This window comes from Heptranchias perlo, chromosome 5 (assembly GCF_035084215.1).
Source record: "Heptranchias perlo isolate sHepPer1 chromosome 5, sHepPer1.hap1, whole genome shotgun sequence".
Classification (NCBI taxonomy): Eukaryota; Metazoa; Chordata; class Chondrichthyes; order Hexanchiformes; family Hexanchidae; genus Heptranchias; species Heptranchias perlo.
In genome coordinates this window covers 4,886,478-5,030,656 of record NC_090329.1, presented here as the reverse complement: position 1 = coordinate 5,030,656, position 144,179 = coordinate 4,886,478, and the positions used below count along the sequence as shown (strand labels likewise).

Here is a 144,179-nt window from a genome sequence, read left to right as displayed (position 1 = left end):
CACTCCCTTCACCACCGGCGCACTGTGGCTGCAGTGTGTACCATCCACAGGATGCAGTGCAGCAACTCGCCAAGGCTTCTTCGACAGCACCTCCCAAACCCGCGACCTCTACCACCTAGAAGGACAAGGGCAGCAGGCGCATGGGAACAACACCACCTGCACGTTCCCCTCCAAGTCACACACCATCCCGACTTGGAAATATATCGCCGTTCCTTCATCGTCGCTGGGTCAAAATCCTGGAACTCCCTTCCTAACAGCACTGTGGGAGAACCGTCACCACACGGACTGCAGCGGTTCAAGAAGGCGGCTCACCACCACCTTCTCAAGGGCAATTAGGGATGGGCAATAAATGCCGGCCTCGCCAGCGACGCCCACATCCCATGAACGAATAAAAAAAATATATAAATTCATCATATTTCATTTCAATTTGTATATAATTTCCACACATAATTTTATCAGTTTCACATTCATTTCTTCATTTTTGATCAACATCACCAAACATATGCCGATACACGATACATTTTGTTACATATTACAATCCTCTTATACTTGTTGTAATGTTGTATCCTACAGTTTACTGTGAGCACAGTCCATCAAACTCCAAACTGCTTTTGAAATGTCACACGTTAAAAAGGAGAAAACAAGTCGGCCATTGAGTGCTGGCCGATTGCCAGAAATGTACAAGCTGTTACTAATTAACCATTAAGTGACCTGAGGTATTTACAAGCAGTTACAATTACCTGGACTTACCTATTTAGATCACAGCCCACAGGAAACACTTGATTAGTGTTATTAAAGGGACAGGACATAGGAACATAAGGAGGCCATTCAGCCCCTCGAACCTGTTCCACCATTCCATTAGATCATGGCTGATTTGGATCCTTGCTCCATATCCCTTAATACTCTTGGCTAGTAAAAATCTATCGATCTCCGATTTAAAATTATTAATTGAGCGAGCATCTACTGCTCTCTGTGGGAGAGCGTTCCACACTTCCACCACCCTTTGTGTGAAGAAGTGTTTCCAAACTTCTCTCCTGAATGGCCTGGCTCTGATTTTAAGGTTATGTCACCTTGTCCTAGACTCCCCCACCAGCGGAAAAAATTTCTCTCTCTCTCTCCTTTCAAATCATTTCAAAATCCTAAAAACTTCAATCAAATCACCTTCTATATTCCAGAGAATAAAAGCCTAGTTTATGTAATCTCTCCTCATAATCTAACTCTTGGAGCCCTGGTAACATTCTGGTGAATCTGCACTGCATTCCTTTCAAGGCTAAAACATCCTTTGTAAGATGCGGTGCCCAGAACTGTACACAGTACTCCAGATGTGGTCTAACCAGGGCTTTGTACAGTTGTAGCAAAACTTCCTCCCCTTTATATTCTAGCCCTCTAATTATAAAGGTTAATGTTCCATTTGATGATTTTTTGTACCTGAATACTACATTTTAGTGATCTGTGTACATGAACCCCTAAATCTCTTTGGACCTCCACTGTTTCTAACTTTTCACATTTGAAAAATACTCGGATCGATCCTTTTTTGGTCCAAAATGGATGACCTCACTCTTGGCTGCCACTGTTTAGCCCACTGACTTTATCTATCAATGTCTTTTTTTAATTTTATGCTCCTGTCTATGCTATTTACTATGCCACCAATATTTGGTGGCATAGTAAATAGCATAGGAATCACTAAAGAGACTACACGATAACATCAACAAGTTCCATCCCACCATCAAGCTCACCATGGACTACTCCTCAGAATCAGTTTCTTTCTTGGACACACGAATCTCCATCAAAGACGGGCACCTCAGCACCTCACTCTACCGCAAGCCCACGGACAACCTCACGATGCTCCACTTTTCCAGCTTCCACCCTAACCACGTCAAAGAGGCCATCCCCTATGGACAGGCCCTGCGAATACACAGGGTCTGCTCAGACGAGGAGGAACGCGATGGACACCTACAGACGCTGAAAGACGCCCTAGTAAGAACGGGATATGACGCTCGACTCATCGATCGACAGTTCCGACGGGCCACAGCAAAAAATCGCATAGACCTCCTCAGGAGACTAACACGGGACGCAACCAACAGAGTACCCTTTGTCGTCCAGTACTTCCCCGGAGCGGAGAAACTACGCCATGTTCTCCGCAGCCTTCAACATGTCATCAATGAGGACAAACACCTCGCTATGGCCATCCCCACACCTCCACTACTCGCCTTTAAACAGCCACCCAACCTCAAACAGACCATCGTTCGCAGCAAACTACCTAGCTTTCAAGAGAACAGCGTCCACGACGCCACACAACCCTGCCACGGTAACCTCTGCAAGACATGCCAGATCATCGACACAGATACCACCATCACACGAGAGGACACCACCCACCAGGTGCATGGTTCATACTCCTGTGACTCGGCCAACGTTGTCTACCTCATACGTTGCAGGAAAGGATGCCCCAGAGCATGGTACATTGGCGAGACCATGCAGACGCTGCGACAACGGATGAACGGACACCGCGCAACAATCGCCAAACAGGAGGGTTCCCTCCCAGTCGGGGAACACTTCAGCAGTCATGGACATTCATCCACCGACCTTCGGGTAAGCGTACTCCAAGGCGGCCTTCGAGACACACGACAACGCAAAATCGTCGAGCAGAAATTGATAGCCAAGTTCCGCACCCATGAGGACGGCCTCAACCGGGATCTTGGGTTCATGTCACGCTACACGTTACCCCACCAGCGAACAAATGTTATCTGTTTTTAATATAATGGGTCATTTGCTGGCTCTCTCTGCCTTCCGGATGTTTCTGCCTCTCTCTGTTTTTTTTCTCTGTTTTTTTTCCCTGTTTGTTTTTTTGTTGAATGTGTATTCGGGGGTTCTGCAGGTGACACCTCTCTGTCTGAACACGGTGATTGCCTTGGCAACGGGCAGTTGCAGGGGCAGTCTGTAAACACCATGTATTGTTCTATATGTATAAATGCGTAGGCTTCAAGGAGCTCTTGAAACATTTGCCTGAGGAAGGAGGAAATCTCCGAAAGCTTGTGAATTTAAAATAAAATTGCTGGACTATAACTTGGTGTTGTAAAATTGTTTACAATTGTCAACCCCAGTCCATCACCGGCATCTCCACATCATGACCAATATTTGTGTCATTGGCAAACTTGGATATATGGCTCTCTATTGTAGCATCTAAGTCATTAAAAAATATAGTGAATAGTTGAGGTCCAGCACAGATCCTTGTGGAACACCAGTAGGAATTTCTTCCCAATTCAAGAAAAAAACATTATCCCTACTCTCTGTCTCTTATGTGGAACCTTATCAAATGCCTTCTGGAAGTCCATATAAAGTGCATCCTTAGACATTTCCCCTGTCTACTACTTTAGTTAATTCCTCACAAAATTCTATTAGGCTCATTAGACATGACCTACCCTTTACAAATCCATGTCAGCTCAAATTTCTCTACGTGCTCAGTCACTTTGTCCTTAATTACAGATTCTAATAACTTCCCCACAACAGATGTTAGACTAACAGGTCTATAATTTCCTGGTTTCTCTCTCTCACCTTTCTTAAGTAATGGAGCTCCATTTGTAATTTTCCAATCTAAAGGGACAATTCCTGAATCGAGAGAGCTTTGGAAGATTATGGATAAAGCATCTGCAATTTCCTCACCAACTTCCTTTAAAACTCTGGTGTGGGAACTATCAGGTGCTGGAGATTTCTCAGTCTTTAGTGGCATTATTTGTAATTCCAAGGACAGATTAAACACAGCTCTATTTTAGCAGTTTAACATCAGCTCAGTGCTCCAGGATAGGCTACCCATAAACACCACCACGGGAAACCTGCTAGTATTTTAAACAAATGTTCATGTTGGTGTTAACTATATATCTATATTAAAAGCCATTAAAATGTATGGAAGAACAGGATGTTCAGAAGAAAGAGATAAAATTCAATGAGATTTATAGAATCTCATCAATTGATGAATCCCAAATGATATTTAATACTTAAGCTGCCGACAAGTTCAGGGGTACTCCTGTCTCCCTGGACCAATGAAATTTGTTTTCAGCTCATGCACTGTGACACTGAAAAAATCCCACAAGTAGTACAATAATAAAGCTGCTCATTAAAGTTCTTATTGTTGTTGTTTTGACATTTTGATTTCTTCACACTCTTCCCCTTGGAGAATCGTGTGAAGAGGTGGAAGGATTCACAGGCTGATTAACAGTCTGATAGTGAATGCTCCTTCCATGGCCATAAACAGCCGATAAGATGGTTAGTCCTATACAGCAGGAGGGTTCTAAAGTCTCTCACATGATAAGGGGGACCACCCACATCCACCAACATAAGGATCCCACTAGATATCAGCCCAGAATGCAGATCCAGAGGACCAGTCTCCATCACCAGGATTGTCTGAAGTGGGGTTTGAATTCTATTAAATAAACACATAAAACATAATTTTATATAACTTCCATAATTGTACACGTTTGTGTTCCCCATGTTTTCCTTTTTCTTTAACATTTTCTTCTCCTCTGCCATTTTTCGAGTGAAAATTATTTATTCCACCTATTCGACTATTTCCCTTTGTTTTCTAACTATAAAATCTTTCTCGTGCCTTTTTTTCTGCTACTTGCACTCACAGGCCAAACTAACAAGGGGGCTGTGAACAGCTATGGTCATTGGGAGCCTATTCACCCAACAGCGCTGGGACAAGTAAACTGAGTCACGGTGTTCAAATATTGAGAAATGTAACACATATCGGTGCTAAAAATAACAGATATGATCAGTAAGTGAGAAAAAGCTCAGTCAGGGAAAAAAGGCCGTGGTGTAACAGTCGATCAGAGGCGAGAAATTATTGTGATGATAACAGGAAGCAGTTAAGGTGCTTGTGTGACATTCTTCTGTCCGCTATTTAAAGCGAGGTGTTAGCCCATTTGTTTCAATGCATTAAACATTTGTCTGCAATTATCACCAACAGTAATTCCAGTTTTCTCCCCTTCTCTCCTGAAGATGTTAAGATTTGTTTCGGTACTGGCATCCGTCCTGCCAACATGGGATGGCATTGCCCTAATTTCTTATGCATTATTCTGCCTGTTACAATTTCAGATCTATTTCAAAGCTTCTATCTTGTATTGGCAAAAAAGGCAGTTGCCATTAGCAGATTGGCTTTCCCATGACCTGTAGCTTATGCATGCAGTAAATGGAATAGCATGTCACAGACTAACAATGACATTGTGGGGGGAGTTTTAATCCCTAAGGACGGGTTGGTTGGGGATGGGTGGGTAGTGAAATTCATTGATTTTGGGAGTGTGATTGCAACACAGCTCCAATACACTGCACTTCCAGGTTTAACGTGGGCGCGTTTGAATGCGTGTGTGCAGCCGAAGCCCGGAAGTCGCATCCAGTGGGCGGGTAGTTAGCGCGTGTAGTTAGCGGGTAGTTGGGGTGAAACTAGAACTAGGGGGCATAATCTTAGAATAAGGGGCTGCTCTTTCAAAACTGAGATGAGGAGAAACTTCTTCACTCAGAGGGTAGTAGGTCTGTGGAATTTGCTGCCCCAGGAAGCTGTGGAAGCCACATCATTAAATAAATTTAAAACAGAAAGAGACAGTTTCCTAGAAGTAAAGGGAATTAGGGGTTACGGGGAGCGGGCAGGAAATTGGACATGAATTTAGATTTGAGGTTAGGATCAGATCAGCCATGATCTTATTGAATGGCGGAGCAGGCTGGAGGGGCCGATTGGCCTACTCCTGCTCCTATTTCTTCTGTACTTATGTTCTTATGTCAATTAAGATCATTGACGTAATTGAGGTGGGTTTTTATTAATTGATTCTTAAACGTAAACAAATTTAACTTATCCTGCACAGGTTTCCTGCAGCTTCTCCATCTCGCCAGTGAAATGGAGGCGAGATTCAGCCAAAGTTAATTTGGGCTTTTAAACCTGTGGTTGACCCATGTGAAAGCTCAGGGAATGCAGCTGGTCTCTCAGCACTCTCAGACAAACGTCTATCTGAGAGTTCTTGCGTTGAGACAGCCTTAGAATAGAATAGAATCATTGAAGTTTACAACATGGAAACAGGCCCTTCGGCCCAACATGTCCATGTCGCCCAGTTTATACCACTAAGCTAGTCCCAATTGCCTGCACTTGGCCCATATCCCTCTATACCCATCTTACCCATGTAACTGTCCAAATGCTTTTTAAAAGACAAAATTGTACCCGCCTCTACTACTGCCTCTGGCAGCTCGTTCCAGACACTCACCACCCTTTGAGTGAAAAAATTGCCCCTCTGGACCCTTTTGTATCTCTCCCCTCTCACCTTAAATCTATGTCCCCTCGTTATAGACTCCCCTACCTTTGGGAAAAGATTTTGACTATCTACCTTATCTATGCCCCCCATTATTTTATAGACTTGTATAAGATCACCCCTCAACCTCCTACTCTCCAGGGAAAAAAGTCCCAGTCTGTCTAACCTCTCCCTATAAGTCAAACCATCAAGTCCCGGCAGCATCCTCGTAAATCTTTTCTGCACTCTTTCTAGTTTAATAATATCCTTTCTATAATAGGGTGACCAGAACTGTACACAGTATTCCAAGTGTGGCCTAACTAATGTCTTGTACAACTTCAACAAGACATCCCAACTCCTGTATTCAATGTTCTGACCAATGAAACCAAGCATGCTGAATGCCTTCTTCACCACCCTATCCACCTGTGACTCCACTTTCAAGGAGCTATGAACCTGTACTCCTAGATCTCTTTGTTCTATAACTCTCCCCAACGCCCTACCATTAACGGAGTAGATCCTGGCCCGATTTGATCTCCCAAAATGCATCACCTCACATTTATCTAAATTAAACTCCATCTGCCATTCATTGGCCCACTGGCCCAATTTATCAAGATCCCGTTGCAATCCTAGATAACCTTCTTTCACTGTCCACAATGCCACCAATCTTGGTGTCATCTGCAAACTTACTAACCATGCCTCCTAAATTCTCATCCAAATCATTAATATAAATAACAAATAACAGCGGACCCAGCACCGATCCCTGAGGCACACTGCTGGTCACAGGCCTCCAATTTGAAAAACAACCCTCTACACCCACCCTCTGTCTTCTGTCGTCAAGCCAATTTTGTATCCAATTGGCTACCTCACCTTGGATCCCGTGAGATTTAACCTTATGTAACAACCTACCATGCGGTACCTTGTCAAAGGCTTTGCTAAAGTCCATGTAGACCACGTCTACTGCACAGCCCTCATCTATCTTCTTGGTTACCCCTTCAAAAAACTCAATCAAATTCGTGAGACATGATTTTCCTCTCACAAAACCATGCTGACTGTTCCTAATCAGTCCCTGCCTCTCCAAATGCCCGTAGATCCTGTCTCTCAGAATACCCTCTAACAACTTACCCACTACAGATGTCAGGCTCACCGGTCTGTAGTTCCCAGGCTTTTCCCTGCCGCCCTTCTTAAACAAAGGCACAACATTTGCTACCCTCCAATCTTCAGGCACCTCACCTGTAGCGGTGGATGATTCAAATATCTCTGCTAGGGGACCCGCAATTTCCTCCCTAACCTCCCATAACGTCCTGGGATACATTTCATCAGGTCCCGGAGATTTATCCACCTTGATGCGCGTTAAGACTTCCAGCACCTCCCTCTCTGTAATATGTACACTCCTCAAGACATCACTATTTCCCCAAGTTCCCTAACATCCATGCCTTTCTCAACCGTAAATACCGATGCGAAATATTCATTTAGGTTCTCACCCATCTCTTGTGGTTCTGCACATAGATGACCTTGTTGATCCTTCAGAGGCCCTACTTTCTCCCTAGTTACTCTTTTGCCCTTTATGTGTTTGTAGATGCTCTTTGGATTTACCTTTGCATTATCTGCCAAAGCAATCTCATGTCCCCTTTTTGCCCTCCTGATTTCTCTCTTAACTCTACTCCTTAGTAAAACTTTGGAGCCTCTCAACACAAGATCAGGATGGGTGGCTCAATGGATGTATTCAAGAGGACATCTGAGGAGGAAGAAAACGTCCATCCATGGCAGCCATGTTGTGATGTTTTGGGATCTGCAGATGCACAAGAGAGAGGTGCTCAACAAAGATCTGGAGAACAGCAGAGAAAAGAGTTGAGTGGAGAACAGCAGAGAGGGGAGAAACAGAGGGGTCAGAGGTTGCAGGAGACACTACCCACATGAGAAGGCATACAGGCAGAGGCTGACCTTCCTGGACCTCTCTGAGAAGAAGTGCCTATGCAGGCTCAGATTGCGTCTGTAGGTGGTCGTAGACATCTGCAGCCTCCTTCAGGAAGAGTTGCTTGCTGTTGAACCTGGTGGCCATGCATTGTCTGTTGCAGTAAAAGTAACCACTGCCCTCTATTTCTTTGCTCTGGATCCTTCAAGGGCGCCACCAGTGACATCTCCAGGGTGTGTCTGCACATAAGTGTATAAAGCAGTTGACGGATGGGTTGTTTGCTGGGGGTCCACTTATGGCGACATAAGCCAGAATGAGTGGGAATTGGTTTTTTCCCCTCTGGCTGGCTTCCCACGGGGGCAGGGCGCAATCGATTGCATGCGCGTGGCACTCCGAGGACCACCGCATGAGTCAGGAGTCTTCATAAACCGAGAGGGCTATCACTCCATCAATGCACAGCTGGTGTGCACCCACTAGAAGTGAGTTCTGCAGGTGTGGGCCAGATTCCCTGGCAGCTGGTCATGATGCGTAAATTTTGCGCCAGTCCAACATTCCAGGTCTCTTCCAGATAGGAGATAGGCTTAAGGGCTGGCTCCTTGAGACAAGGGATACCCCTTGCAAACCTGGCTCATGAAACCTGTGAGAAACCCCACCAATGACACACAAGAAAGGCATGGATTAATCAAGGACAGTCACCATGGATTTGTTAAGGGAAGGTCATGTCTGACTAACTTGATAGAATTTTTTGAGGAGGTAACAAGAATGATCGATGAGGGTAGAGCATTTGATGTAGTCTACGTGGATTTTAGCAAGGCTTTTGACAAGGTCCCACCTGGCAGACTGGTCAGAAAATTAAAAGTCCATGGGGTCCAAGGGAAAGTGGCAATTTGGATCCAAAGTTGGCTCAGTGGCAGGAAGCAAAGGGTGTTTTTGTGACTGGAAGGCTGATTCCAGTGGGGTTCCGCAGGGTTCAGTACGAGGTCACTTGCTTTTTGTGGTATATATTAATGATTTATATATAAATGTAAGGGGCAAGATTAAGAAGTTTGCAGATGATACAAAAATTGGCCATGTGGTTGATAGTGAGGAGGAAAGCTGTAGACTGCAGGAAGATATCAATGGACTGGTCGGGGTGGGCAGAAAAGTGGCAAATGGAATTCAATCCAGGGAAGCATGAGGTAATGCATTTGGGGAGGGCAAACAAGGCAAGGGAATACACAATAAATGGAAGGATACTGAGAGGTGTAGAGGAACAAAGGGACCTTGGAGTACATGTCCACAGATCTCTGAAGGTAGCACGATAGGTAGATAAGGTGGTTAAAAAGGCATACGGGATACTTTCCTTTATTAGCCCAGACATGGAATATAAGAGCAGGGAGGTTATGCTAGAACTGTATGAAACACTAGTTGGGCCACAGCTTGAGTACTGCGTACAGTTCTGGTCACCACATTACAGGAAAGATGTGATTGCACTAGAGAGGGTACAGAGGAGATTTACAAGGATGTTGCCAGGACTGGAGAATTTTAACTATGTGGAAAGATTGGATAGGCTCGGGTTATTTTCACTGGAACAGCGGAGGCTGAGGGGTGATTTAATTGAGGTGTATAAAATTATGAGGGGCCTAGATAGAGTGGATAGGGAGGAGCTATTTCCCTTAGCAGAGGGGTCAGTGACCAGATGGCATAGGTTTAAAGTAATTGGTAGAAGGATTAGACGAGAGTTGAGGTGAAATGTTTTCACCCAGAGGGCGGTGGGGGTCTGGAACTCACTGCCTGAAAGGGTGGCAGAGGCAGAAACCCTCAACTCATTTAAAAAGTGCTTGGATGTGCACCTGAAGTGCCGTAACCTGCAGGGCTACGGACCAAGTGCTGGAAAGTGGAATTAGATTGGATAGCTCGTTTTTGGCCGGCGCAGACACGATGGGCCGAATGGCCTCCTACTGTGCCATCAATTTCTATGATTCTATGATTCTAAGAGTGATACAACTAGAGCCACATGACCACCAGGTGTGTCATTGAGCAAGTCATAGGCATGTTGAAGATGCTCTTCAGGTGCCTGGATAGGTCTGGAGGCAACCTTCAGTACTCACCAGCAAGGGTCTCCAGAATAATTGTGATGTGCTGCGTCCTGTACAGCATAGCACGGCAGAGAGGTTTACAGGTGGAGAAGGACAAAGGTGCTTAATCATCCTCTATTAGTGACAGCGTTGAAGAAGAGGAAGAGGACAAGGAGGAGGACAAGGAGGAGGATGTGGAGGAGGACGAGGAGGAGGAAAATGATGATGGTGCACCCATCGCCAGACCAGTCATGAACATTACTGCCCGGGATGCCGTGATGCCTTCATCTTTCACAGGTTCTCTTAATAATAGTGGCAAAAGAGAGATATTGAGAAACTCAGGCCGGCAGGCACAACCACCAATCCCTCTCCCCCTGTACAAAACAGTCCTTCAACCACACAGACCGTACCCATTTCACCTCCACCCAATGGGTACCGTCATGTATTGGCATTCATCATGCAGCAACTGAAAGGGCGACTTAACCCTCGCGACTTATCACGCGTGACTTAACATGTGCGACTCATGGCCACCATTGTTTCTGATTCATAAGCAGTCAGTTGAGAATGGAGATGTTCCCTAACTGAGGCAAGTCAGTCTGAGTGGCAGGTGCCCTTGTTAGGAAGTTCGGTACTCAGTCAAATGAGTTACCGTCATACAATGTCCTAAAAAAAGTATTTGCCATGAAATCCTGGCAGCCTGTTAAGCAGAGTAGCTGGGAAGCATGGAAACTAGTAGCACAGGCAGCGGAGTGATTTCCTCCCGAAGGTAAACAGGTTCAAATCCTGGGTCACCTCCCTCTGGTGCCCACCTGTCGCCAGAGTCGCTAAGATCATCAGATCGCATTTCAGATGCTTAGATGAAGTGTTGGCGGGAAGATAATGGCAGATGTGCCTTATGATGGCAGGACTATGAAGAAAGACATAAAGGGACAGGAGAAACATCATCTTACACTCATTACGTACAAAGAAACATCTCAGAGCGTTTTACAGGGCAGTAGACAGCAAGTGGACTCTTTGGTGTGTGGAGCAGGGTTAGGAGGAGGCAAAAGCACAAAAGCGAGTGTCCATTTTGGAAGGGTGAAAAAGAAGTAAGTGTTTTAATGTCATTGTAATATGTGGCACTGTTGGGTAATGATTGACATGTTGCTGTAGCTGTAGCCTGAGCAGTTGAGGGGAGTATCTGAATCTAGAGATACTGCAGCCAGCCACAGTGCAGGCTTCTGGCATCGTCCAGGGGCAGGGGGATCTGCTGCATTAACTTTGAGCACAGCAGAATAACAGAGATGTTACTCAGTATGTAGATGTCCAGGGTAGCCTGGGATAGTGTGATCTGGCAGGACTAGTAGAGTCCAGCATGCTGACCCTACGTAAGCAACCATTTGGAGGTAAATGTAGAGCATTAACCTTGCAGTGTAGTCCGAGCTCACATGGTAATTTTACCCACAAAATACATTATTGGTTCATCAGAAGCACCAAATGCAGCACAATAGTAGATCCTCTGTGATGAGATAGCTTTGTGTGTCTTACGTGCTCAAAGGAAGGATTTGGAAGTCACATAATTAGTGAATTAGCTGAGAGCAGAGTGAGTTTCTCAGTGATGGCTGTTGCTCCAGCTAGACAGCAGTCACACAGACAGGAGCTGCAGAGTTTTTAACTAAGCTTTCAATCATTACCACTGGGAAGATTTGGGACACGAGGCAGTTTATTTGAAAGCAAAATATGGCCAACCTGACACCAGCCAAGCAGCATCCAGATTCCATGCCATTTAGTGTATGAGACCACAACAAGCATCAAAATACATGTATGTCAGGAAAGGCTCTGGCTTGTCCCACAAAACACTTTAACTGGAAAGGCTTGTCAATATTGTCCTGGGCAGTTCACCCAAGCAAGACACCAGGCCAATTTTCGTAAGCACCGCGTAAATGGCACCAGCGAGTAATTATCTTCCCAGGGGGGAAAAGTCATGTGGCAGAAGCAGACTCTGTCATATCTCAGCGGTTCAGGAGAAGGTGACCACCACCTTCCCAGGGCAACTAACGATGGGCAATAAATGCCGGCAAACGCCCACATCCTCAGAACGAAAACAAAAATCTCAAACAGGAAAATGTATCTATCATATCATCTTTTTTATAGCTTTAGATGAACAATGTGGATCAAGAATTAATTTCACTTACTTGTAGCTGAAACATTAGGGAATATTTTATGAATTTTCTCTCCTGCTGTAGAAATTCATTCCCTAAAAGCACATAGCAAGAATTTGGACCCAAGATCAGTGTGCCTTGGAAGACAGAAGATCACTGACCTCAGCACCCAAAATCCACGATGCATTTCCAGCAGAAGGAACTCCTCACCAGGTGTGTGAATTTGTAGATTACAAATTCCTGACAAGTTCCTTGCCTCTGTGCCGCTTTGGATATTGTTGAGGGGGATGACTTATCAGGGGAAGGCAGCAGCAGCCAACTTCCTGGCACCACGGGTAGATCTGCTGCACAGGCTGGGAGGAAAAAGAGTGGAAGAGCTATAGTGGTAGGGGATTCTATCGTAAGGGGAACAGACAGGCGTTTCTGTGGCCGTAAACGTGACTCCAGGATGGTTTGTTGCCATCCTGGTGCCAAGGTCATGGATGTCACTGAGCGGCTACAGGGCATTCTCAAGGGGGAGGGTGAGCAGGCAGAGGTCGTGGTCCACATTGGGACCAACGACATAGGTAGGAAGGGAGATGAGGTCCTGCATCAAGAATTTAGGGAGCTAGGTAGCAGATTAAAGAGCAGGACCTCAAAGGTTGTAATCTCTGGATTACTCCCAGTGCCACGGGCTAGTGAGTATGGAAATAGGAGGATAGAACAGATGAATGCGTGGCTAAAGAGTTGGTGCAGGAGGGAGGGTTTCAGTTTCCTGGATCACTGGGCCTGCTTCTGGGGAAGGTGGGACTTGTACAAGTTGGACGGGTTGCACCTGAACCAGAGCGGGACAAATATCCTTGCGGGGAGGTTTGCTAGCACTGTTGGGGGGGGTTTAAACTAACTTGGCAGGGGGATGGGGTACAGAGTGGAGCTACAATAGGGGGTGATGTGCAGCCAAATATAGAGAAAAAAACAAGTCAGCTTGGAAGACAGGGCAAATATGTAAGGGCAAGGCTGGATGGCATCTATTTTAATGCAAGGAGTCTTGCGAATAAGGTGGATGAACTGAAGGTGTTGATAAACACATGGGAGTATGACATTGTTGCTGTCACAGAGACATGGTTGAGGGAGGGGCAAGACTGGCAGCTCAATATTCCGGGGTACAGTATCTTCAGGCGAGACAGAGGGGGAGGTATAAGAGGAGGGGGGGTCGCAATATTAATTAAAGAATCAATTACTGCCATAAGGAGGGATGATATATTAGCAGGTTCCTCTAATGAGGCCATATTGGTGGAGCTTAAAAACAAAAAGGGGGCAAGCACTTTGATGGGAGTGTACTATAGGCCCCCAAACAGTCAGGGGGAGATAGAGGAACAGATATGTAGGCAAATCTCAGAAAATTGTGCAAATAATAGGGTAATAATAGTGGGGGATTTCAACTTCCCCAATATTAACTGGGATACTCAGAGTGTAAAAGGCTTAGAGGGTACAAAATTCTTAACGTGCATCCAGGAGAGCTTTTTGAGCCAGCATGTAGAAAGTCCTACAAGAGAGGGGGCGGTACTGTACCTAATTCTAGGGAATGAGTCCGGCCAAGTGGAAGAAGTGCTAGTAGGTGAGCACTTTGGTGACAGTGACCATAATTCGGTGAGATTTAAGGTGGTCATGGAAAAGGACAGGGAGGGGCCGGAAATAAAGGTTCTAAATTGGGGGAAGGCCGATTTTAATAGGATAAGGCAGGATCTGGCCAAAATGGACTGGGATCAGCTGCTTGTAGGAAAATCCGCATCGGAGCAATGGGAGTCTTTCAGAAGGGAGATTGAGACCATACAATGGCAACATGTTCCCGTAAAGGTCAAGGGTGGTTCCAAGAACTCCAGGGAACCTTGGATGTCAGGGGATATACGAGAATGGATTAGGAAAAAAAGGAGGGCTTTTGGCAGATACAAAAGGCTAAAGACGGAGGAAGCCCTAGAGGAGTACAAAAAGTGCAGGGGGATACTTAAAAAAGAAATTAGGAGATCAAGGAGGGGCCATGAAATAACACTGGCGAGCAAAATAAAGGAAAATCCTAAGATGTTTTATAAGTATATTAAGGGTAAGAGGATGACTAGGGAAAAAATAGGGCCCATTAGGGACAAAAATGGCAATCTGTGTGTGGAGCCGGCAGATGTAGGAGGGGTTCTAAATGAATTTTTTGCATCTGTTTTCACTATGGAGAAGGACGATGTCGACATAGAAATACGGCAGGGGGACTGTGATATACTCGAACATATTAACATCGAGCGGGAGGAGGTATTGGCGGTTTTAGCAGGCCTAAAAATGGATAAATCCCCAGGCCCGGACGAAATGTATCCCAGGCTACGGTGTGAGGCAAAGGAGGAGATTGCGGGGGCTCTGACACATATATTCAGAACCTCTCTGGCCACAGGGGATGTGCCAGAGGACTGGAGAACCGCTAATGTAGTACCATTATTCAAGAAGGGGAGTAGGGAAAAACCGGTGAACTACAGGCCAGTGAGCCTAACATCAGTGGTAGGAAAATTATTGGAAAAAATTCTGAAGGACAAAATTAATCTCCACTTGGAGAAGCAAGGATTAATCAGGGATAGTCAACATGGCTTTGTCAAGGGAAGATCATGTCTGACTAATTTGATTGAATTTTTTGAGGGGGTGACTAGGCGTGTGGATGAGGGTAACGCAGTGGATGTGGTATACATGGATTTCAGTAAGGCCTTCGATAAAGTCCCGCACAGGAGACTGGTCAAGAAGGTACGAGCCCATGGAGTCCAGGGTGCCTTGGCACTTTGGATACAAAACTGGCTTAGTGGCAGAAGGCAGAGGGTGATGGTCGAAGGTTGTTTTTGTGACTGGAAGCCTGTGGCCAGTGGGGTACCACAGGGATCGGTGCTGGGTCCCTTGCTGTTTGTGGTCTACATTAATGACTTGGATATGAATGTAAAAGGTATGATCAGTAAGTTCGCTGATGATACAAAAATTGGTAGGGTGGTAAATAGCGAGGAGGATAGCCTCAGTCTGCAGGACGATATAGATGGGTTGGTCAGATGGGCGGAACAGTGGCAAATGGAATTTAACCCGGAAAAGTGCGAGGTGATGCACTTTGGAGGGACTAACAAGGCAAGGGAATACACAATGAATGGGAGGACCCTAGGCAAGACAGAGGGTCAGAGGGATCTTGGTGTGCAAGTTCACAGATCCCTGAAGGCGGCGGAACAGGTAGATAAGGTGGTAAAGAAGGCATATGGGATACTTGCCTTTATTAGCCGAGGCATAGAATATAAGAGCAAGGAGGTTATGATGGAGCTGTATAAAACACTGGTTAGGCCACAGCTGGAGTACTGTGTGCAGTTCTGGTCGCCACACGACAGGAAGGATGTGATCACTTTGGAGAGGGTGCAGAGGAGATTCACCAGGATGTTACCAGGGCTGGAGCGCTTCAGCTATGATGAGAGACTGGGAAGATTGGGTTTGTTTTCCTTGGAGCAGAGGAGGCTGAGGGGGGACATGATTGAGGTGTACAAAATTATGAGGGGCACAGATAGGATGGATACTAAGGAGCTTTTTCCCTTCGTTGAGGGTTCTATAACAAGGGGGCATAGATTCAAGGTAAAAGGCGGGAGGTTTAGAGGGGATTTGAGAAAGAACTTTTTCACCCAGAGGGTGGTTGGAGTCTGGAACTCACTGCCTGAAAGGGTTGTGGAGGCAGGAACCCTCACAACATTCAAGAAGCATTTGGATGAGCACTTGAAATGCCATAGCATACAAGGCTACGGACCAAATGCTGGAATATGGGATTAGATTAGACAGGGCTTGATGGCCGGCGCGGACACGATGGGCCGAAGGGCCTCTATCCGTGCTGTATAACTCTATGAGTCTATGACTCTATGACCTTTCTATGGGTCTCACATGGCCTAACTGGTTTCCTCTGTTTGATGTTGTTGCTATTGTTCATCAATTAATTATATCAGAAGATTATAATGTGTATTAACTGAAGCTAATTTGTTTCAGCCGAACACTCTGTGTCTTGTTCTGGGCATTAGACCGAGAGGAAAGAGGCCTCCTATATCTTTTTCAAAGGTCATTTTCAGATTAATGTCTAGGAATGATAAACAGAGCAGTGCAGGTGAGAAATTTTAAAGGGTTCAAAGAAACTTTTTGTTGTTTTCAGGCTATTTTTGTCCTGTTTTTCTTTATTTTTTTGTTTTTTATATACCATTGCACATGGTTCATAGAAACATAGAATCATAGAATGGTTACAACACAGAAGGAGGCCATTCGGCCCATCGAGCTTGTGCCGGCTCTCTGCAAGAGCAATCTAGCCAGTCCCACTCCCCCTCACTTTCCCTGTCGCCCTGCAAATTTTTATCCTTCAGATACCTATCTAATTCCTTTTTGAAAGCCACAATTGACCCTGCTTCCACCACCCTTTCAGGCAGTGCAAACCAAGTCCTAACCGCTTGCTGCGTTAAAAAGTTTTCCCTCATGTCACCTTTGGTTCTTTTGCCAATCACCTTAAACCTGCGTCCTTTGTTTTGTGACCCTTCCGCCAATGAGAACAGTTTTTCTTTATTTACTTTGTCGAGATCCTTCATGATTTTGAACGCCTCTATCAAATTTCCTCTCAACCTTCTCTTCGAAAGAGAACAATCCCACCTTTTCCAGGTAACTGAGGTCCCTCATCCCCGGAACCATTCTAGTAAATCTTTTCTGCACCCTCTCTATGGCCATCACATCCTTCCTAAAGTGCGGTGCCCAGAATTGGACACAGGAATCCAGTTGTGGCTGAACCAGTGTTTTATAAAGGTTCAACATAACATCCTTGCTTTTGTACTCTATGCCTCTATATATAAAGCCCAGGATCGCATATGCTTTTTAAATCACTTTCTCAACCTGTCCTGCCACCTTCAACGACCTGTGTACAAATACCCCCAGGTCTCTCTGTTCCTGCACCCCTTTTAGAATTGTACCATTTAGTTCATATTGCCTCTCCACATTCTTCCTAACAAAATGTATCACTTCACACTTCTCAGCGTTAAATTTCATCTGCCATGTGTCTGCCCATTTCACCAGTCTGTCTATATCCTCTTGAAGTCTATCACTATCCTCCTCAATGTTTACTACACTTCCAAGTTTTGTTTCATCTGCAAATTTTGAAATTGTGCCCTGTACACCCAAGTCCAAGTCATTAATATATATCAAGAAAAGCAATGGTCCTAGTACTGACCCCTGGGGAACACCACTGTACACCTCCCTCCAGACCGAAAAACAACCGTTCACACCACTCTGTTTCCTGTCACTTAACCAATTTCGTATCCATGCTGCCACTGCCCCTTTTATTCCATGGGCTTCAATTTTGCTGACAAGCCTATTATGTGGCACTTTACCAAGTGCCTTTTGAAAGTCCATATACAACATCAACTGCATTGCCCTCATCGATCCTCTCTGTTACCTCATCAAATAATTCAATCAAGTTAGTTAAACACGATTTGCCTTTAACAAATCCGTGCTGGCTTTCTTTTATTAATCTACCCTCGTCCAAGTGACTATTAATTCTGTCCTGGATTATTGTTTCTAAAAGTTTCCCCACCACCGAGGTTAAACTGACTGGCCTATAGTTGCTGGGTTTATCCTTACACCCTTTTTTGAACAAGGGTGCAACATTTGCAATTCTCCAGTCCTCTGGCACCACCCCCATATCTGATGATAATTGGAAGATTGTGGCCAGTGTCTCCGCAATTTCCACCCTTACTTCCCTCAGCAACCTAGGATGCATCCCATCCGGACCGGGTGACTTATCTACTTTAAGTACAGCTCGCCTTTCTAACGCATCCAGTATGTCAACTATATCTTCCTTTACTGAGACTTTGGCAGCATCTTCTTCCTTGGTAAAGACAGATGCAAAGTATTCATTTAGTACCTCGGCCATCCCCTCTGCCTCCATGCACCCACCTCTTGGTCCCGAATCGGCCCCACCCCTCCTCTTACTACCTGCTTACCATTTATATGCCAATAGAAGACTTTTGGATTCCCTTTTATGTTAACCGCCAGTCTATTCTCATACTCTCTCTTTCCTCTCTTATTTCCTTTTTCACTTCCCCTCTGAACTTTCTATATTCAGCCTGGTTCTCACTTGGGTTATCAACCTGACATCTGTCATACACCAACTTTTTCAGCTTAATCTTACTCTCTATCTCTTTCATCATTCAGGGAGCTCTGGCTTTAGTTGCACTCCCTTTCCCCCTCATGTGAATGTACCGAGACTGTACCTGAACCATCTCCTCTTTAAAGGCCGCCCATTGTTCAATTACAGTTTTGCCTGCCAATCTTTTATTCCAATTTGCCCGAGCCAGATCTGTTCTCAACCCACTGAAATTGGCCCTCCTCCAATTGAGTATTTTTAGTCTAGATTGCTCCTTGTCCTTTTCCATAACTATTCTAAACCTTATGATACTATGATCACTGTTCCCTAAATGTTCCCCCACTGACACTTGCTCCACTTGACCCACCTCATTCCCCAGAACCAGATCCAGCAATGCCTCCTTCCTCATTGGGCCAAAAACATACTGATCAAGAAAGTTCTAAGAACACACTTCAGAAATTCTTCCCCGTCTTTGCCCCTTTACACTATTACTATCCCAGTCTATATTAGGGTAATTGAAGTCCCCCATTGTCACTACTCTATTGTTCTTGCACCTCTCTGTAATTTCCCTGCAAATTTGCTCCTCTATCTCCTTCCCACTAGTTGGTTCCCTATAGAATACACCCAGTAGTGTAATGGCACCTCTATTGTTTCTTAACTCTAACCAAATAGATTCTGTCCTTGACCCCTCCAGGACATCATCTCTCTCCAGCACTGCAATATTCTCCTTAATCAATACTGCCACCCTCCCCCTCCTTCCTTTCCTTCCCTATCTTTCCTGAACACCTTGTATCCAGGAATATTTAGTACCCAATCCTGCCCTTTTTTGTGCCAGGTCTCCGTTATCGCCATCACATCATATTCCCATCTGTCTATTTGTGCCTGCAGTTCACCAACCTTATTTACCACACTTCGTGTGTTTACACACATGCACTGTAAACCAATCTTAGACCTTCTCGTATTCTCCTTTAGTCTGGATTCACCTAATACCGTACTTTTTCTTGCTCTGGTGCTATCTTTCTTTCCTAATCCTTTGTGCATCTTGTTTCTGCTTTCCAATGCTACATCCTGGTGCCCATCCCCCTGTCGAATTAGTTTAAACCCTCCCCTACAGTACTAGTGAACCTTCCCACGAGGACATTGGTCCCAGCTCAGTTGAGGTACACCCCATCCTGTTTGTACGGGTTTCACCTCCACCAGAACTGGTCCCAATGCTGGAGGAATCTAAAGCCCTCCCTCCTGCACATCTCTCCAGCCACGCATTCATCTGCTCTATCCTCCTATTTCTATACTCACCAGCGTGTGGGACCGGGAGTATACTGGAGATTACTACCCTTGAGGTCCTGTTCTTTAATCTTATTCCTAGCTCCCTAAAATCTGCCTGCAGGACCTCATCCCTCATCTGGAACCCAGTTCTCATCAAACTTTGTGTTATTTGCTTTATTTATCTAATTTCCCACAGCATCATTACACTGACCAATGGGAATTGCCCTCTGTAAGGTGCTGCAAAGAACAGGAGCTCCTCAAAGGGTTGGCATATGGATTATGACACAGGAGAGCTGCTCTGTGCCCATCCAACACTCCCCAGAATGGAGTACAGCAGAATGCTCATGCTCTATTCTACCGCTTCTGTGCAAATACCATCCTTGCAAATAAATCTGATGAGTTATAGTCTGAATCTTTCAGTCTGACAGTGCAAAATTTACCATCTTCCAGAGTGCACAGGAGCTTTTAGCACACAGCATAAGGCCAAGGTAAAAGTGTCATTGTTAGTTTGTGATACACGGTGTCATTGTTAGTTTGTGATACACCGTATCATTGTTAGTTTGTGATACACGGTGTCATTGTTAGTTTGTGATACACGGTGTCATTGTTAGTTTGTGATACACGCTGTCATTGTTAGTTTGTGATACACGGTGTCAGTGTTAGTTTGTGATACACGGTGTCATTGTTAGTTTGTGATACACGGTGTCATTGTTAGTTTGTGATACACGCTGTCATTGTTAGTTTGTGATACACGGTGTCAGTGTTAGTTTGTGATACACGGTGTCAATGTTAGTTTGTGATACACTGTATAATTGTTAGTTTGTGATAGACGGTGTCATTGTTAGTTTGTGATACACGGTGTCATTGTAAGTTTGTGATACACGGTATAATTGTTAGTTTGTGATGCACGGTGTCATTGTAAGTTTGTGATACACGATGTCAGTGTTAGTTTGTGATACACGGTGTCATCGTTAGTTTGTGATAGACGGTGTCATTGTTAGTTTGTGATACACGGTATAATTGTTAGTTTGTGATACACGGTGTCATTGTAAGTTTGTGATACACGGTATAATTGTTAGTTTGTGATAGACGGTGTCATTGTTAGTTTGTGATACACGGTATAATTGTTAGTTTGTGATAGACGGTGTCATTGTAAGTTTGTGATACACGGTGTCATTGTTAGTTTGTGATACACGGTGTCAGTGTTAGTTTGTGATACACGGTATCATTGTTAGTTTGTGATACACGGTGTCATTGTAAGTTTGTGATACACGATGTCAGTGTTAGTTTGTGATACACGGTGTCATTGTTAGTTTGTGATACACGGTGTCATAGAATCATAGAATCATAGAAGTTACAACATGGAAACAGGCCCTTCGGCCCAACATGTCCATGTCGCCCAGTTTATACCACTAAGCTAGTCCCAATTGCCTGCACTTGGCCCATATCCCTCGATACCCATCTTCCCCATGTAACTGTCCAAATGCTTTTTAAAAGACAAAATTGTACCCGCCTCTACTACTGCCTCTGGCAGCTCGTTCCAGACACTCACCACCCTTTGAGTGAAAAAATTGCCCCTCTGGATCCTTTTGTATCTCTCCCCTCTCACCTTAAATCTGTGCCCCCTCGTTATAGACTCCCCTACCTTTGGGAAAAGATTTTGACTATCGACCTTATCTATGCCCCTCATTATTTTATAGACTTCTATAAGATCACCCCTTAACCTCCTACTCTCCAGGGGACGGCGTGGACTGCGAGGCTGCTGGGGCTGGTGATGCTGTTCGTCCTCCGAGGATGTCGAAGCGGCCCCCATCTGGCAGGTGTTGGTCTGAGGGGTTGTGCACGGTAGGTAGGTGTATCCTCGCACTGGGGCTGCGGTTGCACGTCGGGGTTTCTTCTGGCTTGGAGAGGGGTGGTGGAGGACAGGGGTTGCCCTATGTGACGGAGTGGCCTCCTGCGTTGGTGAGGGGGTCTCCCCCCCCCTGTGGAGTGTACCTTGGCAGCTGCCACAGGCTGCTGGCTGCAACACGTCCATTTGGAGTGAGACTGTTTCCCCCAGTATGTGAAACAGTCTGAGTTGAAGGTAAAATCCCACACTTCCTAATAAGACAGCTGAATCAGGTCATTTAATGACCTGAACAAGCAATGTAAATACACTCAAGTGGCATCCCGCTGGCTTTAATTGCCTGCGGGATTCCCACCAGCGGGGGCTACGCACGTACCCCCGCACGTCAGCGCGGAACCCGGAAGTGTCCGGAATCGCGGCGCGATCCGGTGACGCACCTGGAGATCTGGATTTTCGAGGCCCCTCCGCTGAGAACGCACACAAAACCCGGTGCTAAAATTGGGTCCACGGTGTCATTGTTAGTTTGCGATACATGGGGCCCGATTTTACCAGGGGTGCGGGTTGGCAGCAGGTGGTCAGTCGGGCTCGAGGAAAACGCGCCGTGCGAATTGAGTGCGTTGCGCGCGCGATCGCGGGATGATTGATGTAATTAGCCGGCAGTTACGGGTTCCGCGCTTCTCAGCTGCGTGCCGGCGGGCTGCGCATGCGCATTGACGTCTGAGCGATGGTGGAGCTCTATTTAAAGGGGCAGTCCACCAAAGCCCCTCCAGCCACAAACTACACTCCATCAAGGATGGAGGAGCGCAGGGGTAAGGCTGCTCCCCGTTTCACGGACCACGCCCTCCAGGTGCTGCTGGACGGGGTCCACATGAGGAGGGAGACGCTGTTCCCCACGGATGGAAGGAGGTGCCCTGCCAGTGCCACCAAGAGGGCATGGGAGGAGGTGGCCGCGGAGGTCACAAGCAGGGGAAACACCACCCGCACTTGGATTCAGTGCCGCAAGAGATTCAATGACCTCACCAGGTCCGGGAAGGTGAGTACACTAACGCACTCTGCCACACTCCGTCTTCCACATCACCTCAAACACCTCACAACCCCATCTCCACTGACAGTACTGCGCTCCCGCACCAATCCTCACAGCCACCCAACTATCAGCCTCACAGTGCCTGCACGTACCCACCGTCCCTGTCCCCACTCGACCACTACCACACACCCCAATGCCCATACAATGGGATGGCCATGTGGCACACGCATCCTCCCATCCATCTGGCACACGTTCAACCCAATCACACCAATGCTTGAAGCGTCTCACATTGTAATCATCACTCAATAACGTTTTTGTGTTTTGCCCTCACTGGAGAAGAGGGCCAGGAACGCACGCGATAGGGCACGCACTGGAGGGGGCCCGCCACACGAGGTGGCCCTGACAGACGCCGAGGTCGAGGCGTTGGAGATCAGCCGCACGCTGCATTGCCTGTCGGTGGCGGATGCCGAGTCTGTTTCTGGCGAAACGGCCGGTAAGGGAAAGCTGGCACTCATCACCCATGAGCGCGAATGATCTTAGCATCACATGGCATATGCCGCACCGCCACATTTGGTCACATGCCTGATATTGCCCTCTGTTCTCTTGCAGGACCGTCTGCGATCAACGTTTCGGTTGAGGACGATTCCTCAGAGGACATGCCCGTCTCTGAGGGTGCATCGTCACATATGAGCCAACCATCCACCAGCGCAGATACACACACCTCGGTGGGTCCCCCCCCTCAGTTAGTTGGGATTGCACATGGTGAGTCACCGCGCACATGTGAGCATGAGCAGACCCTGGTGGCAGGGTCAGCCGCGGAGGGTCCGCGTCGGTGGGAGCACTCTTCTCCAGGCTCTGCTCAGCCGGACCCAGATGCTGAACCCAGGGGGCCACCTGTCAAAAGGAGAGTCGTCGAGGGGCACCAGCACATTGCCGAGGTACTGGGAGAGGTGCCACGCGCACTCTCCACAATCGCACGGAGGATGGAGGAGTCCAACTCCTGCATGAGGGGAATGGTGGCACAGGTGCAGGAGGGTATCGCCGAGATAGTGTCGCAGGGACGTGAAGGCATCTCTGAGATAGTGTCGCAGGGACGTGAAGGCATCTCTGAGATAGTGTTGCGGGTAGGTGTGGGAACGTCTGCGGTGGAGGACAGGCTAGCCTCCCTCGAGCGTCACGCACAGCTCAACATTGAGTCCATCCAGGCCCTCACAACGGCTGTTCGGATTCAGGGTGAGCAACATTCTGCCGCCATCAACAGGTTGACAGATACATTGGAGGTGGCCTTGCAAGGTCTCACCCACGTCATCCAAACTGCCGTCCAGGAGGGTGTAAGGGGTGATGTGGGCCTTGGCCATGAGAGGGAAGATGGTGAACGGGGACATGGAAGTGTGGACGCTACTCAAGGCGCCCCCACGTCTCACCCGTTGCCCCCCTCTCAACCAGTGCCCGCAATAGTCCATCCTCTCCAGGTGGCCGAGTCTGCCCCTGCACAGGTGCAGGAGGAGCAGTCTGTGGAGGTGCCCTCACGGGCACCAAAACCCAGGGGGCGTCGGCCCAAAGCATCTACCCGGTCAGGGCACGAACAGGAGCAACCTGCCACCACCTCTGCTGGAGCCACAGGGGTAGCACCACGCAGGGGGTCCCGAAAACGAAAGCCTAAAGTTCCGTGAGCACACAGGGATTGCACCAGGGTGTTTGTCTATTTGTTTTTTTTTAATTTCCACTCTTTGAATGTCAACACAAAATAAACTCACTTTTTCTCACCAATGCAGCCACCTCTTGTGCATTATTCTGCGGCTTGTGCAATATGTCCCTTCCGTGCGCCTCATCATGACGACGACCACCCCGTCCCACCCATTGGGCATAATACAGTGGGTGCAGGTGTACAGGCACCACTCTTCTGTGGAGGGAGCCTGTATGGACCCTCGTCTGTGCACGTTATGACATGTGAATGCCTCACACAGTGTGATGTTAGGAGAACCGTTGGCATATGAGTGCCTCCCTGGCCTGACGAGAACGCAGGTGAGCCGGTGTTCGGCCCATGGGTCGTTCCTCCACCTCTCCCTCTTCCTCCTCCTCCTCTTCCTCCTCCTCCTCCTCCTCCTCCTCCTCATTATCGTCCTCAATGTGGGTGGCGGGTGTGCATGGGGCCTCCTCCAGCGGCATCCATGGCGAAGTTGATGTAGTTCGAGGCCCTGTGGAACAACCCATCGGTGACCTGCCTTATGCACTTGTGTGCAGACGACTGAGAGACCCCGGTGATGTCTCCCGTGGCACCCTGGAAGGATCCGGAGGCGAAGAAGTTAAGGGCAGTGGTGACTTTGATGGCGACGGGTAAGAAGATGCTGCTTGGTCCATCCGGGAGCAGCTCGTCATTAAGGAGGCTGCAGATGTTGGCGACTACCTGGCGAGTGACTATGAGCCTACGTATGCACTGCTGCTCAGAGAGGTCCATGAAGCTGAGCCTCGGTCTGTAGACCCTGTGCGGAGGGTAGTGCCTCCTGCGACGCATCTCTCTCTGCGGTTGCCCTCCCTCCTGCTGTGCAGGTGGATGTGCCACAGCACCATGTTGTGGGGATGCATGTCTCTGAGGCGGACAGCGTGGACTGCGAGGCTGCTGAGGCTGGTCATGCTGTTCGTCCTCCGAGGATGTCAACGCAGCCCCCATCTGGCAGGTGTAGGTCTGCGGGGTTGTGCACGGTAGAAAAGTTTGTCCTCGCACAGGGGTTGCCCTTCCACGCTGGTGAATCTTCTTGCTTGGAGGAGGGTGGTGGAGGGCAGGCGTTGCCCAATGTTACGGAGTGTCCTCCTGCGTTGGTGAAGGCTCTCCCCTCCCCCCCCCCACCTGTGGAATGCACCTTGGCAGCTGCCACGGGCTGCTGGCTGCAACACGTCTGTTGGGAGTGAGAATGTTTCCCCCAGTATGGAAAACAGTCTCAGTTCACCGTAAAATCCAACAGTTGGGAAAGAAACAGCTCAATCAGGTCAGTTAATGACCTGAAATAGCTCGATAAATACTCTCAAGTGGAACCCCGCTGGCTTCAATTGCCTGCGGGATTCCCACCAGCGGGGTCTGCGCACGTACCCCTTCACGTCAGCGCGGAACCCGGAAGTGGGCGGGATGGAGGCGCGATCCGGTCCTGCACCTTGATTTCGGGATTTTAGAGGCCCCCCCGCCGAGAACGCACCTGAGACCGGGTGCTAAAATCGGGCCCATGGTGTCAATGTGAGTTTGTGATACACGGTGTCATTGTGAGTTTGTGATACACGGTGTCATTGTTAGTTTGTTAAACACGGTGTCATTGTTAGTTTGTGATTCACGGTGTCATTGTTAGTTTGAGATACACGGTGTCATTGTTAGTTTGTGATACACGGTGTCATTGTTTGTTTGTGATACACGGTGTCATTATCAGTTCGTGATACACGGTGTCATTGTTAGTTTGTGAGACACGGTGTCATTATCAGTTCGTGATACACGGTGTCATTGTTAGTTTGTGATACACGGTGTCAATGTTAGTTTGTGATACACGGTATCATTGTTAGTTTGTGATACACGGTATCATTGTTAATTGGTGATACACGGGGTCATTGTTCGTTGTAATACACTGTATCATTGTTAGTTTGTAATACACGGTTTCATTGTTAGTTGGTGATACACGGTGTCATTGTTAGTTTGTGATACACCGTATCATTGTTGGTTTGTGATACACGGTGTCATTGTTAGTTTGTGATACACGGTGTCATTGTTGGTTTGTGATACACGGTGTCATTGTTAGTTTGTGATACACTGTGTCATTGCCAGATTGTGATACACGGTGTCATTGTTAGTTTGAGATACACGGTATCATTGTTACTTTGTGATTCACGGTTTCATTGTTAATTTGTGATACACGGTGTCATTGTGAGTTTGTGATTCACGGTTACATTGTTAGTTTGTGATACACGGTGTCATTGTTAGTTTGTGATTCACGGTTACATTGTTAGTTTGTAATACACGGTGTCATTGTTACTTTGTGATTCACGGTTTCATTGTTAATTTGTGATACACGGTGTCATTGTGAGTTTGTGATTCACGGTTACATTGTTAGTTTGTGATACACGGTGTCATTGTTAGTTTGTGATTCACGGTTACATTGTTAGTTTGTAATACACGGTGTCATTGTTACTTTGTGATTCACGGTTTCATTGTTAATTTGTAATGCACGGTTTCAGTGTTAGTTTATGATACACGTTGTCATTGTTAGTTTGTTATACACGGTATCATTATCAGTTTGTGATACACGGTGTCATTGTTAGTTTGAGATCCACGGCGTCATTGTTAATTGGTGATACACGAGGTCATTGTTAGTTTGTAAAACACTGTGTCATTGTTATTTGTAATACACGGTTTCATTATCAGTTCGTGATACACGGTGTCATTGTTAGTTTGTGAGACACGGTGTCAGTGTTAGTTTGTGATACACGGTATCATTGTTAGTTTGTAATACACGGTTTCATTGTTAGTTGGTGATACACGGTGTCATTGATAGTTTGTGATACACGGTGTCATTGTTAGTTTGTGATACACGGTTTCATTGTTGGTTTGTGATACACGGTGTCATTGTTAGTTTGTGATACACGGTGTCATTGTTAGTTTGTGATACACGGTGTCCTTGTTAGTTTGTGATACACGGTATCCCAGTTAGTTTGTGATACACGGTGTCCTTGTTAGTTTGTGATACACGGTGTCATTGTTAGTTTGTGATACACGGTGTCATTGTTAGTTTGTGATGCACGGTGTCATTGTTAGTTTGTGATACACGGTGTCATTTGTTTGTTTGTGATACACGGTATCATTGTTAGTTTGTGATACACAGTGTCATTGTTAGGTTGTGATACATGGTATCATTGTTAGGTTGTGATACACGGTATCATTGTTAGGTTGTGATACACGGTATCATTGTTAGTTTGTGATACACGGTGTCATTGTTAGGTTGTGATACACGGTATCATTGTTAGGTTGTGATACACGGTATCATTGTTAGGTTGTGATACACGGTATCATTGTTAGTTTGTGATACACGGTGTCATTGTTAGTTTGTGATACACGGTGTCATTGTTAGTTTGTGATACACGGTTTCATTGTTCGGTTGTGATACACGGTATCATTGTTAGTTTGTGATACACGGTGTCATTGTTAGTTTGTGATACACGGTGTCATTGTTAGTTTGTGATAGACAGTGTCATTAATAGTTTGTGATACACGGTGTCATTGTTAGTCTGTGATACACGGTGTCATTGTTAGTTTGTGATACACGGTGTCATTGTTAGTTTGTGATTCACGGTGTCATTGTTAGTTTGTGATACACGGTGTCATTGTTAGTTTGTGATACACGGTGTCATTGTTGGTTTGTGATACACGGTGTCATTGTTAGTTTGTGATACACTGTGTCATTGCCAGATTGTGATACACGGTGTCATTGTTAGTTTGAGATACACGGTATCATTGTTACTTTGTGATTCACGGTTTCATTGTTAATTTGTGATACACGGTGTCATTGTGAGTTTGTGATTCACGGTTACATTGTTAGTTTGTGATACACGGTGTCATTGTTAGTTTGTGATTCACGGTTACATTGTTAGTTTGTAATACACGGTGTCATTGTTACTTTGTGATTCACGGTTTCATTGTTAATTTGTGATACACGGTGTCATTGTGAGTTTGTGATTCACGGTTACATTGTTAGTTTGTGATACACGGTGTCATTGTTAGTTTGTGATTCACGGTTACATTGTTAGTTTGTAATACACGGTGTCATTGTTACTTTGTGATTCACGGTTTCATTGTTAATTTGTAATGCACGGTTTCAGTGTTAGTTTATGATACACGTTGTCATTGTTAGTTTGTTATACACGGTATCATTATCAGTTTGTGATACACGGTGTCATTGTTAGTTTGAGATCCACGGCGTCATTGTTAATTGGTGATACACGAGGTCATTGTTAGTTTGTAAAACACTGTGTCATTGTTATTTGTAATACACGGTTTCATTATCAGTTCGTGATACACGGTGTCATTGTTAGTTTGTGAGACACGGTGTCAGTGTTAGTTTGTGATACACGGTATCATTGTTAGTTTGTAATACACGGTTTCATTGTTAGTTGGTGATACACGGTGTCATTGATAGTTTGTGATACACGGTGTCATTGTTAGTTTGTGATACACGGTTTCATTGTTGGTTTGTGATACACGGTGTCATTGTTAGTTTGTGATACACGGTGTCATTGTTAGTTTGTGATACACGGTGTCCTTGTTAGTTTGTGATACACGGTATCCCAGTTAGTTTGTGATACACGGTGTCCTTGTTAGTTTGTGATACACGGTGTCATTGTTAGTTTGTGATACACGGTGTCATTGTTAGTTTGTGATGCACGGTGTCATTGTTAGTTTGTGATACACGGTGTCATTTGTTTGTTTGTGATACACGGTATCATTGTTAGTTTGTGATACACGGTGTCATTGTCAGGTTGTGATACATGGTATCATTGTTAGGTTGTGATACACGGTATCATTGTTAGGTTGTGATACACGGTATCATTGTTAGTTTGTGATACACGGTGTCATTGTTAGGTTGTGATACACGGTGTCATTGTTAGTTTGTGATACACGGTGTCATTGTTAGTTTGTGATACACGGTTTCATTGTTCGGTTGTGATACACGGTATCATTGTTAGTTTGTGATACACGGTGTCATTGTTAGTTTGTGATACACGGTGTCATTGTTAGTTTGTGATAGACAGTGTCATTAATAGTTTGTGATACACGGTGTCATTGTTAGTCTGTGATACACGGTGTCATTGTTAGTTTGTGATACACGGTGTCATTGTTAGTTTGTGATTCACGGTGTCATTGTTAGTTTGTGATACACGGTGTCATTGTTAGTTTGTGATTCACGGTATCATTGTTAGGTTGTGATACACGGTATCATTGTTAGTTTGTGATACACGGTGTCATTGTTAGGTTGTGATACACGGTATCATTGTTAGGTTGTGATACACGGTATCATTGTTAGGTTGTGATACACGGTATCATTGTTAGTTTGTGATACACGGTGTCATTGTTAGTTTGTGATACACGGTGTCATTGTTAGTTTGTGATACACGGTTTCATTGTTCGGTTGTGATACACGGTATCATTGTTAGTTTGTGATACACGGTGTCATTGTTAGTTTGTGATACACGGTGTCATTGTTAGTTTGTGATAGACAGTGTCATTAATAGTTTGTGATACACGGTGTCATTGTTAGTCTGTGATACACGGTGTCATTGTCAGTTTGTGATACACGGTGTCATTGTTAGTTTGTGATTCACGGTGTCATTGTTAGTTTATGATACACGGTGTCATTGTTAGTTTGTGATACACGGTGTCATTGTTAGTTTGTGATACACGGTTTCATTGTTCGGTTGTGATACACGGTATCATTGTTAGTTTGTGATACACGGTGTCATTGTTAGTTTGTGATACACGGTGTCATTGTTAGTTTGTGATAGACAGTGTCATTAATAGTTTGTGATACACGGTGTCATTGTTAGTCTGTGATACACGGTGTCATTGTCAGTTTGTGATACACGGTGTCATTGTTAGTTTGTGATACACGGTGTCATTGTTAGTTTGTGATACACGGTGTCATTGTTAGTTTGTGATACACGGTGTCATTGTTAGTTTGTGACAGAGAGTGTCATTGATAGTTTGTGATACACGGTGTCATTGTTAGTTTGTAATACACGGTTTCAGTGTTCGTTTGTGATACACGGTGTCATTGTTAGTTTGTAATACACGGTGTCATTGTTACTTTGTGATTCACGGTTTCATTGTTAATTTGTAATACACGGTTTCAGTGTTAGTTTGTGATACACCGTATCATTGTTAGTCTGTGATACACGGTGTCATTATTAGTTTGTGATACACGGTGTCATTGTTAGTTTGTGATACACGGTGTCATTATTAGTTTGTGATGCACGGGGTCATTGTTAATTTGTAATACACGGTGTCATTATTAGTTTGTGATCCACTGTTTCATTGTTAGTTTGTAATGCACGGTTTCAGTGTTAGTTTGTGATACACGGTGTCATTGTTAGTTTGTAATACACGGCATCATTGTTAATTGGTGATGCACGGGGTCATTATTAATTTGTAATACACGGTGCCATTGTTAGTTTGTGATACACGGTGTCATTGTTAGTTTGTGATACACGGTGTCATTGTCAGTTTGTGATACACGGTGTCATTGTTAGTTTGTGATACACGGTGTCATTGTTAGTTTTTATAAACGGTATCTTTGTTAGTTTGTGATACACGGTGTCATTGTTAGTTTGTGATACACGCTATCATTGTCAGTTTGTGATACACGGTGTCATTGTTAGTTTTTATAAACGGTATCTTTGTTCGTTTGTGATGCACAGTGTCAGTGTTAGTTTATGATACACCGTATCATTGTTAGTTTGTGATACACGGTGTCATTGTTAGTTTGTGATACACGGTGTCATTGTTAGTTTGTGACACACGGTGTCATTGTTAGTTTGTGATACACGGTGTCAGTGTTAGTTTGTGATAAACAGTGTAATTGTTCGTTTGTGATACACGGTGTCAATGTTAGTTTGTGAAACACTGTTCCAGTGTTAGTTTGTGATACACGGTGTCATTGTTTGTTTGTGATACACGGTGTCATTGTTAGTTTGTGATGCACGGTATCCCAGTTAGTTTGTGATACACGGTGTCCTTGTTAGTTTGTGATACACGGTGTCATTGTTAGTTTGTGATACACGGTGTCATTGTTAGTTTGTGATGCACGGTGTCATTGTTAGTTTGTGATACACGGTGTCATTTGTTTGTTTGTGATACACGGTATCATTGTTAGTTTGTGATACACAGTGTCATTGTTAGGTTGTGATACATGGTATCATTGTTAGGTTGTGATACACGGTATCATTGTTAGGTTGTGATACACGGTATCATTGTTAGTTTGTGATACACGGTGTCATTGTTAGGTTGTGATACACGGTATCATTGTTAGGTTGTGATACACGGTATCATTGTTAGGTTGTGATACACGGTATCATTGTTAGTTTGTGATACACGGTGTCATTGTTAGTTTGTGATACACGGTGTCATTGTTAGTTTGTGATACACGGTTTCATTGTTCGGTTGTGATACACGGTATCATTGTTAGTTTGTGATACACGGTGTCATTGTTAGTTTGTGATACACGGTGTCATTGTTAGTTTGTGATAGACAGTGTCATTAATAGTTTGTGATACACGGTGTCATTGTTAGTCTGTGATACACGGTGTCATTGTTAGTTTGTGATACACGGTGTCATTGTTAGTTTGTGATTCACGGTGTTATTGTTAGTTTGTGATACACGGTGTCATTGTTAGTTTGTGATACACGGTGTCATTGTTGGTTTGTGATACACGGTGTCATTGTTAGTTTGTGATACACTGTGTCATTGCCAGATTGTGATACACGGTGTCATTGTTAGTTTGAGATACACGGTATCATTGTTACTTTGTGATTCACGGTTTCATTGTTAATTTGTGATACACGGTGTCATTGTGAGTTTGTGATTCACGGTTACATTGTTAGTTTGTGATACACGGTGTCATTGTTAGTTTGTGATTCACGGTTACATTGTTAGTTTGTAATACACGGTGTCATTGTTACTTTGTGATTCACGGTTTCATTGTTAATTTGTGATACACGGTGTCATTGTGAGTTTGTGATTCACGGTTACATTGTTAGTTTGTGATACACGGTGTCATTGTTAGTTTGTGATTCACGGTTACATTGTTAGTTTGTAATACACGGTGTCATTGTTACTTTGTGATTCACGGTTTCATTGTTAATTTGTAATGCACGGTTTCAGTGTTAGTTTATGATACACGTTGTCATTGTTAGTTTGTTATACACGGTATCATTATCAGTTTGTGATACACGGTGTCATTGTTAGTTTGAGATCCACGGCGTCATTGTTAATTGGTGATACACGAGGTCATTGTTAGTTTGTAAAACACTGTGTCATTGTTATTTGTAATACACGGTTTCATTATCAGTTCGTGATACACGGTGTCATTGTTAGTTTGTGAGACACGGTGTCAGTGTTAGTTTGTGATACACGGTATCATTGTTAGTTTGTAATACACGGTTTCATTGTTAGTTGGTGATACACGGTGTCATTGATAGTTTGTGATACACGGTGTCATTGTTAGTTTGTGATACACGGTTTCATTGTTGGTTTGTGATACACGGTGTCATTGTTAGTTTGTGATACACGGTGTCATTGTTAGTTTGTGATACACGGTGTCCTTGTTAGTTTGTGATACACGGTATCCCAGTTAGTTTGTGATACACGGTGTCCTTGTTAGTTTGTGATACACGGTGTCATTGTTAGTTTGTGATACACGGTGTCATTGTTAGTTTGTGATGCACGGTGTCATTGTTAGTTTGTGATACACGGTGTCATTTGTTTGTTTGTGATACACGGTATCATTGTTAGTTTGTGATACACGGTGTCATTGTCAGGTTGTGATACATGGTATCATTGTTAGGTTGTGATACACGGTATCATTGTTAGGTTGTGATACACGGTATCATTGTTAGTTTGTGATACACGGTGTCATTGTTAGGTTGTGATACACGGTATCATTGTTAGGTTGTGATACACGGTATCATTGTTAGGTTGTGATACACGGTATCATTGTTAGTTTGTGATACACGGTGTCATTGTTAGTTTGTGATACACGGTGTCATTGTTAGTTTGTGATACACGGTTTCATTGTTCGGTTGTGATACACGGTATCATTGTTAGTTTGTGATACACGGTGTCATTGTTAGTTTGTGATACACGGTGTCATTGTTAGTTTGTGATAGACAGTGTCATTAATAGTTTGTGATACACGGTGTCATTGTTAGTCTGTGATACACGGTGTCATTGTTAGTTTGTGATACACGGTGTCATTGTTAGTTTGTGATTCACGGTGTCATTGTTAGTTTGTGATACACGGTGTCATTGTTAGTTTGTGATTCACGGTATCATTGTTAGGTTGTGATACACGGTATCATTGTTAGTTTGTGATACACGGTGTCATTGTTAGGTTGTGATACACGGTATCATTGTTAGGTTGTGATACACGGTATCATTGTTAGTTTGTGATACACGGTGTCATTGTTAGTTTGTGATACACGGTGTCATTGTTAGTTTGTGATACACGGTTTCATTGTTCGGTTGTGATACACGGTATCATTGTTAGTTTGTGATACACGGTGTCATTGTTAGTTTGTGATACACGGTGTCATTGTTAGTTTGTGATAGACAGTGTCATTAATAGTTTGTGATACACGGTGTCATTGTTAGTCTGTGATACACGGTGTCATTGTCAGTTTGTGATACACGGTGTCATTGTTAGTTTGTGATTCACGGTGTCATTGTTAGTTTATGATACACGGTGTCATTGTTAGTTTGTGATACACGGTGTCATTGTTAGTTTGTGATACACGGTTTCATTGTTCGGTTGTGATACACGGTATCATTGTTAGTTTGTGATACACGGTGTCATTGTTAGTTTGTGATACACGGTGTCATTGTTAGTTTGTGATAGACAGTGTCATTAATAGTTTGTGATACACGGTGTCATTGTTAGTCTGTGATACACGGTGTCATTGTCAGTTTGTGATACACGGTGTCATTGTTAGTTTGTGATACACGGTGTCATTGTTAGTTTGTGATACACGGTGTCATTGTTAGTTTGTGATACACGGTGTCATTGTTAGTTTGTGACAGAGAGTGTCATTGATAGTTTGTGATACACGGTGTCATTGTTAGTTTGTAATACACGGTTTCAGTGTTCGTTTGTGATACACGGTGTCATTGTTAGTTTGTAATACACGGTGTCATTGTTACTTTGTGATTCACGGTTTCATTGTTAATTTGTAATACACGGTTTCAGTGTTAGTTTGTGATACACCGTATCATTGTTAGTCTGTGATACACGGTGTCATTATTAGTTTGTGATACACGGTGTCATTGTTAGTTTGTGATACACGGTGTCATTATTAGTTTGTGATGCACGGGGTCATTGTTAATTTGTAATACACGGTGTCATTATTAGTTTGTGATCCACTGTTTCATTGTTAGTTTGTAATGCACGGTTTCAGTGTTAGTTTGTGATACACGGTGTCATTGTTAGTTTGTAATACACGGCATCATTGTTAATTGGTGATGCACGGGGTCATTATTAATTTGTAATACACGGTGCCATTGTTAGTTTGTGATACACGGTGTCATTGTTAGTTTGTGATACACGGTGTCATTGTCAGTTTGTGATACACGGTGTCATTGTTAGTTTGTGATACACGGTGTCATTGTTAGTTTTTATAAACGGTATCTTTGTTAGTTTGTGATACACGGTGTCATTGTTAGTTTGTGATACACGCTATCATTGTCAGTTTGTGATACACGGTGTCATTGTTAGTTTTTATAAACGGTATCTTTGTTCGTTTGTGATGCACAGTGTCAGTGTTAGTTTATGATACACCGTATCATTGTTAGTTTGTGATACACGGTGTCATTGTTAGTTTGTGATACACGGTGTCATTGTTAGTTTGTGACACACGGTGTCATTGTTAGTTTGTGATACACGGTGTCAGTGTTAGTTTGTGATAAACAGTGTAATTGTTCGTTTGTGATACACGGTGTCAATGTTAGTTTGTGAAACACTGTTCCAGTGTTAGTTTGTGATACACGGTGTCATTGTTTGTTTGTGATACACAGTGTCATTGTTAGTTTGTGACACACTGTATCATTATTAGTTTGTGATACACGGTATCATTATCAGTTTGTGATACACGGTGTCATTGTTAGTTTGTGATACACGGTGTCATTGTTAATTTGAGATACACGGTATCATTGTTAGTTTGTAATACACGGTGTCATTGTTACTTTGTGATTCACGGTTTCATTGTTAATTTGTGATACACGGTGTCATTGTGAGTTTGTGATTCACGGTTACATTGTTAGTTTGTGAGACACGGTGTCATTGTTACTTTGTGATTCACGGTTACATTGTTAGTTTGTGATACACGGTGTCATTGTTAGTTTGTGATACACGGTTTCATTGTTGGTTTGTGATACACGGTGTCATTGTTAGTTTGTGATACACGGTGTCATTGTTAGTTTGTGACACACGGTGTCCTTGTTAGGTTGTGATACACGGTATCCTAGTTAGTTTGTGATACACGGTGTCCTTGTTAGTTTGTGATACACGGTGTCATTGTTAGTTTGTGATACACGGTGTCATTGTTAGTTTGTGATGCACGGTGTCACTGTTAGTTTGTGATACACGGTGTCATTTGTTTGTTTGTGATACACGGTATCATTGTTAGTTTGTGATACACGGTGTCATTGTTAGTTTGTGATACACGATATCATTGTTAGTTTGTGATACACGGTGTCATTGTTAGTTTGTGATACACGGTGTCATTGTTAGTTTGTGATACACGATATCATTGTTTGTTTGTGATACACGGTATCATTGTTAGTTTGTGATACACGGTGTCATTGTTAGGTTGTGATACACGGTATCATTGTTCGGTTGTGATACACGGTGTCATTGTTAGGTTGTGATACACGGTATCATTGTTAGTTTGTGATACACGGTGTCATTGTTAGGTTGTGATACACGGTGTCATTGTTAGGTTGTGATACACGGTATCATTGTTAGTTTGTGATACACGGTGTCATTGTTAGTTTGTGATACACGGTATCATTGTTAGTTTGTGATACACGGTATCATTGATAGTTTGTGATACACGGTGTCATTGTTAGTTTGTGATACATGATGTCATTGTTAGTTTGTGATACACGGTATCATTGATAGTTTGTGATAGACGGTGTCAATGTTAGTTTGTGATACACGGTGTCATTGTTAGTTTGTGATACACGGTTTCATTGTTAGTTTGTGATACACGGTATCATTATTAGTTTGTGATATACGGTGTCAATGTTAGTTTGTGATACACGGTGTCATTGTCAGTTTGTGATTCACGGTATCATTGTTAGTTTGTGATACACGGTATCATTGTTAGTTTGTGATAAACGGTTTCAATTTTAGTTTGTGAGACACGGTGTCATTGTAAGTTTGTGATACACGGTGTCAATGTTAGTTTGTGATACACGGTGTCATTGTTAGTTTGTGATACACGGTGACATTGTTAGTTTGTGATACACGGTGTCATTGTTAGTTTGTGATACACGGTATCATTGTTAGTTTGTGATATACGGTGTCATTGTTATTTTGTGATCCACGGTGTCATTGTTAGTTTGTGATACATGGTGTCATTGTTAGTTTGTGATACACGGTGTCATTGTTAGTTTGTGATACACGGTATCAGTGTTCGTTTGTGATTCACGGTTTCAATATTAGTTTCTGATTCATTGTGTCGGTGTTATTTTGTGATACACGGTGTCATTGTTAGTTTGTGATACACGGGGTCAATGTTAGTTTGTGATACACGGTGTCATTGTTAGTTTGTGATACACGGTGTCAGTGTTCGTTTGTGATTCACGGTGTCAATATTAGTTTCTGATTCATTGTGTCGGTGTTATTTTGTGATACACGGTGTCATTGTTAGTTTGTGATACACGCTGTCATTGTTAGTTTGTGATACACGGTGTCATTGTTAGTTTGTGATACACGGTTTCATTGTTCGTTAGTTTGTGATACACGGTATCATTGTTAGTTTGTGATACACGGTGAAATTGTCAGTTTGCTTTACACGGTAACATTGTTAGTTTGTGATACACGGTGTCAGGTTTAGTTTGTAATTCACGGTGTCATTGTTTTTTTGTGATACACGGTGTCAATGTTAGTTTGTGGTACACGGTGTCATTGTTAGTTGTGATACACAGTTTCATTGTTAGTTTGCGATACACGGTGTCAGTGTTAGTTTGTGATTCACGGTGTCATTGTTAGTTTGTGATACACGGTATCAGTGTTCGTTTGTGATTCACGGTGTCAATATTAGTTTGTGATACACGGTATCAGTGTTCGTTTGTGATTCACGGTGTCAATATTAGTTTCTGATTCATTGTGTCGGTGTTATTTTGTGATACACGGTGTCATTGTTAGTTTGTGATACACGGTGTCAATATTAGTTTGTGATACACGGTGTCATTGTTAGTTTGTGATACACGGTGTCAGTGTTCGTTTGTGATTCACGGTGTCAATATTAGTTTGTGATTCATTGTGTCAGTGTTATTTTGTGATACACGGTGTCATCGTTAGTTTGTGATACACGGTGTCATTGTTAGTTTGTGATACACGGTGTCATTGTTAGTTTGTGATACACGGTGTCAATGTTAGTTTGTGATACACGGTGTCATTGTTAGTTTGTGATACACGGTGTCATTGTCAGTTTGTGATACACGGTGTCATTGTTAGTTTGTAATACATGGTTTCATTGTTATTTTGTGATCCACGGTGTCATTGTTAGTTTGTGATACATGGTGTCATTGTTAGTTTGTGATAAATGGTATCAGTGTTCGTTTGTGATTCACGATGTCAATATTAGTTTCTGATTCATTGTGTCGGTGTTATTTTGTGATACACGGTGTCAATTTTAGTTTGTGATACACGGTTTCATTGTAAGTTTGTGATACACGGTGTCAATGTTAGTTTGTGATACACGGTGTCATTGTTAGTTTGTGATACACGGTGTCATTGTTAGTTTGTGATACACGGTGTCATTGTTAGTTTGTGATACACGGTGTCATTGTTAGTTTGTGATACACGGTATCATTGTTAGTTTGTGATTCACGGTGTCATTGTTAGTTTGTGATACACGGTGTCATTGTTAGTTTGTGATTCACAGTGTCATTGTTAGTTTGTGATACACGGTGTCATTGTCAGTTTGTGATATACGGTGTCATTGTTCGTTTGTGATTCACGGTGTCATTGTTAGTTTGTAATACATGGTTTCATTGTTATTTTGTGATCCACGGTGTCATTGTTAGTTTGTGATACATGGTGTCATTGTTAGTTTGTGATACACGGTATCAGTGTTCGTTTGTGATTCACGGTGTCAATATTAGTTTCTGATTCATTGTGTCGGTGTTATTTTGTGATACACGGTGTCATTGTTAGTTTGTGATACACGGTGTCAGGTTTAGTTTGTAATTCACGGTGTCATTGTTTGTTTGTGATACACGGTGTCAATGTTAGTTTGTGATACACGGTGTCAGGTTTAGTTTGTAATTCACGGTGTCATTGTTTGTTTGTGATTCACAGTGTCATTGTTAGTTTGTGATACACGGTGTCATTGTCAGTTTGTGATATACGGTGTCATTGTTCGTTTGTGATTCACGGTGTCATTGTTAGTTTGTAATACATGGTTTCATTGTTATTTTGTGATCCACGGTGTCATTGTTAGTTTGTGATACATGGTGTCATTGTTAGTTTGTGATACACGGTATCAGTGTTCGTTTGTGATTCACGGTGTCAATATTAGTTTCTGATTCATTGTGTCGGTGTTATTTTGTGATACACGGTGTCATTGTTAGTTTGTGATACACGGTGTCAGGTTTAGTTTGTAATTCACGGTGTCATTGTTTGTTTGTGATTCACAGTGTCATTGTTAGTTTGTGATACACGGTGTCATTGTCAGTTTGTGATATACGGTGTCATTGTTCGTTTGTGATTCACGGTGTCATTGTTAGTTTGTAATACATGGTTTCATTGTTATTTTGTGATCCACGGTGTCATTGTTAGTTTGTGATACATGGTGTCATTGTTAGTTTGTGATACACGGTATCAGTGTTCGTTTGTGATTCACGGTGTCAATATTAGTTTCTGATTCATTGTGTCGGTGTTATTTTGTGATACACGGTGTCATTGTTAGTTTGTGATACACGGTGTCAGGTTTAGTTTGTAATTCACGGTGTCATTGTTAGTTTGTGATACACGGTGTCATTGTTAGTTTGTGATACACGGTGTCAGGTTTAGTTTGTAATTCACGGTTTCATTGTTAGTTTGTGATTCACGGTGTCATTGTTAGTTTGTGATAGACGGTGTCAATGTTAGTTTGTGATACATGGTTTCAGTGTTAGTTTGTGATACACGGTGTCAATGTTAGTTTGTGATAGACGGTGTCATTGTTAGTTTATGAGAAATGGTGTCATTGTTAGTTTGTGATGCACGGTGTCATTGTTAGTTTGTGGTACACGCTGTCATTGTTAGTTGTGATACACGGTGTCAGTGTTCGTTTGTGATTCACGGTGTCAATATTAGTTTGTGATTCATTGTGTCAGTGTTATTTTGTGATACACGGTGTCAAAGTTAGTTTGTGATACATGGTGTCATTGTTAGTTTGCGATACACGGTGTCAGTGTTAGTTTGTGATACACGCTGTCATTGTTAGTTTGTGATACACGGTGTCATTGTTAGTTTGTGATACACGGTTTCATTGTTCGTTAGTTTGTGATACACGGTATCATTGTTAGTTTGTGATACACGGTGTCATTGTTAGTTTGTGATACACGGTATCATTGTTAGTTTGTGATTCACGGTGTCATTGTTAGTTTGTGATACACGGTGTCATTGTTAGTTTGTGATTCACGGTGTCATTGTTAGTTTGTGATACACGGTGTCATTGTCAGTTTGTGATATACGGTGTCATTGTTAGTTTGTGATTCACGGTGTCATTGTAAGTTTGTAATACATGGTTTCATTGTTATTTTGTGATCCACGGTGTCATTGTTAGTTTGTGATACATGGTGTCATTGTTAGTTTGTGATACACGGTGTCATTGTTAGTTTGTGATACACGGTATCAGTGTTCGTTTGTGATTCACGGTGTCAATATTAGTTTCTGATTCATTGTGTCGGTGTTATTTTGTGATACACGGTGTCATTGTTAGTTTGTGATACACGGGGTCAATGTTAGTTTGTGATACACGGTGTCATTGTTAGTTTGTGATACATGGTGTCAGTGTTCGTTTGTGATTCACGGTGTCAATATTAGTTTCTGATTCATTGTGTCGGTGTTATTTTGTGATACACGGTGTCATTGTTAGTTTGTGATACACGCTGTCATTGTTAGTTTGTGATACACGGTGTCATTGTTAGTTTGTGATACACGGTTTCATTGTTCGTTAGTTTGTGATACACGGTATCATTGTTAGTTTGTGATACACGGTGACATTGTCAGTTTGCTTTACACGGTAACATTGTTAGTTTGTGATACACGGTGTCAGGTTTCGTTTGTAATTCACGGTGTCATTGTTTGTTTGTGATACACGGTGTCAATGTTAGTTTGTGGTACACGCTGTCATTGTTAGTTGTGATACACGGTGTTCGTGTCAGTTTGTGATTCACGGTGTCAATATTAGTTTGTGATACACGGTGTCATTGTTAGTTTGTGATACACGGTGTCATTGTTAGTTTGTGATACACGGTGTCATTGTTAGTTTGTGATACACAGTTTCATTGTTAGTTTGCGATACACGGTGTCAATTTTAGTTTGTGATACACGGTGTCATTGTTAGTTTGTGATACACGGTGTCTTTGTTAGTTTGTGATACACGGTGTCATTGTTAGTTTGTGATACACCGTGTCTTTGTCAGTTTGTGATACACGGTGTCATTGTTAGTTTGTGATACACGGTTTCAGTGTTCGTTTGTGATACACGGTGTCATTGTTAGTTGTGATACACGGTGTTAGTGTCAGTTTGTGATTCCCGGTGTCAATATTAGTTTGTGATTCATTGTGTCAGTGTTATTTTGTGATACACGCTGTCATTGTGAGTTTGCGATACATGGTGTCATTGATCGTTTGTGATACATGGTCTCATTGTTAGTTTGTGATACACGCTGTCATTGTTAGTTTGTGATACACGGTGTCATTGTTAGTTTGTGATACACGGTGTCATTGTTAGTTTGTGATACACGGTGTCATTGTTAGTTTGTGATACACGGTGTCATTGTTAGTTTGTGATACACGGTGTCATTGTTAATTTGAGATACACGCTGTCATTGTTAGTTTGTGATACACGCTGTCATTGTTAGTTTGTGATGCACGGTGTCATTGTTAGTTTGTGATACACGCTGTCATTGTTAGTTTGTGATACACGCTGTCATTGTTAGTTTGTGATACACGGTGTCATTGTTAGTTTGTGATACACGGTGTCATTGTTAATTTGAGATACACGCTGTCATTGTTAGTTTGTGATACACGCTGTCATTGTTAGTTTGTGATGCACGGTGTCATTGTTAGTTTGTGATACACGCTGTCATTGTTAGTTTGTGATGCACGGTGTCATTATTAGTTTGTGATACACGCTGTCATTGTTAGTTTGTGATACACGGTGTCATTGTTAGTTTGTGATACACGGTTTCATCGTTAGTTTGTGATACACGGTGTCAATTTTAGTTTGTGATACACGGTGTCATTGTTAGTTTGTGATACACGGTGTCATTGTTAGTTTGTGATACAAGGTGTCATTGTTAGTTTGTGATTCACGGTGTCATTGTTAGTTTGTGATATCCGATGTCAATGTTAGTTTGTGGTACACGGTGTCATTGTTAGTTTGTGATAGACGGTGTCGTTGTTAGTTTGCGATACACGGTGTCAGTGTTCGACTGTGATACACGGTGTCAATGTTAGTTTGTGATACATGGTTTCAGTGTTAGTTTGTGACACACGGTTTCAGTCTCAGTTTGTGATACAAACTGTCATTGTGAGTTGTGATACACGGTGTCATTGTTAGTTTGTGATACACGGTGTCAGTGTTAGTTTGTGATACACGGTGTCAATGTTAGTTTGTGATACACGGTGTCATTGTTAGTTTGTGATCCACGGTGTCATTGTTAGTTTGTGATACACGCTGTCATTGTTCCTTTGTGATACACCGTATCATTGTTAGTTTGTGATACACGGTGTCATTGTTAGTTTGTGATACAAACTGTCATTGTTCGTTGTGATACACGGTGTCATTGTTAGTTTGTGATACACGGTATCAGTGTTCGTTTGTGATTCACGGTGTCAATATTAGTTTCTGATTCATTGTGTCGGTGTTATTTTGTGATACACGGTGTCATTGTTAGTTTGTGATACACGGTGTCAATGTTAGTTTGTGATACACGGTGTCATTGTTAGTTTGTGATCCACGGTGTCATTGTTAGTTTGTGATACACGGTGTCATTGTTAGTTTGTGATACACGGTGTCATTGTTAGTTTGTGATCCACGGTGTCATTGTTAGTTTGTGATACACGGTGTCATTGTTAGTTTGTGATACACGGTGTCATTGTTCCTTTGTGATACACCGTATCATTGTTAGTTTGTGATACACGGTGTCATTGTTAGTTTGTGATACACGGTGTCATTGTTAGTTTGTGATACACGCTGTCATTGTTAGTTTGTGATACACGGTGTCATTGTCAGTTTGTGATACACAGTATCATTGTTAGTTTGAGATACACGGTATCATCGTTAGTTTGTGATTAACGTTGTCTTTGTTAGTTTGTGATACACGGTGTCATTGTTAGTTTGTGATGCACGGTGTCATTGTTAGTTTGTGATACACCGTGTCTTTGTCAGTTTGTGATACACGGTGTCATTGTTAGTTTGTGATACACGGTCTCATTGTTAGTTTGTTATACACGGTATCATTGTCAGTTCGTGATACACGGTAACATTGTTAGTTTGTCATACACGGTGTCAATGTTAGTTTGCGATACACGGTGTCATTGTTAGTTTGTGATAGACGGTGTCATTGTTAGTTTGCGATACACGGTGTCATTGTTAGTTTGTGATACACGGTGTCATTGTTAGTTTGTGATACACGGTGTCATTGTTAGTTTGTGATACACGGTGTCATTGTTAGTTTGTGATACACGGTGTCATTGTTAGTTTGTGATGCACGGTGTCATTATTAGTTTGTGATACACGGTGTCATTGTTAGTTTGTGATACACGGTATCATTGTTAGTTTGTGATACACGGTGTCATTGTTAGTTTGTGATACACGGTGTCATTGTTAGTTTGTGATACACCGTGTCTTTGTCAGTTTGTGATACACGGTGTCATTGTTAGTTTGTGATTCACGGTGTCATTGTTAGTTTGTGATACACGGTGTCATTGTTAGTTTGTGATACACCGTGTCTTTGTCAGTTTGTGATACACGGTGTCATTGTTAGTTTGTGATACAAGGTGTCATTGTTAGTTTGTGATACACTGTGTCATTGTTAGTTTGTGATACACGGTGTCATTGTTAGTTTGTGATACACCGTGTCTTTGTCAGTTTGTGATACACCGTATCATTGTTAGTTTGTGATACACGGTATCATCGTTAGTTTGTGATTCACGGTGTCATTGTTTGTTTGTGATACACGGTTTCATCATTAGTTTGTGATAAACGGTGTCAATTTTAGTTTGTGATACATGGTTTCAGTGTTAGTTTGTGATACACGGTGTCATTGTTAGTTTGTGATACATGGTTTCAGTGTTAGTTTGTGATACACGGTGTCAATGTTAGTTTGTGATACACGGTGTCATTGTTAGTTTGTGATACACGGTGTCATTGTTAGTTTGTGATACAAACTGTCATTGTTCGTTGTGATACACGGTGTCATTGTTAGTTTGTGATACACGGTATCAGTGTTCGTTTGTGATTCACGGTGTCAATATTAGTTTCTGATTCATTGTGTCGGTGTTATTTTGTGATACACGGTGTCATTGTTAGTTTGTGATACACGGTGTCAATGTTAGTTTGTGATACACGGTGTCATTGTTAGTTTGTGATCCACGGTGTCATTGTTAGTTTGTGATACACGGTGTCATTGTTAGTTTGTGATACACGGTGTCATTGTTAGTTTGTGATCCACGGTGTCATTGTTAGTTTGTGATACACGGTGTCATTGTTAGTTTGTGATACACGGTGTCATTGTTCCTTTGTGATACACCGTATCATTGTTAGTTTGTGATACACGGTGTCATTGTTAGTTTGTGATACACGGTGTCATTGTTAGTTTGTGATACACGCTGTCATTGTTAGTTTGTGATACACGGTGTCATTGTCAGTTTGTGATACACAGTATCATTGTTAGTTTGAGATACACGGTATCATCGTTAGTTTGTGATTAACGTTGTCTTTGTTAGTTTGTGATACACGGTGTCATTGTTAGTTTGTGATGCACGGTGTCATTGTTAGTTTGTGATACACCGTGTCTTTGTCAGTTTGTGATACACGGTGTCATTGTTAGTTTGTGATACACGGTCTCATTGTTAGTTTGTTATACACGGTATCATTGTCAGTTCGTGATACACGGTAACATTGTTAGTTTGTCATACACGGTGTCAATGTTAGTTTGCGATACACGGTGTCATTGTTAGTTTGTGATAGACGGTGTCATTGTTAGTTTGCGATACACGGTGTCATTGTTAGTTTGTGATACACGGTGTCATTGTTAGTTTGTGATACACGGTGTCATTGTTAGTTTGTGATACACGGTGTCATTGTTAGTTTGTGATACACGGTGTCATTGTTAGTTTGTGATGCACGGTGTCATTATTAGTTTGTGATACACGGTGTCATTGTTAGTTTGTGATACACGGTATCATTGTTAGTTTGTGATACACGGTGTCATTGTTAGTTTGTGATACACGGTGTCATTGTTAGTTTGTGATACACCGTGTCTTTGTCAGTTTGTGATACACGGTGTCATTGTTAGTTTGTGATTCACGGTGTCATTGTTAGTTTGTGATACACGGTGTCATTGTTAGTTTGTGATACACCGTGTCTTTGTCAGTTTGTGATACACGGTGTCATTGTTAGTTTGTGATACAAGGTGTCATTGTTAGTTTGTGATACACTGTGTCATTGTTAGTTTGTGATACACGGTGTCATTGTTAGTTTGTGATACACCGTGTCTTTGTCAGTTTGTGATACACCGTATCATTGTTAGTTTGTGATACACGGTATCATCGTTAGTTTGTGATTCACGGTGTCATTGTTTGTTTGTGATACACGGTTTCATCATTAGTTTGTGATAAACGGTGTCAATTTTAGTTTGTGATACATGGTTTCAGTGTTAGTTTGTGATACACGGTGTCATTGTTAGTTTGTGATACATGGTTTCAGTGTTAGTTTGTGATACACGGTGTCAATGTTAGTTTGTGATACACGGTGTCATTGTTAGTTTGTGATTCACGGTGTCATTGTTAGTTGGTGATACACGGTTTCATCATTCGTTTGTGATACACGGTGTCAATTTTAGTTTGTGATACACGGTGTCATTGTTAGTTTGTGATACACGGTGTCTTTGTTAGTTTGTGATACACGGTGTCATTGTTAGTTTGTGATACACCGTGTCTTTGTCAGTTTGTGATACACGGTGTCATTGTTAGTTTGTGATACACGGTCTCATTGTTAGTTTGTGATACACGGTATCATTGTTAGTTTGTGATACACGGTTTCAGTGTTCGTTTGTGATACACGGTGTCATTGTTAGTTTGTGATACATGCTGTCATTGTTCCTTTGTGATACACCGTATCATTGTTAGTTTGTGATGCACGGTGTCATTGTTAGTTTGTGATGCACGGTGTCATTGTTAGTTTGTGATACACGCTGTCATTGTTAGTTTGTGATACACGGTGTCATTGTCAGTTTGTGATACACAGTATCATTGTTAGTTTGAGATACACGGTATCATCGTTAGTTTGTGATTCACGTTGTCTTTGTTAGTTTGTGATACACGGTGTCATTGTTAGTTTGTGATGCACGGTGTCATTGTTAGTTTGTGATACACCGTGTCTTTGTCAGTTTGTGATACACGGTGTCATTGTTAGTTTGTGATACACGGTCTCATTGTTAGTTTGTTATACACGGTATCATTGTCAGTTTGTGATACACGGTAACATTGTTAGTTTGTCATACACGGTGTCAATGTTAGTTTGTGATAGACGGTGTCATTGTTAGTTTGCGATACACGGTGTCATTGTTAGTTTGTGATACACGGTGTCATTGTTAGTTTGTGATACACGGTGTCATTGTTAGTTTGTGATGCACGGTGTCATTATTAGTTTGTGATACACGGTGTCATTGTTAGTTTGTGATACACGGTGTCATTGTTAGTTTGTGATACACGGTATCATTGTTAGTTTGTGATACACGGTGTCATTGTTAGTTTGTGATGCACGGTGTCATTGTTAGTTTGTGATACACCGTGTCTTTGTCAGTTTGTGATACACGGTGTCATTGTTAGTTTGTGATTCACGGTGTCATTGTTAGTTTGTGATACACGGTGTCATTGTTAGTTTGTGATACACCGTGTCTTTGTCAGTTTGTGATACACGGTGTCATTGTTAGTTTGTGATACACGGTGTCATTGTTAGTTTGTGATACACGGTGTCATTGTTAGTTTGTGATACACGGTGTCATTGTTAGTTTGTGATACACCGTGTCTTTGTCTGTTTGTGATACACCGTATCATTGTTAGTTTGTGATACACGGTATCATCGTTAGTTTGTGATTCACGGTGTCATTGTTTGTTTGTGATACACGGTTTCATCATTAGTTTGTGATAAACGGTGTCAATTTTAGTTTGTGATACATGGTTTCAGTGTTAGTTTGTGATACACGGTGTCAATGTTAGTTTGTGATACACGGTGTCATTGTTAGTTTGTGATTCACGGTGTCATTGTTAGTTGGTGATACACGGTTTCATCATTCGTTTGTGATACACGGTGTCAATTTTAGTTTGTAATACACGGTGTCATTGTTAGTTTGTGATACACGGTGTCTTTGTTAGTTTGTGATACACGGTGTCATTGTTAGTTTGTGATACACCGTGTCTTTGTCAGTTTGTGATACACGGTGTCATTGTTAGTTTGTGATACACGGTCTCATTGTTAGTTTGTGATACACGGTATCATTGTTAGTTTGTGATACACGGTTTCAGTGTTCGTTTGTGATACACGGTGTCATTGTTAGTTGTGATACACGGTGTTAGTGTCAGTTTGTGATTCCCGGTGTCAATATTAGTTTGTGATTCATTGTGTCAGTGTTATTTTGTGATACACGCTGTCATTGTGAGTTTGCGATACATGGTGTCATTGATCGTTTGTGAAACATGGTCTCATTGTTAGTTTGTGATACACGCTGTCATTGTTAGTTTGTGATACACGGTGTCATTGTTAGTTTGTGATACACGGTGTCATTGTTAGTTTGTGATACACGGTGTCATTGTTAGTTTGTGATACACGGTCTCATTGTTAGTTTGTGATACACGGTATCATTGTTAGTTTGTGATACACGGTGTCATTGTGAGTTTGCGATACATGGTGTCATTGATCGTTTGTGATACATGGTCTCATTGTTAGTTTGTGATACACGGTGTCATTGTTAGTTTGTGATACACGGTGTCATTGTTAGTTTGTGATACACGGTGTCATTGTTAGTTTGTGATACACGGTGTCATTGTTAGTTTGTGATACACGGTGTCATTGTTAGTTTGTGATGCACGGTGTCATTGTTAGTTTGTGATACACGGTGTCATTGTTAGTTTGTGATACACGGTGTCATTGTTAGTTTGTGATACACGGTGTCATTGTTAGTTTGTGATACACGGTGTCATTGTTAGTTTGTGATACACGGTGTCATTGTTAGTTTGTGATACACGGTGTCATTGTTAGTTTGTGATACACGGTGTCATTGTTAGTTTGTGATACACGGTGTCATTGTTAGTTTGTGATACACGGTGTCAGTGTTAGTTTGTGATACACGGTTTCATCGTTAGTTTGTGATACACGGTGTCAATTTTAGTTTGTGATACACGGTGTCATTGTTAGTTTGTGATACACGGTGTCATTGTTAGTTTGTGATACAAGGTGTCATTGTTAGTTTGTGATTCACGGTGTCATTGTTAGTTTGTGATATCCGATGTCAATGTTAGTTTGTGGTACACGGTGTCATTGTTAGTTTGTGATAGACGGTGTCGTTGTTAGTTTGCGATACACGGTGTCAGTGTTCGACTGTGATACACGGTGTCAATGTTAGTTTGTGATACATGGTTTCAGTGTTAGTTTGTGATACACGGTTTCAGTCTCAGTTTGTGATACAAACTGTCATTGTTAGTTGTGATACACGGTGTCATTGTTAGTTTGTGATACACGGTGTCATTGTTAGTTTGTGATACACGGTTTCATCGTTAGTTTGTGATACACGGTGTCAATTTTAGTTTGTGATACACGGTGTCATTGTTAGTTTGTGATACACGGTGTCATTGTTAGTTTGTGATACAAGGTGTCATTGTTAGTTTGTGATTCACGGTGTCATTGTTAGTTTGTGATATCCGATGTCAATGTTAGTTTGTGGTACACGGTGTCATTGTTAGTTTGTGATAGACGGTGTCGTTGTTAGTTTGCGATACACGGTGTCAGTGTTCGACTGTGATACACGGTGTCAATGTTAGTTTGTGATACATGGTTTCAGTGTTAGTTTGTGATACACGGTTTCAGTCTCAGTTTGTGATACAAACTGTCATTGTTAGTTGTGATACACGGTGTCATTGTTAGTTTGTGATACACGGTGTCAGTGTTAGTTTGTGATTCACAGTGTCAATATTAGTTTGTGATTCATTGTGTCAGTGCAATTTTTTTGATACACGGTGTCATTGTTCGTTTGTGATACACGGTCTCATTGTCAGTTTGTGATACACGGTGTCAGTGTTAGTTTGTGATACACGGTGTCATTGTTAGTTTGTGATCCACGGTGTCATTGTTAGTTTGTGATACACGCTGTCATTGTTCCTTTGTGATACACCGTATCATTGTTAGTTTGTGATACATGGTGTCATTGTTAGTTTGTGATACACGGTGTCATTGTTAGTTTGTGATACACGCTGTCATTGTTAGTTTGTGATACACGGTGTCATTGTCAGTTTGTGATACACCGTATCATTGTTAGTTTGAGATACACGGTATCATCGTTAGTTTGTGATTCACGGTGTCTTTGTTAGTTTGTGATACACGGTGTCATTGTTAGTTTGTGATGCACGGTGTCATTGTTAGTTTGTGATACACCGTGTCTTTGTCAGTTTGTGATACACGGTGTCATTGTTAGTTTGTGATACACGGTCTCATTGTTAGTTTGTTATACACGGTATCATTGTTAGTTTGTCATACACGGTGTCAATGTTAGTTTGCGATACACGGTGTCATTGTTAGTTTGCGATAAACGGTGTCATTGTTAGTTTGTGATTCACAGTATCATTGTTAGTTTGTGATACACGGTTTCAGTGTTCATTTGTGATACACGGTTTCAGTGTTCATTTGTGATACACGCTGTCATTGTTAGTTGTGATACACGGTGTTAGTGTCAGTTTGTGATTCACGGTGTCAATATTAGTTTGTGATTCATTGTGTCAGTGTTATTTTGTGATACACGCTATCATTGTGAGTTTGCGATACACGGTGTCATTGTTAGTTTGCGATACACGGTGTCATTGTTAGTTTGTGATACACGGTGTCATTGTTAGTTTGTGATACACGGTATCATTGTTACTTTGTGATACACGGTGTCAATTTTAGTTTGTGATACACGGTGTCATTGTTAGTTTGTGATACACGGTGTCATTGTTAGTTTGTGATACACCGTGTCTTTGTCAGTTTGTTATACACGGTGTCATTGTTAGTTTGTGATTCACGGTGTCATTGTTAGTTTGTGATACACCGTGTCTTTGTCAGTTTGTGATACACGGTGTCATTGTTAGTTTGTGATACACGGTGTCATTGTTAGTTTGTGATACACCGTGTCTTTGTCAGTTTGTGATACACGGTGTCATTGTTAGTTTGTGATACACGGTGTCATTGTTAGTTTGTGATACACGGTGTCATTGTTAGTTTGTGATACACCGTGTCTTTGTCAGTTTGTGATACACCGTATCATTGTTAGTTTGTGATACACGGTATCATCGTTAGTTTGTGATTCACGGTGTCATTGTTTGTTTGTGATACACGGTTTCATCATTAGTTTGTGATAAACGGTGTCAATTTTAGTTTGTGATACACGGTGTCATTGTTAGTTTGTGATACACGGTATCATTGTTAGTTTGTGATACACGGTGTCTTTGTTAGTTTGTGATACACGGTGTCATTGTTAGTTTGTGATACACGGTGTCATTGTTAGTTTGTGATACACGGTATCATTGTTAGTTTGTCATACACGGTGTCAATGTTAGTTTGCGAATCACGGTGTCATTGTTAGTTTGTGATAGACGGTGTCAATGTTAGTTTGTGATACACAGTATCATTGTTAGTTTGTGATACACGGTTTCAGTGTTCGTTTGTGATACACGCTGTCATTGTTAGTTGTGATACACGGTGTTAGTGTCAGTTTGTGATTCACGGTGTCAATATTAGTTTGTGATTCATTGTGTCTTTGTCAGTTTGTGATACACGGTGTCATTGTTAGTTTGTGATACACGGTCTCATTGTTAGTTTGTTATACACGGTATCATTGTTAGTTTGTCATACACGGTGTCAATGTTAGTTTGCGATACACGGTGTCATTGTTAGTTTGTGATAGACGGTGTCAATGTTAGTTTGTGATTCACAGTATCATTGTTAGTTTGTGATACACGGTTTCAGTGTTCATTTGTGATACACGCTGTCATTGTTAGTTGTGATACACGGTGTTAGTGTCAGTTTGTGATTCACGGTGTCAATATTAGTTTGTGATTCATTGTGTCAGTGTTATTTTGTGATACACGCTATCATTGTGAGTTTGCGATACACGGTGTCATTGTTAGTTTGCGATACACGGTGTCATTGTTAGTTTGTGATACACGGTGTCATTGTTAGTTTGTGATACACGGTGTCATTGTTAGTTTGTGATACACGGTGTCATTGTTAGTTTGTGATACACGGTATCATTGTTACTTTGTGATACACGGTGTCAATTTTAGTTTGTGATACACGGTGTCATTGTTAGTTTGTGATACACGGTGTCATTGTTAGTTTGTGATACACCGTGTCTTTGTCAGTTTGTGATACACGGTGTCATTGTTAGTTTGTGATTCACGGTGTCATTGTTAGTTTGTGATACACGGTGTCATTGTTAGTTTGTGATACACCGTGTCTTTGTCAGTTTGTGATACACGGTGTCATTGTTAGTTTGTGATACACGGTGTCATTGTTAGTTTGTGATACACGGTGTCATTGTTAGTTTGTGATACACCGTGTCTTTGTCAGTTTGTGATACACCGTATCATTGTTAGTTTGTGATACACGGTATCATCGTTAGTTTGTGATTCACGGTGTCATTGTTTGTTTGTGATACACGGTTTCATCATTAGTTTGTGATAAACAGTGTCAATTTTAGTTTGTGATACACGGTGTCATTGTTAGTTTGTGATACACGGTGTCTTTGTTAGTTTGTGATACACGGTGTCATTGTTAGTTTGTGATACACGGTGTCATTGTTAGTTTGTGATACACGGTGTCAATTTTAGTTTGTGATACGCGGTGTCTTTGTCAGTTTGTGATACACGGTGTGATTGTTAGTTTGTGATACACGGTCTCATTGTTAGTTTGTCATACACGGTGTCATTGTTAGTTTGTGATACACGGTGTCATTGTTAGTTTGTGATACACGGTATCATTGTTAGTTTGTCATACACGGTGTCAATGTTAGTTTGCGAATCACGGTGTCATTGTTAGTTTGTGATAGACGGTGTCAATGTTAGCTTGTGATACACAGTATCATTGTTAGTTTGTGATACACGGTTTCAGTGTTCGTTTGTGATACACGCTGTCATTGTTAGTTGTGATACACGGTGTTAGTGTCAGTTTGTGATTCACGGTGTCAATATTCGTTTGTGATTCATTGTGTCAGTGTTATTTTGTGATACACGCTATCATTGTGAGTTTGCGATACACGGTGTCATTGTTCGTTTGTGATACACCGTATCATTGTTAGTTTGTGATAAACGGTATCATTGTTAGTTTGTGATACACGGTGTCATTGTTCGTTTGTGATACACGGTTTCATCGTTAGTTTGTGACTCACGGTGTCATTGTTAGTTTGTGATACACGGTTTCATTGTTAGTTTGTGATCCACGGTATCATTGTTAGTTTGTGATCCACGGTATCATTGTTAGTTTGTGACACACGGTTTCATTGTTAGTTTGTGATACACGGTGTCATTGTTAGTTTGTGATACATTGTCTCATTGTTAGTTTGTGATACACGGTGTCAGTGTTAGATTGCGATACACGGTGTCATTGTTAGTTTGTGATACACGGTGTCATTGTTAGTTTGTGATACACGTTGTCATTGTTAGTTTGTGATACACCGTATCATTGTTAGTTTGTGATCCACGGTGTCATTGTTAGTTTGTGATACACGGTTTCATTGTTAGTTTGTGATCCACGGTATCATTGTTAGTTTGTGATACACGGTTTCATTGTTAGTTTGTGATCCACGGTTTCAGTGTTCGTTTGTGATACACGCTGTCATTGTTAGTTGTGATACACGGTGTTAGTGTCAGTTTGTGATTCACGGTGTCAATATTCGTTTGTGATTCATTGTGTCAGTGTTATTTTGTGATACACGCTATCATTGTGAGTTTGCGATACACGGTGTCATTGTTCGTTTGTGATACACCGTATCATTGTTAGTTTGTGATAAACGGTATCATTGTTAGTTTGTGATACACGGTGTCATTGTTCGTTTGTGATACACGGTTTCATCGTTAGTTTGTGACTCACGGTGTCATTGTTAGTTTGTGATACACGGTTTCATTGTTAGTTTGTGATCCACGGTATCATTGTTAGTTTGTGATCCACGGTATCATTGTTAGTTTGTGACACACGGTTTCATTGTTAGTTTGTGATACACGGTGTCATTGTTAGTTTGTGATACATTGTCTCATTGTTAGTTTGTGATACACGGTGTCAGTGTTAGATTGCGATACACGGTGTCATTGTTAGTTTGTGATACACGGTGTCATTGTTAGTTTGTGATACACGTTGTCATTGTTAGTTTGTGATACACCGTATCATTGTTAGTTTGTGATCCACGGTGTCATTGTTAGTTTGTGATACACGGTTTCATTGTTAGTTTGTGATCCACGGTATCATTGTTAGTTTGTGATACACGGTTTCATTGTTAGTTTGTGATCCACGGTATCATTGTTAGTTTGTGACACACGGTGTCATTGTTCGTTTGTGATTCACGGTGTCATTGTTAGTTTGTGATACACGGTGTCATTGTTAGTTTGTGATACACCGTGTCATTGTTAGTTTGTGATACACGGTGTCATTGTTAGTTTGTGATACACCGTATCATTGTTAGTTTGTGATACACGGTGTCATTGTTAGTTTGTGATACACGGTGTCATTGTTCGGTTGTGATACACGGTTTCATCGTTAGTTTGTGATTCACGGTGTCATTGTTAGTTTGTGATACACGGTTTCATCGTTTGGTTGTGATACACGGTGTCAATTTTAGTTTGTGATGCACGGTGTCATTGTTTGTTTGTGATACACGGTGTCTTTGTTAGTTTGTGATACACGGTGTCATTGTTAGTTTGTGATACACCGTGTCTTTGTCAGTTTGTGATACACGGTGTCATTGTTAGTTTGTGATTCACGGTGTCATTGTTAGTTTGTGATACACGGTATCATTGTTAGTTTGTCATACACGGTGTCAATGTTAGTTTGCGATACACGGTGTCATTGTTAGTTTGTGATAGACGGTGTCATTGTTAGTTTGTGATATACGATGTCAATGTTAGTTTGTGGTACACGGTGTCATTGTTAGTTTGTGATAGACGGTGTCATTGTTAGTTTGCGATACACGGTGTCAGTGTTCGACTGTGATACACGGTGTCAGTGTTAGTTTGTGATTCACGGTGTCAATATTAGTTTGTGATTCATTGTGTCAGTGTTATTTTGTGATACACGGTGTCGTTGTTCGTTTGTGATACACGGTCTCATTTTTAGTTTGTGATACACGGTGTCAGTGTTAGTTTGTGATTCACGGTTTCAGTGTTAGTTTGTGATTCACGGTTTCATTGTTAGTTTGTGATCCACGGTGTCATTGTTAGTTTGTGATACACGCTGTCATTGTTAGTTTGTGATCCACCGTATCATTGTTAGTTTGTGATACACGGTTTCATCGTTAGTTTGTGATTCACGGAGTCATTCTTAGTTTGTGATACACTGTGTCATTGTTAGTTTGTGATACACGGTGTCATTGTTAGTTTGTGATACACCGTGTCATTGTTAGTTTGTGACACACGCTGTCATTGTTAGTTTGTGATACACGGTGTCATTGTTAGTTTGTGATACACCGTGTCATTGTAAGTTTGTGATACGCGGTGTCATTGTTAGTTTGTGATACACGGTGTCATTGTTAGTTTGTGATACACGGTGTCATTGTTAGTTTGTAATACATGGTTTCATTGTTAGTTTGTGATACACGGTGTCATTCTTAGTTTGTGATACACGGTGTCATTGTTAGTTTGTGATTCACGGTGTCATTGTTAGTTTGTGATACACGGTGTCATTGTTAGTTTGTGATACACGGTGTCATTCTTAGTTTGTGATACACGGTGTCATTGTTAGTTTGTGATACACGGTGTCATTGTTAGTTTGTGATACACCGTATCATTGTTAGTTTGTGATTCACGGTGTCATTGTTAGTTTGTGATCCACGGTGTCATTGTTAGTTTGTGATTCACGGTGTCATTGTTAGTTTGTAATACACGGTGTCATTGTTAGTTTGTGATACACCGTATCATTGTTAGTTTGTGATAAACGGTATGATTGTTAGTTTGTGATACATGGTGTCATTGTTCGTTTGTGATGCACGGTTTCATCGTTAGTTTGTGATTCACGGTGTCATTGTTAGTTTGTGATACACGGTTTCATCGTTAGTTTGTGATACACGGTGTCAATTTTAGTTTGTGATACACGGTGTCATTGTTAGTTTGTGATACACGGTGTCTTTGTTAGTTTGTGATACATGGTGTCATTGTTAGTATGTGATACACGGTGTCATTGTCAGTTTGTGATACACGGTGTCATTGTTAGTTTGTGATTCACGGTGTCATTGTTAGTTTGTGATACACGGTATCTTTGTTAGTTTGTCATACACGGTGTCAATGTTAGTTTGCGATACACGGTGTCATTGTTAGTTTGTGATAGACGGTGTCATTGTTAGTTTGTGATATATGATGTCAATGTTAGTTTGTGGTACACGGCGTCATTGTTAGTTTGTGATAGACGGTGTCATTGTCAGTTTGCGATACACGTTGTTAGTGTTCGACTGTGATACACGGTGTCAATGTTAGTTTGTGATACATGGTTTCAGTCTCAGTTTGTGATACACGCTGTCATTGTTAGTTGTGATACACGGTGTCAGTGTTAGTTTGTGATACACGGTATCATTGTTACTTTGTGATACACGGTGTCAATTTTAGTTTGTGATACACGGTGTCATTGTTAGTTTGTGATACACGATGTCATTGTTAGTTTGTGATACACCGTGTCTTTGTCAGTTTGTGATACACGGTGTCATTGTTAGTTTGTGATTCACGGTGTCATTGTTAGTTTGTGATACACGGTGTCATTGTTAGTTTGTGATACACCGTGTCTTTGTCAGTTTGTGATACACGGTGTCATTGTTAGTTTGTGATACACGGTGTCATTGTTAGTTTGTGATACACGGTGTCATTGTTAGTTTGTGATACACCGTGTCTTTGTCAGTTTGTGATACACCGTATCATTGTTAGTTTGTGATACACGGTATCATCGTTAGTTTGTGATTCACGGTGTCATTGTTTGTTTGTGATACACGGTTTCATCATTAGTTTGTGATAAACAGTGTCAATTTTAGTTTGTGATACACGGTGTCATTGTTAGTTTGTGATACACGGTGTCTTTGTTAGTTTGTGATACACGGTGTCATTGTTAGTTTGTGATACACGGTGTCATTGTTAGTTTGTGATACACGGTGTCAATTTTAGTTTGTGATACGCGGTGTCTTTGTCAGTTTGTGATACACGGTGTGATTGTTAGTTTGTGATACACGGTTTCATTGTTAGTTTGTCATACACGGTGTCATTGTTAGTTTGTGATACACGGTGTCATTGTTAGTTTGTGATACACGGTATCATTGTTAGTTTGTCATACACGGTGTCAATGTTAGTTTGCGAATCACGGTGTCATTGTTAGTCTGTGATAGACGGTGTCAATGTTAGCTTGTGATACACAGTATCATTGTTAGTTTGTGATACACGGTTTCAGTGTTCGTTTGTGATACACGCTGTCATTGTTAGTTGTGATACACGGTGTTAGTGTCAGTTTGTGATTCACGGTGTCAATATTCGTTTGTGATTCATTGTGTCAGTGTTATTTTGTGATACACGCTATCATTGTGAGTTTGCGATACACGGTGTCATTGTTCGTTTGTGATACACCGTATCATTGTTAGTTTGTGATAAACGGTATCATTGTTAGTTTGTGATACACGGTGTCATTGTTCGTTTGTGATACACGGTTTCATCGTTAGTTTGTGACTCACGGTGTCATTGTTAGTTTGTGATACACGGTTTCATTGTTAGTTTGTGATCCACGGTATCATTGTTAGTTTGTGATCCACGGTATCATTGTTAGTTTGTGACACACGGTTTCATTGTTAGTTTGTGATACACAGTGTCATTGTTAGTTTGTGATACACGGTGTCATTGTTAGTTTGTGATACACCGTGTCATTGTTAGTTTGTGATACACGGTGTCATTGTTAGTTTGTGATACATTGTCTCATTGTTAGTTTGTGATACACGGTGTCAGTGTTAGATTGCGATACACGGTGTCATTGTTAGTTTGTGATACACGGTGTCATTGTTAGTTTGTGATACACGTTGTCATTGTTAGTTTGTGATACACCGTATCATTGTTAGTTTGTGATCCACGGTGTCATTGTTAGTTTGTGATACACGGTTTCATTGTTAGTTTGTGATCCACGGTATCATTGTTAGTTTGTGATACACGGTTTCATTGTTAGTTTGTGATCCACGGTATCATTGTTAGTTTGTGACACACGGTGTCATTGTTCGTTTGTGATTCACGGTGTCATTGTTAGTTTGTGATACACGGTGTCATTGTTAGTTTGTGATACACCGTGTCATTGTTAGTTTGTGATACACGGTGTCATTGTTAGTTTGTGATACACCGTATCATTGTTAGTTTGTGATACACGGTGTCATTGTTAGTTTGTGATACACGGTGTCATTGTTCGGTTGTGATACACGGTTTCATCGTTAGTTTGTGATTCACGGTGTCATTGTTAGTTTGTGATACACGGTTTCATCGTTTGGTTGTGATACACGGTGTCAATTTTAGTTTGTGATGCACGGTGTCATTGTTTGTTTGTGATACACGGTGTCTTTGTTAGTTTGTGATACACGGTGTCATTGTTAGTTTGTGATACACCGTGTCTTTGTCAGTTTGTGATACACGGTGTCATTGTTAGTTTGTGATTCACGGTGTCATTGTTAGTTTGTGATACACGGTATCATTGTTAGTTTGTCATACACGGTGTCAATGTTAGTTTGCGATACACGGTGTCATTGTTAGTTTGTGATAGACGGTGTCATTGTTAGTTTGTGATATACGATGTCAATGTTAGTTTGTGGTACACGGTGTCATTGTTAGTTTGTGATAGACGGTGTCATTGTTAGTTTGTGATATATGATGTCAATGTTAGTTTGTGGTACACGGCGTCATTGTTAGTTTGTGATAGACGGTGTCATTGTCAGTTTGCGATACACGTTGTTAGTGTTCGACTGTGATACACGGTGTCAATGTTAGTTTGTGATACATGGTTTCAGTCTCAGTTTGTGATACACGCTGTCATTGTTAGTTGTGATACACGGTGTCAGTGTTAGTTTGTGATACACGGTATCATTGTTACTTTGTGATACACGGTGTCAATTTTAGTTTGTGATACACGGTGTCATTGTTAGTTTGTGATACACGGTGTCATTGTTAGTTTGTGATACACCGTGTCTTTGTCAGTTTGTGATACACGGTGTCATTGTTAGTTTGTGATTCACGGTGTCATTGTTAGTTTGTGATACACGGTGTCATTGTTAGTTTGTGATACACCGTGTCTTTGTCAGTTTGTGATACACGGTGTCATTGTTAGTTTGTGATAGACGGTGTCATTGTTAGTTTGTGATATACGATGTCAATGTTAGTTTGTGGTACACGGTGTCATTGTTAGTTTGTGATAGACGGTGTCATTGTTAGTTTGTGATATATGATGTCAATGTTAGTTTGTGGTACACGGCGTCATTGTTAGTTTGTGATAGACGGTGTCATTGTCAGTTTGCGATACACGTTGTTAGTGTTCGACTGTGATACACGGTGTCAATGTTAGTTTGTGATACATGGTTTCAGTCTCAGTTTGTGATACACGCTGTCATTGTTAGTTGTGATACACGGTGTCAGTGTTAGTTTGTGATACACGGTATCATTGTTACTTTGTGATACACGGTGTCAATTTTAGTTTGTGATACACGGTGTCATTGTTAGTTTGTGATACACGGTGTCATTGTTAGTTTGTGATACACCGTGTCTTTGTCAGTTTGTGATACACGGTGTCATTGTTAGTTTGTGATTCACGGTGTCATTGTTAGTTTGTGATACACGGTGTCATTGTTAGTTTGTGATACACCGTGTCTTTGTCAGTTTGTGATACACGGTGTCATTGTTAGTTTGTGATACACGGTGTCATTGTTAGTTTGTGATACACGGTGTCATTGTTAGTTTGTGATACACCGTGTCTTTGTCAGTTTGTGATACACCGTATCATTGTTAGTTTGTGATACACGGTATCATCGTTAGTTTGTGATTCACGGTGTCATTGTTTGTTTGTGATACACGGTTTCATCATTAGTTTGTGATAAACAGTGTCAATTTTAGTTTGTGATACACGGTGTCATTGTTAGTTTGTGATACACGGTGTCTTTGTTAGTTTGTGATACACGGTGTCATTGTTAGTTTGTGATACACGGTGTCATTGTTAGTTTGTGATACACGGTGTCAATTTTAGTTTGTGATACGCGGTGTCTTTGTCAGTTTGTGATACACGGTGTGATTGTTAGTTTGTGATACACGGTCTCATTGTTAGTTTGTCATACACGGTGTCATTGTTAGTTTGTGATACACGGTGTCATTGTTAGTTTGTGATACACGGTATCATTGTTAGTTTGTCATACACGGTGTCAATGTTAGTTTGCGAATCACGGTGACATTGTTAGTTTGTGATAGACGGTGTCAATGTTAGCTTGTGATACACAGTATCATTGTTAGTTTGTGATACACGGTTTCAGTGTTCGTTTGTGATACACGCTGTCATTGTTAGTTGTGATACACGGTGTTAGTGTCAGTTTGTGATTCACGGTGTCAATATTCGTTTGTGATTCATTGTGTCAGTGTTATTTTGTGATACACGCTATCATTGTGAGTTTGCGATACACGGTGTCATTGTTCGTTTGTGATACACCGTATCATTGTTAGTTTGTGATACACGGTGTCATTGTTCGTTTGTGATACACGGTTTCATCGTTAGTTTGTGACTCACGGTGTCATTGTTAGTTTGTGATACACGGTTTCATTGTTAGTTTGTGATCCACGGTATCATTGTTAGTTTGTGATCCACGGTATCATTGTTAGTTTGTGACACACGGTTTCATTGTTAGTTTGTGATACACAGTGTCATTGTTAGTTTGTGATACACGGTGTCATTGTTAGTTTGTGATACACCGTGTCATTGTTAGTTTGTGATACACGGTGTCATTGTTAGTTTGTGATACATTGTCTCATTGTTAGTTTGTGATACACGGTGTCAGTGTTAGATTGCGATACACGGTGTCATTGTTAGTTTGTGATACACGGTGTCATTGTTAGTTTGTGATACACGTTGTCATTGTTAGTTTGTGATACACCGTATCATTGTTAGTTTGTGATCCACGGTGTCATTGTTAGTTTGTGATACACGGTTTCATTGTTAGTTTGTGATCCACGGTATCATTGTTAGTTTGTGATACACGGTTTCATTGTTAGTTTGTGATCCACGGTATCATTGTTAGTTTGTGACACACGGTGTCATTGTTCGTTTGTGATTCACGGTGTCATTGTTAGTTTGTGATACACGGTGTCATTGTTAGTTTGTGATACACCGTGTCATTGTTAGTTTGTGATACACGGTGTCATTGTTAGTTTGTGATACACCGTATCATTGTTAGTTTGTGATATACGGTGTCATTGTTAGTTTGTGATACACGGTGTCATTGTTCGGTTGTGATACACGGTTTCATCGTTAGTTTGTGATTCACGGTGTCATTGTTAGTTTGTGATACACGGTTTCATCGTTTGGTTGTGATACACGGTGTCAATTTTAGTTTGTGATGCACGGTGTCATTGTTTGTTTGTGATACACGGTGTCTTTGTTAGTTTGTGATACACGGTGTCATTGTTAGTTTGTGATACACCGTGTCTTTGTCAGTTTGTGATACACGGTGTCATTGTTAGTTTGTGATTCACGGTGTCATTGTTAGTTTGTGATACACGGTATCATTGTTAGTTTGTCATACACGGTGTCAATGTTAGTTTGCGATACACGGTGTCATTGTTAGTTTGTGATAGACGGTGTCATTGTTAGTTTGTGATATACGATGTCAATGTTAGTTTGTGGTACACGGTGTCATTGTTAGTTTGTGATAGACGGTGTCATTGTTAGTTTGCGATACACGGTGTCAGTGTTCGACTGTGATACACGGTGTCAGTGTTAGTTTGTGATTCACGGTGTCAATATTAGTTTGTGATTCATTGTGTCAGTGTTATTTTGTGATACACGGTGTCGTTGTTCGTTTGTGATACACGGTCTCATTTTTAGTTTGTGATACACGGTGTCAGTGTTAGTTTGTGATTCACGGTTTCAGTGTTAGTTTGTGATTCACGGTTTCATTGTTAGTTTGTGATCCACGGTGTCATTGTTAGTTTGTGATACACGCTGTCATTGTTAGTTTGTGATCCACCGTATCATTGTTAGTTTGTGATACACGGTTTCATCGTTAGTTTGTGATTCACGGAGTCATTGTTAGTTTGTGATACACTGTGTCATTGTTAGTTTGTGATACACGGTGTCATTGTTAGTTTGTGATACACCGTGTCATTGTTAGTTTGTGACACACGCTGTCATTGTTAGTTTGTGATACACGGTGTCATTGTTAGTTTGTGATACACCGTGTCATTGTAAGTTTGTGATACGCGGTGTCATTGTTAGTTTGTGATACACGGTGTCATTGTTAGTTTGTGATACACGGTGTCATTGTTAGTTTGTAATACATGGTTTCATTGTTAGTTTGTGATACACGGTGTCATTCTTAGTTTGTGATACACGGTGTCATTGTTAGTTTGTGATTCACGGTGTCATTGTTAGTTTGTGATACACGGTGTCATTGTTAGTTTGTGATTCACGGTGTCATTGTTAGTTTGTGATACACGGTGTCATTGTTAGTTTGTGATTCACGGTGTCATTGTTAGTTTGTGATACACGGTGTCATTGTTAGTTTGTGATACACGGTGTCATTCTTAGTTTGTGATACACGGTGTCATTGTTAGTTTGTGATACACGGTGTCATTGTTAGTTTGTGATACACCGTATCATTGTTAGTTTGTGATTCACGGTGTCATTGTTAGTTTGTGATCCACGGTGTCATTGTTAGTTTGTGATTCACGGTGTCATTGTTAGTTTGTAATACACGGTGTCATTGTTAGTTTGTGATACACCGTATCATTGTTAGTTTGTGATAAACGGTATGATTGTTAGTTTGTGATACATGGTGTCATTGTTCGTTTGTGATACACGGTTTCATCGTTAGTTTGTGATTCACGGTGTCATTGTTAGTTTGTGATACACGGTTTCATCGTTAGTTTGTGATACACGGTGTCAATTTTAGTTTGTGATACACGGTGTCATTGTTAGTTTGTGATACACGGTGTCTTTGTTAGTTTGTGATACATGGTGTCATTGTTAGTATGTGATACACGGTGTCATTGTCAGTTTGTGATACACGGTGTCATTGTTAGTTTGTGATTCACGGTGTCATTGTTAGTTTGTGATACACGGTATCTTTGTTAGTTTGTCATACACGGTGTCAATGTTAGTTTGCGATACACGGTGTCATTGTTAGTTTGTGATAGACGGTGTCATTGTTAGTTTGTGATATATGATGTCAATGTTAGTTTGTGGTACACGGCGTCATTGTTAGTTTGTGATAGACGGTGTCATTGTCAGTTTGCGATACACGTTGTTAGTGTTCGACTGTGATACACGGTGTCAATGTTAGTTTGTGATACATGGTTTCAGTCTCAGTTTGTGATACACGCTGTCATTGTTAGTTGTGATACACGGTGTCAGTGTTAGTTTGTGATTCACGGTGTCAATATTAGTTTGTGATTCATTATGTCAGTGTTATTTTGTGATACACGGTGACATTGTTCGTTTGTGATACACGGTCTCATTGTTAGTTTGTGATACATGGTTTCAGTGTTAGTTTGTGATTCACGGATTCATTGTTAGTTTGTGATTCACAGCGTCATTGTTAGTTTGTGATAGACGGTGTCATTGTTAGTTTGCGATACACGGTGTTCGTGTTCGACTGTGATACACGGTGTCAATGTTAGTTTGTGATACATGGTTTCAGTCTCAGTTTGTGATACACGCTGTCATTGTTAGTTGAGATACACGGTGTCAGTGTTAGTTTGTGATTCACGGTGTCAATATTAGTTTGTGATTCATTATGTCAGTGTTATTTTGTGATACACGGTGTCATTGTTCGTTTGTGATACACGGTCTCATTGTTAGTTTGTGATACACGGTGTCAGTGTTAGTTTGTGATTCACGGTTTCATTGTTAGTTTGTGATACACGGTGTCATTGTTCGTTTGTGATTCACGGTGTCATTGTTAGTTTGTTATTCACGGTGTCATTGTTAGTTTGTGATATACGGTGTCATTGTTAGTTTATGACATACAGTGTCATTGTTAGTTTGTGACACACGGTATCATTGTTAGTTTGTGATACACGTTGTCATTGTTATTTTGCGATACACGGTGTCAGTGTTGGTTTGTGATATACGGTGTCATTGTTAGTTTATGACACACAGTGTCATTGTTAGTTTGTGACACACGGTGTCATCTTTAGTTTGTGATACACGGTTTCATTTCTAGTTTGTGATACATGGTTTCAGTGTTAGTTCGTGGTACACGGTGTCATTGTTATTTTGTGATACACGGTGTCATCGTTAGTTTGTGATACACGGTTTCATTGTTCGTTAGTTTGTGATACACGGTATCATTGTCAGTTTGCTTTACACGGTATCATTGTTAGTTTGTGATACATGGTAACATTGTTAGTTTGTGATACACGGTGTCAGGTTTGGTTTGTAATTCACGGTGTCATTGTTAGTTTGTGATAGACGGTTTCATTGTTTGTTTGTGATATACGGTGTCATTGTTAGTTTGTGGTACACGGTGTCAATGTTAGTTTGCGATACACGGTGTCATTGTTAGTTTGTGATGCACAGTATCATTGTTAGTTTGTAATACACGTTTTCAGAGTTAGGTTGCGATACACGGTTTCAGTGTTCGTTTGTGATACACGCTGTCATTGTTAGTTGTGATACAGGGTATCAGTGTCAGTTTGTGATTCACGGTGTCAATATTAGTTTGATTTCATTGTGTCAGTGTTATTTTGTGATACACGCTATCATTGTGAGTTTGCGATACACGGTGTCATTGTTCGTTTGTGATACATGGTCTCATTGTTAGTTTCTGACACACAGTTTCAGTGTTAGTTTGCGATACACGGTGTCACTGTTAGTTTGCGATACACGGTGTCAGTGTTCGTTTGCGATACACAGTGTTAGTTTTAGTTTGTGTTACAAGGTGTCATTGTTAGTTTGTGATACACGGTGTCATTGTTAGTTTGCGATACACGGTGTCAGTGTTAGTTTGTGATACACCGTATCATTGTTAGTTTGTGATACACGGTGTCATTGTTAGTTTGTGATACACGGTGTCATTGTTAGTTTGTGATACACCGTGTCATTGTTAGTTTGTGATACACCGTATCATTGTTAGTTTGTGAAACACGGTGTCATTGTTAGTTTGTGATACACGGTGTCATTGTTAGTTTGTGATACACCGTGTCATTGTTAGTTTGTGATACACGGTATCATTGTTAGTTTGTGATACACGGTGTCATTGTTAGTTTGTGATACACGGTGTCATTGTTAGTTTGTGATACACCGTGTCATTGTTAGTTTGTGATACACCGTATCATTGTTAGTTTGCGATACACGGTGTCATTGTTAGTTTGTGATAGACGGTGTCATTGTTAGTTTGTGATAGACGGTGTCATTGTTAGTTTGCGATACACGGTGTCAGTGTTCGACTGTGATACACGGTGTCAGTGTTAGTTTGTGAATCACGGTGTCAATATTAGTTTGTGATTCATTGTGTCAGTGTTATTTTGTGATACACGGTGTCATTGTTCGTTTGTGATACACGGTCTCATTGTTAGTTTGTGATTCACGGTTTCAGTGTTAGTTTGTGATTCACGGTTTCATTGTTAGTTTGTGATCCACGGTGTCATTGTCAGTTTGTGATACACGCTGTCATTGTTAGTTTGTGATACACCGTATCATTGTTAGTTTGTGATACACGGTTTCATCGTTTGTTTGTAATTCACGGTGTCATTGTTAGTTTGTGATACACGGTTTCATCGTTTGTTTGTAATTCACAGTGTCATTGTTAGTTTGTGATACACGGTTTCATCGTTTGTTTGTGATACACGGTGTCATTGTTAGTTTGTGATACACGGTGTCATTGTTAGTTTGTGATACACGGTGTCATTGTTAGTTTGTGATACACCGTGTCATTGTTAGTTTGTGACACACGGTGTCATTGTTAGTTTGTGATACACGGTGTCATTGTTAGTTTGTGATCCACGGTGTCATTGTTAGTTTGTGATTCACGGTGTCATTGTTAGTTTGTAATACACGGTGTCATTGTTAGTTTGTGATACACCGTAATATTGTTAGTTTGTGATCAACGGTATCATTGTTAGTTTGTGATACACGGTGTCATTGTTCGTTTGTGATAGACGGTTTCATCGTTAGTTTGTGATTCACAGTGTCATTGTTAGTTTGTGATACACGGTTTCATCGTTAGTTTGTGATACACGGTGTCAATTTTAGTTTGTGATACACGGTGTCATTGTTAGTTTGTGATACACGGTGTCTTTGTTAGTTTGTGATACACGGTGTCATTGTTAGTTTGTGATACACGGTGTCATTGTCAGTTTGTGATACACGGTGTCATTGTTAGTTTGTGATTCACGGTGTCATTGTTAGTTTGTGATACACGGTATCATTGTTAGTTTGTCATACACGGTGTCAATGTTAGTTTGCGATACACGGTGTCATTGTTATTTGTGATATATGATGTCAATGTTAGTTTGTGGTACACGGCGTCATTGTTAGTTTGTGATAGACAGTGTCATTGTTAGTTTGCGATACACGTTGTTAGTGTTCGACTGTGATACACGGTGTCAATGTTAGTTTGTGATACATGGTTTCAGTCTTAGTTTGTGATACACGCTGTCATTGTTAGTTGTGATACACGGTGTCAGTGTTCGTTTGTGATTCACGGTGTCAATATTAGTTTGTGATTCATTATGTCAGTGTTATTTTGTGATACACGGTGACATTGTTCGTTTGTGATACACGGTCTCATTGTTAGTTTGTGATACATGGTTTCAGTGTTAGTTTGTGATTCACGGATTCATTGTTAGTTTGTGATTCACGGCGTCATTGTTAGTTTGTGATAGACGGTGTCATTGTTAGTTTGCGATACACGGTGTTCGTGTTCGACTGTGATACACGGTGTCAATGTTAGTTTGTGATACATGGTTTCAGTCTCAGTTTGTGATACACGCTGTCATTGTTAGTTGAGATACACGGTGTCAGTGTTAGTTTGTGATTCACGGTGTCAATATTAGATTGTGATTCATTATGTCAGTGTTATTTTGTGATACACGGTGTCATTGTTTGTTTGTGATACACGGTCTCATTGTTAGTTTGTGATACACGGTGTCAGTGTTAGTTTGTGATTTACGGTTTCATTGTTAGTTTGTGATACACGGTGTCATTGTTAGTTTGTGATTCACGGTGTCATTGTTAGTTTGTGATTCACGGTGTCATTGTTAGTTTGTGATATACGGTGTCATTGTTAGTTTATGACACACAGTGTCATTGTTAGTTTGTGACACACGGTATCATTGTTAGTTTGTGATACACGTTGTCATTGTTATTTTGCGATACACGGTGTCAGTGTTGGTTTGTGATATACGGTGTCATTGTTAGTTTATGACACACAGTGTCATTGTTAGTTTGTGACACACGGTGTCATTGTTAGTTTGTGATACACGGTGTCATCGTTAGTTTGTGATACACGGTTTCATTGCTAGTTTGTGATACACGGTGTCATTGTTAGTTTGTGATACACGCTGTCATTGTTAATTGTGATACACGGTGTCAGTGTTCGTTTGTGATTCACGGTGTCAATATTAGTTTGTGATTCATTGTGTCAGTGTTATTTTGTGATACACGGTGTCATCGTTAGTTTGTGATACACGGTTTCATTGTTCGTTAGTTTGTGATACACGGTATCATTGTCAGTTTGCTTTACACGGTATCATTGTTAGTTTGTGATACATGGTAACATTGTTAGTTTGTGATACACTGTGTCAGGTTTGGTTTGTAATTCACGGTGTCATTGTTAGTTTGTGATAGACGGTTTCATTGTTTGTTTGTGATATACGGTGTCATTGTTAGTTTGTGGTACACGGTGTCAATGTTAGTTTGCGATACACGGTGTCATTGTTAGTTTGTGATACACAGTATCATTGTTAGTTTGTAATACACGTTTTCAGTGTTAGGTTGCGATACACGGTTTCAGTGTTCGTTTGTGATACACGCTGTCATTGTTAGTTGTGATACACGGTATCAGTGTCAGTTTGTGATTCACGGTGTCAATATTAGTTTGATTTCATTGTGTCAGTGTTATTTTGTGATACACGCTATCATTGTGAGTTTGCGATACACGGTGTCATTGTTCGTTTGTGATACACGGTGTCATTGTTAGTTTCTGACACACTGTTTCAGTGTTAGTTTGCGATACACGGTGTCACTGTTAGTTTGCGATACACGGTGTCAGTGTTCGTTTGCGATACACAGTGTTAGTTTTAGTTTGTGTTACAAGGTGTCATTGTTAGTTTGTGATACACGGTGGCATTGTTAGTTTGCGATACACGGTGTCAGTGTTAGTTTGTGATACACCGTATCATTGTTAGTTTGTGAAACACGGTGTCATTGTTAGTTTGTGATACACGGTGTCATTGTTAGTTTGTGATACACCGTGTCATTGTTAGTTTGTGATACACGGTATCATTGTTAGTTTGTGATACACGGTGTCATTGTTAGTTTGTGATACACCGTATCATTGTTAGTTTGTGATACACGGTGTCATTGTTAGTTTGTGATACATGGTGTCATTGTTAGTTTGTGATACACCGTGTCATTGTTAGTTTGTGATACACCGTATCATTGTTAGTTTGTGAAACACGGTGTCATTGTTAGTTTGTGATACACGGTGTCATTGTTAGTTTGTGATACACCGTGTCATTGTTAGTTTGTGATACACCGTATCATTGTTCATTTGTGATACACGGTGTCATTGTTAGTTTGTGATACACGGTGTCATTGTTAGTTGGTGATACACGGTGTCAATGTTAGTTTGTGATACACGCTGTCATTGTTAGTTTGTGATACACGGTATCATTGTTAGTTTGTGATACACGGTGTCATTGTTAGTTTGTGATACACGCTGTCATTGTTAGTTTGTGATACACGGTGTTATTGTTAGTTTGTGATACACTGTGTCATTGTTAGTTTGTGATACACCGTGTCATTGTTAGTTTGTGATACACCATATCATTGTTAGTTTGTGATACACGGTGTCATTGTTAGTTTGTGATACACGGTGTCATTGTTAGTTTGTGATACACCGTGTCATTGTTAGTTTGTGTTACACGGTGTCATTGTTAGTTTGTGATACACCGTGTCATTGTTAGTTTGTGATACACCGTGTCATTGTTAGTTTGTGATACACGGTGTCATTGTTAGTTTGTGATACACCGTGTCATTGTTAGATTGTGATACACCGTATCATTGTTAGTTTGTGATACACGGTGTCATTGTTAGTTTGTGATACACGGTATCATTGTTAGTTTGTGATGCACCATATCATTGTTAGTTTGTTATACACGGTGTCATTGTTAGTTTGTGATACACGGTGTCATTGTTAGTTTGTGATACACCGTATCATTGTTAGTTTGTTATACACGGTGTCCATGTTAGTTTGTGATACACGGTTTCATTGTTGGTTAGTGATACACCGTATCATTGTTAGTTTGTTATACACGGTGTCATTGTTAGTTTGTGATTCACGGTGTCATTGTTCGTTTGCGATACACAGTGTTAGTGTTAGTTTGTGTTACAAGGTGTCATTGTTAGTTTGTGATACACGGTTTCATTGTTAGTTTGTGTTACAAGGTGTCATTGTTAGTTTATGATACACGGTGTCATTGTTAGTTTGTGATACACCGTATCATTGTTAGTTTGTGATACACGGTGTCATTGTTAGTTTGTGATACACGGTGTCATTGTTAGTTTGTGATACACCGTGTCATTGTTAGTTTGTGATACACCGTATCATTGTTAGTTTGTGAAACACGGTGTCATTGTTAGTTTGTGATACACGATATCATTGTTAGTTTGTGAAACACCGTGTCACTGTTAGTTTGTGATACACGGTATCATTGTTAGTTTGTGATACACGGTGTCATTGTTAGTTTGTGATACACCGTATCATTGTTAGTTTGTGATACACGTTGTCATTGTTAGTTTGTGATACACGGTGTCATTGTTAGTTTGTGATACACGGTGTCATTGTTAGTTTGTGATACACCGTGTCATTGTTAGTTTGTGATACACCGTATCATTGTTAGTTTGTGATACACGGTGTCATTGTTAGTTTGTGATACACGGGGTCATTGTTAGTTTGTGATACACGCTGTCATTGTTAGTTTGTGATACACGGTGTCATTGTTAGTTTGTGATACACGGTGTCATTGTTAGTTTGTGATACATGGTGTCATTGTTAGTTTGTGATACACGGTGTCATCGTTAGTTTGTGATACACGGTATCATTGTTAGTTTGTGATACACCATATCATTGTTAGTTTGTTATCCACGGTGTCATTGTTAGTTTGTGATACACGGTGTCATTGTTAGTTTGGGATACACCGTATCATTGTTAGTTTGTTATACACGGTGTCATTGTTAGTTTGTGATACACGGTGTCATTGTTAGTTTGTGATACACCGTATCATTGTTAGTTTGTGATACACAGTGTCATTGTTAGTTTGTGATACACGGTGTCATTGTTAGTTTGTGATACACCGTGTCATTGTTAGTTTGTGATACACCGTATCATTGTTAGTTTGTGAAACACGGTGTCATTGTTAGTTTGTGATACACGGTGTCATCGTTAGTTTGTGATACACGGTTTCATTGCTAGTTTGTGATACACGGTGTCATTGTTAGTTTGTGATACACGCTGTCATTGTTAATTGTGATACACGGTGTCAGTGTTCGTTTGTGATTCACGGTGTCAATATTAGTTTGTGATTCATTGTGTCAGTGTTATTTTGTGATACACGGTGTCATCGTTAGTTTGTGATACACGGTTTCATTGTTCGTTAGTTTGTGATACACGGTATCATTGTCAGTTTGCTTTACACGGTATCATTGTTAGTTTGTGATACATGGTAACATTGTTAGTTTGTGATACACGGTGTCAGGTTTGGTTTGTAATTCACGGTGTCATTGTTAGTTTGTGATAGACGGTTTCATTGTTTGTTTGTGATATACGGTGTCATTGTTAGTTTGTGGTACACGGTGTCAATGTTAGTTTGCGATACACGGTGTCATTGTTAGTTTGTGATACACAGTATCATTGTTAGTTTGTAAGACACGTTTTCAGTGTTAGGTTGTGATACACGGTTTCAGTGTTCGTTTGTGATACACGCTGTCATTGTTAGTTGTGATACACGGTATCAGTGTCAGTTTGTGATTCACGGTGTCAATATTATTTTGATTTCATTGTGTCAGTGTTATTTTGTGATACACGCTATCATTGTGAGTTTGCGATACACGGTGTCATTGTTCGTTTGTGATACACGGTGTCATTGTTAGTTTCTGACACACTGTTTCAGTGTTAGTTTGCGATACACGGTGTCACTGTTAGTTTGCGATACACGGTGTCAGTGTTCGTTTGCGATACACAGTGTTAGTTTTAGTTTGTGTTACAAGTTGTCATTGTTAGTTTGTGATACACGGTGGCATTGTTAGTTTGCGATACACGGTGTCAGTGTTAGTTTGTGATACACCGTATCATTGTTAGTTTGTGAAACACGGTGTCATTGTTAGTTTGTGATACACGGTGTCATTGTTAGTTTGTGATACACCGTGTCATTGTTAGTTTGTGATACACGGTATCATTGTTAGTTTGTGATACACGGTGTCATTGTTAGTTTGTGATACACCGTATCATTGTTAGTTTGTGATACACGGTGTCATTGTTAGTTTGTGATACACGGTGTCATTGTTAGTTTGTGATACACCGTGTCATTGTTAGTTTGTGATACACCGTATCATTGTTAGTTTGTGAAACACGGTGTCATTGTTAGTTTGTGATACACGGTGTCATTGTTAGTTTGTGATACACCGTATCATTGTTTATTTGTGATACACGGTGTCATTGTTAGTTTGTGATACACGGTGTCATTGTTAGTTGGTGATACACGGTGTCAATGTTAGTTTGTGATACACGCTGTCATTGTTAGTTTGTGATACACGGTATCATTGTTAGTTTGTGATACACGGTGTCATTGTTAGTTTGTGATACACGCTGTCATTGTTAGTTTGTGATACACGGTGTTATTGTTAGTTTGTTATACACTGTGTCATTGTTAGTTTGTGATACACCGTGTCATTGTTAGTTTGTGATACACGGTGTCATTGTTAGTTTGTGATACACGGTGTCATTGTTAGTTTGTGATACACCGTGTCATTGTTAGTTTGTGTTACACGGTGTCATTGTTAGTTTGTGATACACCGTGTCATTGTTAGTTTGTGATACACCGTGTCATTGTTAGTTTGTGATACACGGTGTCATTGTTAGTTTGTGATACACCGTGTCATTGTTAGATTGTGATACACCGTATCATTGTTTGTTTGTGATACACGGTGTCATTGTTAGTTTGTGATACACGGTATCATTGTTAGTTTGTGATACACCATATCATTGTTAGTTTGTTATACACGGTGTCATTGTTAGTTTGTGATACACGGTGTCATTGTTAGTTTGTGATACACCGTATCATTGTTAGTTTGTTACACACGGTGTCCATGTTAGTTTGTGATACACGGTTTCATTGTTGGTTAGTGATACACCGTATCATTGTTAGTTTGTTATACACGGTGTCATTGTTAGTTTGTGATTCACGGTGTCATTGTTCGTTTGCGATACACAGTGTTAGTGTTAGTTTGTGTTACAAGGTGTCATTGTTAGTTTGTGATACACGGTGTCATTGTTAGTTTGTTTTCACGGTGTCATTGTTAGTTTGTGATTCACGGTGACATTGTTCGTTTGCGATACACAGTGTTAGTGTTAGTTTGTGTTACAAGGTGTCATTGTTAGTTTATGATACACGGTGTCATTGTTAGTTTGTGATACACCGTATCATTGTTAGTTTGTGATACACGGTGTCATTGTTAGTTTGTGATACACGGTGTCATTGTTAGTTTGTGATACACCGTGTCATCGTTAGTTTGTGATACACCGTATCATTGTTAGTTTGTGAAACACGGTGTCATTGTTCGTTTGTGATACACGGTATCATTGTTAGTTTGTGATACACCGTGTCATTGTTAGTTTGTGATACACGGTATCATTGTTAGTTTGTGATACACGGTGTCATTGTTAGTTTGTGATACACCGTATCATTGTTAGTTTGTGATACACGGTGTCATTGTTAGTTTGTGATACACGGTGTCATTGTTAGTTTGTGATACACCGTGTCATTGTTAGTTTGTGATACACCGTATCATTGTTAGTTTGTGAAACAGGGTGTCATTGTTAGTTTGTGATACACCGTGTCATTGTTAGTTTGTGATACACCGTATCATTGTTAGTTTGTGATACACGGTGTCATTGTTAGTTTGTGATACACGGTGTCATCGTTAGTTTGTGATACACGGTGTCATTGTTAGTTTGTGATACACGCTGTCATTGTTAGTTTGTGATACACGGTGTCATTGTTAGTTTGTGATACACGGTGTCATTGTTAGTTTGTGATACACGGTGTCATTGTTAGTTTGTGATACACGGTATCATTGTTAGTTTGTGATGCACGGTGTCATTGTTAGTTTGTGATACACGGTGTCATTGTTAGTTTGTGATACACGGTGTCATTGTTAGTTTGTGATACACGGTGTCATTGTTAGTTTGTGATACACGGTGTCATTTGTTAGTTTGTGATACACGGTATCATTGTTAGTTTGTGATTCACGGTGTCATTGTTAGTTTGTGATACACCGTGTCATTGTTAGTTTGTGATACACGGTATCATTGTTAGTTTGTGATTCACGGTGTCATTGTTAGTTTGTGATACACCGTGTCAGTGTGAGTTTGTGAGACACCGTATCATTGTTAGTTTGTGATACAGGGTGTCATTGTTAGTTTGTGATACACGGTGTCATTGTTGTTTGTGTTACACGGTGTCATTGTTAGTTTGTGATACACCGTGTCATTGTTAGTTTGTGATACACCGTGTCATTGTTAGTTTGAGATACACGGTGTCATTGTTAGTTTGTGATACACGGTATCATTGTTAGTTTGTGATACACCATATCATTGTTAGTTTGTTATACACGGTGTCATTGTTAGTTTGTGATACACGGTGTCATTGTTAGTTTGTGATACACCGTATCATTGTTAGTTTGTTATACACGGTGTCATTGTTAGTTTGTGATACACGGTGTCATTGTTAGTTTGTGATACACCGTATCATTGTTAGTTTGTGATACACGGTGTCATTGTTAGTTTGTGATACACGGTGTCATTGTTAGTTTGTGATACACCGTATCATTGTTAGTTTGTGAAACACGGTGTCATTGTTAGTTTGTGATACACGGTGTCATTGTTAGTTTGTGATACACCGTGTCATTGTTAGTTTGTGATACACGGTATCATTGTTAGTTTGTGATACACGGTGTCATTGTTAGTTTGTGATACACCGTATCATTGTTAGTTTGTGATACACGGTGTCATTGTTAGTTTGTGATACACGGTGTCATTGTTAGTTTGTGATACACCGTGTCATTGTTAGTTTGTGATACACCGTATCATTGTTGGTTTGTGAAACAGGGTGTCATTGTTAGTTTGTGATACACCGTGTCATTGTTAGTTTGTGATACACCGTATCATTGTTAGTTTGTGATACACGGTGTCATTGTTAGTTTGTGATACACGGTGTCATCGTTAGTTTGTGATACACGGTGTCATCGTTAGTTTGTGATACACGCTGTCATTGTTAGTTTGTGATACATGGTGTCATTGTTAGTTTGTGATACACGGTGTCATTGTTAGTTTGTGATACACGGTATCATTGTTAGTTTGTGATTCACGGTGTCATTGTTAGTTTGTGATTCACGGTGTCATTGTTAGTTTGTGATACACGGTATCATTGTTAGTTTGTGATTCACGGTGTCATTGTTAGTTTGTGATACACCGTGTCATTGTTAGTTTGTGAGACACCGTATCATTGTTAGTTTGTGATACACGGTGTCATTGTTAGTTTGTGATACACGGTGTCATTGTTAGTTTGTGTTACACGGTGTCATTGTTAGTTTGTGATACACCGTGTCATTGTTCGTTTGTGATACACGGTATCATTGTTAGTTTGTGATACACCATATCATTGTTAGTTTGTTATACACGGTGTCATTGTTAGTTTGTGATACACGGTGTCATTGTTAGTTTGTGATACACCGTATCATTGTTAGTTTGTTATACACGGTGTCATTGTTAGTTTGTGATACACAGTTTCATTGTTAGTTTGTGATACACCGTATCATTGTTAGTTTGTGATACACGGTGTCATTGTTAGTTTGTGATATACGGTGTCATTGTTAGTTTGTGATACACCGTGTCATTGTTAGTTTGTGATACACCGTATCATTGTTAGTTTGTGAAACACGGTGTCATTTTTAGTTTGTGATACACGGTGTCATTGTTAGTTTGTGATACACCGTGTCATTGTTTTTTTGTGATACACGGTATTATTGTTAGTTTGTGATACACGGTGTCATTGTTAGTTTGTGATACACCGTATCATTGTTAGTTTGTGATACACGGTGTCATTGTTAGTTTGTGATACACGGTGTCATTGTTAGTTTGTGATACACCGTGTCATTGTTAGTTTGTGATACACCGTATCATTGTTAGTTTGTGATACATGGTGTCATTGTTAGTTTGTGATACACGGTGTCATTGTTAGTTTGTGATACACGGTGTCATTGTTAGTTTGTGATACACGGTGTCATTGTTAGTTTGTGATACTCGAAAAATGGCAGAATAAATTCCATTGATTGAGAAAGGTGAGAGAGAGAAACCAGGATATTAAAGACCTGTTATTCTAACATTTGTTGTGGGCAAGTTATTGCAATTGTTAAAGTATAATTAAGGACCGTGTGACTGATCAGTTGGACAAATTTGAGCTGATTCGAGAGAGCCAACATTCATTTGTCAAGGGTAGGTCATGTCTAATGAACCTAATAGAATTTTTTGAGGAATTAACTGAAGTAGTAGACAGGGGAATGTCTATGGATGTAGTTTATATGGACTTCCAGAAGGCATTTGATAAGTTTCCACATAAGAGACTGTTAGCTCAAATTAAAGCTCATCAAATTGAAGGCAAATTATTGACCTGGTTAGGAGATTGATTAGGTGGTAGAAGACAGAGAGTAGGGATAATGTGTATGTCCTCATTGGAAGGAAGTGACTTGTGGTGTCCCACAAGGATCTGTGCTGGGACCTCAACCATTCACTATATTTATTAATGACTTAGCTAACACAATAGAGAGCAAAATATCCAAGTTTGCCAATGACACAAAGATTGGTGGTATGGTAAGTAGTGTAGATGGGAGCATAAAATTACAAAGAGACATTGATCGATAAAGTGAGTGGGCAAAACAGTGGCAGATGGATTTCAACGCAGGTAAGAGTGAGGTCCTCCTTTTTGGACCAAAAAAGGGTCGATCCGAGGATTTTTTAAATGGTGAAAAGTTGGAACAGTGGAGGTCCAAAGAGATTTAGGGGTCCATGTACACAGATCACTAAAATGTAGTATTCAGATACAAAAAATCATCAAAAAGTCTAATCGAATGTCAGCCTTTATAATTAGAGAGTTAGAATATAAAGGGGAGGAAGTTCTGCTACAGCTATACAAAGCCCTGTTAGACCACATCTGGAGTACTGAGTCCAGTTCTGGGCACCGCATCTTACAAAGGAAATATTGGCCTTGGAAAGAGTGCAGCCCAGATTCACCAGAAGCTGATTAAGCTGATTTAAGCTGATTGGTGGAAGGATTAGAGGGGACATGAGGAAAAACTTTTTTACCCAGAGGGTGGTGGGTGCATGGAATTCACTGCCCGAATTGGTGGTAGAGGCAGGGACCCTCAACTCTTTTAAAAAGTATCTGGACCTGCACCTAAAGTGCTGTAAGCTGCAGGGCTACAGACCGGGTGCTGGAAGGTGGGATTAGAATGGGCACCTGGTTGTTCTTCAAGCTGGCGCAGACACGATGGGCCGAATGGCCCCCTTCTGTGCTGTATCTTTTCTGTGGTTCTGTGTTCTATGGTTCTAATGTTACCAGGACTCCAAGGGTTAGATTATAAAGTGAGATTACATAAACTAGGCTTGTATTCCCTGGAATATAGAAGGTGATTTGATTGAGGTTTTTAGGATTTTGAAATGAATTGATAGGGCAGATAGAGAGAAACCTTTTCCGCTGGTGGGGGAGTCTAGGACAAGGTGACATAACCTTAAAATCAGAGCCAGGCCATTCAGGAGAGAAGTTAGGAAACACTTCTTCACACAAAGGGTGGTGGAAGTGTGGAACTCTCTCCCACAGAGAGCAGTAGATGCTCGCTCAATTAATAATTTTAAATTGGAGATCGATAGATTTTTACTAGCCAAGAGTATTAAGGGATATGGAGCAAGGATACAGATCAGCCATGATCTAATGGAATGGTGGAACAGGTTCGAGGGGCTGAATGGCCTACTCCTGTTCCTATGTCCTGTCCCTTTAATAACACTAATCAAGTGTTTCCTGTGGGCTGTGATCTAAATAGGTAAGTCCAGGTAATTGTAACTGCTTGTAAATACCTCAGGTCACTTAATGGTTAATTAGTAACAGCTTGTACATTTCTGGCAATCGGCCAGCACTCAATGGCCGACTTGTTTTCTCCTTTTTCACGTGTGACATTTCAAAAGCAGTTTGGAGTTTGATGGACTGTGCTCACAGTAAACTGTAGGATACAACATTACAACAAGTATAAGAGGATTGTAATATGTAACAAAATGTATCGTGTATCGGCGTATGTTTGGTGATGTTGATCAAAAATGAAGAAATGAATGTGAAACTGATGAAATTATACGTGGAAATTATACACAAATTGAAATCAAATATGATGAATTTATATATTTTAATGCATTGGAAATAAACACAATGTGAATTAAAAATAAATGAATTAATAAAGCTCGGATTAAATTGTACATTAAAGGGGAGGTACTGTATGTAATTTTTATAGAGTACATATTTTCATATGTCTTTCGGTTGAGACGTTAAACCGAAGCCCCGTCTGCCCTTTCAGGTGGTTGTAAAAGGTCCCATGGCATTATTTCGAAGGAGAGCAGGGGAGGTTGATCTGTCTGTCGAGACAAGGCACATCTTCTAACTAACAACTGTGCTTTTTTTTACCTAAAATGTCTGAATGAACAGTGTGCGGTTCTCTCAATTTTCCTACACTCCTTGATTATGAAAAATAATAAAGAGGCCACTTTTCTATCTCTCGAAATGTAGGCTCATGTTTTTAGGTATTCAAGGCTGAGCTGGTTCAGACTTTTAACTTGTTGCCTGCCAGAACAGAGCTCACTCTCTGGGGTAATTTTAACCAAACCCACCCAATGGGAAACTGCTGAGATCAGATCAGCCGCCCCTTTTATATCCCGCCCGATCGAGCGGGTGTAAAACTATCTTGAGAGGAATGCCTACCCTTTGATATGGGAGCTGGAGGCTCTCACTCATCTACCTTAGGCCCCCATTGGGCAAATGGAATGAAATGGCACCTTTCCCCCTCAGTTGTCATAAGGAAGGCATCTTCTCACAATGGCATGAAATGCTTGAGATTGTACATACCAACCTGACCTTATTTACTAATTAAAACTCCTAAATCACTATTGTTGAGACGTGGTCCTGCTGGCCTGGTGTCAAGAAAAAAACGTTGCATGCAGTCTCGGGAATTAACTCTTTGTGTGCTGAATCTAGTGTTGCAGAAATAATGGGCCGGATTTTCCTGTGAAAATAACGGCCAGGCTAATAGGGCTCACCATTATTTCAGTGCATCTGGTACAGCAACTTCCGGCAACTGTACATAGTGCAGTCAAACGCAGAAATCCGGACGTTGCTGTTCCAGATGTGACCCTCCTCAGTAAATTCCGCGAGAATGACATCCCACAGGCTGGCTCACCGTTCAAATAAATGGAACGGAGTGAAGTTCCTGCACTGACCTGATGGATACGAATGGCTGCCAAACAACCTCTCTGGCACCCAAAATTATCTTTTACAACTGTCGTGTCTCATTCCTTCAGATTTTAATTGCTGTTGGACACTTAAAAAAAAATTAAAATTTTTATTTTTTTACTTTTTATCACTGTCTGTTAATTCAATATTTCTTACCCTCTCTTTATTTTGCTTTCTGTACCTGATTTGACGTTGAATTCACTATTCTGATCTGCACTTCCTGGTTCAGACTGCGCTGTTATCAATGATGCTTCAATCTGATTGGTTAAGGGGATACACAGTTGCTTGCCCCAGATGTCCTGTAGCGGGCGCCGAGCGGGATTGAGGACCCCACGGGGGGTGATTTTAGGAGGCAATTGCGGGTGCCTTGGGGGCGCGGGGGGCTCTGAAAGTTGCGGAAACCCCATTCGGGTTCGGAAGCCAGCTTCAAACCGCAGACTTCCGAGTTTCCCAGGGACCCACCTGTGCACGCGGGTGACCCGAAAACAGAAGTCCCGCCGGCAATTAAAGCCGGTGGGATGACAGTTAAAGAGCCAAATGTACCTCACTGAGGAACTCAAGGCACTTTACCTGTGACAGAGTAAGGGATTAGAAAGATTTTTAACTTACCTGGGAGGTGTGCCCACTGCTTCTGATTCACGCCAGGAAGAAAAAAGCTAAATAAATTAAATAAAAAAAACATGCAATTAAGTGAAAACATTAAATGAACCTACCTTTGAAACCAGCTCCAATGTCCGATGTCTCTCGGTCCAATGTCCCCCTCTTCACCCTCCCATGTCCCCACGATGGCCCCCAGTCTTCCTCCGATCTTCCCCTCTCCCCCCCCGATCATCCCCTCTCCCCCACGATCTTCCCCTCTCTCCGCCTTTGATCTTCCCCTCTTCCCCCCCCCGATCTTCCCCTCTCCCCCCCCGATCATCCCCTCTCCCCCCCGATCTTCCCCTCTCCCCCCCCCGATCATCCCCTCTCCCTCGATCTTCCCCTCTCCCCCCCCGATCTTCCCCTCTCCCTCGATCTTCCCCTCTCTTCGCCCTCGATCTTCCCCTCTCCCCCGATCATCCCCTCTCCCCCCCGATCTTCCCCTCTCCCCCCCCCCGATCATCCCCTCTCCCTCGATCTTCCCCTCTCCCCCCTCGATCTTCCCCTCTCCCTCGATCTTCCCCTCTCCCCCGATCATCCCCTCTCCCCCCCCCGATCTTCCCCTCTCCCCCCCCCCGATCTTCCCTCTCCCCTGATCTTCCCCTCTCCCCCGATCATCCCCTCTCCCCCCCCGATCTTCCCCTTTCCCCCCCCTATCATCCCCTCTCCCCCGATCTTCCCCTCTCCCCCGATCATCCCCTCTCCCCCCCCGATCTTCCCCTCTCCCCCCCCCCGATCATCCCCTCTCCCCCGATCTTCCCCTCTCCCCCGATCATCCCCTCTCCCCCCCCGATCTTCCCCTCTCCCCCCCCGATCATCCCCTCTCCCTCGATCTTCCCCTCTCCCCCCCGATCTTCCCCTCTCCCCCGATCTTCCCCTCTCCCCCCCCCCGATCATCCCCTCTCCCCCGATCTTCCCCTCTCCCCCGATCATCCCCTCTCCCCCCCCGATCTTCCCCTCTCCCCCCCCCCGATCATCCCCTCTCCCTCGATCTTCCCCTCTCCCCCCCGATCTTCCCCTCTCCCCCGATCTTCCCCTCTCCCCCCCCCCGATCATCCCCTCTCCCTCGATCTTCCCCTCTCCCCCCCGATCTTCCCCTCTCCCCCGATCTTTCCCTCTCCCCCGATCTTCCACTCTCCCCCCCCCGATCTTCCCCTCTCCCCCCCCCCGATCATCCCCTCTCCCTCGATCTTCCCCTCTCCCCCCTCGATCTTCCCCTCTCCCTCGATCTTCCCCTCTCCCCCGATCATCCCCTCTCCCCCCCCCGATCTTCCCCTCTCCCCCCCCCCGATCTTCCCTCTCCCCAGATCTTCCCCTCTCCCCCGATCATCCCCTCTCCCCCCCCGATCTTCCCCTCTCCCCCCCCCCGATCATCCCCTCTCCCCCGATCTTCCCCTCTCCCCCGATCATCCCCTCTCCCCCCCCGATCTTCCCCTCTCCCCCCCCCGATCATCCCCTCTCCCTCGATCTTCCCCTCTCCCCCCCGATCTTCCCCTCTCCCCCGATCTTCCCCTCTCCCCCCCCCCGATCATCCCCTCTCCCCCGATCTTCCCCTCTCCCCCGATCATCCCCTCTCCCCCCCCGATCTTCCCCTCTCCCCCCCCCGATCATCCCCTCTCCCTCGATCTTCCCCTCTCCCCCCCGATCTTCCCCTCTCCCCCGATCTTCCCCTCTCCCCCCCCCCGATCATCCCCTCTCCCTCGATCTTCCCCTCTCCCCCCCGATCTTCCCCTCTCCCCCGATCTTTCCCTCTCCCCCGATCTTCCACTCTCCCCCCCCCGATCTTCCATTCTCCCCCCCCTCTCCTCTCCCCCCCACCCCGTTCTTCCCCTCTCCTCCCCCACCCCGGTCTTCTAGTCCAGCTCTGGATGACGTCTGGCTCTCTCTCTTCACCGCCCCCCCCCCCACATTGTAGCCCCTGACAGCAGCCAGTCTGTCAATCAGGGGCTGCCGGGCACAAAACCCGGAGAGGACGTTAACCACCATCAATAAACGTGCGATCGCGTCGGAAACAGTAAGTTTGGTTCATGCGGGTTTGCCACGTGCCTAGTCGCCCCCCCCTGCTGCCAATCCGCCTGCCCGCTAATATCGGGACCCATGAGAGGAAGGTGCTGTGCAAAAGCCCATGAAAAGTCTATGGGCCAGATCAAGTCTAACAAACCGCGGGCGCTGCTCGTTCGCTGCTCACAGGAAAATCTGGCCCATCAGAAGTTAAATTGTCCAGCTCAGGCAACCCAGGCGAAATCCAATTCTCTGGAAGAGAAAGATGTGTTAGTGTGTCAGTGGAACCCGTCAGCAGAACTCAAAACATTGATTGATAATAAAAGGCAATCTATTCTGGCAGTCGAAGTAAAGCAATAGCTTCAGTGACCAACCTTTGGCAGAAGAAATGGTTTTGATACGAGAGCAGAGTAAATGATATCTTGCAAAACACACCTTAACCAGTGCTTGTGGGACTGGGGGATGGTGAATACAAGGCACCTGTTCAACAGAGACTGGCCTGAGTCTGGTAAATTGTCCCTGTCTATTGCAGCGCTCTCTTACACAGGAGGCGGTTATCAGATTTCAGGAGCTCCGATTATAAAATCTCACCTTTCACTAACTGCGTGGGAAGTGAAATGAGGCAAAAATTTACTTGATATAACTTTATATAAAGATTGACTTCATGGACTGTTTGGCTTCAAGTATAGATTCCCATTCTTACCTGATCGTTTTGGAAAACAGGGCAGTAAACACCTCCATAGCCCTTGGCTTCAATGAAAAGGAAGGGTGGTTCACAGAATGAAACAGGTTTCGCATAATTTTTGGCCCAGAGTCAGGTACTGGTTGACACACACATTGACATACGGTTGCATGTTGAAACTGGTTTCCACGCCCTGTACTCTGGTGCCATTCCCTGCTTACGCAGTTGCTAAATCTTCCTGTTTGCAGCCTGCCACTGAGAGCAGTTACACAGCGAGGTTGGACTGATTGTTTCAACATCCTGAAGAGAGAATTAGGTAAACTATAACCAAACTCTCATTAAGGCTGTGCTTCCAAACCTCCCACACAAGTAAGTAGATATTTCAACTAACTTGCTCTTTTAAAACTTTCACCTGCTAGTTCTGGTTAGCTGCTCTCAGGCTGGCATTTTCCAGCGACTTATTGCTGTATATTGCTGGCAATTAAATGGCGAATAACTTTGTGTTGGTCAATTTCAAACTAAATTTCATCAATTTCATTTACAAAATGATGTAAGGCACTGAAATGGCATTTTTAAAAAATAGAACATGTCATACAGAGGCATGTCAGTGCAAACAGAAATCCAGGATAATGCAGCAAGGACAGCAGTTCGATCAAACTCAGCTCCAGTTTCTGGGCGGCTGGCAGTGTGGGTATAGAACAAGGCATTTCTTGTATCACTGTACGTCTGCCCTGCTTCAACAGTATTGCATTATTACAGATAATTATTCAAAAAAAGATTGTTTGGATAAGCGATTGTTTCAGTATAATGAGAGATCTTTGTACAGTGTAACCTGCTTATAACAAAGTCACTGGAGCCACAGACTGTATTACTTTGTGTGCAATTTTTGCTAAATCAGGATTACTTTATTTCTTATTGTTTGACAGCACTTTGCTGTTCCCCAACTCACCTGTGGCCATTTGATCTGTATCCTAATGCTCTGTATGAAGATATTAGTTGGTACACCCACTGACTGATGTATATTAAATATACACTCCTCTAACCGAAGCTCCAAGTGTGCTTCAATCAGGTACTGAAACGTCAAACATGCTTTAACAAATATTCCCTCAAACTTTAAGCATCTAAGCAGCGAAGTTTGTTTTATTGGGCTTGAAAAGATTATGCCAGTTGGCCCTATCATTTCGCCTTAATCATTTACCTTTGGTAAAACAATAGGAGAAAAGTTCATTCTTAGAAAGGATTTTATAAGGATTTTCATTATAAGGGGGATTTCCACTGTATGGGGTAAATTTTAACCCCCAAAAAACAGGTGAGTTGGGAGCAAGTGGGAGGTTAAAATAACAGCTTTTTGGAATGGGACCGTTTCCCGGCTCCAACTCGCCCACTCCTGGGTTTAACCCGGGCAGGTTTGTATGTGTGTGGACAACAGACATCAGGGAGTCCCGCCCCCACTTAAAGCCAGCAAGCTGATACTTAAAAGGGCAATGTACCTCATTGAGATACTTGAGGTATTTAATATTTTGTGTATTGGACAATTAAAATTAAATTAACCTCACCTGTTCGGGTTTCCCATCACTTCCCGTTCACATCAGGTGAAAGCAGGCGGGGAGGGCCAGATCAATGAGGTGAGTTCTTTATTGCACTGCTTGTGGGCCCGGAGGAGCAGGAGTGCTTCATCCAGGCCCAACAAGCTTACCTGGCCGACAGGAACCCCGTGATCGTCCGCTCCCCCTCCAATGGGGGACCACCCCCCCATGGTAAATACCCCCCCCATGGTGGACTACCCCCCCCATGGTGGATCCCCACCTCCCTCTGACTCTTCACCCGACTTCCAGCGACCTCCAAAAATCCATCCCATCCAATCTTTTCCTCAGCTCATCCAATCTCCTCCCCAACCCATCCGATCTTCTTCCCGGCCCCCTGATCTTTTTTCCGGCCCCCCGATCCCCATCCCGATCCCCTCCTCATCCCTCAATCTCCTCCTTGGCCCCCTGATCCCCTCCTTGGCCTCGCCAATCTTCTCCCCTGCCCCCCGATCTTCTTCCCAACCCCCAATCCCCTCCTCGGCCCCCTGATCTCCTCCCAGCTCCCCAATCTCCTCCCCTACCCCCTGATCTTCGCCCCAGCCCCCAAACTCATCTCCAGCTCCCAGATCTCTTCCCCAGCACCTGATCTTCTCCTCGACACCCCCCCCAACCCCACCCCACCCCCGATCTCCTCCCCGACCTATTATCCCTCCCTCCGATCCCCGGCTGCAGTCTGCTACCGCAGGTCTTCCTGCCCGACAACCAACCAACCTGTCAATCAGGCTGGCTGCCGGGCGCGAACCCCGGAAGTAAAATTTATTGGCCTATTATCACCAACTTACTTTTCGAGTTTCACACCTGAAAATCGTCCCCCTGCTCCCCTCCCAGCTGGAAGTGAAAATCCTGCCCTATATGTTTCTGTTGTATTCCCTGCTCTTCAGAATCCTAACATGTTTTTCTCTTCCACCAGTAGGTACAAAAATACAAACCTGGACAACGTTTAGTAATAAATTCTGCCAATATGAACTTATCTTCCCACATCTCTTCCCTGGGTGATGAATACAGAACTGAGGATTATGTTGAGCCTCACTATAAGGAATGGTACCGTATAGCTATTGATGCATTAGCAGATGGAGGTATTCCTGCCTATGAAGAATTTCTAGCAAAGGAAGGATTGAGTGAGTTTCTGGCCAAGGAAGAGCTTTATTTCATCAAGGACAATGTTAAAAAAGTGTCTCCATTGCTCACAACCTACACTCTTGAGAACGATAATGACAGTTCCTCCTCTGGCACCTACTGGCCTGTTCAGTCTGATATCGATGCTCCAGATTTAGACTTGGGATGGCCATATGTTATAAAAGGCTTAGAGACGCAAAGCAAAATTGATCTATGTTTTCATCCTCCCCGAGAGAACTCACCTACAATCAAGGAGATAGTAAGGAAACTAATCAAGAATGGACAGCAGGTAACAAAATAATTTAATTGTAAAATAAATACTAAATTAAGATATATGGTCCTTTGGAGGGAAGAACTGACTGCTGTGACAAGGTTAGTGCTAAGGTTAGGGATTTAGGATCAATTTTACCAAGCTGAAAAGTGATTTAGCAAAAGTGGACTGGAAACAGCTACTTGAAGGCAAATGAGTGTCAGAGCAGTGGGAGGCATTCAAGGAGGAGATTCAAGGGGTTCGGAGTAAACATGTTCCCACAAAGAAAAAGAATGGGACTGCCAAATTTAGAGTCCCTGGATGTCAAGGAGCAAACAGCGTAAGGTAAGGCAAAAAAGGAAAGCTTATGTCAGACACCAAGAGCTCAATACTACAGAAAGCCTAGAGGAGTATAGAAAGTGCAGGGGTGAAATTAAAAAGGAAATTAGGAAAGCAAAGAGAGGGCATGTAAACATACTGGCAAGTAAAATTAAGGAAAACCAAAAATGTTTTATAAATACATGAAGAGCAAGAGGATAACTAAGGAAAGAGTAGGGCCTATTGGAGACCAAAAAGGTAACCTATGTGTGGAGGTGGAAGATGTGGGTATGGTTCTTAATGAATACTTTGCGTCTGTCTTCACAAAAGAGGGGGACGATGCAGAGATTGTAGTTAAGGAGGAGGAGGAGTGTGAAATATTGGATGGGATAAACATAGTGAGAGAGGGAGTATTAAGGGGATTAGCATCTTTGAAAGTAGATAAATCACCAGGCCTGGATGAAATGTAACCCAGGCTGTTAAAAGAAGCAAGGGAGGAAATAGCGGAGGATCTGACCATCATTTTCCAATCCTCCCTGGCTATAGGCGTGGTGCAGGAGGATTGGAGGACTGCTAACATTGTTTAAAAAGGGAGAAAGAGATAGACCAAGTAATTACAGGCCAGTCAGTCTGACCTCAGTGATGGGCAAATTATTGGAATCAATTCTGTGGGACAGAATAAATTATCATTTGGAAAGACATGGGTTAATCAAGGACATTCAGCATGGATTTATTAAGGGAAGGTCGTGTCTGACTAACTTGATTGAATTTTTTGAGGAGGTAACAAGGAGGGTCGATGAGGGCAGCGTCTTTGATGTAGTCTACATGGATTTTAGCAAGGCTTTTGATAAGATCCCACATGGCAGACTGGTCAAAAAAGTAAAAGCCCATGGGATCCAAGGGAAAGTGGCTAGTTGGATCCAAAATTGGCTCAGTGGCAGGAAGCAAAGGGTAATGGTCAATGGGTGTTTTTGTGACTGGAAGGCTGTTTCCAGTGGGGTTCCACAAGGCTCAGTACTAGGTCCATTGCTTTTTGTGGTATATATTAATGATTTGGACTTGAATGTGGGGGGCTTGATTAAGAAGTTTGCAAATTATACAAAAATTGGCCGTGTGGTTGATAGTGAGGAGGAAAGCTGTAGACTGCAGGAAGATATCAATGGACTGGTCAGGTGGGCAGAAAAGTGGCAAATGGAATTCAATCCAGAGAAGTGTGAGGTAATGCATTTGGGGAGGGCAAACAAGACAAGGGAATATACAATAAATGGGAGGATACTGAGAGGTGTAGAGGAAGTGAGGGACCTTGGAGTGCATGTCCACAGATCCCTGAAGGTAGCAGGACAGGTAGATAAGGTGGTTAAAAAGGCATACAGGTTACTTTCCTTTATTAGCCGAGGCATAGAATATAAGAGCAGGGAGGTTATGCTGGAATTGTATAAAACACTGGTTAGGCCACAGTTTGAGTACTGCATACAGTTCTGGTCACCACGTTACAGGAAAGATGTAATTGCACTAGAAAAGGTACAGAGGAGATTTACGAGGATGTTGCCAGGGCTGGAGAATTTCAGCTATAAGGAAAATTTGGATAGGCTGGAGTTGTTTTCTTTGGAACAGAGGAGGCTGAGGGGAGATTTAATTGAGGTGTATAAAATTATGAAGGGACTAGATAGAGTGGATAGGAAGGACCTATTTCCCTTAGCAGAGGGAGTCAGTGAGCAGGGGGCTTAGATTTAAAGTGATTGGTAGAAGGATTAGAGGGGAGCTGAGGAGAATTGTTTTCACCCAGAGGGTGGTGGGAGTCTGGAACTCACTGTCTGAAAGGGTGGTAGAGGCAGAAACCCTCAACTCATTTAAAAAGTACTTGGATAAGCACTTGAAGTGCCGTAACCTACAGGGCTATGGACCAAGTGCTGGAAAGTGGGATTAAGCTGGATTGCTCTTTTTCGGCTGGCACGGAAATGATGGGCTGATTGGCCTCCTTCTGTGCCCTAACTTTCTATGATTCTATGAATGGGCTTTGGCTGAAAACCTTCCAAGCTCAGCAGAAAGGATTATGTCAGTTGGTCTCAGCAGTATAATTTTCAAAATTTGGAGGGATTTTGATAGATTTTAAAGGGAGGAACTCTTTCTACTGGCAGGAGGGTCGGTAACCAGAGGACACAGATTTAAAATAATTGGCAGAAGAACCAGAGGGGGAGATGAAGTGAAGGTTTTTTATGTGGCGAGTTATTGTGATCTGGATTGCACTGCGTAATAAGGTGGTGGAAACAGATTCAGTAGTAACTTTCAAAAGATTATTTGCTATTTACTTAAAAAGGAGAAATTTGCAGGGTTATGGGGAAAGAGCAGAGGATTGGGACTAATTGGATAGCTCTTTCAAAGAGCCGGCACAGGCACGATGGGCCGAATGGCCTCCTTCTGTGTTGTATTATTCTATTCTCTAATTCTAACTCAAGCACTGATTGAACCAAATCACATCTGAACCTTTGGCTCAGATTTGTTTATTGGAAAGAAAGAAACAGAAACAAAACCGCACAGTTGTAGAGATTTATGTCTTTTGCAATCGTGACAAAAATTCCACATGTGAAACTTTTAAAGGCTGATGTTAATTAACAGCTGGATGGCAGTCCTGCCTTTGACTTATTTGAATGTCGTGACTGAGCTGCTCGGCCGTTTCCGGTGGGAAGTGTCAGCTGGCCAGCTGGGGGGAGACAAAACTCGGCCGGCCTTCAGGCACCCGCTAGCACTGAAAGAAGGCTGTCGGCAGCAAGGCAAGTGCGGGATCTGCTTGGGAAGAGGGAGGGCGTCGCTGGGGTACTGCTGTTGGGATGGGGAGAAAGCCAAGGCCTAGACTTTCCTTGTGGGGCCTGGAGGAACACTCGGGCTCCACTAAGGAAGGCTTTTCATACCTTACCTTAGTGGGATCTGTTGGCTTCCCGACAGGTCGGGGTGGATGCCCCACTCAGGACCGTATTAAAATTCCATCAGGGTCCCAGGTACGTGATGAGACCCCCTGATTTGCATTTATTAATGATGCTCATGTCGGAGTCCTGCAGGCATCTCCTCTGCCACCAAACAACGGGGTAGATTTTGATTTTGGGTGATGGTGTAAAACGGGTGATATTGAGTCAGCAGCCGGTTTTATATCGCTCCTGACTTTAATTTCCATTGACTTCAATGGAACAAAATGGAGCCGATCCATTTTAACTGCTCTCCCACCCCTTTCCCGCTGATCAGGGACAGTTAAAATTGCGCTGATAGGTTATGAGGCACAGCTGTAAGAATCGTCGGTTTTGATCTTATTTTTAATGAATGTTCCTGTTTATACCATAATATCCTTCTCTTACTGGAGAGCTCGGAGTGTGTGCTTAACATAGCAAACAGCACACTCTCCCCTGCTGATAATTGTCACGTCTCTTGTGAGGATCAGAGAGGGGTCTGCAAAGGAGGAAGCAGGATATCATGGTGTGCGAATAGACAATGTGACAGCAGATGTTCAAGAAAGGGGTTGCAACTCCACTTCCTTCAAATTTCATAATAAGAATAAAACCGGATGGACCATCCGGCATCGGACCACTAGGCACCGGACACGACAAAGGCAAACCAAGCCCAGTCGACCCTGCAAAGTCCTCCTCACTAACATCTGGGGATTTGTGGGAGAGCTGTCCCACAGACTAGTCAAGCAACAGCCTGACATAGCCAGAATCACAGAATCATACATTTCAGCCAACGTCCCAGACTCTTCCATCACCATCCCTGGGTATGTCCTGTCCCACCGGCAGGACAGACCCACTAAAGGTGGCGGTACAGTGATATACAGTCAGGAGGGAGTGGCCCTGGGAGTCCTCAACATTGACTCCGGACCCCATGAAATCTCATGGCATCAGGTCAAACATGGACAAGGAAATCTCCTGCTGATTACCACCTACCGCCCTCCCTCAGCTGATGAATCAGTCCTCCTCAATTCTGAGCACTACTTGGAGGAAGCATTGAGGGTAGCAAGGGCACAGAATGTACTCTGGGTGGGAGACTTCAAAGTCCATCACCAAGAGTGGCTCGGTAGCACCACTACTGACCAAGCTGGCCGAGTCCTGAAGGACATAACTGCCAGACTGAGCCTGTGGCAGGTGGTGAGCGAAACAACACAAGGGAAAAACTTACTTAACCTCGTCCTCACCAATCCATCTGTCGCAGATTCATCTGTCCATGACAGTATTGGTAGGAGTGACCACCGCACAGTCCTCGTGGAGATGAAGTCCCGTCTTCCAACTGAGGACACCATCCAACGTGTTGTGTGGCACTACCACCGTGCTAAATGGGATAGATTCAGAACAGATCTAGCAGCTCAAAACTGGGGATCCATGAGGCACTGTGGGCCATCAGCAGCAGCAGAATTGTATTCCAGCACAATCTGTAACCTCATGGCCCGGCATATTCCTCACTCTACCATTACCAACAAGCCAGGGGATCAACCCTGGTTCAATGAGGAGTGTAGAAGAGCATGCCAGGAGCAGCACCAGGCGTACTTAAAAATGAGGTGCTAACCTGGTGAAGCTACAACTCAGGACTACATGCATGCTAAACAGCGGAAGCAACATGCTATAGACAGAGCTAAGCGATTCCACAACCAACGGATCAGATCAAAGCTCTGCAGTCCTGCCACATCCAGTCGTGAATGGTGGTGGACAATTAAACAACTAATGGGAGGAGGAGGCTCTGTAAACATCCCCATCCTCAATGATGGCGGAGTTCAGCACGTGAGTGCAAAAGACAAGGCTGAAGCGTTTGCAACCATCTTCAGCCAGAAGTGCCGAGTGGATGATCCATCTCAGCCTCCTCCCAATATCCCCACCATCACAGAAGCCAGTCTTCAGCCAATTCGATTCACTCCACGTGATATCAAGAAACGGCTGAGTGTACTGGATACAGCAAAGGCTATGGGCCCCGACAACATCCCGGCTGTAGTGCTGAAGACTTGTGCTCCAGAACTAGCCGCGCCTCTAGCCAAACTGTTCCAGTACAACTACAACACTGGCTTCTATCCGACAATGTGGAAAATTGCCCAGGTATGTCCTGTCCACAAAAAGCAGGACAAATCCAATCCGGCCAATTACCGCCCCATCAGTCTACTCTCAATCATCAGCAAAGTGATGAAAGGTGTCGTCGACAGTGCTATCAAGCGGCACTTACTCACCAATAACCTGCTCACCGATGCTCAGTTTGGGTTCCGCCAAGACCACTCAGCTCCAGAACTCATTACAGCCTTGGTCCAAACATGGACAAGAGAGGTGAATTCCAGAGGTGAGGTGAGAGTGACTGCCCTTGACATTAAGGCAGCATTTGACCAAGTGTGACACCAAGGAGCCCGAGTAAAATTGAAGTCAGTGGGAATCAGGGGAAAACTCTTCAGTGGCTGGAGTCATACCTAGCACAAAGGAAGATGGTAGTGGTTGTTGGAGGCCAATCATCTCAGCCACAGGACATTGCTGCAGGAGTTCCTCAGGGCAGTGTCCTAGGCCCAACCATCTTAGGCTGCTTCATCAATGAACTTCCCTCCAACATAAGGTCAGAAATGGGGATGCTCGCTGATGATTGCACAGTGTTCAGTTCCATTCGTAACCTCTCAGATAATGAAGCAGTCCGAGCCTGCATGCAGCAAGACCTGGACAACATCCAGGCTTGGGCTGATAGGTGGCAAGTAACATTCGCGCCAGACAAGTGCCAGGCAATGACCATCTCCAACAAGAGAGAGTCTAACCATCTCCCCATGACATTTAACGGCATTACCATCGCCGAATCCCCCACCATCAACATCCTGGGGGTCACCATTGACCAGAAACTTAACTGGACCAGCCACATAAATACTGTGGCTACAAGAGCAGGTCAGAGGCTGTATTCTGTGGCGAGTAACTCACCTCCTGACTCCCCAAAGCCTTTCCACCATCTACAAGGCACAAGTCAGGAGTGTGATGGAATACTCTCCACTTGCCTGAATGAGTGCAGCTCCAACAATATTCAAGAAGCTCAACACCATCCAGGACAAAGCAGCCCGCTTGATTGGCACCCCATCCACCACCCTAAACATTCACTCCCTTTACCATCGGCGCACAGTGGCTGCAGTGTGTACCATCCACAGGATGCACTGCAGCAACTCGCCAAGGCTTCTTCGACAGCACCTCCCATACCCGCGACCTCTACCACCTAGAAGGACAAGGGCAGCAGGAACATGGGAACAACACCACCTGCACGTTCCCCTCCAAGTCACACACCATCCCAACTTGGAAATATATCGCCGTTCCTTCATTGTCGCTGGGTCAAAATCCTGGAACTCCCTTCCTAACAGCACTGTGGGAGAACCGTCACCACACGGACTGCAGCGGTTCAAGAAGGCGACTCACCACCACCTTCTCAAGGGCAATTAGGGATGGGCAATAAATGCCGGCCTCGCCAGCGATGCCCACATCCCATGAACAAATAAAAAAAATTCTTTCCTCAGCCACCATGTACCCTGGTCACATTCCTACCTGCAACAACCCTGTATGCAGCCACCTGAAAACAACCCTTCATCTAGGGCCAGGTGCTTCAGCACACCTGATACCCCCACCACAACTTGCTGACCTATCACTCTACCTCAATTCTTTCCCCTGCCCAGCACCCCCACCCGTAAAAATAGCAGCCTGTGACACCTCGCCACCTCCCTTCAAAACATAACATCTCATCACCCATCACCTCCCACACAAAAGCAAACAGAATGGAACAAAGACAAATAAGCCACAAGGAAGTGAAGGGTCGAGAAACACACACAACAGAGGCAGGCAAAGAAGCAGCAACACGGCCATGACAGAGACAGCTAAGAGATAGACAACAACATCTACTTACATTTTTATAGCGCCTTTAACGTAGTAAAACATCCCAAGGTGCTTCGATGATATCCTCTGACTTACCATGAGCAATGAGAATGGGAGGTCCACCAGTGATTTTGTTTAAAATTACCCATCCTGAATGGCTGAAGGCCTGTCCCCGTGAAGACACAGTCCTGATTATAGCCGGTTTTGTCGAGGCAGAAAGCAATGTATTTGGGCACTGATCGGTGTAAGGTTGGCAGTGTTTCAGCTGGCGAGAGCACTCAGCAATGCGGCCAGCACAGATCCCATTCTCCACTTACTTCCATGAAGCTCAACAATAGCTGCCCACAGGGAGGGCAGTAAATCGATATCCTGCGGCTCCTGCCACTGGCAGGTGGAAAAGTACTTTACTCATGGTGAATAGGCGTAAAAGAGGGAAGTTGCCCCATAGTGCAGTACAGGCCAGAAGCGACTGGTTTATTAAAAACACATTACTGAATTCTGATGCTTTTCACAATTAATATTTATTTCCCTGTGTACTCTTATCAAGATTTAGGTTAAAATATCTGGTGCCTTATTGTTACAAATACCACAAGAGGAGGTGATTCACTGCAGTGCAGTATCGGCACCTCCTGATCTCTGATGGCATTAACCGTTCTCTCTTTCCTCTGGATGCCCATATAAATACTAAGTACTTTATAGCTGGTATATCAATATTTACTTAATGGAGAACAGGCTAACAGCAGTTGACATCTGTACCTATTTCCCTGTTTAAAAATGGGTGTGCTGATCAGGGCTAAAAGGAACCCTTATCATTGCAACACCCAGATTTCACTTTCAAAAGGGAACTGGATAAGTACTTGAAAGGAATAAAATTGCAGGGCTACGGGGATAGGGCGGGGAGTGGGACTAGCTGGATTGCTCTTGCATAGAGCCGGCACGGACTCGATGGGTCGAATGGCCTCCTTCCGTGCTGTTAACTTTCTATGATTCTATGATTTTAAAAAAAAACTCTGCCCTTTGTGATGGCTAACAAATTGTTTTCACAGTCCGACTGTGTGCACAGGTAATTCATTGTAATCGGGGATAGGTTCAGTCTTAGGCAGTAGTGCCTGTCCTGGAGCACTATACTCGGCCCCGGAGCAGAGCATCTAACAGCATGTGCCGTTGGTTAGACTTGCCCTTGCATGTTTAGGTTCTAACATTTTTTGCATGTTAAGTTGCTGAAAGTGCGAACTGATAACATCGCAGCGAGGGAACTGAGTGAACAGGACACACAACTGGGTATCTCCTTAACCAATCCGATTGAAGGATTGTGACATTAATAGTGCAAGGACTGAGAAGGATGTGTAAATTAGAGAGGGTGAATTCAATGTCAAATCAGAAAGAGAAATAAAGAGAGGGAAAAAAAGATCGGATTAAGAGAGAGAGAAAAAAAAAGACAGAAAGGAAAAGTAAAAAAAAGTTCAAATTTAAAATTATACATGTTTAAAATTCCCAACAATAATTAATACCTGAAGGAGTGAGACTCCACACTTGTAATAGTTAATTTTCAGTGTCAGAGAGGTTGATCGGCAGTAATTAACAATTATCATGTTGTTGAAAGGGTACTTAGACTTGAAATGACTTGACTCAACTCTCTGTGGCGAGTTTAATTTGTATCTACTGCAAACACAGCAACTTCACGCCATTCATTGCATTTCAGTGTGAGGTCATTGGCGAGATACCGTTTTCGCAAAGCTAACGGCTGAGCGGAGCAACTCAGACAACAACTTTTGGATATCTGAGTTTAACCGCGCATCTGCCCCTCGCCTGGAGTTTCTGTACCACTTGTGCATGAATAACGGCGAGCCCCATTAGCCTCACCGTCATTGTGACAGCAAAATCTAGCCCAATATAAAAATATAGAGAAGAGACAGGAAATTAGCCTGGCGTAGATAACTCCAGCTGAAGAACTAGCATTGGCACAGGCTGAATGGGCCAAATGGCCTACTTTATTGCTGTAGTTTCTAAGATTCTGTGAATAGCTACCATTAATGCCATTAATGTTCTTTCCATAGTTCGGGCTTGTTTGCTTTTGGAGCACAGGTGACTTTTATTTTAATAGTAAAATTGAAGCACCCATTTGACTGCAGCCCTCTCTACCTATCAGTCAGATCAGATTAGAGCTTACCCAAATTGACTCATACTGTACATTATATATCTGAGGCTGTACTGCAGTGTTGTTATCTCTCCATTCCCCATGTTCCACTGGTTGTGATCTAATTGAGACAAGACCGATATGAACCTTAGGTCCAAAGTCCTGAGTGGAAGTAAGGTCCTGATTTTGTAAAGCTAATCTGTATCGCATAAAAATGTGTCTCTCCAGACCTTATTGTAATAAACAAAAACATATCTATTTTTAGGCTGGGTATTTTCTCAGAGTTAATCCCATTTCAGCGTAAATGGGGTATCTGCCACACTTTCGGTGAAGTTAAGATTGGGTAAAGGAAAAAAAACAGAGAATAGTGGTTAAGACTTGAGGGATATAAACACTCGAGTTCACCAGGGGTCAGTGTCTCTCAGCACACTATCCATACTGACTAATATTCAACACATTGGGTGCTAAATTGGGCCATGTAGCGCCCGTTATTTCGGCACTACACGGCCTCTCCGAAATCCAAGATGGAGTCTTGCTGCGCATGCACATTTCCAGCATGAGGTGTGCCGGACGCCATCTTGGTATAGGAGTTAGAGCAGGCGCAAATACCAAACACTGGAAACATATAAATTAGGGAGAAAATGGCTTCAATCAGTTGCAACGCTGATTAAAAATGACAGACACCATTTTGGGACTCAACGCTCATCTCATTGCACAGTCTTAACCCCAACCATCTGAACGTGTCTTAGAGTGCATGGAGGACCCACATCACTGCTATTTAAAGGGACCATGCAGGATTTACAGGATTATTGTTTCTGGCTGCCAAGATATTTGTAACTGTTTTTGGAGGTCTTCTATACTTGAATTCTAGGACTAGGGGACATAGCCTAACATTTCGAGCCAAGTCATGCAGGAGTGAAGTTAGGAAACACTTCTTCGTGCGAAGGGTGGGAGAAGTTTTTTTAAAATTTTTTTATTCGTTCACGGGATGTGGGCGTCGCTGGCAAGGCCAGCATTTATTGCCCATCCCTAAGAGGGCAATTAAGAATCAACCACATTGCTGTGGGTCTGGAGTCACATATAGGCGAGACCGGGAAAGGACGGCAGGTTTCCTTCCCTAAAGGACATGAGTGAACCAGATGGGTTTTTACGACAATCCGGTAGTTTCATGGCTATCATTACTGATACTAGTATTTTAATTCCAGATTTTTATTTAATTAATTGAATTTAAATTCGCCAGCCGCCATGGCGGGATTTGAACTCGTGACTCTGGATTTTAGTCCAGGCCTCTGGATTACTAGCCCAGTAACATAACCACTACGCTACCGTACCCAAATAGCAGTTGATTCTAGCTCAATTGTTAATTTTAAATCTGAGATTGATCGATTTCTGTGAGTCAAGGATATTAAGGGATATGGGGCTAAGGTGGGTATATGGAGTTAGGTCACAGGTCCACCATGATCTTATTTAATGGCGGAACAGGCTCGAGGGGCTAAATGCCACTGCCACTTGCTGTCTCCTGTTTCCTGCAAGAAAGTGGGACGTGTGTCTGGGTGATGTGCCTGTCATGGTTCGTTGAATAGCTGCCAGTGTGTGTGGCCTGTGAGTTGTGGGTGTGCGGCTTGAAACAGTGGTAATGTGTAAGGGTGAGAGGAAGCATCTGATTGGAAGAGTTGAGTACTGATAGAGTTTATTGGTATATGGGTGATGGGGGTGTGGTGCGTGGTGCAGTTGGTAGGAGACGTCACTTGGCAGTTGACCTCTCTCACCTTGACCACTCATGTCAAAGCATTAAACCTGTTCCTGCACTGCATCCATGTTCATGATGCTGTGCGCCTGGCATTGACTTCGTCCTCCGCTGCCTCACACTGCCTTTTGAGCAAACGTCTGGAGGGCCTCTTGTCCCCCCACCCCCACTCTGCGGATATAGGATGTCCCTCCTTCTGTCCACCTCTTGCACCAAGATCTCTAGTGCATCATCAGAGAACCTCGGAGCATGCATTCTCACACTGGTACCAACTGAGATCGGCAGATTGGTGAGGTCCAGCATGCAGATTGGAGGATGTGGGATTTAGTAGTGCGCAACCTTTATTCAATGTTTTAACATAACTCATAAGTTTGTAAACATAGGGACAGGACCTGCATCTGTGTTTTACGTGTGCGATGTCTGATCTCTGTTCAGACTCCTTGTAGACAGCAGACTGTTATTTTCAGAAAATAACAGGTACCAGCTACCTTTAAGAGCTTTTTAACAGACAGCCTGCCTTTAAGAGATTGAGCTCCCTCTGCTGGTGGAAAGTGTGAATTGCTTTGAATCGATGTGCTGGGCCTGGATGTGAACATTGATTGCAGGTGAGTCCTGAGGCCGGACAAAGTTCTCGTCCTGCCTGCGCAGGGACCATTGGGAGCGGGGTAATAGTGCATCGCGCTGCCCCCACCCAATAATAGGCCCTTTCCAATTCTTCCCCTATTATTTTCTTCTTTTTCTTTGTTAATTCTGACGACGGGCAGTGGGTGAGCTCCAACTTTCCCCCATTCAATGATTCACCAGTAGGTCTGTCCATAAAACAACTAATTTTCCCCCTTCTCCAGAAGAATGGATTCTAATCACACTCCCCTACTCTCCAGTGACTAACATCACCCTGAGAATAACTGGTGGAGGTGATCACTGGCATATCGAAACGAACTTCATTGGTTCAAAGCACTCTGGTTCAGGTGCTTTTTAAAAATCCGAATCGACATTTCCCAGCTCTGGTGTTCTGTGTTTTAACCCGTCCAAAGATGCAGTTAACAAATCAGTAATATTTTTGACATTAATCATGTCTAGCGGGGGAGGGGGAGATAGGGATAGTGGGGACAAGGGGGAGATAGGGATCGCGGGGGAGGGGGAGATAGGGATCACGGGGACGAGGGGGAGATAGGGACAGCGGGGGAGGGGGAGATAGGGATCGCGGGGGAGGGGGAGATAGGGATCACGGGGGAGGGGGAGATAGGGATCATGGGGACGAGGGGGAGATAGGGACAGCGGGGGAGGGGGAGATAGGGATCGCGGGGGAGGGGGAGATAGGGATCATGGGGACGAGGGGGAGATAGGGACAGCGGGGGAGGGGGAGATAGGGATCGCGGGGGAGGGGGAGATAGGGATCGCGGGGGTGGGGGAGATAGGGATAGTGGGGACGAGGGGGAGATAGGGATAGTGGGGACGGAGGGGGGAGATAGGGTTTGCTGGGATGGGGGGAGATAGGGATCGTGGGGACGGGGGGAGATAGGGATCGTGGGGGAGGGGGGAGATGGGGATCTCGGGGGTGAGGGGGGAGAGAGGGATCGCAGGGGTGGTCGGCAGATTGCAGGGAGGGAGGCCGATTGCGGCAGAAGGTTTGTTTGAGGGGTCGGGTGGAGGGGTTGCGGGGATGCTCTCCTGGCCCACAAGCAGTGCCGGAATAGCATTTATCTGCTGGATCCAGCAGCTCCCGTCTCCCTTCATCCGCTGGGTTTCCCAAGCCCTGGGAAACCCGGCCCACAGCCATTAAATTCAAATTGGTCTGCCAAAATCGGAGGAACGGAGCTGCATTTAAATATTACAATCACTGACCCACCTCTCCAGGGCAGGTTACTCAGCCACCCCCAAAACCGCAAGTAGGCGCATTCGTGGTGGGTTGGGGTCGGGTTTCACATTTTTAAGAATTTAACCCCCCACCCCGACCCTCTCCCACTCCTCGTGGTGGGGGTGTGGGGTTTATAATTCCCCACTTGGACTCAGAAACCTGGCTGCTTGGCGAGCTTCACAAGTGTGAACTACTGGGGCCAAGAATAACTGAAAGTTCATGGTGTCAATAGGTTGGACCTGTCACATGATACAACGAGAATGGAGCCATTGACTAATCAGAGCAATCAATCTCCATTAATTAGTCTGCACAGACCCTCCTGGGTGGAGAGCTTTGAGATCCAAAATCACCTCCACCTCCCAAACCTGCTAAACTTACCATATGTCGTGTCTCAAATTACTCATACACTGTATCCCAACGTATTATTTTCGGAAGGAAATCTATCTAGTTTGTATTTGAGTGAATCGATACTGCCTGCTTCCATTGTCTCCCGAGGGAGCCTGTTCCATAGATTTACTGCTCACTCACTGAAATATCAGCCTCCACTTTGACCACACCCCGACAGGCAGGAGAGGGTTAATATATCAGGATCAGGCAACCCGACCCCATTCCCACCCCTTGAAATTTTAAAGTGCAGAAATCAGGCCATGGATGAGGCTCCCGCAAAAGGCAGATGGAGGCCTGATGACATCATTGGCGCCACAACTTAAATTCCACAGTGAGTGAGGGTGAGGCCCTAGCAGCGAGGTTCCCGATAGCTGAGCCGAGGCGGGAGCTGCCTGCTCCCCAAGGTAAGTGCCTCTTTTAGCATTCCTCAGGGGCCAGGAGGAGCAGGAGTGCTCCCCCCAGGCTCCTCGATTTGAGCCTTCGGTCTCCCCCAGCCCCAATCTCCAGCCTCCCCCCGACCCTCCCGATCTCCAGCTTCCCCCCGACCCTCCCGATCTCCAGCCTCCCCCCCGACCCTCCCGATCTCCAGCCTCTCTCCTGCCCCAACCTTCCCGATCATGATCCTGGAACTGATGCTCCCTTCCCAGTGCCGGGACCATCCCCACTGCGACCTCCTGCCGTTAAGAGTTCCCTCGCGCCCGCCGGCCAGGCTGTCAATTTGGCCGTCTGCCGGGTGGGAGGCAGCCCTACAAGATGCACATGTGGCCCTGCCTTTAAGATCGGCAGGGCCTCCACGTCCCCGGCCTTGTCGGGTTTTCCCCCCCACTCCCCCACTCACCCACACCCTCCCTAGCTCCCCGGAAATATCAGGGCCAATGTTTCCACATAATAGGCTCTCGATGTGTTATCTGTACAAAATAGTGAATACAGTAGTATTACACTCCAAACAGCTTCCTTGTATTTTTGCATTTGCCTGTATCAGATGTAATTAGTGACACCACACAGGATCTTGGCTAAATTCCATCAAAAAGAGTACATTGCTGCAAAAGTGATGTATATAGCTGACAGTTTCAATGCCAAAGACTAACTAGTTTTCTTTATTTTCAATTTCAAACAGGTCATTGCTGTTGTTATGGATATGTTCACTGATGTGGACATCTTCAGGGACCTGCTCGAGGCTGCGTCAAGAGGAGTTCCAGTCTACATCGTGCTTGATGACTCCAACTTCAAACACTTTACCAATATGTGTGAGAAACAAGGAGTTCACCTTCAGAGGCTCATGGTAAGGATTTCTTGCTTTCGAGGACTTAGTCCTTACTCACCTAAAGAGGCCAGTATATCCTGGGGTTGAAACTCGTTGGCGCCTGGTTTCGGGCGTGAAGGCGGCGATGCAGCTGCAAAGCGAGCCCAAAACACCAGGCAGGAGGCCAGCCAAAAATTGGGCCTCGGGCCTCATCTAAATAGTCTGGGCGAGCTGCTGGCCCCCAACTCGCTGACCGTGGCCCTCAGGTAAGTCCCGGGGGGCAGAGGACAATGGGAGGATCATGGGCTGGCAAAGGCACTCAGGAGGGCTGCGGATTTGATCTAGCGTCAATGAAGGAACGGCGGGTGGTGTTGTTCCCATGCTCCTGCTGCCCTTGTCCTTCTAGGTGGTAGAGGTCGCGGGTTTGGGAGGTGCTGTCGATAGTACACATTGAAGCCGTGGTACTCCGGTGGGGAAGGAGGTGGACATTTAGACCTTTGAGTTAAGTGCCGATCAAGCGGGCTGCTTTGTCCTGGATGGTGTCGAGCTTCTTAAATGTTGTTGGAGCTGCACTCATCCAGGCAAGTGGACAGTATTTCATCACACTCCTGACTTATGCCTTGTAGATGGTGGAAAGGCTTAGGGGAGTCAGGAGGTGAGTCACTCGCCGCAGAATACCCAGCCTCTGACCTGCTCTCGTAGCCACAGTATTTATGTGGCTGGATCAGTTGAGTTTTTGGTCAATGGAAACCCCAGGATATTGATGGTGGGGGATTCGGCGATGGTAATGCTGTTGAATGTCAAGTGAAGGTGTTTAGGTTCTCTCTAGTTGGAGATGGTCATTGCCTGGCACTTGTGCGGCTCAAATGTTACTTGCCGCTTATCAGCCCGAGCCTAGATGTTGTACGCGGCCACGGACTGCTTCATTATCTGAGCAATTGCGAAAGCGACTGAACACTGTGAAATCATCAGCAAACAACCCCACTTTTAACCTTATGCTGGAGGGAAGGTCATTAATGAAGCAGTTGAAGATGGTTGGGCCTAGGACACTGCCCTGAGGAACTCCTGCAGCAATATCCTGGGGCTGAGATGATCGGACTCCAACCACGACCATCTTCCTTTGTGAGAAGCTAAGAACTGTGGAGGAGTAGAGAGATTTTGGGGTGCAAGTACAGAAATGACTTAAGGCTAGTGGACATGTGCAGAAAAATAATTAAAAAGGCTAATGGAATGTTGACCTTTATCTCAAGGGGGCTGGAATACAAAGGGGTAGAAGTTATGTTGCAGCTGTAGAGCTCTGGTTAAACCCTATTTAGAGTACTGCGTTCAACTCTGGGATATATTGGCCTTGGAGGGGGTGCAGCGCAGATTCACCAGCATAATACCGGGGCTAAAAGGGTTAAATTAGGAGGACAGGTTGCATAGACTAGGCTTGTATTCCCTTGAGTATAGAGGATTATGGGGTGAACTAACTGAGCTGTTTAAAATGATTAAAGGACTTGATAGGGTAGATAGAGAGAAACTATTTCCTCTGATGGGGGGGGGAGTCCAGAACAAGGGAGCATAGCCTTAAAATTAGAGCTCGGCCATTCAGGGGTGATGTCAGCAAGCACTTCTTCACACAAAGGGGAGTGGAAATCTGGAACTCTCTCCCCCAAAAAGCTGTTGAGGCTGGGGGTCAATTGAAAATGTCAAAACTGAGATTGATAGATTTTTGATACGGAACCAAGGTGGTGGATGGAATTACGATACATATCAGCCATAATCTAATTGAAGGGTGGAACAGGCTTAAGGGGCTGAATGGCCTACTCCTGTTCCTATGTTCCTATGTGCCAGGTATGACTACTGTCACTAGAGTGTCTTCTCCCTGATGCCCATTGACTTCAGTTTTACTGGGACTACTTGGTGCTTCACTCGGTCAAATGCTACCTTGATGTCAAGGGCAGTCACTCTCAACTCACCTCTGGAATTCAGCTCTTTTGTCCATGTTTGGACCAAGGCTGTAATGAGGTCTGGAGCCGAGTGGTCCTGGCAGAACCCAAACTGAATACCAGTGAGCAGGTTATTGGTGAGTAAGTGCCGCTTGATAGCACTGTCGACGACACCTTCCATCACTTTGCTGATGATTGAGAGTAGACTGTATGGGCGGTAATTGGCCGGATTGGATTTGTCCTGCTTTTTTTGTGGACAGAACATACCTGGGCAATGTTCCATTTTTTTTGGTAGATGCCAGTGTTGTAATTGTGACTGGAACAGCGTAGCTGAGGGTGTGGCTAATTCTGAAGCACAAGTCTTCAGCACTACAGCGGGGATGTTGTCAGGGTCTGTAGTCTTTGCTGTATCCAGTGTACTCAGCCATTTCTTGATATCACGTGGAGTGAATCGAATTGGCTGAAGACTGGCGTCTGTGATGGTGGGGATATCGGGAGGAGGCCGAGATGGATCATCCACTCGGCACTTCTGGCTGAAGATGGTTGCAAACACTTCAGCCTTGTCTTTTGCACTCACGTGCTGGACTCCGCCATCATTGAGGATGGGGATCTTTGCAGAGCCTCCTCCTCCTGTTAGTTTCTTAATTATCCACCATCATTCGCGACTGGTTGTGGCAGGACTGCAGAGATTTGACCTGATCTGTTTATTGTGGGATCTCTTAACTCTATCTATATAGACTGCTGGTTTTGCTGTTTCACATGCACGTAATCCTGTGTTGTAGCTTCAACTTATTTTCAGGTACACCTAGTGCTGCTCAAACATGTTATGTAAAGGAAATTTATTGAGTGATACTGGTGCCTTTGAGTTTCAGTGATTTGAAGGCTGTTTAGTTCAGTTTAAATGAGAAAATGTGTTCATTCTCTCAGAGTGGAAACACATCCGCAAATAATTTTAATGTGGACAAGTCAGCAGATTCTATTCTACAGGCTAATAATAGCTAATAATATGTATGCATCATATTTACACTACTGAAACCAAAGCTCTAATCAACACCTTCTCTGCACAGTGTAATTCTGAGTAAACTGCTCAACATGTTTGGACAACTTGTAAGGCACAATTAGACTTTATATTGATGACAAAGAGCAGTCTCATTAATGCATCATATTTCATACATTGTTGTTTGAAACTAAGATCAAGGACAAATGCTGAACAGAGCACAGAGACAAATGCTCAAAGTCCCAGATATACGGCCCCAAACCACACAGCTTTATGTTTTTTTAGATGACAACAGCGTAGAAGATACCGTGACTGAAAGTGGTTTCATTCCAGGAATAAGGACCTCATCAGAATAATACACACAGAGAGCCCGTTTACTCCCAGAGTTAGTCTTGGTGTGCATTTTAATTTTCTGTTTCTTTGGAAGGATGGCAGAGGTTTTAGGCGGCATTTCAAAGATTTGATTGTAAGAACTGCCTTGCTGGCTCACTCATTGCTTCCCAGCCCCTGGCCCACTCACAATAACAAAATAGTATATTGCAGTAAGTCTCTTATTATATTAATCATGGGTAGTCCAGGGCCTGGAGCATGGCTTCCAATGTTTACCATGGTCCTGATACAACGTAACGTTACAATGTTACAACTTACGCTAACTTACCAAAGCAAAATGTCCCACGACTTCCGTGAAGTAAAATTATTACATACGTCACTGATGCTGAAAGAAATAGGGCAGATACAGGCCTAAAAATTCTATGGTGCCAGGCCTGTTTCTCGAGCGTTAAACAGGCTCCTCATCCACCAATATGGTAGGCAGGAGGAGGCGTGTGCACATTTCTAATAGGAAGTGCGTTGCCTGCCATATTGGACTGGGCTTCTGCAGCTTACGCCAGCTCTAAAAAAAATGATTACGTTATTTTCCGATTTTGGTCTGCCCCAGTGCCCGAGTCATCACGTGCTGAACTCATCCAGCAACTCGTGGCACTAACTGGCAAGAAGGGCCCCTCACCAGTGATATTTAAAGGGATCATCCAGCACTTACAGACTAGTTGCTGGTTTGTCATTTCAGGCTGCTGATTAACTTGGTGTTTTTAGGTGTGTTTTCTGACACTGGAAAGTTCAGTTTGACTGCTCAGAAGATGATTTTGCTGGTGTTGAATGCTTTATAAACGGTTTGACTGCAGTCATGGGTGGTCTGATGGGGCTGCCTTCGGGGCTGGAGGACGAGGGGGAGCAGCAAGAAAGACAGCAGAGAGCGGGAGCAGCTGGAAGATGAGGGAGGAGGAGGAAGGCACCGTGCAGGAGACCCGTACCCACAGCGGGTCTTCAGGGAGCACATCTAAACCAACAGCCCCACAATCCTGACCACTGTCCTTACTGCCACCATCCGATTGCTTTCTTTCAGTCCAGCCTTATGGGTCTTGCCCTCACCTCACTAAAATATAAACACCAAAAGCAAACCCAGGACAAAAAAACAAATTTATCAAACAACTCAATTCCATCGATACCTAACAATGAACAGATAATAATTATGAATCACCCTTGTGCAAGCCCTTAGTGCCTGTCTCATAGAATCATAGAATGGTTACAGCACAGAAGGAGGCCATTCGGCCCATCGAGCCCGTGCTGGCTCTTTGTAAGAGCAATCCAGTTAGTCCCATTACCGCACTCTTTTTCCGTAGCCCTGCAAATTTTTTCCCTTCAAGTATTTATCCAATTCCCTTTTGAAAGCCATGATTGAATCTGCTCCCACCACCTTTCAGACAGCGCATTCCAGATCATAACCACTCGCTGTGTAAAATAGTTTTTCCTCATGTCGCCTTGTTTTTGTTGCCAATCACCTTAAAGCTGTGTCCTCTGGTTCTCGACCCTTTTGCCAATGGGAACAGTTACTCTTGATTTACTTTAACTGAACACTTCATGATTTTGAACACTTCTATCAAATCTCCTTTTAACCTTCTCTGCTCTAAGGAGAACAACCCCAGCTTCTCCAGTCTTTCCACTTAACTGAAGTCCCTCATCCCTGGAACCATTCTAGTAAATCTTTTCTGCACCCTCTCTAAGGCCTTCACAGCTTTCCTAAAGTGCGGTGCCCAGAACTGGACACAGTACTCCAGTTGTTGTTTTATAAAGGTTCAACGTGACTTCCTTGTTTTTGTACTCGATGCCTCTAATTATAAAGCTCAGGATCCCGGATACTTTTTTAACCACTTTCTCAACCGGTTCTGCCACCTTCAAAGATTTGTGCACACATCTCTGTTCTCTCTGTTCCTGCACCCCCTTTAGAATTGTACCATTTTGTTTATATTGCCTCTCCTCGTTCTTCCTGCCAAAATGTATCACTTTGCACTTCTCTGCATTAAATTTCATCTGCCATGTGTCCGCCCATTCCACCAGCCTGTCTATATCCTCTTGAAGTCTATCACTATCCTCCTCACTGTTTACTACACTTCCAAGTTTTGTGTTGTCTGCAAATTTTGAAATTGTGCCCTGTACTCCCAAGTCCAATTTGTTAATACATATCAAAAAAAGCAGTAGTGCTAGTACTGACCCCTGGGGAACACCACTGTACACCTCCCTCCAGTCCAAAAAACAATCTTTCACCACTACTCTCTGTTTCCTGGTCCCTTAGCCAATTCTGTATCCATGCTGCCACTGCCCCTTTTATTCCATGGGCTTGAATTTTGCTGACAAGCCTATTATGCGGCATTTTATCAAATGCCTTTTGAAAGTCCATATACACAACATCAACTGCATTGCCCTCATCAACCCGCTCTGTTACCTCATCAAAAAACTCAATTAAGTTAGTTAAACATGATTTGCCTTTAACAAACCCGTGCTGGCTTTCCTTTATTAATCCACGCTTGTCCAAGTAACTATTCATTTTGTCCCAGATTATTGTTTCTAAAAGTTTCCCCACAACTGAGGTTAAACTGACTGGCCTGTAGTTGCTGGGTTTATCCTTACACCCTTTTTTGAACAAAGGTGCAACATTTGCAATTCTCCAGTCCTCTTGCACCACCCCCATATCTAACGACGATTGGAAGATTATGACCAGCACCTCTGCAATTTCCACCCTTACTTCCCTTAGTGACCTAGGATGCATCCCATCCGGACCGGGTGACTTATCTACTTATCATGTGCTCGTTTATTTAACCTGGTGCTCCTACGAGGTGTTTCCCCAGTGGCGACAGCTTGGGAGGTGGAAGGCTGCTGACCTTCCATTGAGGATACTTCAGATGTCCATGGTCGGTGACCTTGAGCACCTCTGGGCCTTGAGGGAACGGCTGCAGACTATAGAATCTCAGCATGGGCTGCAGCCGTCCGGCCCAGCTGGCTTTGTGGCATCAGAAAGGCCACCCTCCTGGAACTGCACTTCAGCACCCTCGATCTCCGTACTTGAACAGGGTGTAGGACTGCTGTGATGCTTTGGACGCCCCTGTCAACAATGGCTCTGAGGGCCAAGGTGGAAGCTGTCTGAGTTTCCATGGCAGCAGTGTGATCTGCCATAGAAGCTGTCAGAGCTGTCAGCAGAGGCTCCATTACGGGTAGCACCACTGTTGTGTTAATGGAGCTGGCCATTTGGACATGTTGGACACAATGGTCTCCGTGTACTACGCAAAGTCTTGACACAAGTTGGAGCTGGACTCGTCCATGATCTGAGACATTGTCACCAGCAGGCTGCCCAGTACACTTAATGTTTCCTGGTATATGTCCATCAGCCTTCTTCTGTAAGCTGGATCCTTGGAGTCAACATCTGAGTTGTCTGCAGCAGAGCTAGTGTGTAATCTCGCCCTCCAGCGAGCTGGCACCCATGATGTCATATCCCTCTGCCTTAGCTCCTGAGTACTTGCGGCCAGTGATTCACCACGTAGAGATCCCTCCTTCAGCCTGACCTCTAAAGTACACATTGTGCCAATATCTGGTGCTCGCAAGGGTGAGATTGAGTGACACAGCATCATCAGAACATAAGAACATAAGAAATTGGAGCAGGAGTAGCCTGCTCCACCATTCAATCAGATTATGGCGGATCTTCGACCTCAACTCCACTTTCTCACCCGATCCCCATCTCTCATGATTCCCCTGGAGTCCAAAAATCTATCTCAGCCTTGAATATATTCAATGACTCAGCATCCACAGCCCTCTGGGGTAGAGAATTCCAAAGATTCACAAACCTCTGGGTGAAGAAATTCCTCCTCATCTCAGTCTTGAATGGCCGACCCCTTATCCTGCGACTATGCCCCCCAGTTCTAGACTCTCTAGCCGGGGGAAACAATCTCTCAGCATCTACCCTGTCAAGCCCACTCATAATCTTATATGTTTCAGTGAGATCACCTCTCATTCTTCTAAACTCCAGAGAGTATAGGCCCATTCTACTCAACCTATCCTCATAGGGCAACCCTCTCATCCCAGGAATCAATCTAGTGAACCTTCGCAGCACCACCTCTAAGGCAAGTATATCCTTCCTTAGTTAAGGAGAACAAAACTGTACACAGTACTCCAGATGAGGTCTCACTAAAGTCCTGTACAATTGTAGTAAGACTTCCTCACTCTTGTATTCTAACCCCCTTGCAATAAAGGCCAACATGCCATTTGCTTTCCTAATTGCTTGCTGTACCTGCATACTGACTTTTTGTGTTTCTTGTACCAGGACACCCAAGTCTCTCTGAACACCAACACTTAATAGTTTCTCACCATTTAAAAAATATTCTGTTTTTCTATTCTTCCTACCAAAGTGAATAACCTCACATTTCCCCACATTATACTCCATCTGCCACTTTCTTGCCCACTCACTTAACCTGTCAATATTGTTTTGCAGATTCTTTGTGTCCTCCTCACAGCTTACTTTCCCAACATAGCGTTGTATCGTCAGCAAACTTGGATGCATTACACTCGGTCCCTTCATCTAAGTCATTAATATAGATTGTAAATAGCTGAGGCCCAAGCACTGATCCTTGCTGCACCCCACTAGTTACAGCCTGACAACCTGAAAATGACCCTTTTATCCCTACTCTCTGTTTTCTGTCCGTTAGCCAATCCTCAATCCATGCTAATATGTTACCCCCAACCCCATGAGCCCTTATCTGTGTAACAACCTTTTATGTGGCACCTTATCAAATGCCTTTTGAAAATCCAAATATACTACATCCACTGGTTCCCCTTTATCTACCCTGCTAGTTACATCCTCAAAAAACTCTAATAAATTTGTCAAACATGATTTCCCTTTCATAAAACCACGTTGACTCTGCCTAATCATATTATAATTTTCTAAGTGCCCTGTTACACTTCCTTAATAATGAATTCCAGAATTTTCCCGACGACCGATGTCAGGCTAACTGGTCTGTAGTTCACTGTTTTCTCTCTCCCTCCTTTCTTGAATAGCGGGGTTACATTTGCTACCTTCCAATCCGCTGGGACCATTACAGAATCTAGATTTTTGGAAGATCATAACCAATGCATCCACTATCTCTGCAGCCACCTCTTTTAGAACCCTAGGATGTAGGCCATCAGGTCCAGGGGATTTGTTGGCTTTTAGTCCCATTAGTTTGTCCAGTTCTTTTTCTCTAGTGATATTAATTGATTTAAGTTCCTCACTCTCATTTATCCCTTGGTTTCCCCATTATTTCTCATATGCTTTTGTATCTTCTACTGCAAAGTCAGATACAAAATATTTGTTTAACGCATCTGTCATTTCCTGAATCCCCATTATAATTTCTCCTGTCTCAGCCTCTAAGGGACCAACGTTTACTTTTGCTACTCTCTTTCTTTTTACATTCTTGTAGAAGCTTTTACAATCCTTTTTTATATTTCTTGCTAGTTTACTTTCATATTCTATTTTCTCCCTATTTATCAACTTCTTGGTCGTTCTTTGTTGGTTTCAAAATCTCTCCCAATCCTCAGGCTTATTACTTTTCTTGGCAACATTATAGGCCTCTTTTTTCAATCTAATGCTCATCTTAACTTCTTTAGTTAGCCACGGTTGGATCACTTTTCCCGTGGAGTTTTTTTTCTCAATGGAATGCATACTTGTTGAGACCATTGAAATATTTCTTTAAATGTTTGCCATTGCTTTTCAATTGTCAAGCCCTTTAATTTAATTCCCCAATCTATATTTGACAGCTAGCCCTCATACCAATGTAATTGGCTTATTTAAATTTAAGACTCCAGTTTCTGACTTACGTATCTTACTTTCAAACTGAATGTGAAATTCTATCATATTATGATCACTCTTCCCCAGAGATTCTTTTACTGTGAGTTTACTAATTAACCTTATCTCATTACATAATACAAGATCTAAAATAGCCTGTTCCCTGGTTGGTTCCATGATGTATTGCTCGAGGAAACCGTCTCGAATACATTCCATGAACTCGTCTTCCAAACTACCTTTGCCAATTTGATTTGCCCAGTCTATATGAAGATTAAAGTCCCCCATGACGACTGCATTTCCTTTGTTACAAGCTTCCATTATTTCATGATTTATAATCTGTCCAACCTTATAGCTACTATTATGGGGCCTATAAACTACTCCCACCAGTGTTTTCTTCAGTAAGGCTGATTTTCTCTTCTTCCGCTGGGATAAATATCTCCACATGTTCAGCACCTGAAATGAGAAAGAGAGGGACAAGGGTTAGCTTTTAGTGTGAATGGAGAGGTGGGTAGCTGGTAAAAACATTTGCAGTTTGTCATGCAGAGTGTGTAGGGTGAGGTAGAAGTAAGAAGGGAAAAAGAGGAAAGGTGTGAAGAAACCCTGCATGACCCTCACCTTCAGTATTACAACTCACCATGGCCATGACTCTTCCCCTGCTCGTAAAGGCCAGCACGTTTTCTTCAAGTGGGGAGAGGGAATGTAGGCAGGCTTGGCCTCCTCCAGTGCCAGCTTCCTGTTCATGACTTTCTCATGCAAGATAACAGGGAGTGTGTTAGTGGCAGGTGTTTAGAGAATGTGTTGATAAAGAGTGTGTCAGATGTGATTGTGGGGAAGTGAGGATTGCAATAGTGGTGAGTGTGAATGTGCGAAGGAGGTGTAGTGAAGTGTGGTGCAGTGATTGTAGGAGAGTGGAGGGAAGCGGGCAAGAGGAGTGTTGTGAATAATGAGGCTGGAGGTGGTGGAGTTGTGAGGAGAGAGTAAGGCAGCATGATTCTTACCTTGACAACCCTGCTTAGGTCATTCAATTTTTTCCAGCATTGCAGCCATGTCCTTGGAGCTAATTTCCCGGCATTAACTTGCTCTGCCACCTTTTCCCACTGTTGATGGTGGTGTTGTCCAAAGGATTTTTTGCCCCTGGGGGCAAAAGAGGATCTCTCTCCTTCTGTTCACTGCCTGCACCAGGGCCTATGTGATGATAATGAGCAAGCAGCATGAATGTTATGTGCTCCGTGTGACAATGTGAACTGAGGTGTGCAGTACACACTGCAAGCCCATTTTTGGCACGATCAAATTTCTAGGCCATAACATTTACAACATTACTTAACTTTCATTTAACAAAAATGACTTAACTCACAAGGTACATAAGAACATAGAACATAAGAAATAGGAGCAGGAGTAGGCCAATCGGCCCCTCGAGCCTGCTCCGCCATTCAATAAGATCATGGCTGATCTGATCCTAACCTCAAATCTAAATTCATGTTCAATTTCCTGCCCGCTCCCCGTAACCCCTAATTCCCTTTACTTCTAGGAAACTGTCTATTTCTGTTTTAAATTTATTTAATGATGTAGCTTTCACAGCTTCCTGGGGCAGCAAATTCCACAGACCTACAACCCTCTGAGTGAAGAAGTTTCTCCTCATCTCAGTTTTGAAAGAGCAGCCCCTTATTCTAAGATTATGCCCCCTAGTTCTAGTTTCACCCATCCTTGGGAACATCCTTACCGCATCCACCCGATCAAGCCCCTTTACAATCTTATATGTTTCAATAAGATCGCCTCTCATTCTTCTGAACTCCAATGAGTAGAGTCCCAATCTACTCAACCTCTCCTCATATGTCCACCCCCTCATCCCCGGGATTAACCGAGTGAACCTTCTTTGTACTGCCTCGAGAACAAGTATGTCTTTTCTTAAGTATGGACACCAAAACTGTATGCAGTATTCCAGGTGCGGTCTCACCAATACCTTATATAACTGCAGCAATACCTCCCTGTTTTTATATTCTATCCCCCTAGCAATAAAAGCCAACATTCCGTTGGCCTTCTTGATCACCTGCTGCATCTGCATACTAACTTTTTGATTTTCTTGCACTAGGACCCCCAGATCCCTTTGTACTGCAGTACTTTCCAGTTTCTCGCCATTAAGATAATAACTTGCTCTCCGATTTTTCCTGCCAAAGTGCATAACCTCACATTTTCCAATATTGTATTGCATCTGCCAAATCTCCGCCGACTCACCCAGCCTGTCTATATCCCCTTGTAGGTTTTTTATGTCCTCCTCACTCTCTACTTTCCCTCCCATCTTTGTATCATCTGCAAACTTTGATATGTTACACTGGTCCCCTCCTCCAAATCATTAATATAGATTGTAAAGAGTTGGGGACCCAGCACCGACCCCTGCGGAACACCACTGGCTACAGGTTGCCAGTCCGAGAATGTACCATTTATCCCAACTCTCTGCTTCCTGTTAGATAACCAATCCTCCACCCATGCCAGAATATTACCCCCAATCCAGTGATTCTTTATCTTGAGCAATAATCTTTTATGTGGCACCTTGTCGAATGTCTTCTGGAAGTCCAAATACACTACGTCCACTGGTTCCCCTTTATCCACCCTGTACGTTATATCCTCAAAGAACTCAAGCAAATTTGTCAGACATGACTTCCCCTTTGTAAAGCCATGCTGACTTTGTCCTATTAAATTATGTTTATCCAAATGTTCTGCTACTGTCTCCTTAATAATAGACTCCAAAATTTTACCCACCACAGATGTTAAGCTAACTGGTCTATAATTTCCAGCCTTCTGCCTACTACCCTTTTTAAATAAGGGTGTTACATTGGCAGTTTTCCAATCTGCCGGGACCTTTGCCGAGTCCAGAGAATTTTGGAAAATTATTACCAAAGCATCCACAATCCCCACTGCCACTTCCCTCAAGACCCTAAGATGTAAGCCATCAGGTCCAGGGGATTTATCCGCCTTGAGTCCCATTAATTTACTGAGTACCAATTCCTTCGTGATTTTAATCGTATTTAGCTCCTCCCCCCCCCAGAGCCCCCTGTTTGTCCAGTGTTGGGATATTCTTAGTGTCCTCTACCGTAAAGACTGAAACAAAATATTTGTTCAGCATTTTTGCCATCTCCATGTTTCCCACCATTAATTTCCTGGTCTCATCCTCTAAAGGACCTACGTTTGCCTTAGCCACCCTTTTTCTTTTTATATAACTGTAGAAACTCTTGCTATCTGTTTTTATATTTTTTGCTAATTTATTTTCATAATCTATCTTCCCTTTCTTAATCAATCCTTTAGTTACTTTTTGCTGTCTTTCGAAGACTTCCCAATCTTCTATCCTCCCACTAAGTTTGGCTACCTTATATGTCCTTGTTTTTAGTCGGATACTATCCTTAATTTCTTTACTTAGCCACGGATGGCTGTCATTTCTTTTCCACCCTTTTTTCCTCAGTGGAATATATATTTGTTTTGAAAGTTGTAAAATAACTCCTTGAATGAACACCACTGCTCATGTACCGTCTTACCCTTTAATCTATTTTCCCAGTCCACTTTAATCAATTCCGCTCTCATACCATCATAGTCTCCTTTATTCAAGCTCAGTACGCTTGTTTGAGAACCAACCTTCTCACCCTCTAATTGGATATGGAATGTAACCATGTTATGGTTACTCATTCCAAGGGGATCCTTAACTAGGACATTATTAATTAATCCTGGCTCATTACACAGGACCAGGTCCAAGGTTGCTTGCCCCCTTGTAGGTTCAGTTACATACTGCTCAAGAAATCCATCCCTAATACACTCAATAAACTCTTCTTCAAGGCTGCCCTGCCCAATTTGATTTGTCCAGTTTATATGATAGTTAAAATCCCCCATAATTATACCTGTTCCCTTATTACATGCCCTAACTATTTCCTGATTAATACTTCTTCCAGCAGAGTTGCAACTGTTAGGAGGCCTATATACTACGCCCACGAGTGTTTTTTGCCCCTTATTATTCCTTATCTCTACCCAAACTGTTTCATTATCCTGATCCTTTGTCCCAATATCTTTTCTCTGTATTACAGTGATTCCTTCCCTTATTAACATAGCCACCCCACCTCCCCTTCCTTCCTGCCTGTCCTTCCTGATTGTTAAATACCCTGGCATATTTAATTCCCAGTCGTTGTCACCCTGCAGCCATGTTTCTGTAATGGCCACAAGATCATACCCATACGTCGTTATTTGTGCCGTTAACTCGTCCATTTTGTTACGAATGCTACGTGCATTCAGATAAAGAACTTTCAAATATGTTTTGTGACACTTAGTTCCTGCTTTTTACTTTTTTAACACTTTACCTTTTACTCCATACCTTCTGTCCCTTCCTGATACGCTTTCCTCTGTCTCCCTGCTCAGGTTCCCAACCCCCTGCCACAGCTTTGATGCTGGGTTAATCGCCTTACGCCTTCTAGTTTTCATTTTATCTGTCGTGCCTAAAGTACCTAAAGTACACTTTCTTTCCGCTGCTCTATGCTTTTCCCTTTCACTTGTTCTTGAACAACTGTTTGTACTATTTGTATTGTAGATTTCCCCTGGGTCTTCCCCTCTCTTGCTGCTCTCAATTTTATTCCCTTCTGACTCCCCGCTCAGGTTCCCATCCCCCTGCCACTCTAGTTTAAACCTTCCCCAACAGCACTAGCAAACACCCCCGCGAGGACATTTGTCCCGGTCCTGCTTGGGTGTAACCCGTCACGCTTGTACAGGTCCCACCTTCCCCAGAACCGGTCCCAATGTCCCAGGAATCTAAATCCCTCCCTCCTACACCATCCCTGCAGCCACGCATTCATCCTGTCTATTCTCCTGTTCCTATACTCACTAGCACGTGGCACCGGTAGTAATCCTGAGATCACTACCTTTGAAGTCCTGCTTTTTAATTTATCTCCTAACTCCTTAAATTCACCTTGCAGGACCTCATCCCTTTTCTTACCTATGTCGTTGGTACCAATATGGACCACGACTACTGGCTGTTCACCCTCCCCCTCCAGAATGCCCTGCAGCCGCTCCGAGACATCCTTGACCCTAGCACCAGGGAGGCAACATACCATCATGGAGTCACGTTTGCGGCCGCAGAAACGCCTATCTGTTCCCCTTACAATTGAATCCCCTATCACTATAGCCCTGCCACTCTTCTTCCTCCCGTCCTGTGCAGCAGAGTCACCCGTGGTGCCCCGAACCTGGCTCTTGCTGCTTTCCCCTGATAAGCCATCTCCCCCAACAGTATCCAAAGCGGAATATCTGTTTGAGAGGGAGATGGCCCCAGGGGACTCCTGCTCTACCTCCCTAGTCCTTTTACTCTGCCTGGCGGTCACCCATTTCCTTTCTGCCTGCGTAATCTTTACCTGCGGTGTGACCACCTCACTGAACGTGCTATCCACGATAATCTCAGCATCGCGGATGCTCCACAGTGAGTCCACCCGCAGCTCCAGCTCCGAAAGACGGTTAGCCAGTAACTGCAGCTGGACACACTTCCTGCACACATGGTCGCCAGGGACACTAGTAGTGTCCATGACTTCCCACATAGTGCAGGAGGAGCATATCACGGGTGCGAGCTGTGCTGCCATGACTTGCCTTAGACTGTCAGACTCTCTTCCCGCCTAGGCCTCCCCTTTTGTACTGTGCTCACCTCTTGGACTCTCCTGCCTCACCTGTGACGTCACACAGTAGTTGTCTCTTGTTGCAGATCTGCTGCTGCTTTTATTCCCCAATCTCAGTCTTCTACTCTCAGGTCCACTGCCGCTCTGCGGGAAAAGTTAGGAAAAGCAAGGCAAAGCAGCACCTCCATCCCCCACTTCACCGAACTCCCACACGTACCGAACTCTCAGCAGTTCACACTGTGTGTCCGCACACCGTGCAGTCCGCACTGACAGGCCCCTGTATTTCTACAGTTTGTGACTCAGATGAGTCAGGCCTGACCAACCTTCAGGTACCAGTTTAATCAAGCTAACCAATTAACTTGCTACAGCAGCTCTCTGCTGAAGCCTGACAGAAACTTAAAAATTTAAACTTTTAAATTGACCTTAAACAGTTGAAGCAATATGCACTAGATTTAAAGAGATTAACCCTTAAACTCCCACACGTACCGAACTCTCAGCACACTGTGTATCCGCACACCGTGCAGTCCTCTCCAATTTTATTATGTTTGTAATCTTATAAATGTTGGAGTAAAATTTCTGCAGGGTTTGTCCTGTTCTGCTGCTGTAATTTCAGTGAAAGATCGGCGGAGACCCCAGACGCAAAATGTCGTTTCTCCAGGGCTTCCGCTGAGCTTTCCGTAGTAATCCCACGGAAAATGTTATCCCATTATTACTAGAATTTGTTATTAGGGACAGAGTGACTGATCAGAGAGAGCCATCATGGTTTTCTTAAGGGTCATTCATGTCTGACTAATCTAGTTAAATTTTTTGAGAAGGTCACTAATAAGATAGACAAGGATGTTATTTATATGTTCTTCCAGAAGGCATTCAATAAGGTTCCACGAAACAAATTATTGGCAAAAGTGAGAGCCCGTGGAATTGGAGGAAGCTTTTGACATGGGTTGGAAATTGGTTGGGAGGTAGGAGACAGAGACTGGGCATGAAGAGGGGGTACTCTGATTGGTGGGATGTGACAAGTGGTGTTCTCCAGGGCCTAGTTCTGGGGCCTCAACTTTTCACCATATTTATTAATGATTTGGTTTGAAGGTTGAAGGAATAGAGTTGTATATCCAAGTTTGCAGATGACAATAAATTAGGAGGGACAGTAAATAGTGCACACGGGAGCAGAAAGTTGCAAAGGGACATCGACATCGACAGATTAAGTGAATGGGCAAAACTGCTGTAGATGGAGTTCAATGTGGGAAAGTGTGAGGTCATCCACCTTAGACCCAAAAAAGTTAAATCAGTGTATTTTCTAAATGATGAGAAACTAGAAGCTGTAAAGGAGCAAAGAGATTTAGGAGGCCAAGGGCACAAATCATTAAAAGCCAGCAAACAGGTATAAAATGCAATCAAAAAGGCTAATGGAATAATGACCTTTATGTCAAGGGAGCTGGAATACGCAAGGGTGGAAGTTATGCTTTAATTGTATAGAGCCTTGATCAGACCCCATCTGGAAAGCACATGGAATTGGAGGCCACATATTGACATGGGTAGGGAATTGATTAGGAGGTAGGAGACAGAGAGTGGGGATAATGGGTATGCACTCTAATTGCTAGGATGTGGCTAGTGGTGTCCCCCAGGGAACTATACTGGGGCCTCAGCTTTTCACTATATTTATCAGTGACTTAGCTGAAGGAATAGAGAGCCATATATCCAAGTTTGCTGATGACACTAAATTAGGTGGCACAGTAAATAGTGCAGATGGGTACAAAAAATAATTAAAAACACTAATGGAATGTCAGCCTTTATCTCAAGGGGACTGGAATACAAAGGGGTAGAAAGCTTTGGTTTGACCTCATCTGGGGGACTGAATTCATTCTGGGCACGTCAGGAAGGATATATTGGCTTTGGAGGGGGTGCAGAGCAAGTTCACAAGAATGATTCCGGGGCTAAAAGACACTAATAATATACCAATAATAGTAGAAAATCAAGAAGCAAAGGGGAGGGAGAAACTAAAAACAATGACTATCACTAGAGAAAAAGTATTAGGTAAACTATTGGTCTAAAGGCTGACAAGTCCCCTGGACCTGATGGCTTGCATCCGAGGGTCTTAAAGGAAGTGGCTACAGAGATAGTGGATGCATTGGTTGTAATCTTCCAGAATTCACGAGATTCTGGAAAGGTCCCAGTGGATTGGAAAACCGCAAACGTAACACCCCTATTCAAGAAGGGAGTGAGACAGAAAGCAGGTAACTATAGACCAGTTAGCCTAACATCTGTCATTGGGAAAATGCTAGAATCCATTATTAAGGAAGTAGTAGCAGGACATTTGGAGACTCATAATACAATCAAGGAGAGTCAACGTGGTTTTATGAAGGGGAAATCATGTCTGACAAATTTATTAGAGTTCTTTGAGGAAGTAACGGGCAGGGTGGATAAAGGGGAACCAATGGATGCAGTATATTTGGATTTCCAAAAGGCATTCGATAAGGTGCCACATAAAAGATTACTGTACAAGATAAGAGCTCATGGTGTTGGGGGTAATATACTGGCATGGATAGAGGATTGGCTAACTAATAGAAAACAAAGAGTCGGGATAAAAGGGTCATTTTCAAAATGGCAACCTGTAACTAGTGGGGTGCCGTAGGGCTCAGTGCTGGGGCCTCAACTATTTACAATATATATCAATGACTTGGATGAAGGAACAGAGTGTCTTGTGGCCAAATTTGCTGATGATACAAAGATAGTTGCAAGTTAAAGCAAGTTGCAAGGAAAAGCAAGTTGTGATGAGGACACAAAGTGTCTGCAAAGGGATATTGACAGGTTAAGCGAATGGGCAAAAATTTGGCAGAAGGAATATAATGTGGAAAAATGTGAAGTCATCCACTTTGGGAGGAAAAATAAAAAAGCAAAATATTATTTGAATGGAGAAATACTACAAAATGCTGCGGTACAGAGGGATCTGGGTGTCCTCGTACATGAAACACAAAAAGTCAACATACAGGTGCAGCAGCTAATCCAGAAGGCAAATGGAATATTGGCCTTTATTTCTAGGGGGATGGAGTATAAAAGCAAGGAAGTCATGCTACAACTGTGCAGGGTGCTGGTGAGACCACACCTGGAGTACTGAGTACAGTTCTGGTGCCCTTATTTATGGAAGGACATACTTGCATTGGAGGCAGTTCAGATAAGGTTCACTAGGTTGATTCCGGGTTGTTGGATGTTGACCAGGTCTTGCTGCATGCGGGCACGGACTGCTTCATTATCTGAGGGGTTACGAATGGAGCTGAATGCTGTGCATACCCTGTGATCGCAGGGAAGTGGAGATTTTTTAAATTCATTCATGGGATGTGGGCAAGGCCGACATTTATTGCCCATCTCTAATTGCCCTTGAGAAGGTGGTGGTGAGCCACCTTCTTGAACCGCTGCAGTCTGTATGTCTTTTTGTAGTGGGATTGTACAACTGAGTGGCTTGCATGGCCATTTCAGACAGCAGTTAAGAATCTACCGCATTGCTGTTGGACTGGAGTCACATATTGGCCAGACCGGGTAAGGACGGCAGGTTTCCTTCCCTAAAGGACATTAGTGAACCAGATGGGTTTTTATAACAATCCGGTAGTTTCATGGCCACCATTACTGGTGTGAGCTTTTTATTCCAGATTTTATTTAATTAACTGAATTTAAATTCCCCAGCTGCTATGGTGGGATTTGAACTTATGTCTTTAGATTACTAGTCCAGTAACATAACCACTATGCTACCATGGCAGAAGATTTGTTTGAGGGGCCGAGGGAGGAAGCTCTCCTGCTCCTCCTGGCCCACAGGCAGTGCTGGAAGAACATTTACCTGCTGGATCCGGCAGCTCCCGTCTCCCTTCAGCTGACGGGTTTTCCCACCCCTGGGAAACCCGGCCCACGGCCGTTAAATTGAAATGGCTGTCAAAATCTGAGGAACGGAGCCTCGTTTAAATATTATAATCACTGACCCGTCTCTCGAGAGCAGGTTACTGGGACGCCCCCAAACCTGCCGCAGTTAAACCGGAAGTAGGTGCATTTGCGTGGGTTGGGGTCGGCTTCCACGTATTTGCTGATTTACCTCCCCCCCGCCCACCCCTAATCCTCTCCTGCCCATAGTGGGAGGGGGCAGGGTTGAAATTCCACCCATTATAACTCAGCTTGTGCTCTAGGTGGATCTCTATTTAGCTGTTTTAGGCTAGGAATTTACATTGCCACAGTACTTTTTCTTGGAATAAAAGCAACATAGAATATATTGTAATTGAGACAATGTGCTTTTTATTCCACTCAGTATCATTGAAGATTTTTAATGAGTTGATACATGAGTGAAAATTTGACTGAATTTATGAAGGATCAGGGCAAATTTCTCACTTTTGTTTTCAGTATCAAGGACTCCTGGGTCAGGTGCACACATACCTGATGACTGATAGAGCTCCTTTTATGCTGCCCCAACAATGTGTCTTAACCCAATCGCAAGGGAACACTTTCCCTCCTATAGCAGCAGGACCTTGTGCTGCCATTACTCTTGTGATCTACGGCATTACCAGTGCCCTAGATCACTGAATTTGTTCATCATGGCCCAAGGTCATTTCATGTAGGATCTTTTGCCCATCAATATGGCCTGGGTTCAAATGCTGGTCCCACGTGTGAAAGTATAGTGTACCAATCTACTGTGCCATCAAGTCCCTTTTGTTATGGCCACTATTTTGTTATTTGCACATGGAATCATAGAAAGGTTACAGCATGGAAGGAGGACATTTGGCCCATCGAGTCCGTGCCGGCTCTATGCAAGAGCAATCCAGCTAGTCCCACTCCCCCGCCCTATCCTCGAAGCCGTGCCAATTTTTTCCCTGCAAGCACTTATCTAGTTCCCTTTTGAAGACCATGATTGAATCTGCCTCCACCACCCCCTCGGGCAGTGCATTCCAGATCCTAACCACTCGCTGTGTAAAAAAGTTTTTCCTCATGTCGCCTTTGGTTCTTTTGCCAATCACCTTAAATCTATGTCTTCTGGTTCTTGACCCCTTTGCCAATGGGAACAGTTTCTCTCTATCTACTCTGTCTAGACTCTTCATGATTTTGAATACCTCTATCAAATCTCCTCGCGACTGTCTCTGTTCCAAGGGGAACAACCCCAGCTTCTCCAGTCTATCCACGTAACTAACGTCCCTCATCCCTGGAATCATTCTCGTAAATCTCTTCTGCACCCTCTCTAAGGCCTTCACATCTTTCCTAAAGTGCAGTGCCCAGAACTGGACAAAATACTCCAGTTGTGGCCAAACGAGTGTTTTATAAAGGTTCATCATGACTTCCATACTTTTGTACTCTATGCCTCTATTTATAAAGCCAGGATCCAGTATGCTTTTTTTAAAATCGATTTCTCAACCTGCCCTGCCACCTTCAACGATTTGTGCACATATACCCCCAGATCTCTCTGTTCCTGTACCGCTTTTAGAGTTGTGCCCTCTAGTTTATATCGCCTCTCCTCATTCTTCCTACCAAAATGTATCACTTTGCATTTTCCTGCATTAAATTTCATCTGCCACGTGTCCGCCCATGCCACCAGCCTGTCTATATCCTCTTGAAGTCTATCACTATCCTCCTCATTGTTCACTACCCTTCCAACTTTTGTGTCATCTGCAAATTTTGAATTTGTGCCCTGTACACCCAAGTCGAAGTCATCAATATATATCAAGGAAAAGAATGGTCCCAGTACTGACCCCTGGGGAACACCACTGTACACATCCCTCCTGTCCAAAAAAGAACCGTTCACCACTACTCTCTGTTTCCTGTCCCGTAGCCAATTCTGTATCCATGTTTATACTGCCCCCTTTATTCCCCTATATTGGGCTGCAATCTCGATGATAAACCTACCCTGCGACACTTTATCAAATACCTTTTGAAAGTCCATATACACCACATCAACTACATTGCCCTCATCTATCCTCTTTGTTACCTCATCAAAAAACTCTATCAGGTCAGTTAAACATGATTTGCCTTTAACAAATCCGTGCTGGCTTTCCCTAATTAATCCACCCTCGTCCAAGTGACTGTTAATTCTGTCCCGGATTATCGTTTCTAAAAGTTTCCCCACCACTGAGGTTAAACTGACTGGCCTGTAGTTGCTGAGTTTATCCTTACACCCTTTTTTGAACGAGGGTGTAACATTTGCAATTCTCCAGTCCTCTGGCACCATCCCTGTATCTACGGATGTTTGGAAGATTATGGCCAGTACCTCCACAATTTCCACCCTTACTTCCCTCAGCAACCTAGGATGCATCACATCCAGACCGGGTGACTTATCTACTTTAAGTATAGCTAACCATTCTAGTACCTCTTCTTCATCAATTTTTAGCCCATCCAGTATCTCAACTACATCTTCCTTTACTGAGACTCTGGCAGCATCTTCTTCCTCGGTAAAGACAGATGCAAAGTACTCATTTAGTATCTCGGCCATCCCCTCTGCCTCCATGAGTAGATCTCCTTTATGGTCCCTAATTGGCCCCACCCCTTCTCTTACTACCCATTTACTGTTTACATGCCTGTAGAAGACTTTTGGATTCCCTTTTATGTTGGCCACCAGTCTATTCTCAGACTCTCTCTTTGCCCCTCTTATTTCCTTTTTCACTTCCCCTCTGAACTTTCTATATTCTGCCTGGTTCTCACTTGTATTATCAAGCTGACATCTGTCATCCGCCCCTTTTTGCTGTTTCATCTTATTCTCTATCTCTTTTGTCATCCAGAGAGCTCGGGCTTTAGTTGCCCTACCTTTCTCCCTCATGGAATGTACCTAGACTGTACCCAAACCATCTCTTCCTTAAAGGCCGCCCACTGTTCAATTACAGTTTTGCCTGCCAATCTTTGATTCCAATTTACCCAGGCCAGATCCATTCTCATCCCATTGAAATTGGCCCTCCTCCAATTGAGTATTTTAACTTGAGTGGTCCGTGTCCTTTTCCATAGCTATTCAAAACCTTCTGATACTATGATCGCTGTTCCCTAAATGTTCCCCCACTGACACTTGCTCTACTTGGCCCGCCTCATTCCCTAGAACCAAGTCCAGCAATGTCTCCTTCCTCATTGGGTCAGAAACATACTGGTTAGGAAAGTTATCCTGAACACATTTCAAAAATTCCTCCCCCTCTGTGCCCCTTTTTATTGTTATCCCAGTCTATATTAGGATAGTTGAAGTCCCCAGTTATCACTACTCTATAGCATGTGCACCTCTGTAATTTCCCTGCAAATTTGCTCCTTTATATCCTTCCCACTAGTTGATGGCCTATAGAATACACCCAGCAGATTTTCAGGCTTCTTTACAAAGGCAAGCTAGCCATTCTCTCATTCTAATCTTATTTTTGGAAACTTTGCATAACCAAGAAGAATCCAGCACTTTTTTTGTCTACTCATGCCAGATGGTCCAACAGCGAATTTAAATACAAGGTAAATTCAGTGATCTCCTGCTTACAAGGATTGGAGATGGGCTGTAAATATACAGCATCAATCCTCCAACTTCGAGTGCAGCTGTCCTCTCGGAGCACTGGGTCGCTGAATTTACACAGATATACCTTAATGATACTGAAAGACTACATACCTCACACATATAAAATCTGTAATAATGTTTACCTGTCACTTCACAGACTTGTACAAGTTGCAAGTGACTTTGTTCCTCCCGCCTCAAAAATTATTTTTCCCAGTCATTTACATCATGGAGCTGTTCCGTGGGCTGGAAGATTGATAGAGTGGAACTCCTGCCTACCTGCAGCAGTGGGTATCAACCATGTCCCAAATCCCAGGGACATAATCATTAACATTTTCGGGGCAGGCCCATCGTACCAGTAAGGGTGCATCAGCAATGCGCCCCCTGATCTTCTCGCAGGAAAGGAGAGCAGCACACAGCCACTCCATTAGAAGCACCCAAATACCCTTTCCGGCCTGAAGAAAAAGTGGTTCTAAGGTATCTTGGCTCCACTGGGAGCCAAACCTCTAACTCAGTATGGTAATTGATTCCAATTACCTCACTGACCGAGCTGGCTGAGTCCTGAAGTAGGTTAATTGTAACACATCCCTGCCAATATCACCAGCTGAGATCAACTAACTCAGTATAGGTCAGAAATCAAATTTGAATTTTGTGGTGAGTAAGATTGAGTCACGACAGGACCTCAAGGTTTCTGCAGTACCTTAAATGGAATTTAAACACCACAAGGTGCTTCACAGAGGCATAATCAAAGAAAAATTGATATCAAGCCAGCGAAGGAGATATTCGGAGGGGTTACCAAAACCTTAGTCAAAAAGGTGTTTTTTAAGGAAGGTCTCAAAGGAGGAGATGGAGGTGGAGATGTGGAGGGGTTTAGGGAGTGAATTCCAGAGCTTGGGGCCTAGACAGCTGAAGGTATGGCCGCCAATGGTGGACCGAAGTATGTCATGGGATCTTTTATGTCCACTTCAGAAGGCAGACTTGGTTTAACATCTCACCTGAAAGACAAGGATGAGAATTTTAAATTGGAGGCATTGGGGATCCGAGAACAAGGACAGGGGTGATGGGTGAGCAGGATAGGATAATGTAAGCAGAGTTTTGGATAAGAAGAGGTTTAAGAGCTTGGAGGATGGGAGGTTGGCCAAGGGAGCATTGGAATAGAGAGGACAAAGGCATGAATGAGAGTTTCAGCAGCAGATAGGCTGAGACGGGGTGGAAGCAGGTGATGTTACAGAGGTAGAAGTAGGTGGTCTTTGTGATGGAAAGCATATAGGGATGCAAGCTGAGCTAGGGTTCAACTTAAGACAGTGGCTGCAGAGGAAGCTAGAATCGGTGGCAAGCTACAGAGTTTGTGGCGGGGACCAAAGACAATGGGGGGAAAAATTGGGTAGGGCCTGTTTTTGGGCGGGAGTAGCACGATCCGCTATTACCCTCTCCCAATGGTCCCTGTGCAGGCAGGACGAGATTTTCGTCAGGCCTGAGGACTCACCTGCAATCTGCGTTGGAAATCAGCGTTGAACGAGGATTCCATGCAATTCACACTTCCCACCTGCAGGGAGAGCTCGAAACTCTTAAAGGCAGGCTGTCTGTTAGAAATCTCTTAAAGGGAGCTGGCACCTGTTATTTGCTGATCCAGAGCGCCAGCCAAAACATGAAGACAATGAACACAGAGGGATTCACGTTACATAGGTATGGTAGAGATTGAGAGACACGTCCTGGTCGTAAACAGAGGGCAGGGAGGAGACAATATGAGAGAGTCCATAGTTAAAGTTTGAGGTCAGGTGGTGGGATGAAGTTAACTTCTAGTGAGCTTGGAGCAGTGACAAACTAACGTCCAGGTTCGAAGACAGTCATGGAGAGGGAATGAATGCAGCAGCTGTTGGAGTGAAAGGGTATCAATGGGTGCATTGTCAGAAGCTGTCCAGTGGACACCGGGGGCCGAGGAGGTGAGATCATGCTGCATTTACATGACATCGCTGTGACAGCAGTGTTTTAATGTAAATGAGGTGCTCTTTTCTCTACAATGTATATGCCCGATGATGGCCCTAGTTTTCTGCCTGCTGACAGGCTGGGGGTTCCACCACCCAAACAGGCCAGGAGTGCAGGTTTCTCATCACTGGTCCACACATATCGTTTCCAGCCACTGGGGAAGACTCATGACCAGAAAAGGAAAATTCCCAGTTTTATTTTTAAACAACTGCACTTGCACTGTTTACATTTAGACCTAAAGAGAGCGGTGTCAGATGATACCAAAATGGGAGGTATAATTAATTCTTTAGAAGATCAAAGGAAACAGCTAAAGGATATTGATGACGTGCATTTATATAGCACCTTTCACAATCTCAGAACATCACAGAGTGCTTTACAGCCAATGAAGTACTTTTGAAGTGTAATCACTGTTGTAATACAGGAAATGCTGCAGCCATTATGCGCACAGCAAGGTCCCACAAATAGCAATGTGGCAATGACCAGATAATCTGTTATCATAGAATCATAGAAAGTTATGCCCCCTGGTCACTGACCCCTCTGATAGAGTGGATAGGGAGGACCTATTTCCTCTTATCTAGTCCAGTCATAATTTTATATACCTCAATGAAATCTCCCCTCAGCCTCCTTTGTTCCAAAGAAAACAACCCCAGCCTATCCAATCTTTTCTCATAGCTAAAATTCTCCAGCCCTGGCAACATCCTCGTAAATCTCCTCTGTTCCCTCTCTAGTACAATCACATCTTTCCTGTAATGTGGTGACCAGAACTGTACACAGTACTCAAGCTGTGGCCTAACCGATGTTTTATACAGTTCTAGCATAACCTCCCTGCTCTTATATTCTATGCCTCGATTAATAAAGGAAAGTATCCCGTATGCCTTTTTAACCACCTTATCTACCTGTCCTGCTACCTTCAGGGATCTGTGGACATGCACTCCAAGGTCCCTCACTTTCTCTACACCTCTCAGTATCCTCCCATTTATTGTGTATTCCCTTGCCTTGTTTGCCCTCCCCAAATGTATTACTTCACACTTCTCTGGATTGAATTCCATTTGCCACTTTTCTGCCCACCTGACCAGTCCATTGATATCTTCCTGCAGTCTACAGCTTTCTTCCTCACTATCAACCACATGGCCAATTTTTGTATCATCTGCACACTTCTTGATCAAGCCCCCCCACATTCAAGTCAAAATCATTAATATATATCACAAAAAGCAAGGGACCTAGTGCTGAGCCTTGCAGGACCCCACTGGAAACAGCCTTCCAGTCACAAAAACACCCATCAACCATTACCCTTTGCTTCCTGCCACTGAGCCAATTTTGGATCCAATTTGCCACTTTCCCTTGAATCCCATGGGCTTTTACTTTTTTGACCAGTTTGTCATGTAGACTGGCCTGTATTTACCAGGTTTATCCCTCTCCCCTTTTTTGAACAGGGGTGTAATATTTGCAATCCTCCAGTCCTTTGGCACCAGTCCTATAATAAAAGTGTTTAAAATTATGAAAGGATGGGACAGGATAGAAGGAAGCAGACTGCTTTCAATAGTTGAGGGGGTAAAGAACGAGGGGCCATAAATACAAGATTAAATGTAAGAAATTTAGAACAAGGAGGCAGGAGAAACACCTTCAGACAGATTGTTGTGAGGCTGTGGAATTCACTTCCAGGATTAGTGGGTGAGGCAGAAACTGTGTCAACATTTGACATTAGATTGGACAGGTGAATGAAGGAAGGGGGGTCGAAGGGATATGGGAACAGAGTGGGCAAATGTGATTTGAACTATTTGCTCGCTTGGAGGGTAAACACACACACAGACTGGCTGTGCCAAATGGGGTGTTTCCATGTTGTAACTTCTAACTTCTATGCATGTTGTCGGTGTTTCTGAAATCTGCCTCATCATATAAATGGGAGGAGATTCCAACACACCAGCTGCCAAGACAAACAAAACCAGTTTGATTTGTTAGAGTTCTGCACAATAAAAAGGCAATGATCAGTGTGTGAAGTGACTCACAACCCAAAATCCCATCATTTGCCTAGTTGTTGTCGGCTGCTAGATAATCTCACTCAGAATCAGAGAAACTATTACAACAACAGGTGTTAAAAATGCAAATAAGGCACTCGCTCATCTGATTGGAGTCGTCATATTGTTGGAGCAGTGTAGAGAGAATAACCTGTCCATGGAATGTTTAGTGCATAATAACATTTCATTGCTGGTACATTACAAAGAGAAAGTATTTGTGAAACTCATAGAAACATAGAAAATAGGAGCAGGAGTAGGCCATTCGGCCCTTCGAGCCTGCTCCGCCATTCAATATGATCATGGCTGATCCTCTATCTCAATGCCATATTCCTGCTCTCTCCCCATACCCCTTGATGCCTTTTATGTCTAGAAATCTATCTAGCTCCTTCTTAAATATATTCAGTGACTTGGCCTCCACAGCCTTCTGTGGTAGAGAATTCCACAGGTTCACCACCCTCTGAGTGAAGAAATTTGTCCTCATCTCAGTCCTAAATGTCCTACCCCGTATCCTGAGACTGTGACCACTCGTTCTGGACCCCCCAGCCAGGGGAAACATCCTCCCTGCATCCAGTCTGTCTAGCCCTGTCAAAATTTTATATGTTTTAATGAGATCCCCTCTCATTCTTCTAAACTCTAGTGAATACCAGCCGAGACGACCCAATCTCTCCTCATACGATAGTCATGCCATCCCAGGAATCAGCCTGGTGAACCTTCGCTGCACTCCCTCTATGGCAAGTATGTCCTTTCATAGGAAAGGAGACCAAAACTGCACACAATAGTCCAGGTGTGGTCTCACCAAGGCCCTGTATAACTGCAGTAAGACATCCTTGCTCCTGTACTCAAACCCTCTTGCAATGAAGGCCAACATACCATTTGCCTTCCTAACTGCTTGCTGCATCTCCTTGTTTGCTTTCAGCGACTGGTATACAACGACATCCAGGTCCCTTTGTACATCAAATCTGCCTTTCTGTTTTTCTTTCCGAAGTGGATAACTTCACATTTATCCACATTATACAGCTTCTGCCATGTATTTGCCCACTCACTCAACTTGTCTAAATCGCCTTGAAGCCTCTTTGCATCCTCCTCACAACTCATAATCCCACCTCATTTTGTGTCATCAGCAAACTTGGAAATATTACATTTGGTTCCCTCATCCAAATCATTGATATATATTGTGAATAGCTGGGGCCCAAGCACTGATCCCTGTGGTACCCCACTGGTCACTGCCTGCCACCCTGAGAAAGGCCCATTTATTCCTACTCTCTGTCCCCTGTCTGTTAACCAATTTTCAATCCATGCCAGTATATTCCCCCCAGGCCCATGTGCTTTAATTTTGCTCTTATGTGGGACTTTATCAAAGGCCTTCTGAAAATCCAAATACACCACATCCATTGGTTCTCCCTTATCTATTCTACTAGTTACATCCTCAACAAATTCCAGTAGGTTTGTGAAACATGATTTCCCTTTCATAAATCCATGTTGACTTTGTCTAATCCCGTTGATATTTTATAAATGTCCTGTTATCACATCCTTTATAATAGACTCTAGCATTTTCCCTACTACTGATGTTAGGCTAACCGGTCTGTAGTTCCCTGTTTTCTCTCTCCCTCCTTTTTTAAATAGTGGGATTACATTTGCCACCCTCCAATCTGTAGGAACTGTTCCATAATCTATAGAATTTTGGAAGATGACAACCAATGCACTCACTATTTCCATGGCTACCTCTTTTTGTGCTCTGGGATACAGATTATCAGGCCCTGGGGAATTATTAGCTTTCAGTCCCATTAATTTCTCCAGCACTTTTTTTACTAATACTAATTTCCTTTAATTCCTCCTTCTCACCTCCTCCTCCTCCTTGGTCCCCTAGCATTTCTGGGAAGTTATTTGTGTTTGTGAAGACAGAACCAAAGTATTTGTTTAATTGTTTTGCCATTTCCTTGTTCCCCATTATAAATTCCCCCATTTCTGACTGTAAGGGAACTACATTTGTCTTCACTAATCTTTTTCTTTTTACATACTTGTAGTAGTCTGCTTTTATGTTCCTTGCAAGTTTACTCTCATAATCTATATTTCCCCTCTTAATCAATCTCTTGGTCCTTTTTTGCTGAATTCTAAACTGCTCCCAATCCTCAGGCTTGCTACTTTTTCTGACAACTTTATATGACTCCTCTTTGGATCTAATACTATCCTTAATTTCTTTTGTTAGCCATGCTTGGGCCACTTTTCCTTTTTCATCCCAGTATTGGTTATGCATTTTGGAGCTGTTTGATTGCATGGTGAGCATTTTTGTTGCGATATGTTGAGCTGCTCATTTGAACAAAACCTCAAACAGGGGCAAGTATTTAAAAGGTCTTGCCTTCCGAGCCATATAACTGGGTTTTCATGAAGCCACAGATATTCTGATAAGCCACAGGCTGCATGTTAGACCCTGCCAGTAAAATGGAATTTCAGATAATCCACTCCAATATTTATATCTGTAAAATAATGTTACTCTCATACAGAAAGTGATAGCTTCCCCTTCCTGGTGGGTCAGCAATCCCAAGCAATTAGCTCTATCCCTGTCTTTCAGCACAGCTATCAGTACTAGCACCTGGGTTAACTTTGCATCTAATTTTGTTATGCAGACCACCTATACAGAGGTGAGTTGTCTGCCCGTGAAATGGCAATCTGCATCGCCATCAGAACGTGGATTTCTTTCAATGAAGAAAAATCAGGTTAGCAGAACGTTTCCCCCAAAATACAGTTAATAGAAACCATTGTAAAGTGCTACAAGGCCACAGATTCTTGTAAAATTATATCAAATATAATGCGATCCCAGCTGCACAGAAATAGGACTGCCTGTCCCAAGGTGTTGTCACCTGAATGAGCTCACTTTGTTCCGTAATGTAAGATCAGCTCATTTACATTGTCATAGAAACCCAAGTGATTCATTAATCTCCTTCAGGGAAGGGAGTCTACCCAGTCTGCCCTACACCTGACTTCAGTCACACACTACGTGTTTGACTTCTAGTGAGCCAAACACTATAAATGTTACTAATAAAAAAAGGAAATCGGCCAGCCTTTTAGTAACGATCCAGACATCGTATCAGGTGGTTGCAGACCAGTCGAGCCAGCAAAGTTGTTCTCACTAACATTGGGAAACTGGCACCCAAGTTGGGAGAGCTTGACATAGCCATATCGAGAATCACCAGACCCTTCCATCACTAATCCTGGGTATGTCCTGTCCAGTTGTAGGATAGACCCACCAGAGGTGGGCTGCAATAATATACAGTCAATGGGAATGGCCCAGGGAGTCTTCAACATGGACTGGCTTCAGGTACAACAAGGCCAAGGAAATCACCTGCTTATCTTGACCCCCACAACTGACAAATCAGTACTCCACCAAGTTGATCACCACTCAGAGTACGCACTAAGGGCAGCAATGGCACTGAATGTATTCCGGGTGAGGCACTTTAATGTCCATCACCAAGAATGGCGCAGTAGTATTGTTACAGAATAAACTGGCTGAACAATAAAGGATACAGCTCCCAGATTGGGCACGCGTCAGGTGGTGAGGGAACCAACATGAGCAAGAAGCACATTTGACATTATCTGCATTGCCCTGCCTGTCAAAGACATGTTTGTTCACAATAACATTGTATGGAGTGACCCACCGCACAGACCTGGTGATAACTAAATCTTGTTTCCACGGTGAAGAAACCCTTCATTGTATAGTCTAGCACTAGCACCGTGCTAAGTGGGACACACTAAGGACATCCATGAGACACTTTGGGCCAACAGCAGCAGCTGAATTGTACACCTGTGATCTGTAACTTCATGGCCCAATACATCCCTTCTTCACTATATTTATAAATGACTTAGATGAAGGAACAGGGAGTCGTATATCCAAATTTGCTGACGACACCAAGGTCGGTGGCACAGTAAGCAGTGTAGATGGGAGCAGAAAGTTGCCAAGGGACATTGACAGATTAGGTGAGTGAGCAAAACTGTGGCAGATGGCATTCAACATGGAGAATTGTGAGGTCGTCCACTTTGGACCGAAAAGATAGATCAAAGTATTTTCTAAATGAGGAGAAGCTAGGAACTGTGAAGGAGCAGAGATTTAGGGGTCCAAGAAATCACTAAAAGCTAGTGGACAGGTACAAAAAAATAATTAAAAAGGCCAATGGAATCATAGAATCATAGACTCTTACGGCACAGAAGGAGGCCATTTGGCCCATCGTGCATCTGCCAGTTCTTTGAAAGAGCTATCCATTTAGTCCCACTCTCCTGCTCTTTCCCCACAGCTATGCAAATGTTTCCTTTTCAAGTATTTATCCAATTCCCTTTTGAACGATATTATTGAATCTGTTTCCACCGCCCTTTCAGGCAGCGCATTCCAGATCATCACAACTCGCTGCATAAAAAAAAATTCTCCTCATCTCCCCCCTGGTTCTTTTGTCAATTACCTTAAATCTGTGTCCTCTGGTTATCGACCCTTTTGCCAGTGGAAACAATTTTTCTCTATCATAGAATCATAGAAAGGTTACAGCATGGAAGGAGGCCATTCGGCCCATCGAGTCTGTGCCGGCTCTATGCAAGAGCAATCCAGCTAATCCCATTCCCCCGCCTTGTCCCCGTAGCCCTGCAATTTTTCCTTTCAAGTACTTATCCAATTCCATTTTGAAAGCCACGATTGAATTTGCCTCCTTTAAAATTGTACCATTTAGTTTCTATTGCCTCTCCTTATTCTTCCTTCCAAAATGCTTCACTTCACACTTCTCTGCATTAAATTTAATCCGCCATGTGTCTGCCCATTTCACCAGTCTGCCTATGTCCTCCTGAAGTGTGTTACTATCCTCTTCACTATTTACTACATTTCTGAGTTTCAAGTCATCTGCAAACTTTGAAATTATACCCTCTGTACCCAAGTCCAGGTCATTAATATATATCAAATAGAGCAGTGGTCCTAATACCGACCCCTGGGGGACACCACTGTATATTTCCTTCCAGTCTGAAAAACAATTGTTCGCCACTACTCTTTACTTTCTGTCCCTTTATCTTAAGAGGGCTGGAATACAAAGGGATGAAAGTTATGTTACAGTTATATAAAGCTCTGATTAGACCTCATCATGAGTACTGCATTCAATTCTGGCCACCGCATCTCAGGAAGGATATATTGGCCTTGGAGGGGGTGCAGAGCAGATTCACCAGAATGATACCGGGGCTAAAAGGGTTAAATTCGGAAGTTGCATAGACTAGGCTTGTATTCCAATGAGTATAGAAGATTAAGAGGTGATCTAATTGAAGTGTGTAAGATTATTAAAGGATTTGATAGGGTAGATAGAGATAATCTATTCCCTCTGGTGGGGAAGTCCAGAACATAACCTTAAAATTGATAAAGAAGAGGTACTAGAAAGGCTGGCTGTAATTAAAGTAGATAAGTCACTATGGAAGTGCATGTAGGGATACTTGACCATATTAACTCTTTATTAACTCACTTAACTCACATAACAGGTTTAGCTACAGCATACATAGAAGCACAATTGTGTAATTACTTTTGAGCCTTGGTATGTTGATAATTAAGCCTAGCACAGCCTGGCCTCCCTTGAGATAAGGATGTGTCTGACTACAGAATATAATAAGAATAGGGTTGATGAATAGCCATGAAGCCTTGAGACTGGCTCCAGCCTTACTGATAACGAGGAACAGGAATGTAGAGAGAAAAGAGATAACTGCATCTGCTCAGGCCTACGTGCAAGGTAACAAGATGTTCGGGGGCAGGCTCACTATTTGATTGACCAACTACCTGAGCCAATAAAGAATGTACGTGTATGCCCATATTCTGTAACAGGTGGGCGTTGTCTACTGAATTTTATAAACATGAGCTGTTTCATAGACTCGGCGAAGTTGTACCCTCATTGTTGAGGTACTCTTCCACTTGTATACAAGTTGGGGTTCAATAAAGTTTCTCTTTGTACTACTTTGTTTGGGTGTTAATGCATTGGTATAGTGTTAAGTTTCGACATCACCCGGTCTGGATGGGATGCATCCTAGGTTGCTGAGGGAAGTTGCAGAGGTGCCATAATCTTCCCAACATCCTTAATTACGGGGGCAGTGCCAGAGGACTGGAGAATTGCAAATGTTACACCCTTGTTGAAGAAAGTGTGTAAGGATAAACCCAGCAATTATAGGCCAGTCAGTTTAACATCGGTGGTGGGGAAGCTTTTAGAAACAATAATCCAGGACAAAATTAACAGGGCAAGAGTGAATAATTAAGAAAAGCCAGCATGGACTTGTTAAAGGCAAATTGTGTTTAACTAAGGTGATTGGGTTTTTTGATGAGGTAACAGCGAGGGTTGATGTGGTGTATATGGACTTCCAAAAGGTGTTTGATAAAGTGCCGCATAATAGGCTTGTCAGCGAAATTGAAGCCCATGGAATAAAGGGACAGTGGCAGCATGGATACGAAATTGGCGAAGTGACAGGAAACAGAGAGTAGTGGTGAACGGTTGTTTTTTGCACTGGAGGGAGGTGTACAGTGGTGTTCCCCAGGGATTGGTACTAGGAACACTGCTTTTCTTGATATATATTAATGACTTGGACTTGGGTGTACAGGGCACAATGTCAAAATTTGCAGATGACACAAAACTTGGAAGTGTAATAAACAGTAGGGGGAGCATAGTGATAGACTTCAAGAGGATATAGACAGGCTGGTGGCATGGGCGGACACATGGCAGATGAAATTTAACGCAGAAAAGTGCGAAGTGATGCATTTTGGTAGGAGGAACGAGGAGAGGCAAAAAATAAGCTAAAGGGTACAATTCTAAAGGGGGTGCAGGAACAAATAGACCCGGGGGTATATGTGCACAGGTCATTGACGGTGGCAGGACATAGACTACAAAAGGAAGGAAGTTATGATGAACCTTTATAAAACACTGGTTTGGCCACAACTGGAGTATTGTGTCCAGTTCTGGGCATCGCAATTTAGGAAGGATGTGAAGGCCTTAGTGAGGGTGCAGAGGAGATTTACTAGAATGATCCCAGGGAAGAGAGACATTAGTTATGTGGATAGGCTGGAGAAGCTGGGGTTGTCCTCCATAGAACAGAGAAGGTTGAGAGCAGACTTGATAGAGGTATTCAAAATCATGAACGGTCTGGATAGAGTCAATAGAGAGAAACTATTCCCACTGGTGAACCAGAGGACACAGATTTAAGGTGATTGGCAAAAGAACCAAAGGTGACATGAGGAAAAACATTTTCACGCAGCAAGTGGTTATGATCTGGAATGGGTGATGGAGGCGGATTTAATCTTGGCTTTCAAAAGGGAATTGGATAAGTACTTGAAAGAAAAGAATTTGCAGGGCTACAGGGAAAGGGTGAGGGAGTGGAACTAGCTGGATTGCTCTTGCAGAGATCCGGCATGGACTTGACGGGCTGAATGGCCTCCTTCTGTGCTGTAACTATTCTATGATTCTATGATTTTAAGGTGGGTGAATGGAGTTAAGACACCGATCAACCATGATCTAATTGAATGCTGGAACAAGCTCGTGTGACTGAATGGCCTAATCCTGTTCCTATGCTCCCATGCTCCATCTCCCTCCAGCCAGGACACCAATACTGGTTCAATGGATAGTGTAGAAAGGCATGTCAGACACAGCACCGGGTATATCTTAGAAGCACACACTTAGTGAAGCAACAACGCAGGGCTATCTGCATGCTAAACCTCAAAACCAGCAACTATACACAGAGCTAAGCAGTCTCACTAACAACGAATCAGAGCAAAGCTCTGTAGCTCAACATCCAGTCTAGAATGGTGATGGACAATCAGGCAACTAATAGGAGAAGAGTGCTCCATTAACATCCCCATTTTCAACCTTGGTGGAGCCCAGCAAATGAGTGCAAGAGACAAGGCTGAACTGTTTGCAAGCATCTTCAGTTAAAAGTGCCAAGTGAATGATTGTACTTTACCTCACAAGGTCCCCACCATCATTGATTCCTGGTGACTGGAGTGAGCCAATTTGATTCACTCCACATGACATTGAGAAGCACCTGAGTTCATTGAACACAACAAAAGCTATATTTCAGCAGTAGTGCTGGAGATCTGCGCACCAGAATTAGCCCCTCTAATCGAGCTGTTCCAATGCAGCTACGACACTGGCATAGGTGTCAGCCATGGCTCATTGGGTGGTACTCTCGCCTCTGAGTCAGAAAGTTGGGGGTTGAAGGTCCATTCCAGAGACTTGAGCACAAAATCTAGGCTGACACCTCATTGCATATTGAGGGAGTGTTGTACTGTCGGAGGTGCCGTCTTTCCTCTGTTAAACCGAGGTCTGTCCTCCCAGGTGATTGTAAAAGATCCCATGGCACTATTTCAAATAAACTAACCTAGTGATTCATGATGCTGTGCTTGCTGCTTCATAGAAACACACTCCCTTTTCTGTTTACTGTCATCTCTTACCCAGTAAGCACAATGATGCATAAAACCAGACCCAGTCGGGTAGATTTTGACTTTGTGCGATAGTGTAAAATGGACGATGGCAAATCAGGAGCCTGTTTTAAACCCCGCCCGATTTTGTTTTCCATTGAAGTCAACGGCAAAGGAAATCAGGTGGGGAGTAAAACACGGTGCCGATTTTCTATTGGCCATTTTGTACTACCGTTCAAGACCAATTTCACCCCTAGAGTAACTTTAAAGACATTTGGCAAAGTCCCTCATGATTCCATTAGTTAAGCAAAAAGATATAGGGATAGCTATAAGCTTATAGCTATAAGCAAAAATGCTGAGAGTGGATAAGAAACTGGTTGAAGGGTAGAAAGCAATGAGTAATTGTTAGTGGTGTTAGGCCACGGTAGTGGAAGTACTGAGCAGGATGCCCCAGTGGTCGGTGTTGGGATCTTTACTGGTTCTCATTTACTTAAATGACCTCAACTCAGAAACTCAATGCAAAGTGGTCAGATGATACCAATGCAGAGCTTTGTGTGATGGAATGCATATCGGGAATTCGGGTGGAAAAGTCAACCCGATTGGTGGCCTCCACAATTTTCTACCCATTAATTTTAGTATAACATCCTATCTGAATATCAGTGCAATATTATATGCTGGTTGATGACAATTAATATTTAATATGTCTAACTGATTTTGGTTACTTTTGGTCTGTTTTGAATATTACCAGTTCTAATCAGGGTGAAATAATACTGATGTTTAAAAAATGCTCATTTCCTTCAATTTATTTATTCATAGAATAATGGAGGCTCTTTAATAATGTATTATGATTCACAAACAGGCACAATCAATGTACTCGCAGATTCCTAAATAATAGATATTAATTAAAACAGTTCACTTCTATAAAACAATAGGTTTAAAAGCAAGACTAATGTGCAGTTTAATTTCAACCTGTTGATACCCCATGTCCAGTAGTGCTGGCTTTAAGCAACTTCTTCTAATTCCAACCAACCTCCTTTTAACAGAACATTAGAATTCGGACAGTCAAAGGATTAGATTACCTCTGCAGATCAGGAAGCAAGTTCCATGGAAAGATGATGGAGAAATTTCTTCTGGTTGACTGTAAGACAGTGGTGTATGGAACATACAGGTAACTTTTCTATTTCATTACATACTTTGTGTGTGTATGTGTGTGTGTATATATATATATATACAACAACACTTGTGGGGGAGTCCAAAACTAGGAGCCATAAATATAAGCTAGTTACTAATAAATCCAATAGGGAATTCATGAGAAATTTCTTTACCCAGAGAGTGGTTAGAATGTGGAACTTGCTACCACATGGAGTAGTTGAGGCAAATAGCATAGATGCATTTAAGGGAAGCTAGATAAACACACGAGGGAGAAAGGAATAGAAGGATATGCTGATGGGGTTAGATGAAGTAGGGAGGGAGGAGGCTCGTGTGGAGCATAAACACCAGCATGGACCAGTTGGGCCGAATGGCCTGTTTCTGTGCTGTAAATTGTATGTCATTCTATTTAATAAGTATGTATTGCTATTAATAGTTAATATTGGTAACAAAATATTAGCCATGTTAGGTGAACGCCAGTGGTATTGTTCAAGCAACCTAATCTTATTAAAACAACCCACATCCTACTTTTGTTACAAAGGTTAAGAAATAGCTGGACATATGTGTACAGACTCAGAGTTCAGATGGTATCCTTAAACAACACGATGTTGCCTTCAAGAGATGTGTCATCTGCACTTGGGAACAAGTCACTGCCATATAATTCACTCTCAGCCATCCAAGATTTATTTTAAATACAACTGTGTTACTAAAAGCAAGAATGAGGCTTGGCAACTCATTTCTGAATCATTTTTGAATAATTGTCCTTTGATAGTTCAATGTGCTAGTTATTTATCTTTCCACAACTAAACAGGTGAATTATTTGTTTTCAGCTTTATGTGGTCCTTTGAAAAGATAAACCTTAGTATGGTACAAGTGATCTCTGGACTTCTAGTGGAATCCTTTGATGAAGAATTTCGGACACTCTATGCTCGATCAGATATCCCCAGCATATTTTCAACAGAAACTTCAGGGTTATTGGGAGAAGGAAAACAATCATCAATGTGGCAAAATGGTATTGCCGCCGGTATTTACCAACATTCAGTATCTTCGTTTGCTTCATCCTCTAGCCAGCGCCAGCCATTCAGTAGGAAAAATCCCACAAGACATACACTTGACACGTTGTATCAAAAGCTTCATGGAAGGCAAAGCTCGCATCTAAATGAGTGGGACAATATTGACAATAAATTGAATCCACGGAATTTGCATATTAGACCTCACATTACAAATGGTTTGGATGCAACAAACCGAATCAGTCGTCTACTGACTTATGAGAAAAATGATTACCGGAAGAGACATAGTTATGCAGGGGAGCAGCCAGAAACCTCATCATATCTTTTGATGAATAGAACAATAAACTCCAGACCCTTATTTCAAAGAAGTGACCAGAAATTACTAGAAGAAAATGAAAGTGTTACTTCTTCATCCGGAGGTGAATTTATGTCCAGCACCATTAAAACTACCTTTGAGCACCTGAAACATAGCAGAATAACACCAAGCTTTGAAAGGAACTCAAATATTCGGAATACATATCATGGGCCTAAAACTCTGCTACTGCCTACCACCCACAAACTACCAACCCTAGAAAATATGAAAAAGACAGGCTTACGAAACTGGAGAATTGAATCCTACCTAAATGACAATGTTGGACCTCCCACGAATTCTATCACTGACCCACTTGACTACTCTACTCCGAACACAATAGACAGGTTTGAAAACCCAGTAGGCCCCAGGATGCAGGGAAATTCAGATTTAATGAGCAGAACAGAAATTAAAACCAACCCCAATTTGTCACATTCCCGGTTGCGTTCTTCACTGGTTTTCAGGACCCCTGTGATGGTACAGACTGACGCCAGCAGCCATAACTCTGAATCAACAGCTTCGACTATTAATGCAACTTCAGAGGCAACAGCTCCCCAAGACCATTCATTGAGCAGTATTGGAAATTCACTGTTTAATGCAGATACACACCATTCATCAGATGATTTGAAGACTCCAACCCAGGCAAGTATTGAACAGCCATCCACCTATTCATCTTCTATTCATAATGTCAGTGAGCTGAATCAAAGTCCTAATCTCCAACATCAACACAATCATAGTCAAAGATTCCGATCATGTCTGACTGATCAAAACTCAATGTCAGATTACAATGCTACTCAAGAATCAGGACTCTACACACTACCTAAATCAAAATTTAATTCCTCTTCAGGCAGGACTTTGTCAATCCACTCTCTAACTAATACAAAAGCAAATGAATCTCCCAAGATGTGGCATTTGGAGAAAGACAGTAAAGCACTCGGGCAACATTCAAATTTCCTTAGAAGAAGCTCAGAGAAAATCAAATCTCTACTCAACATCTCACTAGATAAAAGAGATACTGGGTCTAGAAGTCAATGGTCAGTCTCATCCAATAAAATGACTAGCAGTACTGATACTTTGACCTCTGAGGATGATCATCAGGAAAGGAGAAGATTAACAAAGTACACACGGAATGAAAAAAAGGATAAGACAGCAAGCACATCTTCAAATTCCACAAACACTCCAAAATTTGCACGTGCCAATAAACAATCAAATCCAGACGTTCATTTGCTTGAGAAGGATGTCATCAGTCGGGGAAATGCGTCAGCTCCAAGATTTGCCATAGAACAACTACTGGACATGAGTGACAGAGAAGAGAAACAGAGTTCCAGTCCCTCTGCAGCATCTTCCTCTTCTCTTGTGAAGAACCTAAAATCTGAAGAATTGAAAGACAAGATCAATACCTCAAAAACACAATACCGACCTAATGAACGGAGAGTTTACAGTCGTTTTGAAAAAGTGTATAAGTCACAAAGCAGTAACTTGAAATCAGAAGAAACTGTCCCAGCTCCATTGCCAGTACAATTGACTGATAGCAACAACACTTTTAGCAGTTGTCAGCCAAGCAATAATGCAAGACTACCCTTGCCTCAAAGAAATTATGTCTGCCATGTGCCCTCTCACAGTGAAAATAAGTTTGAAAAATTTATGCAAAGGTTTGTGGGGTCATTCAAGCCTAAAAAGTAAGGAACTATAGCCTTGAAATTACATTGTGGGATAATAGTATATGAGCGCATTCCTCTGAAATTCCTCACACCACTATTTTAGCAGACATTAACAAGATAACACCTGCTCTAAAATAGTGCTAAGAATGCACTAAGCATCAGTATGCCATGATCTTATAGTGTAATTTCAAGGCCCACGATTAAAATGGTGCAGAATGAAATATTGTGAAAGGCATTTTTTTTCCACTGGCTCTATATTTTTAGCAATTGCTTTAAAATAAGTAACTTGAGAAGTTCAGGATTATGAAATTTAGTTTCATAGATTTAGAATGCAGGATTATCATGGCTTTTATAATGTTGGATGAGTTAACTTCTTTAAAGACTGGATGTCTTTTCTATGTTCCAAACTCCTACCTTTCCTGTGGTACACAGCTTTTCGTACATTTTCGGTGCTTTATATTGTAACTTACTATTAATAGAATGTGCAGAGTCATAGAAAATTCTCCATCTGATAGTATTCTTCAAAAGCCGAAAATTGTTATTTTTGGGACAGGCCTTCTACTGGAATTTTCAATGGGTAAAACCACAGAGACTTTTCAATATATTATTGTATAAATATTTACAACTTGTTTCCTGTCGAGTAGTCGTAAGTCCAAGGCACAGATAAAGTGAAAATGTTTTTGAATTACAGCTGCTATCTGTTCCATATTTTGTACAGTATGATTTTTGAAAAGTGGGGTTGCTATATTAAACTATGGGGATTTTTATTAAAATCAGAAATGTCCTGTTATCATTTAATATAAATTTGAACAACAATTTGCTTCTCAACTCTTGGTTTTGTTTTAGCTTCCTATCCCTCCAACGTTCTGCTCCACTTTTCTGAAGGTGCTGACTCATCCTGGGGTACAGTTCTATAGGTGCTGACTCATCCTGGGGTACAGTTCTATGGGTGCTGGCTGTCCTCAGTGTAGTGACTCATCCTGGGCTACAGTTCTATAGGTGCTGGCTGTCCTCAGTGTAGTGACTCATCCTGGGGTACAGTTCTATGGGTGCTGGCTGTCCTCAGTGTAGTGACTCATCCTGGGGTACAGTTCTATGGGTGCTGGCTGTCCTCAGTGCAGTGACTCATCCTGGGTACAATTCTATGGGAGCTGAATGCCCTCAGGTACTTTGCCAAAATAACCATTCTTCATGTGTAAGCCTAGACAATGAGTGTCAACAGGCTAATTGATCATGAGTGGGCATTACTGCTGTGTCTAATCCCGTCTTCACCCAAAATCCAGCAAGAGAAGTTGGATAGTGATTGAGTGAAGAACCCTAATATTTGCCAGTTAGGGACCAATCCCGTGCACATGAATTGTGTTCTCTGTGGCACAAAATTAGAAACATTAAAGGAAAATGTCCCACTTCAGTGAAGTGATTGTGTGGATTTAATTGAAGACATTGGCGAGAGCTAAACTAGATTTAATAAATATCAAAGGTACAAAGTCCACAGATCATCATTGCCAGCTTTGATGAAGGAAGTAGTCAAATTTGCCTTGGTGAGATCCTCTCACCGTATTGGTGTGAGTGTTTAGTATGAGCCTCAGGTCCAGGAGCAGCCAGATACAGTCTATTCTGAGACTGCTCTATTAAGTTAAAGCAAGTTACGGGAAGTTTATGTTTCAGCAGGCTCTATATATCAAACATTTACAGTTCACTCTGTGTGTTTGTACCATAGTCTTTAAGATAATGTGAGCAATTTTAACTCTACATGCCCTGCGGAAACTGGGCTGCAGGGCAGTTAAAATCGCAAAGGTTACTGACCCGCTGAAAAGTGCCAGGATCCCGCCGTCTGGGATATCCTGAGCAGGTGGTAAGGACGTCCACCCAAACCCGGCGGGGTCCTTTACATGGGCATGTAAGCTTCTGATGACATCATTGGGATCCGATTGCAAGTTTAACTCAGGCCTGAGTGGGGAAGCGCTGCTGCTTTCCTGCAAGGCTGAAATGGGTCGGAAGAGGATCAGGCCCAGAAGAGGCCGCAGTAGTATCCTAGTATCATGCAGCACAGGAGGAGGCCATTCGGCCCATTGTGCCTCTTTGAAAGAGCCATCCAATTGGTCCTATTCCTTTGCTCTTTCCCCATAGCCCTGTAAATTTTTTTCCCTTCAAGTATTTATCCAATTCCATCTTGAAAGTTACTATGAATCTGCTTCCACCAAACTTTCAGGCAGCGCATTCCAGATCATAACAACATTAAAAAAAATGTTTCCTGGCTCTTTTGCCGATAATCTTAAATCTGTGTCCTTTAGTTGCTGACCCTTCTGCCACTGGAAACAGTTTTTACTTATTTATTCTATCAAAACTGTTCATGATTTTAAACACCTCTATCAAATCTACCCTTAACCTTCTCTGTTCTATGGAGAACAATCCCAGCTTCTCCAGTCTCTCCACATAACTGAAATCCCTCATCCCTGGCACCATTCTAGTAAATCTCTTCTGCACCCTCTCTAAGGCCTTGACATCCTTCCTAAAGTGTGGTGCCCAGAATTGAATACAATACTCCAGCTGAGGCCTAACCAGTGTTTTATAAAGGTTTGGCATAATTTAGTTGTTTTTGTACTCTATGCCTCTATTAATAAAGCCCAGGATTCCATATGCTTTTTTTACAGCCTTCTCAACTTGTCCTGCCACTGTCAAAGATTTGTGTACATACACCCCCAGGTCTATGTGTTCCTGCACTCCCTTTAAAATTGTAACATTTTGTTTATATTGCCTCTCCTCATTCTTCCTACCAAAATGCATCACTTCACACTTCTCTGCGTTAAATTTCATCTGCCATGTGTCTGCCCATTTCACCAGTCTGTCTCTGTCCTCCTGAAGTCTGATACTATCCTCCAAATTGTTTACTACATTTCTGAGTTTCATGTCAGCTGCAAACTTTGAAATTATACCCTCTATACCCAGTCAAAATCATTAATATATATCAAAAAGAGCAGTGGTCCTAATACTGACCCCTGGGGAACACCACTGTATACTTCCCTCCAGTTTGAAAAACAACCGTTCACCACTACTCTCTGCTTTCTGTCCTCTAGCCAATTTTGTATCCATGCTGCCACTGTCCCTGTAATCCCATGGGCTTTAATTTTGCTAACAAGTCTATTATGTGGCACTTTATCAAATCCTTTGATAAGGCATTCCTATTGCTCTGGGCCCCACAAGGAAAACATAGGCCTGCTCTGCTCTGGACTCCACCCCCACCCTTCCCAAATGTGAGACCCATGTGAGACGTTCCCGGAACCCAAGCCCACCACCCACCTTGTGTCGGCGGGCAGCCACTGGTCACTTCCCGCCTCAAACAGGTGGGAAATGGCTAGTGGGATTCAGTTGCGGTCCAGGAGTTAAACAGCCTGGGCATCAATTCTGGAGCGGCACCTCACTATCCACCCACTCAAACCTGCCCAGGGTTAAAATAGGACCCATAAGTTTATATCGGGGGGGCATGCAATGACACAAAAACATAGTGATGCTGTCCTCTGATTATAAACATAGGCTCTGAATTTACTGGACAGGAATATCGGGAGAGGTGTATTAACGATCCAGTGTAGCTAATTTTACACTATCTCCCAAAGTTAAAATGATCTCCTATATATGTTACCACTGCCAGAGGGCCTTTTGTCCCCACTTTCAAATGAATGAAGAATTCTTTAATCCAGTACGCATCCTAAGACATCAAATCAGATTTCTTTGCCCGTATAAGAAATTTGCAAGTCTTAATCATTGAATTAGTCAGCATGAAAAAAGTATACCCTCTCTTGTATGACTATAATCTCCATGAATAACAGAGCATGACATAAATGAACATTCTCCTTTAATACAAGGAATCCAAAAGTGAATATTAACTATTAATAGCAATACATGCATATTACATAGAATAACATACAATTTACAACTCAGAAACAGGCCATTTGGCCCATTGGTCCATGCCGGTGTTTATGCTCCATACAAGCCTCCTCCCACACTACTTCATCTCACTCTATCAGCATATCCTTCTATTCCTTTCTCCCTCATGTGCTTATCTAGTTTCCCCTTAAATGCATCTATGCTATTTGCCTCAACTACTCCTTGTGGTAGCGAGCGGGCCAGCAATCGGGAGGGAGGGAGGACCAGGAAACATCACGGGTTTGGAGGGGGGTGGTGGCTAATCAGGGCTGGGGGGAAAGCACTCCTGATCCTCCTGGTCCACAAGCAGTGCTGGAAAAGCACTTTCCCGCTGGATCCAGCTGCTCTCGTTCTCCATTTACCTGCCGGGTTTCCCGAGCCCCGGGGAACCCAGACGACCAGTGTTAAATTTAAATGGCTGCCAAAATATCAGGAATGGAGCCTCGTTTACATATTATATTGATGGACCCGCTTCTCCAGAGTGTCGTTCCCCCACAGAGTCCAGTATTCTAAGTGTGGTCTAACCAAGGTGCTATATATGTTTAACATGACTTCTCTGCTTTTGAATTCTAGTCTTACTCTTTCCTCATCAATTGGTTTTCTCTGAGTGTCTAAATATGCCCTTCTTTCTTGATTCTGTGCTTCTCCTGGCTGGAAGTATCACAAGATTTGGTTGGCTTGTGAGATTGAGGTGGCTTGTTCCTGATAGGAAGCTGCTGCTGGCTGCACCTCTGCACCTTGTGCCAAGGCAGCCTGGTGTTGTCTTCTAAATGTCATTGGTGTGGTGCTGTGAAGGGGAAGGCCGATGATTAGCATGTGCTGCTGACCTGAGAAATGGCAGCCTCACACAGGTCACTTCCAGCTGTCGTCATTCTATCGGGCCCTGAATCTATATCCCCACTGATCAGTTCCCTAGCTGGTTCAATGGTAGCTATTCTGAAAGTCCTGAGAGACGACAGTCTGTATCCTAGCGGCCAGGGTGTGAAAGGCAGAGGGTGTGAAAAACCCTCGGCATCCTGCTTGACCTTGAGCTGAACTTCCAATGCATTTCCTCTCCATCACAAAGACTGCCTACTTCTACCTCTGTAACACCACCAATCTCCGCCCCGCCTCAACCTATCTGATGCCGAAACCCTCATCCATGCCTTTGTCACCTCCAGCCTCGACAATTCCAATGCTCTCCTGGCCGGCCTCCCATCTTCCACCTTCCATAAACTTGAGCACGTCCAAAATTCTGCTGCCCGTATCCTAACTCGCACCATCTCCCATCACCCATGTGCTCGCTGACCTCTATTGGCTCCCAGTCCAGGAACACAACTTATAAATTTACATCCTTGTGTTGAAATATCTCCATGGTCTCGCCCTTCTCTAACCCTATAACCTCCTCCAGCCCTATAACTTTCCGTGAACTCTGCATTCCTCCAACTCTGGCCTCTTATGTATCCCCCACTTCTTTCACCTCACCATTGGTGGCCGTGCCTTCAGCCATCTAGGTCCTAAGCTCTGGAATTCCCTGCTTAAACCTCTCCACCTCTCTCTCCTCCTTTAAGACCCTCCTTAAAATCTATGTCTTTGACCAAACTTTATAGTCACTCCTCCTAATATCTTCTTCTTTGACTTGGTGACAATTTTTGTCTGCTTATGCTACTCTGAAGCACCTTGGGACATTTTTCTATGTTAAAGGAGCTATACAAATGCAAGTTGTTGTTGCTGTTGTTGCCTAACCTGTCCACTGCTGCCATCAGAGATGCAGTCTATGCTTCCATGAAGGACAGCACCGACTGGTGCCAGCCTGCTTCAGGTGGATGTCTCTTGCTGATTCCAACAAAGCTGCCACATCCTCCATTGATGCCAGAAAATCTTCTTGTTC

At 43.0% G+C, this 144,179-nt stretch overlaps 1 protein-coding gene across 1 annotated transcript; it reads left to right on the top strand.

The window, feature by feature from the left end:
- The first annotated feature begins 82,358 nt into the window (after positions 1-82,358).
- fam83b (family with sequence similarity 83 member B) lies at positions 82,359-139,201 on the top strand. Its single transcript, XM_067983697.1, has 5 exons — positions 82,359-82,510; positions 84,638-85,132; positions 99,506-99,670; positions 135,260-135,384; positions 136,196-139,201. Exons 2-5 carry the CDS (start codon positions 84,689-84,691, stop codon positions 138,405-138,407), a joined length of 2,946 nt encoding a protein of 981 aa, XP_067839798.1. The 5' UTR covers positions 82,359-82,510; positions 84,638-84,688; the 3' UTR covers positions 138,408-139,201.
- Positions 139,202-144,179: the final 4,978 nt, after the last annotated feature.

Excerpts from the sequence above, each read along its gene's own strand:
- fam83b (XM_067983697.1), top strand. The coding sequence starts at position 84,689 with ATGAACTTATCTTCCCACATCTCTTCCCTGGGTGATGAATACAGAACT. Across the intron at positions 99,671-135,259 it reads TTCACCTTCAGAGGCTCATG|AACATTAGAATTCGGACAGT; the intron begins GTAAGGATTTCT and ends TCCTTTTAACAG. Across the intron at positions 135,385-136,195 it reads GTGGTGTATGGAACATACAG|CTTTATGTGGTCCTTTGAAA; the intron begins GTAACTTTTCTA and ends ATTTGTTTTCAG.